Raw genomic sequence first — 144,179 nt, 5'->3', positions numbered from 1 at the left:
AATCTACCAATTTTTACGTGTTTTTTCCGGTTGAAAAGAAAAGGCGGGTGAGGTGGCAGAAAGGAGAGTGATGACAATGAAGTCTGTAAAGAACAGCACTACCCACACAACCTAGAAAATTCCTCCCTTGAGACACAACTCTACCTCCCTCACTCATGTTCGGCAAGAGGAGGGGCAGAGGCTCTGCAGGATCAGCAGAGGGGGCTCTGGACAGCACCTCTTCCTCACTGTGCTGGGCCAACCCCCTGAGGAGCAAGAGGTGTCAATCATCTCTGTCCCGAAGTCTCAGCCTGTGTGAATGTCATTTGGAAGGGCCTGTGTCAGGAGCTAGCATTTCAAAAGCACCCCTCCTCCTGCAGTGTGCTTTGTTGGCATCTTGAATCGCATTACCCCTTGTGAAGGTTCCTCATGGCCCTGGAGCTGTATGTATAAGGGGTGGGGCAGCTTTAAACCCACTCTCTGAAAAGTCTATGAGGTGCGTGCTCCTGCTCCCGCCATGGCCTTCCTCTGGATCACCCAAGCTTAGGTTCCCAGGATGGGAAACAAGTGTCTCTGTTGTTCCAAGGTCAGGCACGTGGGCTTTCTAATAATACATTGCAACCAGCCTGACTGGTTTTGCTGGAGGATCAGCCAGAGGTGGGTGTTCAAAATGTGGCTCCCCCACCCTCTAAGATTTAGCGAACCATTAGGATCAACAGAGGCTCCTCTTATTGACCCTGGTTGCCTTGTTCACCATTTAAATGTTGCAGTTGGAAAACCAGGGACAAGTCACAAGGGTGACAGATGGGGAAGAGGGACCCTGATCGTCTCAATGGACAGTGGGATAAGAAAACTTTCCTCTAGATTAAAAAAGAACCCATTTGGGGGAACCCAGTGTCCTCTCTCAGTGCTAACTAATCTCCTTTCTTTGCCTTTCATAATAGCTCCTCTCAATAGCTCCAAGACATAGCTCATGAGAGGGTCTGCCATCTTCTGAAGACCTAGCAGATTGCTCCCTTGCTGGAGTTTGATCCTTTCAACCTCTCTCTCTCAGAGTATGTATGCTTCTGGGAAAGGATGCCCTAGCACATGGGGAGTTGTGTGATCCATATACTCCTGCCGTTGTGGTTGTCTATGGCACCATCCGTCACTAATGGACCATTTGCCAAGTGCTGCTTGGAGTCCAAGGGTGAAGGTCAGGATCACTTATTACCTCTCCGAGGGCGTTATGTTCTGGTGAACAGTATAGCTGGGTGTCTGTTCTGTGTTGGATGTTGCATTAGGCACTGGGATGAAGATGGCCAAGATACTAACAAGGGTCTGACAATGGAGAAAGAGTCTCAGTGATCTCATTCCTTTGTTATGAGATGATAGGCTCAGGATGCCATGGGAGCCCTTCCTTGCCCGATGCATTGGGGAAGTTTTCCTGAGCCAAATATCTGGGCTGCTTCTTTAAAAATGAATTAGTTTGGGGACCAAGTTTTTAAAGTGAGAAAGATGCTCTATGTAGAAGAAACAGGATAACAAAAACTCGTGAGCTAGCACAGAAAGCTGCTTGATACTTTGTCATAACAACATGAATTCTGAGATGGAGACAGAAAGGTGGCACCAGGTCACACGAGGTCTTATTTATCAGACTGAGCTAGGGACTGGGTGTTGGTGATGATTGATTGGGTCCTCAGAGAGCCTCGAGCAGAGGAACCTGAATTTTCACCTTGGAGAGGCACAAGTCTGGAGGTGATGAGAGCAGTTGGGAGGCAGCTGCTGTCCAAATGAGGTGGAAGAACGGAAAAAGATAGTAGAGACTTGGAGAAGGGAAGTGAATTCGAGAAACATGAGGGAGAGAAGGGTACAGAGCAGCAGGAGGTACAGTGAGAGGTTGGTCCTGGAATGAGTTCCCTGGTCCTGGATGGGCAGAGTGAGTTGAAGGAGGGGGATGTGATAGGGGAGTTCCTTACATTAGGTGCATGTTGAGTCTAAGGTTCTCCTGGGACCATCAGATGATGATAAGAAAAATCCCAAAAAACATGGGGGAAGAAACCAGAAGGGTTTAGGCAAGGAATGGTTGGCTACTTGGGGGTGGGGTGGGGCTCCTAAGGAAAGCCTGTAATAGGACAAAGGGGCCAGTGACAGGGAGTGAATAACACTTATTTTTAAGGATAGGGAGAGAAGGGAAATGGAGAAAGGCTGAATATCCAGAAGAGTAGAGAGATCAGAATGGAGAAATCACAAATATCAGCAAGCAGCTTTCCAGGGCCATCAAAGCCTGGGGACCCGCGAAACCTCTCTCACCTATCTGAAGTTATAGAAGACCAGAGGACTGATGAAAGTATCCAAAGGAGACTACTGCACAGAGAAAGAGTGGGTGTCTGTTTGTCACATGAAGATGGCTAAAATCAATGATGGAGGTGACAAGGAGGCCCCTGGAACTTTGCCCTAGAGTCCTTGTCTCCCATTTGAAGCCAATCAGGCAGAATGCTAAGCAGCACCATGCAAGCCTGCCTGGTGGGAGAATCTTACCTGGCAGAGCTCCACCTTGACCAGAGTAACACTTCTAACCCCACAGAGGTAATAGAAGATGAGTCCAACCTTTAAGACTTGGAGCTTATTAAACGGAAGGCTCCAGGGTCTTGGGGACCCCATGAGTACTTGCGTATCACCTGAGTCCACGTTCTTCCTCAGCTCTGCCTGCTGCAGGGACTCTCACTTCTTTCCACAGCCAGCTCTGGTGCCACGTAAGCTTTGAAGTCCCTTTTGGGTTTTTCCAGGAACCTTAACTGCCCTTGTATGTCCCCAGTCAGACTTGCTTATGAATGCTGTTCCTGGTGCTCATTTGCTTTCCTCACTAAGGATCAGAACTTCATCAAGATCATTTTTGTCAGGAAGAAGGAAATGTTATCATTGTAGATACCGATCTGAGCTCTGGCTTCAGACTGCATGGATCAATACGCTGGTCAATCATCAATGCTTACCCTCTATCAGCTTCCCTGACTGTAACGGGGATGAAGACAGTACCTAACTGCTGGGGTCGTGTGAATGACATGGGATAATTATATGTCTGACACATCCTAATGGAATGCAGATGTTACTGCTACCATATATATTATATGCAAGTTCCTCTATAATGTTCATTCATTACATGGCCATAAAAACCTATCTTCAATGCTATGACCATTGGCTTTTCTGTCCTTGAAACAGATGTTGTAGTTAAGGTTTTGAGGATCTTTAAAGAGCAATGTGTGCATGTGTGTGTGTCTGTGTGTGTGTGTGTGCGCGCGCGCGTATATGTATGCATGCATATGAGCATGCAGAGACTAAAGGACAGTGGGTGTTTCCTCTATTACTTTTTTGTTTGTTTGTTTGTTTTTAATTTGGTTTTTTCGAGACAGGGTTTCCCTGTATAGCCCTGGCTGTCCTGGAGCTCACTCTGTAGACCAGGCTGGCCTCGAACTCAGAAATCCGCCTGCCTCTGCCTCCCAGAGTGCTGGGATTACAGGTGTGCGCCACCACCGCCCGGCTCCTCTATTACTTTTTATCTTAGCTTTTACATTTGATTTTAACCCAAAGGCTGAGAAATGATACCATTGGTCACCAATCATTAGAGGTGGGGCATTTGTTTGTCAACTTGACACAAGCTAGAGTCATCTAGCAAGAAGGAATCTCAGTTGCCTTTACATGGGTGCTAGAGGTTTGAACTCAGGTCCTCTTGTTTTCATAGCAAGCACTCGTATCCACTGAGTCATCTCCCTATTCCCCAAGAGAGTGTATTTAATAACATCCTATTCACAGAGGTTTCTTTGGGAGTCAAATCTGTCACACATTTCATATCCGTCTATGAATCTGAGATGCAGACATTTTCTAAACCTGAGGATTTGGGAGTGAGATTATTCCATGTCTGACTACAGGGATGAAAATCTGGATGTTGTAGCAAGGGGCTTCTTGGCAAGTTTGAGAAGCCCTACTGTGTGCTCAGCTGAACAACTCTGCCTTCTGATGATTTAGTGTTGAGAACAAATGTCGACCTGCCCTGCAGCCAGAGAGGCTAAGTCTCCAAGGGTCAAAGGATATTCCAAAGATGTGACATATTGGTATAATCGGGGGACTCAAGGTGTTTTAGTTCGAGGGAAGTGCAAACAGGGTGCTTTTTATTTTTATTATTACAATAAGCAAACCTTGAGGTGACGATTACAGTCAGATTAAGCAAAGACAAATACAGTAAGGAAATATATCAGGTTTTATATGTCTTATTATCTATCTTTAGTCACGTGAAAAAGAGCCAAGAATATTTTTCCCAGGCCTGTGTTGTTTCTACAGAGTAATGGAGGCACGTCAGGGCTTTTTTAAAAGGTCCTTGTTTTAAGTGCATTTACTTATCATAGTTTATGTAAACCTTTTTTGTTTAAGAAGGCTGCTTGTGGGAAGAACATTTTGTACTCTGTCCATCCATAGTTTACAGTAAATTCACAGCTATCTTACCCAGGCTCCCACAACAAAAGCAACACCCACCAGAGTGCAGTTAGAGCTGTGGGCTAATGATCAAGCACGCAATAATGGTTCTGTAGCCAAACTGCCTCTCACTCGAATTATCTCCCTTTCATAGCTGCAGATACTGAGGCATGGTTATTGTCTCTCCACCAGCCAATGCTGGGAACACACATGTTCCTGGCTCATGCCCTCTACTGAGTCACAAAGATAATTCTCCTTCCAACCAACTTGCTTCATCTCTTACCACTAAAGCAGAACCTGACTCAGTACTGGCAAAAACTCACTTCCTGGGCTGCAGAGATGGCTCAGTGGTTAAGAGCACTGACTGTTCTTCCAGAGGCCCTGAGTTCAATTCTCAGTAACCACATGGTGGCTCACAACCATCTGTAATGGGTTCTGATGCCCTCTTCTGGTGTCTGAAGACAGATACAGTATATTCACATATATAAAATAAATAAATCTTACAAAAAAAAAAAATACACCTCACTTCCCAAGTGACTGCCACTGCAGAGGATTCCCTGGCTGACTCATGGGGATGTTCCTCTGAAGCCAGAGCCTCAGTCTCTGTTGTTTTTGTAATTGTTCTAGATCAGGATTTCTCAGCATGTGTGTTACAACCCTTTTGGAAGTTTAATGACCCTTTCATAGGGTCACTTAAGACCATCAGAAAACACAGATATTTGCATTACAATTCATACCAGTAGCAAAATTACAGTTATGGAGTAGCAATGAAAATAATTTTATAGTTGGGGGATCACCACAACGTGAGGAGCTGTATTAAAGGGCCACAGCCTTAGGAAGGTTGAGAACCGCTGCTCTAGATAGTAAAGACAGCACAGAGCTTGAATTGTGTGTCTGTATACTCCTCAGACAACCAAAATAAGGTGGGTTGCTTCTTAGATGTCGCACTGTTGAAGAATCATAGAGAGGGGTGTTTTTAAGGTCCCATAATGTTAGTGACCTTAGAAAAAAGCTGTGCTGCCCTAAGAAGACTACTTTACCCAAGCATCCAAAGTCTCATCTATGTTTACTCTTGGTGCATGGAAAAAGTGGAAAAATACTGGAGTTAGTCTTTCTGGTCCATTTCTCCCTTTCCCTGCTGTGGGACCTGAGTAAGCTATTCAACCCCAACCTCTACTCCTTAGTAGTAAACTGGATGCTAATACTTTCTTAGCCTTTAGAGTTGAAGTGAATGCTAAATGAATTGATAAATGTCAGTCCTTGTGATCTTGCAGTGTTGACACTAGATGGGACCTGCCTGCTCTTCCTGTAAGTTTCCCTCCCTTACAATGGTTTTAGGGAAAAAACAGTGACTTGGAGGGAGATAGAGTCAGGACCATTCCAAGAACCTTTGTGTCTAGACTATTCTAGGTTTCACTGGATCTAAGTAAGATGTCTTGTTTTTAGTCCTTGCTCTGTGAGACATGGGAGCATTCTCTGCCTCTGGAGACGTTGAACAGGATGGACTTGAAACAGCACACCTTGCTACGGTCACCCCAACATTCCACAGCAGCAGTAGCAGCAGCAGCAGCAGCAGCAGCACCCTGGGATCTGTTGGAAGAGCACATTCTCAGCTCCCCCCCCCCAGGTCTACTGAACTGGAGTGGGCCCAGCGATCCACACTCAATAGACCCTCTGTGTGCCTCACCCACTTGGGCTCACAGAGCCCTGTAAAGTGGTTCTTCCGCTCAAGCCTTTGGTGTGGCAGAGATTTAGTCCAGGTAGACATAAACTAAGACAGTTATCGTGCCACATTTCTTTTAAAGACATATTTAAAAGAGCAGTGGATCAGTGTTGACAGAGATGAAGGGAAACGCACGCGCTTCCACGGGTAGGAAATCTCAAGTCTCCACAGGTAGGAAATCCCAAGTCTTCACAGGTAGTAAACCCTGAGTTTCTGCAGGTAGGAAAGCCCAGTTCTGGTTATCTTCATCTTTGCTTTTTGAAATTCCAAACCTAGGGTACATCAAAATTTACGATGACACCATTTTCAGCACATTTCTGTCAGTCCCAGCATGACACTAACAGGAGAAAAAATTCCTCTCTTTCTTTTTCTATAGATTTAAAATGATAAATGTCATGGAATAAAGGCCAAGAGGAGGACTTGAGAGGCAGCATCAGTCGTATCTGGGCTCATCTACCTATCCTGATGCCTCGCTATGCGCTCTTCCCCTCCCCCCCTGCTCCCAGAATGGTCCTTCCACGCATCCTGTCTCTCTCGTCTCTTCAGTCCTCTTACAAACCCATCCCTTCTCCCCTCCTTGGTCTCAGATAATTGTCTGGCTTCGTCCCTCCCCAGGGACATGGAAACTGGCAGACAGGTACTCCTTCATCTCTTCATTTCCCAGCTGCCACATTCACGCATGCCCTTTCCCCTGGCCTTAGGCTAACGTCTGGGTGCAGATTTACCCAGCACTATCAAAGGTCAGTTCCACACGCTTCCCCGTCTCATCTCCCAGCTCATGCACTCTGGCTGCCACCATCCATCTTCCCTGCTCCTCCATTGCTTCAATCAGCACACGGCCCAGCTGTCAGGGTTTTCCATCATAGAAAGAAAAATTCTCTCAGCCTCATAACAGCCCTGTCTGTCCACCCCATCTTGTTCTTTTCCTCCTCAGCAGTCTATTGCAAGACTGGTCTACAGGGATGAAGCTGATTGGTATCCTGGTGGTTCTGAACACAGTAGAGCTCACCCACCTGTCCATTCCTGGCTAAATTACTTTCTAGCTGTTTGGCCTTGGGTAAGCTACTTATCTTCTTTGTGCCTTGGGCTCTGGATGGGAGCCATCTCTGAGCCAATACCATGGGACACTGTGGCAATTATGCAAGATGCGTTTGATAAAGCACTTAATAAACCCTCATAGCCAGCTACCCGTGCAGCTGTGATTCCCTCCCCCCACTTGAATTTTTCCTTTTCACAGAACCAAGATGTTACACCTGTCAGTGCCTCAAGTCACCTCACATTGCCATGCCCAGTGCTTGCTCTCTTTCTTCTTCTTCTTCTTCTTCTTCTTCTTCTTCTTCTTCTTCTTCTTCTTCTTCTTCTTCTTCTTCTTCTTCTTCTTCTTCCACTTTCACTTCCTTTCTTCTTGCCTTTATGATAGCTCTCAATGCAGATGCCCTGTGACCTCCTAGAAGCACTCCTTCATTTTCCACAACAGCACAGTCTCCATTTTTCTTGTCCCTGCCTTCTTCACCCTGACACGAGCCTCCGGCTCTTAGAGCCAGCCTCTGCTTCTCTACACCCATGGTAGCAGTTAACCCAGGGAACTTGCCTTTGGCACAAGGACCCAGCACATTATTCCTGTGCTGTGTTTGATGATGGATTCTTTCCTTTGCTGAAAGGCTCTAGGCTCCCGGAGCAGGATGTAACAGCACAGGGACCGCCCTTCTTTACAGCGGCTGGCATAAAGTGCTATACAGCATGGGACAGTAAGTCAAGTAAATAGTAGGCACAGCTAGGCATGGGGATTCGTGCCTGTGATCACAGTACTTGAGGGGCCAAGGCAGGGCGTCTACCATGAGTTTGAGGACAGCCTGAAACCTATCTCAAAAAACAAGAAAGAAATTTTAAAAAAGAATTTAAGCAAGCACTATGTGGTATAGGAAGGAAGGTCTTACAGACCCCAGAACAGCCTCAGTCAGCTTCCCTTAAAGTTTGGGACATTTCTAGGCAGGTTCTGACGGAAATCCCTGTGATGTTAGAGTTAGGTGAGGAATCACACCAAGCAAGAGATCTTTGATTTTAACTCTACCTGTCCAAAGGACACATTTCCCATCTGTCCCTTCTTCTTTTCTTTGAAGACAGGACATGTCCTGGTGGCCATCTCTGCGGTTAAGGAGAAGCCAGTGAATGGGAAAGTTGAGCTGGCCTCCTATTGGCTTTAGGCCAGGTGACCCTCATCCAATACCTTTAATGTAAGCTTGTGGGGATTTAGCAAAAGCTCTGCCTCGCGCTGCAGACACCTTCACCTTGGGGCCAGCTTTGTGGGGATCCCTGCCCCACATACTTGTGAAGTCAGCTTCCTCACAAGGACACTGCACAGGACTTAGGGGATGGGCTTGCCAATCACTGCTGGCCTAGAGCTTATGAAGTAGGCTGTGTCTGGGAGTAACACAGAGTGGAGAGAGGGAGAGAGAGGGAGAGAGAGGAAGAGCAGAACTCCAGAGCATCCTTTATGCAGAGAAATTCCCCTACTGAGGTCTGAGGAGATAGGGGTCCACTTCAGTTATCTGGGCCTCTCTGAACAACCCTGCTGTGGTGCTACTCTATTGAGAGTGTCCCACAGGCCAGGCTTTACCTGAAGGCCTGGGCAGAGGAACTCCTGTACACATTAATAAATTCGTCCTCCACCAACATCCTAAAATTGTGGCAGCAGTATCCTGGCTGGAGAGGTGTCTCAGTGGTAAAGAGCACTGACTGTTCTTCCAGAGGTCCTGAATTCAATTCCCAGCACCCACATGGTGGCTCACAACCATCTGGAATGGGATCTGATGCCCTCTTCTGGTATGTCTGAAGACAGCTACAGTGTACATGTATAAATAAAAATAAATGATATTAAGAATAAGAAGACACTTTCCATGGCAACAGCTTTATGAATGGCAGCCAGGCGCCCAAATAAACCCACAAAACTATCCTCAGTACTAGCTATAATAGTGCATTTGTGCTATGAATGCTTTCTGTTTTCATTTGGCTTTATACATATAAAGTATTTTGAAACATTGAGATTCAGTGTTTGGGGTCTTGCTGAGACAGCTAATCATCATATGTAAAGAGTATGGCTTTACAGTAAAGCCTTACAGGCTTTAAGAAAGGCGCTTTTCAGGGCTGAGAAGACAAGTCAGTCATTGAAGCATTCTCTGTGCCAGTACAAGAACCTGAGCTCAGATTCTCAACACCCACATAAAAAGCCAAGCAACGCTGTGCATGTCTGCAATCCTCACACTGAGAAGTGGACGAGGGAGGATCCCTATAGATACTCTTGCCCAATCTGTGATCTCTAGGTTCTGTGAGCCTGACTCTGCCTCAAAACACAAGGAGAGGGACAATAGAGGACACTGACTTGAGCCTTGCATACTAACACAAATGTGTGTGCATGCTCCTACACAAATATGTGCATGCCCGTGAACATGTACATGCATACCTTAAATGCACACACAGTAGCATTGTGTGCTGGGAATGCCTGTAGGTTTTGGAATCTATGTGAGTAGGCGTCTTCTGGGTGAGGAGAAAGATGGACTGCTCAAAGGGTCATACTTTAGGTCTTTAGAAGATCACCTACTCATGACCTTTCTCATCTTTGTGACCTGATATTTGCTAAGAAACAATTTAAGAGAGGAAGGATTTATTCTAGCTCCTGGTTCAAGGGAATAGAGTCCACTCTAGTGAGAGCTGTGCTTATCCGTGGGTATAAGGATAGGTGTTTAGAATATAGTTAGGAATCACATTTAATGATTTAGGAAAATGGAAGGTTCTTCTCTAGAATTGATGACTTCTTCAACTATGGGTGGGTGGTTAGGTTAGTCAACATGGTCAGGAAGGCAAGATGACAGGAACCTCTGTGACTATAGGAACCACAAGGCTTATTCACTTCTCAGTGCACCAGTGAGCAGAGAGAAGAATGTGAATACTCAACTGGCTTTCTCTTTTTTCATTCAGCCTAAGACTCCAGTCTAAGGGATGACGCCATCCACAGTCAAAAGCTGGTCATAGCCCCCCTTCAGTCAATCCTCTCCAGAACACCCTTATAGAAACTTCCAAGGCATTTATTTATGCCTTTGGTGTTTGTAATTAGATCAAATTGGCAAATTAACCACCATAGACCTTCAACTCAGCCAAGATCAGTAAGGAGGCTAGAAGGTCTTAACGTGGTCTTAGAGCCTGGTGGTCTTTGGAATTACTCTCCCATCTGGAAGCACTGGGATCTCAGAGGATAGTCTAGTATGGACTGAGTGAATAATGTGTCCCCTCACTAGTTGTGGTTCTTTGTAGAAGTCTCTATCTGTTGTAAAAGGATGCTTCCCTGATGAGGAGAGAGAGCTACATTTATGTGTGGGTAGAAGAATAAGTATTTAGAATAGTTAGACATTATATTGAATGGTTTAGGGAAATGGAAGTAATAAGTTCTTCTCAAGGATCTATGACCTAGATTTGGTTGGTGGTTGGTTAGATTTACGGTGTCATGCATGAGTAGACCTTAAGTCCATTTAGACAGCTGTTGGCTGCCCCCAAGATAATATGTCACAAATCGCGCCATTGGAGAGATCTTGCTGGTTTGGTCATGGTTAGAGTTCACAGTTTTAGAACTGTCAAGGCCTATTGAATGCTTTTCTCTCTTGGTAGCTTGCATAGCATCTTCTGATGCTATGAGCCAGTCCTCAGGGAGGAGGTGTCCAGGTTAGTTTCAGGTTGATTCCTTCAATCCCTGTCTCCAAAGTGTGTGATAACCTTCAGGTACAGGCTCTCATATTCTTCTCTGGAAGGCATCAAGGGTGATGGAAACTGCCTATACCCTTGGATGCCCCTGACCAAGCATCAAAGGGAGGTTTCCCATGCCTGGGTTTTTGTTAGTATGGATGTTTGAATATTTGCATCCTAAGTGTAATAACTCCTCTGTGTGTATGTGTGTGTGTGTGTTTAAGTAAGCTTATAAAATACTATGTTTCCTCTATGGTTTTAAAAATACCCTTAGTGTTATTTATCTCTCTTTCCTCCCCTTCCCTTTGTATAATTCTCCCTCTTCCTCCCCATTTAAAGTGCTCCCTATCTTTCCCATCCCCCCCTCATAGCACCTGCATTTTACTATCCCATGTAATGTGTGATTCTGTTTCACCATGAAATCCAATTGTAACCATTTCCTTAAATGTTACAATGTCTTGAAGTCATCCATGGATTAATCATTGGAACTATTTTCTTTTCTGTTTCTTCCCTTTTAAAGCCAAACTACAAATAATTTTAAACAATTGTTGATACTGGGAAACCCTTTTAGAGTCTGCTTTTCCTATTGAACATTCATGTTAGTAAAATTAAAATTGAAAGCAGGTGCACAATTAAATAATTTTTTGCTTACTGCTATAGTAGTCGTGATCCTAGATAGTAATCTGATTTTGTAATCCTACCCAGTTAGAAAATGACATGGTAGGCCACTTGTACTAGTTACTTTTGACATCAATATACAACTCTTGATGGAAGCAGTTCATGTCAGCTCATGTTTTCTTCTCAATTTGGTCTGTGGGAGTGGGAATTTAAGGGTGTAGCTTGTTCATGTCTTGAGGGAAAATAAAAGAGAATTTTCAAAAGCCTTCCCCCATTGGTCCACCAGCCAGCCTCACAGCCCTCCCGAACAGTGGGTCACATGTTCAAACACATGACCCCATAGAGGACATTTTTAGCTCAAAACCATAATAACACCACTCTTCCTGGAAACTTGGTCTCAAGACCTGGTGAGATTTCCCACTTCTGTCTTTTTTTGTACTCAACCCATTGTCCAATTGGATGTGAGCATCAATTGAGTCCAAGTCCCACCATGTGCGACTTGGGTACTCAGTAGTGTTTGTATCTAGTACCTAAGACAGTGCTTACCGAAGTGGAACCAAAGTTTTTCCCAGACGAGTTCTGTAGTCAAGCAAATTTGGAGGCACTGAATGACATCATGTTTGGATGCGTGAAACTGCTGAGGGCTAGGAGTGTGAGTTTGAGTTTCTGTTGTTGTTTTGTTTGTTAGTCAGTCATAGCTTCAAGACTCCCTGGACCATTCATGCCTGACTCCCTCCCTCCCCTCGCTGACTCCTTATCTTGTTTGATGCTGCCCTGTCAGCAATACACCAGGGAAGGCCCCTGGAAATAAGAATTAGGAAAAACATCAAAGCCATGTGAATGAAGATGACTGTAAAGAAATACCTAGGTGGCATAATTAGAAATAACCAGGACCTTGCGATGTAGCCCAGCCCATCCTTGAACTTGCAATGCTTCCTTCACCAGCCTCCCAGCTGCTGCCTTTGTAGGTATGTGCCACCACACCTAGCTGCTCAATTGTTTTTAACCAATATAGCCATAATTTCAGATGGTTTAATCTAGCACAAATGCCTCTGCAGCATTCATCATGAATATCAGTGCTAAAGGCTTGAAGATTTCTTTTTTTTTTGTTTTAATTCAATATATTTTTTATTTACATTTCAAATGATTTCCCCTTTTCTGGCTTCCCATTCCCAAAAGTCCCATAAGCCCTCTTCCCTCCTCCTATTCCCCCATCCAACTCTTCTCACTTCCCTGTTCTGGTATTGCCCTATACTGCTGCACTGAGTCTTTCCAGAACCAGGGACCATTCCTCCTTTCCTCTTGGACATCAATTAATATGTGGATTATGTCTTGGGTATTCCACATTTCTAGGCTAATATCCACTTTCAGTGAGTGCATTCCATGATTGATCTTTTGAGACTGGGTTGCCTCACTTAGTATGATATTCTCCAGATCCATCCATTTGTCTAAGAATTTCATGAATTCGTTGTTTCTGATGGCTGAATAGTACTCCATTGTGTAAATATACCACATTTTTTTGTATCCATTCCTCCGTTGAGGGACACCTGGGTTCTTTCCAGCTTCTGGCTATTACAAACAGGGCTGCTATGAAGATAGTGGAGCATGTGTCTTTATTGCATGCTGGGGAATCCTCTGGGTATATGCCCAGGAGTGGTATAGCAGGGTCCTCCAGAAGTGTCATGCCCAGATTTCTGAGGAACCGCCCATCAAAATCCCAACTCAGTTCTTCATAGAGTTAGAAAGAGCAATTCTCAAATTCAATAAAAAACTCAGGATAGCTAAAACTATTCTCAATAGTAAAAGAACTTCTGGGGGAATCAGTATCCCATACCTCAAACATTACTACAGAGCAATAGTGATAAAAACTGCATGGTATTGGTACAATGTCAGGAAGTGGATCAATGGAATAGGATTGAAGACCCAGAAATGAACCCACACCTATGGTCACTTGATTTTTGACAAAGGAGCTGAAAACATCCAGTGGAAAAAAGATAGCCTTTTCAACAAATAGTGATGGTTCAATTGGAGGCCAGCATACAGAAGAATGCAAATTGATCCATTCTTATCTCCTTGTACTAAGCTCAACTCCAAGTGGATCAAGGACCTCTACATAAAACCTGACACACTGAAACTAATAGAAATGAAACTGGGGAAGACCCTTGAGGACATGGGCACAGGGGAAAAGTTCCTGAACAGAACACCAATAGCTTATGCTCTAAGATCAAGAATTGACAAATGGGACCTCATAAAATTACAAAGTTTCTGTAAGGCAAAGGACACTGTCAAAAGGACATAACATCAACCAACAGATTGGGAAAGGATCTTCACCGACCCTAAATCCAACAGAGGGCTAATATCTAATATATACAAAGAACTCAAGAAGGTAGACACCAGAGAACCAAATAACCCTATTAAAAGTGAGGTACAGGGCTTGAAGATTTCTATGGAGTTAAACCATTATGATGAGCCTGGTGTTATCAAAACACAATCTTCACATTTTACATTTCTTAGTATCCATTGGGACGCCTTAGAGTTTCTAGGGCATAGGAAAGAATGACAGCCATTGTTACACATACAGGGCTTGCGAGTGTAGAAGGGAAGCTGAGATACAGCTACCCTACATATGAGTTTTAGTGGTAGATACAGCATCCCAGCATGCAGTGGGAGAGCAGTTCTTCAGGTCCCAGAAAGAGCTTCATTAGCCAAGATGGCCATCATGGGTAGCAAGATAAGGTCCTGAAGGGAAAAGCTTTCAATGCCCCTCAGTTTCCCCTCATTTCTCAAGGACTGGAAAATGAGAGCTTTGAGCCACTCCTTGAAAAGGAGAGTCGGACCCTTCATTCCAGCAAGTCAAGAGGGTGGCTTGCTCTTCTAGGCTTTCAAGGATGAACTCATACCATGTGACCCAGTCTACATGTGAGAAGTCAAGAAGGGACTGTTAAAGTCTAGCTATTTCTGGGCATGGCAATACAAACCTTAAATCTCAGCACTTGAGAGGCAGAAGCAAGAAGATCCCGGTGAATTCCAGGCTATCCTGATTTATATAGTGAGCCCCAGGACAACCAGGACTACGTATAAAGAGTCTGTCTCAAAAATAACAAAACTTTAGTTCTAACATCAGGCCATCTTGGGACTGAGAAGTGTGGAGGTAGGCAAGCTTTGCTTGTAGTAGTGAAGGGGGAGGAGGGAAGGACCAGTTCTTAGAGAGCTGCAGGATCATGGCTCCCATTGCTTACCAGCTCTCTGGAGACAGCTGCAGGGGGATGAGGCTTGATTTCTGGGAAAAAGAAAAGAGCAGCCAGACAGTTTGCAACCTGAAAAAAAGTAGAATGCATTATATATATACATATATATGTGTAAAATACATATAGAAAACATAAGTAAAATAATAGAAAGCATATTATTGAGTAAATCTCAGGACGGCATCAAGAGCCAGACCTGACATTCTGACATCATGGCTTGCTCATGCCCAGGAGACCATAGAGACTGAAGTTTCCTTCCCAGGAATCTCACACATTTATTTTACCCCAAATCATCACTCTTTTCTGACTCGCCCTTCTCCAAGGGAAGTTAGCCCTGTTTTGTTAGCCTTGCGTTTGCATATGCCTAACCTGAGGCTCTCTTTCCTCATTAAACTAGAAAGCAAATCCTTAGGTAGCATCAATGGCTCACCTCAAAGATTTACTAGACAAACATGGGAATTATTTTGACTGCCCTCTCATTATTATAATTGCTAATTACTTCCCCTTTTCAGGAAGTGATTATCACCCCAGTGTATGGGTGTGTTGCTCTGATCTGCCTGATACCACAAGTTGAATGAATCTAGATTCAGGAATCACTAGCTACACCAGCACTGGCTACTGATGCTTGGGTGGACACTAACACTCACACAGGCAGAACTTGAGTTTGGTTTTTTGACAGTCACTGTAGCAAAATGTCCAAGACATGGAATGGAAGTGTTGGGCATAGGATAACATCAGAGTACAGCTACAACAGCTGGCCAATTCTAAATCAGTACTGCTAGAGATGGTCCCTTCCTTCCCACCCCACCCCCTTCATTTTGCTACCCCACTATCCAGAATTCTTTCCCCGAGAGAGCCTTTAGTGTGGATATCTGGTTCTCACACTTCCCAACGGTCATCAGCTTGAACCACGCTCTACAGTGACTAAGCACTTTGACAGCGTTTGTCAGACACCTTTAGGAATGATAGTGGTACTCCGGGGATGTAGCTGAAAGGCGTTTCTTCTATGAGAACACATAATTAATTTAATGATAGTAATTGACTATAGCTTGGTGAGGTTAAATGGTATGAAATAAGGCCCTGGCAATTTTGTGTCCTCACAGCAGAAGGCACTACCCAAAGAGGGTATGCCTATGATTTAAAAAATTCACAAAGAAACAAGTCCTTTTGATTTCTTGTTCGGTGGAAATAAAGCTTTTGACTTAGGCTTCCTTCAAAAGCAAGCAGTGGGGAATCTTGACCCTGCCATGTCCTATTTCAGACCCTCAGGTCTCGTTTGTCCTGTAAATATGCAAGTCAAATCATCTCAAGCACACACATGCAGTGATCTGAGCGCGAGGGGGTGGGGGGAGGCCATGGGAGAGGGAGTCACGGACATTGCTCCTTCTCTTCATACATCTTCCACATGTAAACTGCAGTCCCGTGCTAGTCTGTCTCCAGGTTTCATATTTTCATCTGTCAAAAAGACAGTAGGTGTCCCTCACTTCTCTCCAGAGTGCGGACCACTGACCCGGGCATCCATTCCGACAGCTTCATGGGAGCATGAGAAGGAGAGCTAATGGCTTGTGTGCTATCTAAGAGAGTTGTCAGACTTCAAGTAGCAGGCAGAGGCATGGAGGATGGTGAGTGCAGGGTGTGGGAAGTACAAAAGATGACAATGCTAATGATGCTGGTGGCCACACATAGCACTCCTGCATGACCAGGCATATATACATGTTGTTGTTTGGAAAAAAGAACATAGAAAAGGCACCAAGACCCCTCTACCTTGAACTTTAAAAAGCAGAAGTTTGGACAGCAGAAGTGTCCCGCATGCCCACTGTTTGTCTCCCATAGATTTATTTCCAGAGTCATATCAGAGACACAGCCTGACATTTTGAATCTTGCAGAATCATGTCACCTCTGGAGGTGGCCTTTTGATGGGATTGACTCACTGTCCCAACACTTCACAATCACAGCTTCTAATGTTGAGTTTCTGTGTGCTAGCTAGCCTTTGTCTCAGAGTACCACATGCATTCTTGATTTAAGAAATGTTTGTTGAACAGCTTCTAGGAGTTTTACATATTTTATTTATTTATTCATTCAATTTCTTCCTTTAAATTGAACATATATTATTGTACCTGGCACTACACTTTCCAGGGAGGGAATCATGAATGAACTGTGAAACCTCAGTAATTAGGAACAGACAAGAAAAAGGAGCCAGATAAACAAATACACAGTGACTGTACACCCTGCCAGTTGCCACCACAGGTTGGACTCAGAGTACCCTAGTCTTCTTGGTTGTGATGGTGGAACAGTGTGTTTAGGGAGACTTTTTAGAGGAGGCAGTTTAATTTGAGTGTGGATTAGCCAAGCAAGGAAACATGGGAAGAAGCTCTGACAAAGGGAAAAGACTGTGAGGTGGTGTAAGGATCGGGGGTGTGTGGGGGAGAAGAAGTCAGTGCCTGTGTACCAGGAACATCAGTCAGAGAGGTCACCCCCAGCCAGGTGTGATCAGTCAGAGAGGTCACCCCAGCCAGGTGTGATCAGTCAGAGAGATCACCCCCAGCCAGGTGTGATCAGTCAGAGAGATCACCCCCAGCCAGGTGTGATCAGTCAGAGAGGTCACCCCAGCCAGGTGTGATCAGTCAGAGAGATCACCCCCAGCCAGGTGTGATCAGTCAGAGAGATCACCCCCCAGCCAGGTGTGATCAGTCAGAGAGGTCACCCCAGCCAGGTGTGATCAGTCAGAGAGGTCACCTCAGCCAGGTGTGATCAGTCAGAGAGGTCACCCCCCAGCCAGGTGTGATCAGTCAGAGAGGTCACCCCAGCCAGGTGTGATCAGTCAGAGAGGTCACCCCAGCCAGGTGTGATCAGTCAGAGAGGTCACCCCAGCCGGGTGTGATCTCAACAAGGCGAGACAGGTTCTACCCTTCTCATTTTTTTCACCTGAGTGAGTTAAGACTTAAAGTGACAGAGGACAGCAAAGGAGTACCCTTAGAAGGGTGACATGAAATCCCCATCATTTTTAGAATAATTTGCTAATAAGCAAAGGGAAGCAGTTAGGAGCCTTGGCAGGCCTCGGTTGGGCTCACAGTTTCTTTCCTGCCCATTGTCTCCCAGCAATCAGCAGTTTCATATTAGCCATGATCACCGCTGCTTAATATAGCACTCACAAGGGAAATATGGCAGAACCTAGGTCCATCTGCCCCCGAAACCGTGTTCTCTTCTTATTTAGAAAAAGCAATGTGGCTTTATTGTCAGCAAGATTGTTCAGGATGCTGGGGATGTCCAGTGCTCTGGCTTAGCTGGATGCCTCTCAGGAGGCAATCGCCTCAGTCAAGTTCATGGGTAGGTAACAGGTGACTTCCCAGCAGCCCCTAGGAGTCTGAACCCCAGATGCCTCGTCCTGCTGCCTTTCTGTCACGTGCTTGAGGAGGGAAGCTGCCGGGTGCTGGCAGAGTAGTCAGTATGAGAAAGGATGCTCTGCTTGCTAGTCAACGCTGGCAACACGGGGCAGCTTCCTCCAGGAGAGCTCTCCTAAAACTCAGGACAAGACTTAAACTTTGACCAAAAGCAAAACAAATAAATGAACAAAACTGGCCGTGCTTCCTTGTATTTAGGAGTGAAGAGATCAATAAAGCATTTCACGTTCACAACTGTATCGAACACATTATCACCTGATATCAATTAACTCCACTTAACTCTGCTTCTTTATGGCCACACCTCGCTAAGCAGGCCAAGTGTCCCGCCCCGGAGCTGAACCCCCAGGCTCCACTTGCCTTAATACATCCTTTATCTGATAACAAACATTCATTGTCCAAGGCAGAAATCGTGAGACCTACATTTAACACATGTGGTCTATCCACTAGCTTCATGGTTTTCTACCCTGAAGGAAAATAGACTTGTGAAGAACAGAATTGCAAGACCATGGCTTTCCTGTCTCCCCAAAGGTGTCACGCTGGGAAGATAAGATTCAGTTTATCTGGAATCCCAGGTACCTGGTGCTGTACACCTGGGGCTCAGGACAAGGGTTGGCGTTTAATCACTGCCTGGGGCAGCTGGTAACAGCACACTGAGTTAGGGAGAACACATGTGCTCGCTTAAGTGAGGAAAAACACTATCCATGTAATTTATAGCACACATTGGCTTGGGTATAGGTTCTTGTGTTCCAGTAGTTCCAGGGAAGCTTGAGTTTGAGAGGTAACACCTATATCTAGTCTGAGGCGTCAAACCTCAAGTAACTTAAGCATGTAGGAGATGGAGGCCAACATTTTGAAAAATGAAACACATTTCATGTCTGATGTTCCCACATTTTACAATATTAGAGATTTTCCTGCTTGTTTCTTAGCCTTCTTTCTTCTTCTCCCGACCACGATGCAGCTCTGTTGAAGTGTAACAGATATGTAGAGAGCCTGTATTTACCACATATGTGATCATTTGGACTACACTGTGGAATGACATCATGTAAAGTTAATAAACATGCCTCTCACTCCAGTTAGCATTTTTGCTCTGCCTCCTCTAATTCACCGCTCCACTCTCAGCAAGGTTTTCCTCATTCACCTGGGTATCAGTGGCTCACGAGAGAAAATGTCATGGTAAATACTTCAACTGGGAATGAAACCAAGGACAGTATTTCTTTTCATTTCTTTATTGTCATCCAAAGAATAAAAGCTACTGCAAGGTGGCAAAAGACTTGCAGGGCCTCGGGGCCATCAGTTCCCCTAACACCTGATGCTGACCTTAGCTGGTCTGAGGAGACAATAGAAAACAGATACCCACAGCCATTTCTTTCTGCTGTCTCCCCATGCTCCAAGTGCAGCGGTGAGTGGGAAGGAGAAAGCCACACAGAAATCTGAACCGATTGTGAGGACAAGACAGAAAACAGACTGCAGGGGATGCAAAGAGAGAAAGAGACCAGAAAGTGTTCTCAGAGAGCTGGGCGGGGAATGCTCTGTGGAGGAAAAACCTTACAGAGACAGAGGTTGAGAGAGTGGAATTCTTTTAAAGGAAGGTTTGCTGTTGTCTTAGGGTTTCCATTGCTGTGAAGAGACACCATGACCAAGGCAACTCTTATAAAGGACAGCATTTAAATGGGGCTGGCTCACAGGCTCAGAGGTTCAGTCCATTATCATCATGACGGGAAACAGGGCAGCATCTAGGCAGATGTGGTGCTGGAGGAGCTGAGAGTTCTACATCTTCATCCAAGGAAAGCCAGGAGCAGACTGTTTTCAAGGTGGTTAGGAGGAGGGTTTCAAAGCCCACCTCAAAGGTGACACACTTCCTCTAACAAGGCAACACCTAATAGTGCCCCTCCCTGGGCAAGCAAATTCACACCACCACAGCTGTGTATTGCCTATCTAATGCCTCTTAGTAGTTTCCCAGCTGTTCACTGGCTTCACATAAACGTGTCTGCTGTGTTGATGTTTATTCTTTTTGCTTTGTTTTTGAGATGAGATCTTAAGTAAGCACCTGGACTAATACTCTTTAGGTCTTCCAGATTAGCCTTGAACTTGTAACACTGCCTTAGCTTTCAAAGTCCTGGGGTCACAAGCAGAGGCTGCCACACTCACATGATTGACTCAATGTCAACAACTAGACCACAAGACATCTGGAGTCTATGTGGCTACAATAAGATAAATTCTGTGGATCTTGACTGTAATAGCTATGAGCTTATGAGGGGCAGTGAACTCATGGCTGGGCAAGGGAGCTATATTCCCAGCACAAACTCTGACCTTAAATGTGGGTGTTAACTGTTCAAATCAATCCTATCCAAATTTTTCTTTTCTTCTTCCTTCCTTCCTTCCTTCCTTCCTTCCTTCCTTCCTTCCTTTCTTCTTTTTAAGTTTTTAAAAACTTTTAAATCTTTATTTTATTTTTTTGAGGAGACATTACCTGAAATGGATGGTGCGTGTCATTGATCTTAGCTAATGTCAGCTCGGTTCAGTATTTTCCGATGTCAGCGTGCGTGCGTCAGACCACTAATGAACATTTGTCTTCTTCAGTTCCCTGCCCCTGAGTCCCCTGAACATTCCCCTTCAGTGTGACTCACTGCCTTAGTCCCCTTTCCCAGGTGCCCTATTGGTGAGCTGGCTGCACCCTGCCGGGATGTCCACCCTGCTGGGAAAACCCATAAGCCTTGCTGCCTTAAGGCAGCATTGGCTTTCAAGGCAGAGATCTCTATTCCAGCCACTGCTCCCCACACCCCCACGTCTGTCTCTGATTCTCTGTCTGTCTTTGTCTCTCTGTGTCTGTCTCTTGTCTCTCTGTGTCTGTCTCTGTCTCTCTATGTCTGTCTCTGTCTCTCTGTGTCTGTCTCTGTCTCTGTCTCTCTATGTCTGTCTCTCTGTGTCTCTGTCTCTCTGTGTCTGTCTCTGTGTCTGTCTCTCTGTGTCTGTCTCTGTCTCTAACTTTATCAAGTATGATTTAGGTTCTAATTCACGTTTTCCCCCCAGCTTGCCTCATGAGGAAGTGCATAACAAGCTCTTTAAAGCACCTATCTATATGTTGGGGAGAGAAAGAAGGATGTTCTCATAGCACAGGAAAAAAATAAAGATTCTCCAAAGAAATATGTTCACTAATCTTCTCTTCCTAACATGAGCCCTTTTAATATCCTTTGTCTGAGTGATGCGGCTAAGAATTATGGGAGCTAGTCAAAGATTCCCTTTTAAGCTCTGTGTAATGAGGCAGTGCCTCTTTGGCATGCAGCATCTATTGTATATTGGAACTCCAATTCAAAAATTTAAATTTAACACCTTACTGCACAAAAGTAAAAAGATATAGTTCTTGCTCCTAAAAAGCTCCTCCTGAGATCAGAGGAGACTCAGATGTAAAAACAAATCACTTTCCTGCAGTGTGATAATGTCCAACTGGAGAACTGTACTGGGCACAACTGGGACCCAGGGATGCCACCATTAGCTTCCCTCGGAAATTATCTAGAGGGAGGAAACATGCAAAGGAGAAGGGAGGCTGAAGTTTAACTGTGGAGTGCTTCTGGGAGCAAAGAGTTACTAAATACCTGAAAGAAAAAACAGTCAAATTATAGAAGTAGCTACACTGTCTAACTGGTGAAAATGGCCAGGGAAAAGCTCATTTAAAAGAACAGAATTATCTTAGTTTAATTATATGTGTGTGCCTGTATGTGCACTTGTGGCTGCTGGTAGATGTGGAGTCCAGAACAGCATCAACACACACACACACACACACACACACACACACACACACACACACCTGTGTTGAAATTACAGAAGGCTGTGCGCTGCCCAACATAGAATGATGGTAACCAAACTTGGGTCCTGTGCAAGAGCAGCGCACACTTTAACCGCTGAGCCATCTCTTCGCTCCCAAAGCTCCTTTTTAGAGTTTGAGAAGTTGCCTAGAAATCCTAGCAACCAAATGTGAGAACTGTAAACATCCCTGAGCCTGCCCTGAGGAATTCTAAAACAGGGCCCATCTGGGGTCTGGATAGCTCAGACATGCCCCACTATGCTGCTCTTGACTTGGGGGAATGTATATGAGGACATCTGTGATGAGGAGAGGCCCTGAGCGTGACATCTCTCTCCTCGTCTCCCACAGTTTTCTACCCAATCTCCACTCCCTACACGTGATAGAGAATAGTCCGTTTCATATTCCTAGCCTCCAATCCCAACATAAAATGTAGTCTTATAAAATAGCGAAGGAGACACTGAAAAAACTTGAGAAGAAGCTTGCTTCTGAATAAGAATGATCTGGAAGAGAGGGAAGCAGTGGCCTGAAGGTGGGGTGTCAGCTGACGTTGCTGTGGTGCCCCCAGGTCCTGGAGCTGTTGCACTGTCTGTCCACCCTACACACTGAGGGCTCGGGCTGGGCAGCTCTGCACTTCACATTCAGCAAGCTGATTCTCACGTCGGCTGCTTCGGCCTCTTGTCCCTTCAAGCCAACAACGTAACCCAGAAATCCAACCAGGAAAGCGTCCAGACTACGCCTTCTCTTGATGGCTTATGCCTCAAAGCCCTACTCTTTTCAATATTTTGGGGGAAATTGGTGCCTTGAACTGGAAACTGCTGTCCAGAGCAGTGGATTCCACACAAGGAACACCACCTTTAGCCCTGGCGAGAATGTTCCTAACCCAACTAGATTTCGATTTTGGAGAAGTGTGAGAAAATGTCTGTGATATTTGCATGTGACTGTGACTGACTTGTATGAGCTACTTGGAGGGTGGCCTAGATAGAAAAAGGATCAGCAGCCCCAGCCATCCCGGCCTCTTTCCTTCTGAAGCCCTGCTCTGTCTGCTACAGACACTGAGCGTTCCTGACTGTCTCAGGCCCAGTGTCTGCCAGGACTGATGTATTTTATTAAAAGATGAGAGTATCCTTTTGTCCTTGTTTCAAATAAGATATGCCTAAAGCGTGGACAAGACTAGGACGCATCGTAAATGGAAAACTATGGATCCAGTTCACTGCTATTCCATCTCTGGGTGCGAGAGAGGCAAAGCTGACAGGTCTCTAGACCAAGGGAAGTCGTAGAAGCCATGTTTTCTGGCCTAGCCAGTTCTCAGGCCCCAGTGGGATCTGCTTCTAAGTATCTCTGGATAACTCTTCCCTCCCCTAGCCCTCCCAACTCTACATCTTAAGCCTTGAAGTGTGTGCTCTTCACATCTACAGCCCTGGTTCTTGTCTCTTGTCAGAAGTACAATGTCTTGGTCAGAGTGACTATGGCTGAGATGAAACACCATGACCCATGTAACCTGTGGTGGAAAGGATTTATTCGGCTTACACTTCCACATCACCAAAGTCGGGACAGGAACTCAAACAGGGCAGGAACCTGAAATTAGGAGCTGATGTAAAGGCCATGGAGGGGTGCTGCTTGCTGGCTTGCTCCCCGTGGCTTGCTCCGCCTGCTTTCCTATAGAACCCTGCCCAGGGATGGCACCTGCCCAGGGATGGTACCTGCCCAGGAGTGGCACCATCTACAACAGGCTGGGCCCTTCCCCATCAACCACTAATTAAGAAAATGTCATACAGCTGGATCTTATGGGGCCATTTTCTCAATTGAGGTTCCCCCCTTTCAGATGTCTCAAGTTGACACAAAACTAAGTAATACATCATAAGTAGTAACTAACATTTTTACTGTGTCTGTGACATGCATAATGCTGCAATATATCAGGGAAAAGATGCCAAGCCAAGAGAGTTTCTTGCTGGACCTCAAATCCCCTTTGCTCTCTTAAACTCAGAAGCAATGCCTAAGCCTTTAAAAGATGACAATGGTAAAAATAAACCATTATTTTAAAAAGATGATAATGGTGACCACCAGTGCCAATTACTAGGCAATCCAAAGTCTAAAAGAAGATCAAATTATGGGTGGGTGGGTGAGGTTGGTGGGTGGATGGAGGGGTGAGTGGGGAGGGAGCACCCTCTCAGAGGAAAGGGGAAGGGGAGATTGAGTGAAGAACATTTGGAGGGGGAACCAGGAACCAGCAACATTTGGAATGTAAATAAATAAAACAATTAAAAAAGATCAAATGAAGAACAAATTATATATTATATAATTTATAATTTATATTTATACAAAATTATAATTATAATATATAACTTCATATAATAGATGAATATATTACACATGTATATATTATACGTCAATATGTACATATTATATAGACTTGTATAATATATTCATCTATTATCTATGTAGTTAGTTTCCAGAAAACTTCTGGTTTTCATGATCTCAATTTTCTAAATAACTTCATTAAATTTTCCCTTTTGACTTCAGCCCCTTGTTATGCGTTGCTTGGGGACATTGCCCTGATTTTTAGTTGGCTTCTGATCTTGGAGATGCTGCCTTCAGTGCATTCCTCCAAGTGTCGCTAGCCTGGGTCCCCAGATAGCAGGCTGTATCTGCAGCTTGTTCCTCGCACACACTGAGGCTGTTTCTACCAGGCCATGGAGGTTTAAATGGCACTTCTAACCTCTTAGGGGCTGCCTTGCTGCTGGGTACTACATTCTTCTATCTCGTAATAGTGTCCAGAATACTCACTGCACGCCACAGGCATGCTGCATACCACACGCACCCCTTTCTCTCAGCACTTTAAGGGCATCCACCATCTTCCTGGATTCCATTGTTACTTTGGAAAGTAAGCTCTAGGTCCAGGACACATCTGTCTCTAGTTGACCTGTCAGTTCTCTCACTGCGCGTAATCTTTTGGGTCTTCCTCTTTTCCAGTTTTCACTGTGGAAGCCTCTTGCTATGGTTTCCTTTTCCCAGCTGGAGAGGAGTTATTGAACGTCTCATCCCACAAGGCTGGTGACCTCCCATGAGCACGGGAAGAGATCAGCCTTGCCTTACCTCTCCTTCTGCCTTCTGCCCTGCACCAGACACAGGACTTCCCATTTTGTTCTTTATGTATCTTAGCATCGCTTCCTAATTGCTCTCCCGGGTTCTCTGTATCCTATTGTGTGAGATGTCTTTAGCTCTGAGCCCTGCTTAGCTAATTCTCTTTCCTAGACGTGCCTATCCTGCTTCTTAGCCTGACCACTGAGTTTAAGTTTTGATTACTTGTTTTGTTTGTTTGCTTTGGGTTTTTCTGGCTTTATTTTGGTTCTGGTTTTTTGTTTTTGTGACAAGGTTTCTCTGTGGCGCCCTGACTGTTCTGGAACTAGCTCCTGTAGACCCAGATGGCCTTGAACTCAGAGATCTGCCTGCCTCTGCCTCCTGAGAGCCGGGATTAAATAACCACAAAGGTTGTTGCGTGTTTAGTTGTTGTTGTTGTTGTTGTTTGCTTTAGGTTTTTTGGGAGGGGGGTTGGCTTGTTTTTTCAGGTATCTGTTGAGATTCCCCCCCCCCACCGTGTTTGTTTATTTACTTATTTTAACATGCTACATAGGCTTATTTTATATTTTCCATCTAATGATTTCTGGACCCAAACTCTTGATTTAAAACCCAATCTTTCTTTCTATCCATTCCTATGCATAGTAGTGTTTTTCTTATCTATTTTCTGACTTACGTTATTATGAACTTCTACTTGTGAGAATTTTATCAGCTGAAATCCTTTGAAGGACTAGGCTAAAAAGTACATTTCTTCAGAGAACATTTGCTTTTGATACTGTTTTGCACTGGCGTGTTGGCGCCCAGGCCCTCTAGAGCTAACTGCTGGCTTAGGATTGTTGGCGACTGGAGGCTGCATAGAATACACGTCTCAGATGAGGTGATTGCATCTGGTCAAGGGTTCTCACTTGGCTGAGTCTCCAGACAAGTTCCGGACTTCTTTGATCCTCATGTTTGCCTCTGATGTTTCTAGCATGCGGGGACACAGGGACAGCTGCAGCAGTCAGCACCCTCTCGTTGGTCTGAATTCATGATTTTGCTTCATTCTTAGCCCCTTCCTTTTCTCTTTCCAGCAAAATCAAGCACTCACATTTATGCATGTGTAGTTTAGTTCAGTTTCATTTATTTATTTTCTGTGCATTGGTGTTTTTGCCTGCATGCCTGTGAGGGTATCACGGTCTCTTGGAAGTGGAGTTGTAGACAGTTGTGAGCTGCCATGTTCTGGAACTGGACCCAGGTCCTCTGGAAGGATAGACAGTGCTGTTAACTGCTGAGCCATCTCTCCAGACCCTAGTTTATTTTTTTCAGTTCAACATTTTGAGTATGTTTTAGTGAGATGGTTGATATTTTTGTAAAAGGATATTTAATTTCCCTTCCTGTTGTAAACTTACCTTACATATCCTCCAATGTTCTTTTTCTCTTAGAGGGAGAACTTTAGCGCCTCATTTCTGGAAGAAAGTGTTCAAGAAGAGTGAGTTTTAACAAGTCATCACCCGACACTATTACCAGCTCCTTCTCCGGCACCATTCTTGATCAGAGCCCGGCATTTCTCTTATCCCAGTGTTCCAGAACATTTTGTTATGAATCATAGCATGGGCAAGATTTCACTTCACAGTCTTAAAAACTACTGTGTTCCTTTACAGAGAAAGACGAGTGATAATTTCTACCATAAATGACTCTAAAAGTTCAGAATGGTTTCGTTTCCCATAGTAGCACAGTATGAATATTTATTAATCCAATGTGCTTAGGAAACCATGTGTTAGACACTCTGAAGGAAACTGTCTGCAAGGCAGAACCTTTATTTAACAAGCATTATAAAATCATACTTAAATTATTAAATGCTGTGCTCCACGAACCTGAATATCAGCATGAACATGGGCAGAGCAGCAAGAAACGCTGTGTATATTGAAGGATCCAAGATAATTCATAAGGCTTGGAGCATAGAAATAGAGTGCCCAAACCCCAGCAAACTCTCCAGTTTATATATGTGTGAACCTTTTAAACATTCAGGACTGGTATACGTTAGCTGCTTTCTATGGGCTAATCAATATTTTTATATTTAAATCAAATCCATTTTCAAGCTAAAATCAAGATATTTGAATGTGCAGACATTTTAAACAGATAAAAAAAAATTTAATTTCATGATAGCCCTATAATCCTATGCCTGGGTCTATGCCAGGATGTTGGCTGCAGCAGATCAAGGTGGCCCCAAAATTAAGAAGTGGAATTTGGGGTTATATGTGGGAGGATCATAGGTAGACATAGGGCCTGCTGGCGGAAAGTGTCAGGCTTGGAGTTCCTACCAGGAGGGATTTGTAGGAGAAAGCTAAATCCTAAAAGTTAGCCTGGACAAAACAAAGTGGCAAAATGAGAAAACCTAACATCATGAGTTGAGCTCTGGGTTAACCTGGGCCCGGGGAAGAGGGAGAGACATGATCCCATGCCAGAGGCTCAGGGAAATTACAGATGGCCAGACTCGCCCAAAGGGTTCAACTTAAGGTCAGCTGCTGATCCTTGGGTCTCAGAACAGTTCTTGGTGTGATCAAGCAAGGATCATGCCCAGAGTACAGAGGGGGCAATCCAAGGACACAGGGTACTCCCAGGGGCTGTCTGCCTGTGGTAACTGTGGCTCCAGTAGGCCAGGCCTTCATGGGATGGGTCTAGTAGCCTGAGTTTACACCTCGATTCTCACAAGCTTTATAAGGCCATATCTGCAGGACTGCCCAACTCTCAAATATGGGAATGTGGGTCCCAGCAAGTAGGGGTGAGCACTGAGAAGACTTCATTTTGGAAGACTGAATAATATATTCCCTATTCGGGCTGAAGAGATGGCTCAGTGGTTAGGAGCATTAGCTACTATTCCTGAGGACTTAGGTTAGATTCCCAGCATCCACATGGCAGCTCACAACTATCTGTAACTCCAGTTCCAGAGGACCTGGTACCCTCACATCACTGCACATAAAAGTAAATAAATCTTAAATGTTGACTTCCCATTGGATTCCAGCATGTAAGTGTCTGTTCTGATGGAAGACATTCTGGTGTGACTGACATAATGAAGGACATTTGCATGAGCAAAACCTGACACTATTGTGCCCTGCTTCACAGCACAGAGGAAGCAGACCACTGAGACGGAGGGTGAGAGTTTAGGGGGATGTGTGACCTGGCTCAGGGGAGACAGACTAGTTTCCTTCCCAGCTTTATTAACGAGCAAACCATGAGCTGACTCCTGGGCGAGGTTTTCTGAGAGGCCACCTGCCCAAATGTTTCTATGTCTTTTGGAGAGACAGGCCTGGCTTCCCAGGAGGCAAGAAGAGGAATGAGAAATCAAAAGAGCCACTGTGGCTTTAGGGTGTTGCAAAGGTAACCTCAATTATAGATCACTGGCCATATGTCTGCCTGAGATCTAGACCACAGGGACTTACGCCTCGATGGGAACTGTGCTCTCTTTAGAAGAGGAGTCCTCTCCTTCCCCTCTCTCCTGTCTCCACCCCTGGGCAAGTAAGGGTGCCCTAGAGCCTGCCCTGTCTGTCTGCTCTCCCACAGGTCTAGGTTTCTGAGGCCCACCCCTCCCCCAACCAGAATTCATGAGTTCAGCTCTGGGCTGGCGCCTGAGGCTGAGAAAGACTTTGGCTGGCTTTTAAAAATCCACGGGGAGGTTGATGGCTATTCTAAGCAGAGAAAGAGCAAAGGAGACAAAGAACAAACCAGTTTGGTGAGATGTCAGGTTCCAGGAGAGAAAGGTAAGGAAAATAGCTTGGGGCACTTTAAGATGGACTTAAACCCTAGCCTCAGTTTGACCTTAGAGATAATAGAAGGGATAAAAAATAAACATTAATTTTACAGTCTATCTATAACAGCTAATATTTAAACATTAGTAAGCTTAAGTTGTTTATTTGGCTCTTCTCCCAACAACCCTGTGGAGGAAGTGTTGGATGTAGCGAGGTCATAGGATGCCGGTGTGGCTCAACTCTAAGGAGCCTCAGTTAGGAAGAAAGCGAGCTCTCTTGAAGAGTTGACAGAGGAGAGGCAGAGCAGTACCCTCTCCCCGTTTCTTCAGTTCCAGCCATGATAACCCAGCCAAGCCATGCTCCTGCCTACATTCATGGCTGAGCCAAAAGAATAAATAAGATGAAGAGGGCAAGGTGACCTGTGGAGGGACTGTGAGCAAACGGAAGACCTTCCAAGATGACTGCTCAGTCGGGAGAAGGGTCACTGGTTGGAGGTGTGGTGTGAGCACCTCTCTCCTAACCCTGTTTGGAGAACTACAGTTAGGAGGCTGTTTGGTTCTGACAGCATACATCGCTTATGGGCTAGGTGGCCTTCTGACAGTACAGGTCCTTCTTCAAGGGAGGGTCATAAAATATTTGAACTGTTTGTTTTTAAGCACAAGGGAGTCAGTTATTCTGTTGAAGGAATCTTCTGGAATTCCATCCCCCACTCACCCCCCACACACACACCCGATGCATTGAGAACAGGAAATACAGGAAGAGCTTGTGTTGCTTTTTGTCTGTCTCTGGTTGTGTGGTAGAAACTACCAGGACAATGACATGTGTGCTTCATGGCAATCAAGGGACAGTCGCAAATAGAACTGGTCTACTAATGAAAAGGACAGGTTCACTGCCAACTTAAATATTGTCTAGGGACAGGTATCTGCCTATTACTATTCTGGAATTTTCCATCTGCTACTCCCTTTTCAGCATTCCTTCCACAGTCCCAGACAAAGCACACCTGCCAAGCAAGATGAGTGTTGTTCTTAATCGGTATATAACTGTGCGTCCTTCCGATGGTTATAACTGTGCAGGGCGTGGCTGGCAAGTGTTTACACAACACCAGACTTACATACAGTAGCTAAGGCTAAAGCGGATGGTGTCTTCGACCAATGTCTAATCTTGCTCTGATTTCCCAAGGAAGAGTCTGCAGGGACTAGACCCCCGTTTGCTCCCTGCCTCACCCAGTTGTGGGGGCTGAGTGAGGTGTCATCAGTTGTCACTGTTATCACAGGAACAGGAGTGTGAGGTATGCACAGAATACAGAACTGTGGCAAAGACAAGGTCAGAACAAGTTCCAGGGACTATCAAATCACAGAATCACAGAACGATATAAATGGACATTCAAATTTTTCTGCCTTTTATCTGATGTTACAAAACCATCTTTGAAAGTGCATCTGGTAAGGAGGAGCTGCCATCTCAGGCCAACGCCAGGGAGCTGTGTATGGGTCTTTCTTTTTTTAAAAAATCGATATATTCTTTATTTACATTTCAAATGATTTCCCCTTTTCTGGCTCCCCACTCCCCGAAAGTTCCATAAGCCCTCTTCCCTCCCCCTGTTCCCCCATCCACCCCTTCCCACTTCCCTGTTTTGGTATTGCCCTATACTGTTACACTGAGTCTTTCCAGAACCAGGGGCCACGCCTCCGTTCTTCTTGTACCTCATTTGATGTGTGGATTATGTCTTGGGTATTCCAAGTTTCTAGGCTAATATCCACTTATCAGTGAGTGCCTGTGTATGGGTCTTAATCTGTCCCCCAGAACTGTCACCCTGGGGCTTTGTTTCTTCCAGGGTCACAGAGAACAAGCCCACATAACATCTTTCAAAGACTAAAATGATCATAACTTGTATTTTACTCTCCTTTAAATTAATTCAGTTCTCTTCCTTCTTCAAAAAAACATGTCTTCTAACGAGACCGTGGATATGAAAGATGTCTGGCTGCCAGGAGGATAAAGGTTAAAGACTAAAGGAGAGAAGCCAGGGAAGCTGGCTACAAATACCGCGCGACGCCCAGGATTGTAGCACCCCGCCCCACAGCAACAAAAACCTACGGAGCCCAAGTAATCCATAGTGCCAAGGCTGGGAAAGGCCATTCTAACTGCATCTAACTGCATCTAACTGCATTCTAACTGCATGTGCCAGTCAGAGTTCTTCAGTATGTGCAGAGTGTCAGCAAGCATTGCTACATTTATTTTAAAGTAGCCTAAGACTCTGGCAGTTTTTAGTTGCAGCTAGTCAGAGCGCTGTTCATCCTGTGGCTGACCCACAGCCGACACCCATAGGGCCTGCCTACTCACATTTAATCGTGGCTGGCACTCTTCCCCACCAGCCCTGAGGCTACCTTGAAATCTTTTCCAGCATGATATTCCGGGCCAGCACTACCCATCATTCGGATAGTCGTTGGTATGTAAAATGAAATCTGTTTCCTGGCCATGTCTCCCTCCCTAGGTGTGTGATATTGGGAGCCCAGTCATGATGTAATCCGGGGCCTGTGCGTCACAACACCCCACCATACGGTACAGTGACTCTTGGGGAAAGCAAGAGGAAACAGAAAACCCATAAGTGAGCAGCAGTCAAGTCTCAGGCATGCTATTTCCTAAAATTGCCTTGCTAAACACAAAACCTAGCCAGCCACCACCATTAAAGCAACGTGGACATGGAATGTCTTTCAATTTTCCACAGACTCCCAAGTCCCCTGTCACAGAGCCTCCTCTTCCAAGTTCATGACCTTTCACTGCTGTTCTCAGTCCTAGTTTCCGTTTCCTGAATCAAAGCTTGATCTTGTCTTCACCATTAGGAAGCCTTACGATGAGGAACAGTAGAGATCAGCAAACTCTGTACACCCCGGAGTCCTCGTTGCTGGGGAGGAAACTTAGGTAGACCCCCCATCGGGGCCCAGATGCTTCCAACTGGTATGCATCAATACATAGAATACAGCTGGGTTTTTCCCCCTTGGAGCTCAATGCTTTGTTCTGCACGGTGTTCTAAAAACATTGTCTTTTGGAATTCTGGAGGATTGGTTTTAGAAGAGTGGCTCCCTGTACAGATACAGAAAACTGGATCTGTCAGGTTCCTCACAGAAATGGCACAGGGTTTGTCTATTGCATATCCATCCTTTCAGATATTTGAGACAAATTTCTAGCCTATGTGTGCTGTGTAGTACTGGCTGCCTTGTAAGTAGATGCTACATTCTGATTCTCAGCAGAGACACATTCCTGAGTGTGCTGGTGCTCAAGTAGTTCAGTGCAGAGCTTCCGGAGTCACAGTTATGGGAAGACAGTTGCTCTTCCTTCCTCATGCTGATGAGAAAATCAAAGCAATGTCCTCAACTTGATTTACTCAGTCTCCTTCACGTATTGTTCTAAAGTGGAGTTGTTCAGATTGAATACATTTGCCAACCTAGCCTAGCTTTCAGAGTTCTAAACACTTTCAGTCATGCAAGCAGAGTTAAGCTGATGACCCGTGAGGAATGTAGTGTCTGTAGGCTTGGGGAGGGAACAGGAGCCACGCATACTGGAATAAAGCAAAGAACATGTCAAGGCCTCTACACAAGATGCAGCAGCTTCCAAAAGCCCTTCTTCCCGCAAAAGATGCTAATGAAGGTATGCAGGGTGGCAACAAGGGAGCCTTCCAAGCTGTGGCCACCTTCCATATATGCCTTTTTTTTTTTTTCAAATAGCCAAAGGCACAGTCTTGTAAGCCCGAAACCTAACCTAACAGAGTCATAGCTGTGATTGTGCAATCTGCTACTTAACTGGAGACTCAGTGCCCCCACATGAAAAGAAAGGGTGGTGGGGGTGTTGCTTGCCATATAAGGTTATTATTAGGATTGAACAACAACGTGTGCATAGAATATTGAGCACAGACCACAACAAAGAGCTAAGGCCTTTTGACAGCAAAGGCAGGGTGAGGACAAAGAGAATCCCTTCTTCACCGCTGGTGGCATCATAGACTAATGCAGCATGGAGGCTCTTCCAAAGAACTGGAAACAGAACTGCATATGGCCCAGCTGTACCACCGCTGGGGATACACCCCAGCGACTTTCAGATCTCCTGCAGAGATGCACGCACGTCCCCGTGTGTTAAAACTGTTCACAATAGCTAAGACCTGGAACTACCTTAGATGTCTATCAACAAGAGTTTAAGCGAAATATGGTTTATATACACAATGAATTTTGCTTGGACATGAAAGAAAGTGACGGGAATGATTATGTTAAGCATGGCATCCCAGAATCAGAGAGACAATTACAACATGTTTTTCTAGATGTTAAGTTTTATGTGTCTGTGTATATATGTATGGGTATGGATGGAGGTATAGGTTATGAAACTAAGAAAGAGGTCCATTGTGGGAAGGGAAGTATAAAGGTTTGGGGGGGAGAGGATAATAGAATGTACATGACAGGAAAGCAGAAAGGCATGCAGGAAGGGAAAGCACTAGCCAAAGCGGGGCAAGGGGCTAGGGAAGGGCTGCAACAACTTGAAAGAGAACAGGCTTGTTTTAGCTCACGGTTCATGTCTGCACTTCACACAGGGAAGGAAAAGTGGCTGAGACTGAGTCAGCTCCGCATCTCACTTTCGGCATCAGGAAGCAGAGGGTGATGCCTGCAAACTGCTACCCAGCGCACTTCCTCCTTTTCAGTCAGTCTAGGACTCCAGCCCAGGGGAGGGAGCCACCCACGGTGGGCAGACCTTCCCACTCACTCCAGCGATCCTAATCATGATAATCCTCCATGAGCATACCCAGAGGCCATCTCGCAGGCAATTCTAGATCTCAAGTTGGCCGTGGGATGAACTAGACTAGTATGGCCATGACATAATGAAGCCTATTTATTTGTGTGCTAATTTAGAAACTAATTTTGAGAGAGCTCTGATGTAATGAAATTTTTATCCTTCAGAGATAGGGGTCTCTCTCCTAGTTTATATCTTAATATTTGCAGCACTATGGTCTGTCTGCTGTAAAATGTGTTTCTAGAACATGAGTAAGCTCTTTTGTAATTAGAAGGCAGGGGCTTGGTGACAGTATTATGTGGAAGCAGTATTGCTTCACGCAGATTTATTCCCAATGCAAGAAAAGCTGAAATAGAAAAATAGCAACCTCAGTGGGAAAGGCTCTGCATGGCTTTGCATTTCATTTTCTCTTTAATTTTGAATGAATGTCTGCAATTGAAATGGCCTCCCTGGAGATGCGCACCCCCGCTGGACCCAGCCTCACATGCTGATAGCTCACTTCTGTAGTCTCTGCTCCTCAGGGCTTCCGAAAGCCAGGGCACCTGCTCTAGTGCTCTGTGCATATTTAATACTACTGGAAGCACCGTCTGGGCCTAATGGGCTGCCTATTTGGGCTTCCAGCTCACTGACTCCGATTTAGGTTACTGTTTCTGATGATGGACCAATTACAAAGTTGCCTGGGTTTTGAGTGGTGTGTCCTTTGCCCTACTTTCCCTCCATAAGCCTCATTACCCTTATTGCAGAATGTGAGATTTTTCAGGAATTCGTGCAAGATATTTGAACAAATGCCCAATTTCTTTTAAGTCCCACGGAAAGCAGCAGGGGTCTTGGGTCAGGGCAGATGCTGTAAAGCCCATCCCCTGGAAGGCATTAGTTCTTCACTTCGGAAAGCATCCCAGCCAGGCACTGAAGTGAGGAGCCAAAGTCCTAACCCCGCCCGTGTGCTCAAAGTGGCACCTTTTCTGTGTGTTTCCACCTCGGACTGACTCTGTGTAGTAACGTGGGTTATTTAAGTATATTTCTGAGTGAATTTTTTTTTCTGCAGTTTCTGGAAATGTGCTTATAATTTTTTTTTCTGTGTTTCCCCTGGCTTAAATAGTTTCTACCTCCATGGAATTCCTATGGAAATTTGATTCTTCTTTTTTTTAACCAAAGCCTTCATCACATACCTCATCTTATTAAATTATGTGTGTGCATGTGTGCCTATGCGCATGAGTGTGTGTGTGTGTGTGTGTGTGTGTGTGTGTGTGTTAGAATTCAGTATCAGGCAAAATACATAAGAAGGAGGTTTTAAAAAAATTACCCAGCACATGAAAAGACAGAGGGAGAATATATTGGAATACACTGCAAAGAGGCAGCAGGCAAGCTCCCAGGAAGAGGGGATTGCCAGGCAGAAGGGGCGTGAAGGTCCTTGGTCTTAATCTTATGTGACATTCCTGCTGGCTAGCTAGCCAAGCTGGCTTCTCACTATTTTGTTAAATGGCAAGTTTTATAGCGTGCATTGTTACATGAGACTGGCCCCCCAAGGCTCATTGGGAGTTAGGCTCCAGATCTATATAAGATACCAGAAATCATTTAGAGCAGGCTGGAATAATAACCTGGCCTACTTGTTAAAGCGAGACTTTAGTTTTTGTTGTTGTGGTTGTTTTTTCCTTTTGACTTCTGTCTTCACATTTACTTTAACCATGAGCATTCCTTGCAGACAGGGATTCTGTTTGCCTCAGTTCTGTCTTTTATCCGTTTTTCCTAATGCTACAACTTTCACATAGTGAATATATGTAATAGATATTTAATAAATCGAGTTAGGTGGTGGCAGCACACACCTTTAATCCCAGCAATCAGAAAGCAGAGACAGGAAAATCTCTGTGAATTCAAGTCTATCCCAGTTTACAGAGCAAGTTCTAAGGATAGCCAGTGCTGTCTCAAGAAACCACAAGGAAAAAAAATTAATAAATTAGCAAGTCTCCCCTAAATATGGATTCTCATTTAGACCCCCTTTTCAAGAAGCTATAACAAAAATGTACTGTTAATTCTAGCACACAAGTTAGAAGACAGTTTTGTAGGGTTTTTTTTTTTTTAAATATTTTGTTTTATTTTATGTGTATGAGTGTTTTGCCTGCATGTATGGCTGTGCACTATGTGCATGCAGTACCCTCAGAAACCTGAAGAGGGCATCGGATCCTTGGGAACTGGAATTCCAGTTCCAAGTAGGCTGGATCCTTGGGTGGTTGCCAGCAGTCATGTGGGTGCTGGAAACAGAATAAGGGTCTTCTGGGTGCTCTTAACCACTGAGCCATCTGTCCAGCCTCTAGAACATTTACATTAACATTTTTCCAGTGCTGTTTCTGGAAACTATTCTGGAAAAGTAAAAACCAGAAAATAAGGTAAGAACATCTCACACAAAACTTTTTTGCCCACCCCCACAGTGTTAAAGTACAGCAGCTTCAGGCCCACTTGCTTCTAACTCCACACGCTAAGAACACTCTGCCCCAGAGAGAGTCCCAAGACAGTTTGGTGAGGCCACTAATAAACTCCTACTGGACTAGAGAAACAGTGGGGACTGAAGGCTAGAGAAGCATGGGCTTGGATATGCCCCCAAGGTTAGCATGAGCTTGGATATGCACCACAGGTCTACACCAATAGAGGACCAGATGTCCCCTTCACTCGAGGCAAGGGAGATAAGGGAAGAGGCTCTCCCTGGCAGATAGAAACCCATTTCCCAGATTTCCCAGAAATGCTGCATATAAGCCTCTATCTCTCTGCCAGCAATCCTCCTATGTTTGGCCTGAGCTGAGCCCAGACTGCCATTTGGGGACATCAGTGGGAGCTGGGGGTTCCCTTTGGCCCCAACACCTTTCTCCACCAGTAGCACACTTGTGAGACTTGACGCCAGTCTTCTGCTCTCGACACTGGTTTAATTACCCAGAGGGAGTATGGTGCATGTGTGCAGCTCTTTTAAAAAAGCTTATGTGCATCATCAATATATGTATTGTAGGATACACGGAATTACCTGGAGAATGGCTGAGAGATTAAAGGATCATAAGATAATAGGCTTCATTCATTACAAAATGGGTGACTGTCCTAGGGTTTCTAACACTGCGATGAAATGCCAGGACCAAGAAGAAAGTTGGGAAGGGAAGGGTTTATTCTGCGTATGTTTCCACATGGCTGTTCATCACTGAAGGAAGTCAGGACAGGAACACAAGCAGGACAGGAACCTGGAGGCAGGAGCTGATGTAGACGCCGTGGAGGGCGCTGCTGACTGACTTGTGTCCCAAGGCTTGTTCAGCCTGCTTTCTTATAGAACCCATAATGGGCTAGGCTCTCCCCTACTGATCACTAACTGAGACAAGGCCTTACTGCTGAATCTCATTGGAGGCATGTCCTCAGCTGAGGCTTTTTTCTTTCTGATGACTCTATCTTGTATAAAGTTGACACACAAAACAAGCCAGTACAGTGGACTAAGGAGAGATGTTTTGTTTTGTTTTGCTTTTTAATTAAAAGCAACAGATTTAGTTTGGCTGTGCTGACAGTTTCTGCTTCTCTTTCCAACACTCTGGAGGCTGACCAATTTCCCAAGAGATTACAAGTTTAGAAAAAGAAAACAAAATCAAAACTGCAGGTGACTCCTTAGACAGAGCACTTGCTGACAGACAGACGGCAAGGTCCCGTGGTGATGTTCAGGGGCACATGTAGGCCTGGGGCAATGGCGATGGGCCTGATTCCTTCAACTGAAATACACAACCTCCATCGCCACTCCCACCCCTCAGTGAGTATTCCAGTTTCATTCTGTTGCTGTGATAAAGCACACTGATCAACAACAACTTAGGGGAGAAAAGGGTTTGTTTCACCTTCCTGCTTATAGTCCATCACTGAGGAATGACAAGGTTGAAACTCAAGCAAGAACTCGAAGTAGAAACCATGGGAAAATGCTACTTGCTATGTGGCTCAGGTTCATGTTTAGCTAGCTTATTTATATAGCCTAGGGAATGGTACTGCCCACAGAGGACTAGCCCCGCTCCCAAATCAGTTAATCAATGCAATCCCTCACAAACATGTCTACAGGCCAGTCTGATCTGAATTCCTCAGTTGGGATGCCCTTCTCGGATGACTGTGTGATGAGCTATGTGTGAAGCTAACAGTGAAAGCTAGCCAGGACAGTGAGTGTGCAGGACTCAACTCACTGGCTGCTGTCCGGCTGCTTCTATACTTTTCAGAATGGATAAAATAAAATCTTAACCATGAAGTGATAGGACTGGAGAGCTAGCTCAGGAGGTAAGTGTGTGCACTGCTCTTTCAGAAGGCCCAAGTTTGGTGCCCAGAACCCACAGCGGCCTCTAGCTCCAGTTCCAGCTTTATAGCTAAAGCTATAGCTTTAGATCCAGGAGGATCTAAAACGCTCCTCTCCCCAACTCAAGCACTGGTTGTACTTACAAATACATACACATATTTTTGTGTGCACACACATAAATTAATACTAATAAATAATAAGATGATAACAAAATTTAAAAGAATGGATGTATAGCAAATAGCTACATGTAAAAATTATTTATAGCAAGAAGTAATGTGTAGCTAGTTCTTTGGGTATTATGAACTATCAACTGTTTGATTCCAAACAATGGTTTTGTTAGTTTGTTAGGGAAGATGTAGGGAAGTATATAAAAATGGGTGGTTTATATAGGCGTAAGTGTGCTACCTCACAGTCCAGACTGCTAGTTAGTGACCTCTGAGAGGGAGGAGAGAGAATGGATTCCTTCCGTCTGCCCTGGTCCCTGGAGACAGCCTGGTTTCCTCAATTCATACATCTCTGCCTTCATTTTCGCCTGGCATTCTCCCTGTGTGTATATGTTTTTCCACTTTTTAAAAAAAATTTTCAACCTATTTTACTTTTTGAAACTGTCTCATTATGTTGGCTACCCTGGTTTTGAGTCCCTGAACAAAAAGGGGCCGTTCTCGCTTCAGTCTCTGGACTAGTTGGGATAATAGGTATACACAATGCTGCCAGCTTAATTTCTCCTTTTTGTAAGGACACGCACCCCAGCTTTATCTCATTTGAATTCATTACATCTGCAATGGCCCCATTTGTAAGAGAGTCACATTCTGTGGTACTAGCCTAAGGACTTGGGGATGGATAAATATATGCAAAGTATGACATGTTTCTAGTAAGTAAAGCGAATGGGAAATTGCTCATACCCCATTTTATAAAGGAATGAGTCTCAGAAGGTTATCAGACAGTCAAAGGAAGTGAAGAGTCTTCATAAATGCAAGTGGCTGCAGTTGGGGTGAGCCACAAGGTCCTTCTTGCTTTTAGTTTGATGAGCTATTCTCAGGCCTGGCGAGAAAGGGACGGAGAGGGGAAGTGGTCGCCGAGGTCTGGCGGTTAGCAGATGCCCTGTTAAGAGTCCCTCTTGCTGCCCCATGGCTGAACCTCAGCAGAACTTGCACTCCGAGGCAACTGTTGACTCAAGTTTTTCCTTGCAAGTCAGCTCTCTGTGAGGGGCCCATCCTGAGGCAAGGGAGGCGGGTACTACGAGCTCACTCAGGACAGAACGGAGCATGCTGTGTGCATCCTCTCAGTCTATAACATTCTTTGCTTCCCTGCTCTCTCTTGTCTTGCCTGTTGAGTGTGAGGTGTAGGTGTGAGGAGTGTGAGTCACCAGCAGCTGCATGCCCACTCCTGATGCTGCCCATGGCGGGACAGGCAGCAGAGGGCAACGGGCAGCAGAGGGCGAGCTCCTCAGAAATGGCTTTGCCAATGCACCCTTGACCTGCGCCTTCTGTTAGGCCTGGGTCAAACCCGATGCCCTCCTGAAGCATGGGTTACCCACACCAGCTGTTCTCAACCTTCCCAATGCTGGGGCCCTTTAATACAGTTCCTTGTGTTGTGGGAACCCCCAACTACAAAATTATTTATGTTGCTACTTCATAACGGTAACTTTGAGACTGTTATGAATTATAATGGTAAATATCTGTGTTTTCTAATGGTCTAGTGGACCTTTGTGAAAGGGTCAGCGGAAGCCGGGCGGTGGTGGCGCACGCCTTTAATCCCAGCACTTGGGAGGCAGAGGCAGGCGGATTTCTGAGTTCCAGGCCAGCCTGGTCTACAGAGTGAGTTCCAAGACAGCCAGGGCTACACAGAGAAACCCTGTCTTGAAAAAACAAAAACAAAACAAAAAAACAAAAATAAAAAACCAAAAGGGTCAGTGAACCCTACCCCAAAAAGGGTCTCAATTCCACATGTTGACAACCACTGCTTAAGTATAAAAGAAGGACACCCCCCCCCCATACCCCATCTCCAGCCTCCACTCTGAGGAGCACTAGACAAAGGAACTGAGTGCCGGTCTGAGAGACAGAGTCTAACCGTGGCTCTGCCACTGCTGGGTGACGTTAGGGAAGTACATAATCCCCATGTCACTCAAAAAGTAGAGGGGACACACATGAAGGTATTGGATGGGGCGGTGACATAAGCTCTAAGTGGCGTGTGGGACAACATGTCTATCACACAATCCAAGCAGACAGTGAGTGTAAGCAATACCCTCTTATCTAGCATTTTCTTTCTCGTGTCGTTTGTTAATCTGTTAATTAACAGCTGTCAGGATTCATGTCAAAAATCGAACAGTGTTTGTGTCTGGATGATGGAATTGTGGATACTGTTATTGTTCTATTTTTAGTTGATTAAGATTCTAAACTTTGTTTAGTAAATACACACATACTCATACACACACATACATACACACACGTTTTTTAAGTTGTAGTGTAGGGCGTAGAACCTAAGGCCTTGAGCATATTAAACATATGTTTTTTTTAACTGACAAACATTTTTTCATAAATATATTTTGATCATATTTTCTCCTCCTCCAATTCCTCCTAGATCTTTCCTACCCACCCAACTTTGTTCTTTTTCTCCCTCCCTTAGAAATCAAAAAAAAAAAAAAAAAAAAAAACACAAAATCCCACAAAACCAAAAATCAGAATACCAAGAGACTAATAACAAAAACTGCCAAAACAAAGCAAAATGAAACAAAAGTCCACAGAAATACTGAGTTCGACTTCTGCTGGGCATGGGAGCTGTCCTTCTGTGTGGTTTGTATGCCCAGTGAGACTCCATTGGAGAAAACTGATCTTTCCTTTCCAGTCAGGTATCAATTGCAGATAGCTTCTCGGACGTGTGGGCTGGCGTGGGGCGTGTGGGCTGGGGGGGTGTGGGCTGGGGGGGCGTGTGGGCTGGGGGTGGGTGGGCTGGGGGGGGCGTGTAGGCTGGGGGGTGGGTCGGCTGGGGGGCGTGTGGGCTGGCGTGGGGCGTGTGGGCTGGGGGGGGTGTGGGCTGGGGGGGGCGTGTGGGCTGGGGGGGTGTGGGCTGGGGGGTGGGTCGGCTGGGGGGGCGTGTGGGCTGGCGTGGGACGTGTGGGCTGGGGGGGCGTGTGGGCTGGGGTGTGTGTGGGCTCTGTGTGTGTGTGTGTGTGTTGCTGGTCGTGTCCACTTTCTCCACTCAGTGCTGGGCCTCCATCTGGCTTGAATCTGTTTAGGTCTCGTGTGTTTGTTGTAATGTCTGTCCCTTTTGTCTCTACTGTTTATTCATTTGCAGCCTCTCTGTGCCCTTTGGTTGACTTGGCTAAGGGTTTCCAATCTTCTTTGCTTCTCAGAGAACTAGTGCTTAGTTTCTTCGATTCTCTGTTTTGTTTTTGCTGTGTGCTTTCGCGTGTCCTATAGGTTTGGGAAGGCTGTGTTTTGATTCAGTCCTAAAAAGCTTTTAACTTCCTTCCTTTCTGCATGGACCCATTTTATATTCATTTGTGAGTTGTTCAGTTGTCATGAGTTTGTATATTTTCTACTGTTTCTATTCTTGATATCCAACTTTAATCCATGGTGGTCAGATAGGATGCAGGAGTCATTTTAACTTTCTTATATCTCTTGAGACTCGCTTTGTATCCTAGCGTGTGGTCACTTTTGGAGAACGTCCCATGAGCTGATGACAAAGAAGTAAACCCACTAGTGTTTGTGTGACGTTTCCTGCAGATGTCTAGGTTCATTTAATGACGTAGTGGCATACTTGAAGGCTGTAGAACAACAGGAATAAATAACACCCCAAAAGGCTATAGGGAAAGAAATAATCAAACCAAACAAAAACAACACAAAGAATCAAAGAAACTAAGAGTTAGTTCTTTGAGAAAATCGAGAAGATTGAGAAACCCTTAGACAACTCAACCAAAGGACACGGAAAGAAGATCCAAGTGAGTAAAAAATTAAAGACGAAAGGGTCAGTCCAACAAACGCAGCGGATGTGGTACAACACACAAGAGTGGGTGCTGATGTCACGCACTCTGGCTGTGTGAGGGCACTGTGAGAGGTCAGTGTGTGAGGTCAGTGTGTGAGGGCACTGTGTGAGGTCAGTGTGAGAGGTCACTGTGTGAGGTCAATGAGAGAGGTCACTGTGAGAGGTCAGTGTGAGAGGTCACTGTGTGAGGTCAATGAGAGAGGTCACTGTGAGAGGTCAGTGTGAGAGGTCACTGTGTGAGGTCAGTGTGAGAGGTCAGTGTGAGAGGTCAGTGTGTGAGCTCACTGAGTGAGGTCAGGTTGGCTGCAATGGGGTTTCCTCAATAACTTCCCTGCTTAAGCGTTTCTTTAATTCCTTTTCACAGATTGGAAGCTTATGTGGGAGGGGTCTCCCCCTGAGGTCACCACTCCCTTTATTCCATTTAATATCTAGCTTTTCATCTCCTTGAGCTCTGGGCTTACCTCCATTACACTTCCTAGTAAGTTTTTTCCTCAAACTGTACATTTTTGTATTTTTCTTTGCTCAATTTAATCATTTTAATTGTAGATCGGGATAAATGTAGCCACTAATAACTATATGACATAGTTAATACTAGGTTGTTTTGAAATTTCCTCTGCAAACAATATTAATCCAAAAACTCTTCAATTTATCCTCAGGCAATTTTTTTTGATAAGAGCATAAAGCAGCCATATTCTTCTCTAAAATACCATAAGAATAGTCTCTTACCATTCTTTCCCTCTGAAATGTCTTTAGCCGGGCCTCCACCATTCAAGTCACCTTCAGACCCAACTGTCTTCCACACGCCTACTACTGTGACCCAGTAAGACCCCACATTCAACTGCTTTCCTAATCCAATATCCCGAACACCATATTATGCCAACAAGCAGTACAGTCAGGCCTGCCACAACAGTCCGACTTCTTTCTTAATCAGTGTTCTGTTGCTGTGAAGAGACACCACGACCAAGACAACTATGAAAAGAGGAAACATTTAACTGGGAACTTGTTCACAGTTTCAGAGGTTTAGTCCATTACCATGGCAGGAGCATGGTGACAAGCAGACACACGTAGTCCTGGAGAAGGACCTGAGAGTTCTACATCTGAATCCGCAATCAACAGAGAGAGACACTGGGCCTGGCTTGGACTTTTGAAACCTCAAAGTCCAACCCCAGTGACACACTTTCTCCATTAAGGTCGAATCTTCTATTCCTTCTCAAATATTGCTACTCCCTGATGACTAAGTATTCAAATACATGAGCTTATGGGAGCCATTGTCATTCAAACCACTACAGTGCCCTTCTATTTGGTACCTAATTACTTAGAATTGCAATATAGTCTTGATTTGTTTCTTTAGTGAATATGTAGTATCCCTTCCAATCTTTTCTGATTATTTTTGGTTTGATACCTATTTTGTCAGATATTAAATACCTTCTTCTGCTTGTTTCTTGGGTCCATTTGCTTTGAATGGCTTTTCACATCATTTTACCCTGAAGTGATATCTACCCTTGATGATAAACTGTATTTCTTGGATACAGCAGAAAAGTGAATCCTGTTTTCTAATATTGTGAGCTATCAATTTACTAATATTGAGAGGTATCAATGAGGTGGGTTTATTGATTTCTATTATTTTGTTATTGTGGTGTGCCCCCTCCCCAGCCTTTGATGCACTGTTCTGAGATTATTTATTCCTTCTATTTTCTTGGATGTAGTAAACCTCTTCTGACATAAGTTTTCATTCTAATGTTAATGCCTTCTGTAGAGCTGACTTATAGTTAGATACTGCTTAAATGTGGTTTCATCATAAAATGTTTTTCTTCCTCCATATATTGTAATTGATAGTTTTACTGGGTATAGTAGTCTGGGCTCTCATCTATGGTCTCTCAAAATTTGTAGAACATCTCTCCAGGCTTTTCTGGCTTCCGGTGAAAAGTCCAGTGTTATTCTAATGGGTCTGCCTTTAGATGTTATTTGTTTTGTTTGTCACTTGCAGCTTTTAAAATCCTTTCTTTGTCTTATACATTCCATGTTTTGATTGTTTCACAGGGGATTTCCTTTCTGGTCTCGTCATTTGGTCTGTGTGTGCATCGACCTTAATAGGCATCTCTTTCTTTAAATTGGGAAAATGTTCTTTTATAATTTTCTTAAAAATACTTTTTGTGACTTTAATTTGGGCTTCTCCTTCCTCTATTTCTACTGTTCATCAGTTTGGGCTTTTTATTATGTACCAGGTTTCCTGGATGATTTGTGCCTAGACTTTTTAGATTTAACATTTTATTTGATTAAGGTGTCCATTCTTTTACCTTGTCTTCAAGACCTGAAATTCTCTCTTCCATGTCTTGTAATCTGTCAGATAAGATTATTTCTGTCGCTTTTGCTTGACTTCTTAGGTTTTTCATTTTCATTTCCAGTTTTATTTTAGTTTGTTTTATTTTTTTGGTGATTCTATTTCTATTTTCATGTCTTGAAGTCTTAAAATGTTTTCAATATTTCATTTAATTGTTTGTGTTTTCTCAGTCTTCACTAGGGAATCGGTTCATATCTCTTTAATATCTTCAAACATATTCATAATTGCTATTCCAAAGTCCTTGTCTTATATTTCAGCTAAACAGCATTTGTCATGGATTATTGAAATAACTTTACTAGCTTTTAGAGGAGGCATATTGTCTTGGCTATTCATGTTTGTTTTTGCATGGGGAACCAGGCATCTGTAGTTATGTTTGGGGTACTTCTTGGCAGAGATATTTGGCCTTTTTTGAGTGGCTAGTTCTCTTCTTGGTTTGTTGCGGTGGCCCAGTGATGTCTGTAAAAATGATATTTTACAGACAGAGGCAGAAAAGAAATGTCTCCCGAGAAGAACAGAACTCTCTAGAAGCTGTAGAAGCTGATAATCTCACTTGGCACTTTACTGTGCTCTCTTACTTTCTGGCTATTTAAGATGAGCCCTAAGTTTTCAAGTAGCAGTTGGCCCTGACTTCTTCTTTTTCTTGTTTCACCGAGATTCTTAAGGCCTGGCTGATAATCTGGTCTTTGAAGTCGACTCACTGACCGTCAAACCCCGTTTTAGAATTTTAGTGTCTTGTCTCATAGTTGTTTACATAATTACTATCTTTTAACTATATGTAGGTTTTTATGGCTGTGTGTATGTATATGAGGATGGCTCGGGCACTCTGGTACTGAAAACATTGATTTACTCAGAAAGTTTTGTTTCACAAGATAGAAGGCTAAATGTTAGATAAAGATTTCTCACAAGAACTTGTTAAGACCCAGGTGGTATAAGAAACTTCAAACTCTTTGAAGGTTTGTTGTAAACTATGAGTGACTCTGTATTCTAATCAAGAAGTTTGATGACATCTGTAAATTGATCCTCTGTATCGGTTTCTTGAGAAACTTTGTTCCTGATGTTACATTTCCTTGTACCAAATGGCTATGATAATTGTGCCTGCCCCACTGGCTACATCTTTTGAAATGGTAATACCAACTCTTCCTGTATAAAAATCCTTGCCTTATAGCTCCAAAATACATTCAGTTCAAACCGCCTCTGTGTGTGCGTGGTTTGTTCTGTCTGTCATCTCAGCCGGACCTGTGCCTTCCTGGACCAGAGGACCCTAGATATCCCTAAGCAGACCCACGGTCTGTAACATTGGTTTGCTCTTGCCCTGCCTAGAAAAGTATGGTGGCTGAGGGGTCTCAGATAGAGATTGCTTCTGTCAGGTGGCAGATAACACAAAGAAATGGAGATGAGCTAAGGGGAAATGTGGAGATGAGCAGAAGGAAATGGCTAGGGAGACAGGGTCCCAGGAAGAAATCCTGTTCATCTCTGCCAATAGGCAGAGTCCCTAGGAAGTGGCTTTTTGGGGGAGAGGTCCTGCAGGCAGGATAAGAGCAAGTCTAGAGTAGTTGGAATGGGGGACAAGAGGGATGGTGAGTCCCTACTGTTGTGGTTTCTCTGGTAGAAAGTGTTTCTGCAGATCCTCAGTTGACACAAACGAATGGAGATGTCCTAGAAGGGAAGGATGAAAGGGTCAGTGGAAAAGAGCTAAGGGGACCCTGGGTCTGTACCAAGAGGTGGAACCCTCAAAGAATGGAGGTAGGGTGGAAGGTGGGGCTCCTGTATGCAGTCTGTGGAAGGATGGAGAGTAGGTAAGTCAGATAGATGTACAGTTCTAAGCACACTTTATTGCTATGCCATACATCTCCAGCACACTTGTTTAAAATAAGGGGCAGAAGACAGTCACTGAGGACCTACAGGTGTGGCAAACCAGCTATGAGTGGCTACAAAGTTAGAAAGGCATGCCGAGGAGGAGGTGAAAGTCTCCAGAAAGAATCAAGAAAGGAAAACAATAATACAAGGAGGTGGGCAGAGCTGCTAAGGGTAAAGCTGAGTTGGACGCAAGTTTTCCTCACATGCCATTGGGTAATATGGAAAGATTACCATCAGTCTGACTCCAACAGTGGTCTTCTCAGATCTGGAAACAGGGAAGTGAGATGACACTATCAGATGAAAGAGAAGTGTCTTCACCTCCAGTGGGATGGGATGGTGTCACTGAGACCTCTTTCTAAGATACCTATTTCTAGGAAGAGCTCATGTGGGAGAAAAGCTTGAGAATGCCTTAGAATGTATATATTATATGGGGCAATTGTGAGGCACTGTGTCAGACACAACAGAGAAGTGACTTACTGTTTCTCCATCTCTGCCTACAGCATTGTTAACATCATCATCATCCTGGCTGGGGCCATCGCACTCATCATTGGCTTTGGTATTTCAGGTACGTGCCATCGAACCACAGTCCACCCTGTGTCCATCTCCATTAAACCTCTTCTCACTCATTGGGACGTGAGAAGGACAGGATTCCCCCCCGCCAGAACACTTCAAAGCAGACACTTGCTCTCCATACTGGGTCCTCTTTGCTTACACATTTAACTCTGTAGGTGTTAGCCCCTTCTAAGCCAGAGCCTCGGGTAAAGGAGAACTGGCCATGATTGCCATACCATGTAGGAAACACATGCCACAATAGCCACTCTTCAAAGGCAGGCAGCTCACGTCAGCTGCAGGAAGCCCTCCCATCCCTCTTCTGATAGGCCACGTCTCTAGAAAATTGATTATGGAGGCTGTTAAGTATGATGCAGTTGGGCCAGCAGCTGTCTTCTCTAAGGCTGGTTGGTTGGTGTTTCCCATAAACCACCTGACTAATTAATGTCCTTATTTTAATTTTGTCTGTGATCGAGCTGTCACTTCATGATTTTGGTCTTTATATGTTGAGCTGTCTCTTTCCTACATCACTATTCTCCAATATCTGGTTAGGGACCACAAGGCCTGGACTAAACAAGACTTGCTATATGTGTGTTTGTTAAGACAAAGCATCAGTATTCTTTCCCACTGTCCTTATCATCAAAAATATATCCTACTTACTTTAAAATTGAGTTTCTCTGTTTTTTTTTAAGATTTTATTTTTACTTTTAATTATGTGGCTATATGTCTGAGAATAGGTTTGTGCACATGAGTACAGTGCCCATGGAGGCCAGAAGGGGGCGTAGGACCCCAGAGAACTGGGTCACGGTGGTTGTGAACTGCCCTGTGTAGTTGGGGAGCTCAACTCAGGACCTGTGAAAGAGCACTGGACACTCTTAACAAGGGAGCCACGTCTCCAGCCACTTGTTTTTCTTTCTGACTTGTAGTTCTGGCTGGAAAGTGGTTATGGTTATTACCAGATCTCTCCTGATCTAAGGCTTACTTGCATTTTCACTCCCTTAATAAATTTCTATGAATAAGTGGTCTTCACTTTAACATAGCCAAACTCATCAATCTTTTCCTTCATATACAGAACTTGATCTAATCAATTTAAATTTTTTTTTACCTGTCTTGAGGTCATGACAATCTCCTAAATTTCTAGACGCTTCATTGTTTTACCTCGGGCCAGTACACTTACAAACCATCTGGAGTGGCTATTACCACATACCGGTCAAGATTCAATATTTCCATGTGGCTATCCAGTAGACCCAATGCCATTAATTGAAAGCATTCTTCCCTCTAATGCATCCATCATTATAAAACAGCCATCCATGTGTATGCTAATCCATTTCTCAACTAGCTGGTCTGTTTCATTCTAATACAGATGGTCCTTGATTTATAACAGTGCTACATTCCAGTATCCCAATTGTATGTTGGAAACATTGCAAGTTCAGCACACTTAATACACCCAACCTGTCAAACAGCATACTTGGCACACAACACACTGCAGAGTGTGCCCATTGGCTCTGTGAACATGTAGCCCAATGGGAGCTACTGGTGCCAACTTCGCCACGAGTATCCCACCATGCACCACCAGCACAGAAGCACAGGAAAGGTCAAAATTGGGAGTATATGTTTTACTGAATGCTTATTGTTTTTTTTTTCACACCATTGTGTAGTCTAATAATCACCAACTGAACCATTGTAGTGGGTGAAGTCTAATTGTGAAGTCTAATAATCACCAAACGAACCATCGTAGTGGGTGGCCACCTGTCTTCCCTTTTAATTACCTCCATTTGATTTGTGTTATTTCATCTGTTTTCCTGCCTCTAAATCTTAGGTCTACTCCTCTTCTCCCGCCATGAGGATTCCTATGCAGTTAACCATCCCTAACCATAGGGATGAAAGGCTCATGAGCCCACCCCTTCCCAAGGAGCAACTGGCAGTTGACAGTTGCTGGAGGAGAGGAGACTCTTTCCTCCATGGCAAGCCACTGCTGAGTCACCTCTGCTCCTGTAGATAATCTTTCAACCACGCTCCTATGAGAAACCTTAATTAAACCTATTGGGTCACAGGAAAAAAAAAGACAAAGTATAAAGGAGTCTTAGAAGAAAGGAAGTCTGAGGGAGTGATAGAGGGACAAAAAGGGAATAATGAGGTGAGTGTGATCAAAATTATTACACACATGCGTGAAAATAATGAAACTCATTTTTATATATGGCTAATTAATATATACTAATGAATATAAGGGAAAAAACAAAATCAAGGGCTGAGGATGGATCTCTTATCCAATGTACAAAATTCTGGGGTCTACCCAGACACTGCAAAGGCAAGCAAGCAAATAAATAGATAAGCATTCTAATGTGAGTCCCATACAGCACAAACTTCACTTAAGGTGAATTGTTTGAAGAGAGGTTGAGGGACTCATCAGCCCCTAGTTAAAGGGTGTTCAGGAGGAGAGGAGATGTGGCAGGAAGGTCCCTGAGCATGGTAAACACCTCCAGCTCTGCAATACCAGTCTCTCACTGGCCTCTCCAAAGGTTCCACACCATGGGAGAAAGGATCAGAGATAGATGGCTCTCTAATAAATTAGACAAGGTCATGCCCTTTGGGAGGTAACTTAACTTTCCAGAATCAGTTTTCTCTTTGTTAAAATATTCAAGGTCAATGTGTGAAACCTAGAGACAACTCATTAACTTCTCCACACGTTCATGTAACAGATGGCTGCCATAATCTGACACCACAAATGCTATTAATACACATTTTCTATTATCAACACACTCACTTAGCACACTCATTGGAACTACACAATTTTCTGACCACCCCAAGGTAGACCTTTTTTGAAGCTAGGGTGGTCAAGACAGACAGCCACAAGATATCACCTAATAATGCTCCAACTTTGGACACTGGATATGTCTCTATGCATTTATCAGAAACATTATTCCAATTGTTTAGAAAATATTTGATATTTCCAAACATTATAGTCATTTGTAAAAATAGCCCTCTGAATTTCTTATATTTATGATCATTGGTTGTCTTATTTTAAAATTTTTACATTTATGTACTGTGATGTTGGGGATCGTCTTAAACATGCCAGGCAAGTACTCTCTTGCTGAATTATACCCCCAGCCCTATTTCTTTTATTCTTAAAGTGGTGATATCTTTATAATGGGTTGACTCTTGACATATTTCAATCTGACCTTAGCTATCAGCAAAATATGCCAGAAGGAGCTAAGCTAAGTACCATACGAGACTGGTTTTATTCTGGCTCCCCTGCATGCTAGACACAGGGCCCTACGCAAGTCACTATCCTCTGAGCTTCTTTATGCTCATTCATAAAACGGGTCTGATGTTCATTCTTACCTCTGTGACTTAACATGAGCCACTAAGAACAAAGCATTCAGTGAGACATTCCCTTCTTACCTCCCAAGGCCTTGACCTGCTGTCCCAAATAGTTGGAGTTAATGTTCTCCATGTTCATGACTAAGGTTTAACACGACAAGTGTGGGACGTTGTCAGGCCCTTACTTGCATTGTTACATGTAGTCCTGTTAAAGACCCCATAAGGGTACACCCTCATTTTATATGTAAAAGCATGAATTAAGGTCTTGCCCAGTGTCACATACCCAGAAAGTGACAGAACTAGGACCCAGATATAGTCACCATGTTCCCACACTCTGCCATGTCCCTACATCTTCCCTTTCCTTCTCCTGACCTAGTATCTTTCCTAGTTTCTTCGCATAAGCAACTGCTGCACACCCATTTCCCTCTTTGGCTAGCATGGTACCTACCCATAGGTATCATCCCAGCCTGGAGCAGGATGTGTGTTTTTATCACTAAGTCATGAACTATGATGCATTCTGCACAGCTGCTCTCCAGCCGATGCTACAGGACCCTCTGTTAAAGGCTTCTAGTATGTTTTACACCATTGAAATGTATGAAACCTGTACTGCATTGTGTCAAAGGACAGTTCATTTCCTAAGTTTTATCCAGTGCCACCCCAATCACAATTTCTGTGAAATGCTTACCTCATGTTTTCAATACCCACCCCCAAATATCGCTGCCCCTACAGGGGAGAAGCAATTGAACATTTCTCACCTGTGTGACTATGTTGAGACTACAACTTGCTTACCTGTGATGTCTCCCCTCCCTTTCCTCATGTGACCAGAGCTATGGATGGTAGGAATCGCTCCATTGTCATAGTGTTAGCTGTCAACTTGACTCAAGCCCAGAGTCACCAACAAAGAGGGAAATTCAACTGAAGAAGTGTCCAGGTCAGAGGCCATGTCTGTGAGATATTTCCTTAGTTGTTATTTGATGTAGGAGGCCTCAGTTCACTGTGAGTGGGGGCAGGGAGGCCTGGGCTGTATATAAGGTAGCTGAGGAGCTAGAGATAAGGCTCCACAGTTGAGAACACTGGCTGCTCTTGCTGAGAACCCAACTTGCGTTGCTAAAACTCACATAGTCCATCACACCCACCCATAGCTCCAGCTCTAGGAGATCTGATTGATGCCTTCTGGCCCCCTGGAGCATCAGATATGCATATAGCACACACAGGCAAACACTCTCATACAATAAAAATAAATGCATATATGTTTTAACCAGAAAAGTAAAAGAAACAGCTGAGCAAACAGAACAAGTGATCCAGAAAGCAGTGGTTCTCAACCTGTGGGTCCTAACTGGATCAAATGACCCCTTCATGGGAGTCACCTAAGACCATAGGGAAGCACAGATAATTTATATTATGATTCATAACAGTAGCAAAATTATAGTTATGAAACAATGAAAAGAGTAATTTTATGGCTGGGGGTCACCACCACATGAAGAACTGTATTAAAGAATCGTAGCATTAAGAAGTTTGAGAGCCACTGATCTATGGTCTCTGCCTCCAGGTTCCTGCCTTGAGCTCCTGCTCTGGCCTCCCTCAACAGTGGAATGTAACCCCTCCCTTCTCCAAGTCATTTCTCGACACTGTTTTATTACAGCAACAGAAACCAATAGGGTACCCTCTTTAGCTAATTATGTATTTTCATCCAATTCCCCTGTCTTCCAATTTCTGAGGAGTTTGGGGGCAACCTTGGAGGCCAATGAGACTATTTAAATCTGTGTCAGTCACAGAATTCTCTATCAGCAGACAGTGGCTTCTAACCCACTCAAGGGGACTCTCATGCATTTTACACCAGTCACCTAGGAGCCTCTGGTGGTCAGAATGATTGGAGAGTTGCATCACGCCAGGCTACATAAAGTTCTTTGCGCCAGGATATGTTTGCATATTTGAGGACAGACTCTGCTTTTGAACATTAAGTTCCGTTCAATCGCTTAACTCTTTATTTATTCACATAACAAGCATTTGCTGACTCTGGCTGGAGGCCAAGCAAGCCTACCTCTTCGTGACTGCTGAGGTTCTCACTGGTTTTATTCTTCTCTTTGTTTCCTGTGGATGAGGATTCGGCAGGTGAATTCATACCACATCATGAATGCGACCTCAAGTGACCTGAAGCCGCAGCCGGTCCCCAGGCATGCCGAAGCTGCCTATTAATTACCAAGTTCTCTAGGAGATTCCCTACCTGTGGGCTCAAAGCCTGCCTGTTAAAATGAATCTATAACACAGTTACCAAACTGCGATATGACATTATCATTTCATTTCCTCCATAATTGTGTTAATAATGTGAGTTTTTTTCTGAAAAGTAAGGTTCCAGATTAACTTGGATGATACTTTATAAAGTACAATCACCTTCTCCCTAGATCTGAGTCCCAGTTGTTCTGCAGTTTCATTGAGAAACCATACATATATATTTTATTGTCTTCTTTTTAAGGCTATCTTCCCTCCCAAATTTAAATGCAGTGACCTTGGCATGTGCCCTTTACTCTGGCAATAGATAGATTACATAAGCAGTGCTTTGATTTGTGCTTAGTCCATTTATTCCTGAACTCATAAAACATTATTTCTCTGTAGAACAGAGCAGTAAACACTATCAGACCTGTAGTTACTACTCACACAAGTTTCCTCCTTGGACGAAGCTTGCACATGAGTGCAAAGTCCAGACGTGAGTCAAAGAGGAGGAAGGCGGTTGCCACGGTAAAGGAATAAGAAGAGTTATGGGGGCAGGTGTATCTGCCTACACCTATTCTACCTCGGCAGGCTGCAAAGGGTCTCCCAGAAGGACTGCCACCCCAGCAGGCTCAAGTAAGAACAGACTGTAGGCAAGCAGGGACAGTGAGCCGGAACTCCTGACAGGAGAAAGATGCGCAGGGTGGTGAAGGTGCGGAGTGTGACCACGCGACCCAGGGGCATTCTAATAAACAAAGATAGTTGAAAGTAAGCCTGAGTCTTCAAAGCAGAGTTCAAGAAAAAGCCTGGCAGGCGACGGGAGCTGTGTTCTTATCACACAGTCTTCTTTTACCATCTTTCCTAGTTAGTTTTCCAAATCTCTCTCACAAAAGGCCACACGCGGCAGCTGCTCCCCAAATCCCTTTTCTTCCACACTGCCAAGCCTCCAAAGCATCTTCCATCCCAGCCTATGCACGCCCATTTCTTCGGCTCCCTTTTCTAGCTATACTCGCTCTTCTATCCGTAGCCCTCTGATCTTTTATTTTTTATGCAAATCTGTCTAGCTTGGTGTCTTTGGGTCTATTTCCCGTGTACTACACTCATCTCCTTTACAAAGGTCTTAGAGTCAATTAGACAATTCCGAGCCTTAATGAGCTACAAGTGCCAAGGACACCCTTCTGTCTAAAATGTTTGCTTCTGTATTTGAAAAGGAACATGTACTAATTGTTCATGAATCTTTAAGTTGAAGAAAGAAAAATCAACAAACTATTGGACACAGACAATGACGGAGGACCGTGAGAGAGGAAGCTGCCAGGCAGAAACAAGAGGCATTCACTGCGTGCCAGGCAGTGCCTGGCACTGAGGGCCAGGCAGGGAAATCTGCAACTCGTTCCAGAGCCCGTAGTAACCATGGGAAATTAGTGCCTAGGTGACAGATGTATTTGGCTTGTACTTTTAAGAAAGCTGCCTACAAGAGCAATGCGTTTAAAATGTGTTGATGGAGGAAGATATGCACAATAGGAAAACCAATAAGGAAGTTAACACTGTTGAGAGGTGTCTAAGACCCATCATGGTGACATCTGTGGGTGTCAGAAAGGCCTATGTGAACCATCTTAAAGGCTTAAATCAGGGGTCTATTGAAGAATATACAGAAGTTGGGACAGTGTCTCCTGCCACTATCCTCAGCAGCCAGCACGACTCTTAGATGAGACTCTCCATGGTCTCTTCCCCACCTTTCCTTGTAACTGTTCCATAATCCTCTTGGGCTCCACGGCCATTTCCTTAGCTTCGCATCTGTGTCATGGGAGCCACTGAAGATGTTTAATTAATTGAATTACCTTAAGGTGCCATCAGTCAGAACAACTGGTACCAGGAGCCCCGGGCTGGGTGTGCTCTAGGCTGAACAACCAAAGAAGAGGCAGTAGGATGGAGATATCACCATAGTCAATGTTCCTCCTACTGGTAGGATCAAAGGGGTGAGCAGGGTAGCTTCTATCTTGGACCAAAACATCACTAAGTACCACTCTTTATTATGATGTAGATAACATTATAACTTCAGCACTTCCCTTCTCCATGCCTGAGTTTCTTTCATCAATCCAAGAAAGATAAAGTCCCAGCATGTTACCATTGAACTTCCTTTGGAATTACCAGCTATATTAGTTAACATGCACTTTGGCTTTGTGTCACTTCTGATTAGCTAAGTATAATACCTTACCTGTGTAACTGCCGTTCAGCAAATCAAGTTTACAAACATTTGATTTGTTCCTCACAATAACCTCTCAAGGCAGACAAGACAGTAGCATTCCCCTCATTCTCCTGAGAGCCAGAAGGGTCAAATGTCTTATTTAAGGTTAAATGGCTGTTAAGGAACAAAGCCAGAATGTGAATAGTCACATTCTAGAGTTCTTCGACTCTGATGTGCTTTCCTCTTGCTGCCTCTGAGGGTTTGGGTACATTGTTCTTACAAAAGCTATTGTGCACAGATTTGCTGTGGATACCAACATTTCTTCCTGCGCTTTCTAGTCTTTCTAGTCATGTCTTTTTGTGTCCTTTTCTACTGCTAACTGATCTGGACATCTCTGTCCGGCGTGTATTAATGAAGAACATGGCTGTCCTAGTACCACAGCCTCACAGCCATGGGTCCTTCCCGAATCACAGGCAAGCATTTCATCACGGTCATGACCTTCACCTCAGCTGGAAATATTGGAGAGGACGGGACCCTGAGCTGCACCTTTGAACCTGACATCAAACTCAACAGCATCGTCATCCAGTGGCTGAAAGAGGGCGTCAAAGGTTTGGTTCATGAGTTCAAAGAAGGCAAAGATGACCTCTCACAGCAGCATGAGATGTTTAGGGGCCGGACAGCGGTGTTTGCGGATCAAGTGGTAGTCGGCAATGCTTCCCTGAGACTGAAAAACGTGCAGCTCACCGATGCTGGCACCTACACGTGTTACATCCGCACCTCGAAAGGCAAGGGGAATGCAAACCTTGAGTATAAGACTGGAGGTGAGTCGCTTCTGAAGGGAAGGGGCACCCTCGAGGATGTCTGAGAACATCCAAGGGCACGAGTTAATGCCGAAAATGTCATGGTGTGCTCATAAATGCCCAATATCAGACCCAAACTCTCTCAGTTCTGTTAGTGGCCACCTTATCCAGGTGTATTCGCAAAGACACATTCTCTCTCTTCTTCTTTTCTCTCTCCCTACCTCCTCCAGGGTGTGGAGGGTCTCTCTGTGTAGCCCTCGCTGGCCTGCAACTCACTATGTAGACCAGGTTAGCTGTCAAACTCACAGAGACATGCCTACCTCTGCCACCCAACCACTGGGATGAAAGATGTGGAGCACTACTCCTAGCTAATGGGCCTGGCCTTTTTAAAGTAGGCCCTGCCATTGCTAATAGGAAAAGCCCACAGTCTGTCCCAGAATATTTCTGTACTAATTAGGCCTGAGCTCACATCCAGAATGAGTCCCTTCAGAGACTCTTGACAACGAGAGCCATTTTAGGAGAAATCCAATAAGAACCAACCAAACTAATACTGTCATACAAACTCAGGAATATGGCGCCAGTGAAACCTACAATACACCTCTGTGCCAACACTATCTAATAGATGTTTTCTGCATGTATATATGAAGGAATCAGATAGATGCATCAAAGCACATGAAAATAGTTAACAATCAGAAGTGCTCGCCCCTTCTCCATTCACAATGCTTCCAGTATAGCGCTTACAGCACTCAAGGTCTGCACAGGGGTACCAATTACTAAAGCTTAACAAAGAACACCTAAGGGAAGTAGAAACAGTTGAGGGGTTCATAGGAAAAGAAAGAGCACACCCCAATGCATGTGAGAGAAGGGGTAAGAAGCCCTCATGGTGGAGGTGAAAGGGGCCTTGAAGGAAGCAGAAACTAGTCTGTACTCCCCTAGTCTTTGTAGGGTTTCCTTGAATGCCTCCTGGGTATATGTAAGTCTACAAAGCATAGCCCTAGAGTCAGAACACTCTCTGAGCCTCATCTCCTTTATCTTAAGATGGGGATTAGTGGGGCAACGTGAGATGGTCAGATCAATGAAGCAAAGTTCAGTGAAAAATTTCAAACAGTGGAAGAAGAGAACACAGTACGAAATCATGACTTGGGGCTTGAAGCACACACTCACACGTGTACAGGGAGGGAGATGAAACAGATTCTATTCAGACAGAAATCCCAAACAATTACTTCTCTCTCCCCTTCTCCAGGAGGCGGAGGTGACACTTAGCACTTCCATTCTGCCCTGTCAGGGTATGTTGGAGGAGTGAAATCACCGTTCAAAGACACCTAACAAACGTTCCCCCTCGTCATCAGCAATTGCGTGTGGAGAGCACGTACCTCCTAGCATGCATGTTGATGAGAGAACTTTTCCCTCCCACTTTCTTCCTCTCCAACTGTAACCATGAGAAGAACAGCATGTAGGTGCCAGTAGAGAGCGCCCTACACGGTACCTGACCAGGTACCAGGTACAACTGTGAGAGCCATGAAGAGCCTGGAAAGGCTGAGACACTGTCGCAGTCCGAAAGGCCCTGAGGCAACACAATTACTGAAAACATAAAGATTACAATCTGGAACAGCAACAGGAAAAACAATGGTAATGGGGAAAACACAAATGAAGCCTGCAGTTTAACTAACAGAAATGCTGCTTTCTCCGTTTTGAGATACAATGACCATTTAACATGCTACATTAGAGGAAACAGACCAGAACGTCAACAGGAATTCTCCCTTGCAGAATCCTGTCTTTGGGACTTTTATGTAAATCTAAAGTTGTTCACAAAATGAAATCTATTTCTATGTTAACGTTTTAAAAAATCAGTAAAATAGGAGATCCTGGAAAGATGGCTCAGTGGTTAAGAGCACTGGCTCTTCTTCCAGAGGACAGGGGTTCGGTTCCCAGCATGCGCAGGAAGCTAACAACCATCTGTAATTCCAGCTCCAGGGGATTCCGGCCTCTACAGGCAGGACATGCATGTGGTGCACATATCCACATGCAGGCAAACACTCAGATACACCAAATACAAAGAAACACACCTTTTTAAAGAAATTAGTCAAAATAAAATAATTCCAAAATTTTAAAGTTTTAGCATAGATATCATCACAGATAACCATAGGATTATTGGGAGCACCAAATGAATTAATAATACCTGGGTTATACTTCTAGCTCAAGACTTGTCTCCCACATCATCTCCTAAAACCCTATTCCCTCCCAGCTCCAAGCACATGCATCTCCTCTCCTTTGCTCTAACAGGCTTGCTGGGTGTGAGGTAAAGAGCAAGGGTGTGGTGGCATGTGTCTGTATCCTCAGCGTGGGGCACTGAAGGCAGCGGGATCAGGCGCTCCTGTCATCCTCAGCTCTGTGGGGAGCTCAAGGCCAGCATGGGCGACATGAGACTGTGTTAGAAACAGATAAACAGCAATGAGGTAAAATTTTCTTTCAATCCCCTCTCCACACCAGTCTAACCCTGAGCGAAGAAGCAGCTAACTGGCTTAGTTAGTTGTGGGTTGCCTGGGGGCCTGGCGAGGAGGCTCAGCAGGTGAGGGTGCTTGCTTGATGTTCAGACCTGTCAGCCTGAGTTCGATCCCTGGAACCCATGTGTCTTGGCTAATTTTTAGTTGCTCCAGAGAGACAGACACCATGACCAAGGCAACTATAGAAAAAAGGGTTTATTTGGGCTTTACAGTTTCGGAGGATGAGTCCATACTGTCACAGCAGGGAACAAGGCAGCAGGCAGGTAGGCATGGAGCTGGAGCAGTAGCTGAGAGCTTACATCTGATTTACAGGCAAGAGGCCAGGAGGCCGGGGGGCAGGGGGAGGAGAGGGAGAGGAAGAGGGAGAGGGAGATAGAGGAGTATGGGGAGAGAAGGGGGAAGGGGAGAGAGAGGGAGAGGGAGAGACAGAGAGAGAGAGAGAGAGAGAGAGAGAGAGAGAGAGAGAGAGAGAGAGAGAGAGAGAGGACAAGCTTGGAATGTAATGGACATTTGAAACCTCAAACCCCACCCCCAGTGACACATCTCCACCAACAAAGCCACGCCTTCTAGTCCTTGCCGAACAGTTCCACCAAGCATTCAAACACATGAGCTTATGGAAGTCATTCAAACGACCACATCATGCAAGGGCAGAAGGGGAGAACCAGCTCTCCAAAACTACCCTCCAAGCTTCACGGGTATGCTGTGGCACATGTACCTTCACAATCATCATCATCATCATCATCACAACAATATTTTAAAATATTAATTGTGGACTTCCTTTCTGCCATAACAATAAGCCCAGAGCCCTAACACTTTTTGCAAGTGTTTTGCCTGGATAGAGGAGAAAGGATGTCTTAATTTCTAAGTGTTACTTTAATAAGTATCATTACTTAGAATACAACAAATACTTATTATTCTACTTGTAGATATTGGAACTAAAATCTCTACTCAAACAAACTCCAAATCCCCATGTGCCAAGGCCTGTAAAAAGGCCTTCTGTTGTGAAAGATGAATGTTGTTTGTTTTTTCTTCTTACCTTTCCCTCTTTCCCTCAAAACATAAGATTCAGAAGCCTTCCAAGGCCCTACTGTCCTAAGGAAAGAGACATCTTCTTCCTCCTTCTCCTCCTCCTCCTCTTCCTCCTCTGAGCTTTTTTTGAATGGAGAAGATATTCATAATGCTAATATACATGAGACTCAGGCCCCTGCAGTTTGTGGTCGGCCAAGGTTTATAATGCATAGTGATGCTCTGAGCAAATTATTTATGCCTACAACACAATGAGCCTCACACAGACATTACTGTGGGCATGTGCTGAGTCACTCCAGTGACAGAAGTGATTGTTTCATGTTTTTAAGACCTAGCCCTTTAGCGGGGTAGTAGTGGCAGATGCCTTTGATTCCAGTTCTCAGGAGTCAGAGGCAGACAGATCTCTGTGAGTTCAAGGCTAGCCTGGTCTATAGAGCAGGTTCCAGGACAACCACAGCTACCCAGAGAAACCCCGTCTCAAAAAAAATAAAAATAAAAATAAAAAACACAAACCAAACAAACAAAAAAGACCTAGCACTTAATGGCTTCTTTTTTTTTTTTTTTTTTTTTTGTCTAATCTGTCTCCCCCTGACACTTGTCCCTTTTGACCTTTGACCCTGCAGCCTTTAGTATGCCAGAGATAAATGTGGACTATAATGCCAGTTCAGAGAGTTTACGCTGTGAGGCTCCTCGGTGGTTCCCCCAGCCCACTGTGGCCTGGGCATCTCAAGTTGACCAAGGAGCCAACTTCTCAGAAGTCTCCAACACGAGCTTTGAGTTGAACTCTGAGAATGTGACCATGAAGGTTGTATCTGTGCTCTACAATGTCACAGTCAACAACACATACTCCTGTATGATCGAAAACGACATTGCCAAAGCCACTGGAGACATCAAAGTGACAGGTGGGTTCCTGAGGCTTCCCAATCTACTGGAGATAAACCCAGGGTCTGGGGGACACTAGTCAAGCTCTCTGTTCCTAAACACACCTGCGTGCCTCTCCATGCTTTCCACATGTATCATTAGAAAGAAAACAATATGTCAATCAAAACCGAATTTATCTAATACATATCAGGGTACAAAAATCTTTACTCTTCCAGAGCCTCTAGAGTAGTGGTTCTCAACCTATGGGTCAAACAATTCTTTCACGGGGGTTACAGATCACATATCCTGTATATTGTATTTTATATTATCGGTCAAAACAGGAAAAATTATAATTACAAAATAGCAACAAAATAATTTTGTGGTTGGGAGTCACCACAACACAAGGAATTGTATTAAAGGGTTGCAGCATTAAGAATGCTGATGAACCACTGTGCTAGGGATTTTGATCATAATTCTAGTTGGCACTGATTTTTATAATCGGAGCTTAACACTGCACAATATTCATAGCATATTGACTAAAAATGGTAACTGAACCCGGCATTGTGATGCACATCTTTAATCCCAGCCCTCAGAAGGCAGGTAGATCTCTGTAAATTTAAGGCTAGCCTGATCTACAAAGTGAGCTCCAGGCTAACCAGAGCTACCCAGTGAAACCCTATCTCAACTTCCTCCCTCCAAAGAAGCATTGACTAACTTAATCTCACATGTTTCCCCTTAGTTTTTTGGAGAGCTTTAGGATTTAGAGGCTCTTTCTTCCTAACTCAGGGTGAATAGTTTACTGTAGTGTAGAGATGTGATGACTATTTAACAACTATGACATATTTAACTGATACACTACATCCTAAATTCTTCCATAATCACTAGATCCCAACTTGCCCTTGAGAAGGTTTTGAATCTGAAGATCAAAGATCTACCCTCTGACAGCCTTACTCAGCATCATGGGACTGGATGCTGACCTCACCAACATTGACTAAGACTGATCAGTGTTAAGGAAAATCTCAAAGGCTTAGATTGAAGTGGCCTCTTAGCAGCCTGTCTTAGGCCCTGTCACCTGCCTGCAACGCTTTAGTGCGTGGCAAACCTAGGAGGAAGCCGTTCCAGGAAGAGCCAGACTCAGCTGGGACTTCCGGGGCGGGCCTTCTTATGCTTCATTGAACCCTCTCTTCTGAGCATGAAGTTTGCCAAGAGAGAGTTCCTGTCACTATCAAGTCTAGAGCCACGCAAATGTGTGTGTGTGTGTGTATGCGTGTGCATGTGCGTATGCATGTGTGTGCGTGCGTGTGTATATGTGTGTGTGTGTATACTCATAACACCTTATGTTTTTATTAAAATTATATTTATGAAAGTTAATCTATGGAATGGCAGAAAATACTTGCAAATTACATATCTAATAAGGTATTAATACTCAAGATATATAAAGAAATCTTATAACTTAACAAAAAAATTAAATAGCTGAATTTTAAAGATTTTGGTTTTTGGAGCTAGATAGTCAGACCCAGGGCCTTGTACCCGCTAGACAAGCAGTCTACCACAGGATCATTTCTCTAGCCAAAATAGCTGAGTTCTTGTTGTCTTTCTCCATTTTCCATATATGTACTTTTTCATTTTGGTATGTATATAGCAGATATGTGCATGTTTTTCATGTGTTTGTACACATGTATGCACACATATGGACGGCAGGAATCATTCTCCATTGTTCTTCCCTTTGTTCACTGCAGCAGGCCTCTCAATCAAACCCAGAGCTGGTCTCTCCAGGCAGCCTGCTCTGGGGATTGGTCTTCAGTTTCTACTCCTTGAGGCTGGCGTGATAGGTGATCACTGATCATGCCCGCACCACATTGATGTCGGGCTCTGGGGACCTGGAGCCCACTCCTCAGGCTTGCACGGCCATCAGCTGTGACCACGGATCCATTTCTCCAACACTGAATTTGAAAATGAGCAAATGAGAAAGGGCATTTTTCTAATTATGTTACTCAAACGATCAAAAGGTACACCAAAATGTGCTTCACAGCGTGAATTGTGTGTGTAAAGCTAAGTGAAAACTGCAAGAGGCTGTCACCTCAGACTCCAGGCCCACTGAGATGCTTAGCAACCAGAACACACACACTGCACAGAAATTAACAAGAGTTGGTGAGGAAGTAGAGAAACTGGACCACTCATGCACTGTTGGTAGGACAGACACTGATGCAATCAACAGAAAAAGGCATGCTCTAAAAACAGACTAGCCACATGATCCAACAATTATACTTTTGGGTATATCTAGAAAAAAAAAAGTCTTAGATAAATGTTTGAATGCTTATAGCAATAGAAATACTATTTATTACTATTTATTATCAGGAAAATAGAAGCCTGAAGTGTCCATTGATGATATAGATGACAAATGGACCCATGGATTAAATGTAGTAAATGCACACTATAGAGAGAATATCTTATGTCTGTGTGGATGTGGCACCTACAACATAGGCAGGAAATAGGAGGTGGGACATCTAGGAGGAGAGAGAATTCTGGCATAGAATGAGACAGGTGATCCACCCAGAAAGATGTGAGGAGACAGACACATGGTACCTGATCACAGTTAGATAGCCATGTGGCAAAATATAGAGTAAAATAAATGGGTTCTTTGAAGTTATGATTCTAGTCAGAGAAGAGCCTAACTATGTGGCCAGATATTTGTAAATATATTTTGAGTCAGTGTCTTATTTTTGGGAGATTGGGACTGGGAGGTAGAGCCAGGACCTCTTACAGCACACAGCAGAGTATTAATTATCCTGGATACTTGCTCAACAAGTATATGTTGTGTGCCAAGTGTGTTTTAAAAAGCCCATGAGATACTTAGATAAATGGTACAAATATCATTAAAAAATTAATCCCAGTATTAATATGGGACCTCTAAGAAAGAGTTAATTGTGACTAAAATGGACCAGTAGGGACAAAGAATTCAGGTTAGATTATAAAGATGGAGAAAATGAGAGCGTAAGAAACCTTAAAATCAGAATCCTGTGGCAGTGGTCTCTGGGAGGAACTATGAGCATATGAAAAAGGAAAGAAAAAAACAAAAGTTGCTTTAATAAAAACAAGCAAACATACAAACCTATGGATCTTGATATAGCAAATGTGAATGTCAAGAAAAATAACAGTCAAAATGGGTTTGATGTCACTATCCAGAATATCTAGAAACCCGGTACCTGTACCAATAAAACAGGGACACAGAAGCAACATGAGCAGGGAGAAGATGATGCTTTAGAGATGTTGCTCTTCAAAGGCCCATGGAGGCCGGGCAGAGATGCTCCTGCTTGACACGTTACCCATCACGCGGAGGCCTGGAACGCTGCGGCCCTGTTCTGTGTACTTTGTTCTATGAGACAGGTCCCTGGGTGTATAACCTTTCAGTGTTCGTTTTCCTATGGGCTTGGGTAGGTCTACTATATTTGCTGTTTGCAGCTAACACTTATTGTGGCAGCATGCCAGGCACTGTCCTGCGTCACTCACGAGCTCTCAGAAGAACCCTGTGAGGCAGGCCATTCTTATTTTAGCTTTTTTGTTTGTTTTTGTTTGTTTGTAGAGGGAAAAAAAAAGGAGCAAATGTGTTTGGAGTTACTTACTGAAGTCACACGCCTAATGTGTGACAGAGCTGAAATAGTGACACAAAATTGGATTGTCCAGGGAGAAAAGAGTAGAAGGTGAAACTGATAATTCTGTATCATTTTATAGAAGTCTGATGAAATCTGATAGCACAAACCTATAACCACTGCATAGGGAACTGCTACATCCAAAATCAAGGAACTATCTTGGGTCGGTTGCTTGGCTTTGTTTTTATATAGTAACTGTAGGAATGGCGTTGTTGGTGTAGCTTTCCTATTGGCTGCGTCCTCACTGAGATGGCCACAGAGTGGACTTCGCTCCATAGACCGTGAAACCTCTGAGTCTGAAAGGATGGAGAGAGCGGTGGACAGATCTGCCCTTGTTAGGGACAAATGGCTCCAGTTTTCAGACGCTCTGTCCTCATCACTGAAGCGGACATCCAGTCTCTCGGTGACTCTGAACTTTTTCTCTGTCTTTTTACAGATTCAGAGGTCAAAAGGCGTAGTCAGCTGCAGCTGCTGAACTCCGGGCCTTCCCAGTGTGTTTCTTCTGTCTTTGCAGCTGGCTGGGCACTCCTCTCCCTCTCCTGTTGCCTGATGCTGAGATGAGGGGCCTCAGCCACACAAGAGCGTGCAAAGTTACTGGTACAACAGGTGAGGGAAAGCATGGAGAACATGCTAGATGGGTCACGGCCGGCCAGCAGCGTTCTCAGCAGCCTAGCCATTTCTCCTGCCCTAGTCTAATTGTTATGAAACGGAGTTAAATAGTCTTCAACACCAGCCACAGGGAGGAATATGCACTGATGTTAGGCCAGGGACTTTGTCCTAGAGGTGTGAAAGGCAATAGTGTCCAGCACTAACCAAGACCAGAGACCTGATAGGCAGATACGAAAACCAACTCCACACAATCCAGCCATTTATGGAATTCCAAACACCTATTCATTTGCTGAATCATTAGTGGATTCAAAATTGCTTTTTCAAAGAGTAAGATATGTTTAGCCCTCAAAACCCTGGGCTTCACTGCTGTTCACAATGGGAGCCATGTAATCCCTGGGTAATTGACCTTTTCCCCACCCCCACCCTAGTCTGTCCACCTTGGGCCCTGGTGACTCACCAGCTAGCCCTCCTGCTGAGACGTGTGCTCTGGCTCCAGTTACTGATTGGACATTTCCATCTAAATATTCTACTGCAAGTCAAGTTCGCACCGAGCTGAGCTGTGGCGCTCTGGTCAGCTCCCACGTGAGCTCTGAGGCTCCCTGAGGCTTGCAGGTCCAGTGTTTTTCTGACTGCCCTCTGTCCCTCATGTCAGCTGTTGCTGTGGACCCTACAGTGTTCTCTCAGATTGATCCACTTATATAATCTTATATCCAAGCTAATTCTATTTTAAAGTTTTGTATTTTATTGTTTTATGTATGTGGGTGCTTTGCCATGTGTATGTCTATGTCCCACATGTGTGCTTGGTTCTGTATAGACCAGAGGAATGTATCAGAGTCCCTGGAACAGGAGCTACAGACAGTTGTGAGCCGCCATGTGAGTGTTGGGAATCGAACTTGCATTCTCTGGAAGAGCAACCAGAGCTCTGAATCACTAAGTGATCTCTTTAACCTAAAGTCTAGTTCTAAAATCTTGTGTTCTGTCTCTCTGTCTTTCTCTGTCTCTGTCTCTGTCTCTCTGTGTGTGTGTCTTTCTCTGTCTCTCTGTCTCTCTCTGTCTCTGTCTCTGTCTCTCTCTGTCTCTGTCTGTCTCTCTCTGTCTCTGTCTGTCTCTGTCTGTCTGTCTGTCTGTCTCTCTTTTACAGGTCATAGAAAACTAGGTACCAGGATGAAAATACTCACACTATTTCACTCTGGTGTCTAGGCACAAGAGCCTCAGAGCTACTGTCTTCAGCTGAGTAATCACAGTCCTCTATCTTCTTTCAAGTACAACACTCTAATAGGCATGCGCGTGCGAGCACACACACACACACACACACACACACCTTTTCTGACATTGCCTCCCTCCCTGCCCTATTCTGGGAAATTTATTCTATAACAGTTCCTACCTATGTGTTCCTTTATCCTTTGCAGGGAAATGCTTTTCAGCCTAAGACCCCTTTCCTGAGGGCCCCTGAACCCCGAATTTGCCTGGCACATGTGTGGGCACATCCAACACACTCTGAGGCTCATGTTCCTTGCCCAGATAGTGAAGGTCTGGAGGTGGGCAAGACCTGTGCATGTTTCTTCCCTTCTCTTGTTTTCTGAGCTCTTAAGACAGGGCAGTGTAAGAAGTGGATTTTCTGTAAGAACCTATTCCTTAGGGATGTCACAGGTAGAGAGAGGAGCTCTTCCTTCCTCCCTTGATGCCTGATTACACTAGAAATGAGGTCTTTTTCTTAAATAAGCAGCAATTAGCTAATATGGCCTGTAGAGCATAGATTATTTATCCTTTTTTTTCTTATTTATCCTTTTTTTTTCTTATTCCCTTGGAACAATAACCTTCAGCTTTGTAAAAAGTCATGACATATATGTAAAAGGTGGCAGTCACGCATAGCACATGCAGAGTTGGATACAAACTCAGCTGCCACTCTGTTGTCTGTAGAAAGTAACTTTCTCTCTAGGAGAATTACTTGAAACCAAATAGATGTTTCTTTGAGGTTTTTGGTTTGCTTTGGTTCGGTTCGGTTTTTGTTCTTGTTCTTGTTGTTGTTCTTCACTAAGATTTCTAAAGTAAAGGGACAGATCATTATTTCAGATACACACGATTATTGGTCACGACACATTAGGCCCCACACCCTCTAGCTAGGAGTAGAGGCAGATGTGTCTTCCAACCTCATTCCAGAAACCTGCCCATGTCTGTTGCTCTGAGGACCCACTTCTCTCCTGAGACTAGAACTGCAGGGTCTTCTTTCAGTGTAAAACTTAAGCCATCATCCCAGAGCAGACAACAGACCACGGACCACGGGCCACAGGCCACCGTAAAATAGCAGAACACAGAAAAGGGAGCCCATTTCGAAACAGGAGGTACATTCACACAAAGGCGAGGGAACGAAGGCTCTGGGTTCTCAGTTGACATCAGGCAAGTGCCTACCATGATGTCTCATTGTGTTCTTTCAGAATCCCAGGGATCTACAGAAATATTTTCCATAAGACATGACCTAGTTTTATGTTTCTAGAAGAAAATGAATTCATGTCTAGAAGTCTGGAGTGAACAGACAGGAACAAGATGCGAAAGGAAAACAAAAGCAACCACAGACACCTCCGGTCGCAACAAGATGGACCTAGAAAATAATTCAATGGAACTAGAGTGTACCGAGCGTGCTGTTAGAATGTGTGTAGGGTGGGTGTTTCCCGTGTCTCAGGGGCTTCCCCTCACCCACCAGCTCCTGAGTGAGGATGGGCTGTTACGTTGTCACTCTGAAAGTTCCTGGATGGTTCCGATTGGATTGCCGTATACTCATTCTGTATTCAGCACATTAAACCACAGTACATGCCGTGAAAAGCTGCTAATCAGCCGCCACTTCACGACTCAGAGGTGGCAGCGTCTGAGTGACAGGCCCTGTGATTCACTTCTCATTAGGATGCTTTTAAAAGTGCTTTGGCATCTCCTCCCACCTGACAAATGCCAAACACATAGGGAGGGTGATCATAATTTTAGAGCAAACAAAATAGTTGAGTGATGCTGATTTTCCAAATAATCCGAATAACTTTTCCCTTGAGCAAACAAACGCTCTGTTATTTCTCAGATGAGGCTGATTTGTGAGTAGGCTCAGGCTAAGGCGCTCTCCTCCTGCTGCTATGTGGCCTTATGTCATCACAAGGCTTGACGTTTCTACTTTCTATTCTGCATGGAGAGCTTAAATCTCAGCTCATCCCCTCTCCCCCCATAGCACTGAGAGTAAACCAGGAAGTCCCTCTTCTCATTCCCCATGTGACAGTTCGCAAATGTAGAGGCTGATTGTCACAGCCTAAAGAAAAGGGACAACAAGGTCACTGATGTCTAGAGGAAAGGGCTCAGAGATTATATCCAACATGTCCCACTGATGAAGAATTTACCCAACTCCAATTGCCAACCACATCCAGGTCAGGAAATCCTGAACTGGAATAAGAAAGACCCAGAAGGTGAGTTCACACAAGCCCGTTTGCTTCCCATAAGTGGGTTCCTACTTTCGTCTCATCCTTCAGTGAACCCACGTGGGAAATTCTCCACGGGATTATCTTCATCTCATTGTACTTCTGAATTCCTCTCCCTTCATTCTGTGCCACACAGCAAGTTTGATTTAAACACTGCCTGATTTCCATTTCAAGTTCTCTGCCTCTAGATTTTTAGATCTTAAGACCATGGACAAAACATTAGTTACGGCAACAAAAGTGGATTTTCCATGAAATATGCAGAGACTTCTGGGCTTCGATGGTTCTGTTTGTTTTCAGGGTGCTAGAGATCACACTCTGATGCTCCTATCTGTTAGGTAAATGCTCTACCACTGAGTTACTCCAGCCCACACAGAGACTTCTAGAAGAAAATAGAGCGATGCTCTTTGAAATGGAGCCCTGAGAGATGAAGCTTGGGTGGCAAAAACCACTTCTCGCCAGCTCTCTCCCCACACTCATGTCAAGCACTGACTCCCTGCACTTCGGATCACCATATCTGTACTCCATTTTGTTACAGAGGACTTGAGACCAATCAAGAGAATTATTAAATACACATTCCGTATGCTGCTGTCTGCCTGGTCTGTCATCAAAGGTGAAAATGGAGAGACTAATGAAAAAAATAGAGGAAGTGTTCTAAAGAGGAACACCTCCCACAGAAAATGGGCCTTCCCCGAGGCTTAGCTGCATAAGTGGGAGTCTGTATGGGCTGAGTGTCCGAGTCTAGACACTCAAGAAAATCCTTCCAGGCTTATACTAGATCGCCTGTTTCTAGGGGGAAAACTGTTATGACCCTTGGTTTGTGATCGATAAGTCAGGGGAACATTTACAATGGCATGCACTACTGTCACAAGAGACAACTCTTTTGTGTGTATGTGGAGATGGGTCTTCTACATAGCCTTTGCTGTTCTGAAACTCTGTAAACCAGGCTAGCCTCGAACTCACAGAGATTCACCTACCCCTGCTTCCCAAGTGCTGACATTAAAGGCATCACCACTCCCAGCAAGAAAAGTCTACAGAGGAATTACCAAATTTTAGATCTGGAAGAACCTCAAAATTATCTTTTTTCCTTTTTTTTTTTTTTTAGAAAGATCTATTTATTATATGTAAGTACACTGTAGTTGTTTTCAGACACACCAGAAGAGGGCATCAGATCTCATTAAGGATGGTTGGGAGCCAACATGTGGTTGCTGGGATTTGAACTCAGGACCTTCGAAAGAGCAGTCAGTGCTCTTAATGACTGAGCCATCTCTCCAGACCCCAAAATTATCTTTAATAGTCTTTATCATTCATATAAAGATCCAGGGGCCTAAGGTGAAGTTCGGGTCACCAGTCAGTCTTGGATTATGTACTTTCTACTGACAACTGGTGGGAAAATAATGTCTACAGAGGGAGAATTCCCAAGGAACCTTAGACCTGCTTCCTTCTTGCATTCCCAGTGGGGTCCCAATATATCTTATGCAGGCTGTAGGCTTTTTGTCACATGACATAACAGCAAGGATGAGATGGACAAGGAAGGATGTATCTTGTTCAGTCTTAGGGGTCTTGGGACATGGTTGGTTGGGACATGGTTGGTTGGTGCCTTTGCTTTGGTCCTAATGTGATGTGAGTTTATCGCAGGGAGCACATAGCAAGGCCAAGCCACTCATATCATAATGATTGAAGCAGAAGGAGACATGAGCAGTGACTCCTCAAGGTCATACTTCCTCTCCCTTGGAGCTACCTCCAAAGCCTCCTCTACTGCCTCCAAAGGCTGAAGACCAAGCTTTTATTTAACACATGGATCTTTGGTTGTATTTCAGAACCAGAACCCAAAGGTGACTCAAGCTGTGAACATATAAATACTCCTGTCTCGTCCGTGTGCATACACAGCACATGCAATAGACAGCAGATATGTATGCCACAAACCAGAATATGGTATGGACCACAAACATAACTATTCAAACCTAAATGCCCTAGAGCTAAAATATATTTATATTGAATATAGAATATATATTCCATATATTCTATAAATATATTGAATAAACCATTCGAACTTCAAAGTGAAACATTAAGGGTTATGGGTTGGAAATCAAATGGCTTCAAATACTGGAGTATGGAAGCTGTGGTCCCAGATCATGGCACTCATGGTGGTCAGACCGTGCAGAGGCTAACGACATCATTATCCATCTGTTGTGAGTTCGCATCGATGGGACATTAGGAGCTGGACCTCGTTGGAGAAAGTGGATCCCTGGGAGCTCGCCTTAGCTGTAGTTCTTTCTGGCCTGCCCTTTCTACATTCTGCTGTGGGGTCAACTGTAATGTCAGGCCAATATTCAGCTCAAAGCAATAAGGCCCAGGGCTGGAAAGATGGCTCAGCAGTTATAAGCACTGACAGCTCTTCCAGAGAACCTGGATTTAATTCCCAGCATCCACATGGCAGCTTGCAACCACTGGTTTCTCAGGCCCTGGGGGTCTGATGGTGTCTTCTAGTCTCCATGTGTGCCAAGTACACAGGCAGTATGCAGACAAACATGCAGGCAAAAAATGCCCATAATAAATCATGAATTTTTGAAAAAAAAATCACTGATCTTGGGTCAGCTAAGCTCAGTGTTAAAAGGACTTTGTAGCAAGTCTAAGAGTCTGAGATCAGTCTCTGGTACCGATACGGTAAAAGAACAAGTTGCAAGTTGTCTTTTGACTTCTGTACACATACCTAGAAACATGCACAGATAACCTACACACATATAAACAAATTAATTGGTCTGGAGAGATGACTCAGTGGTTAAGAGCACTGACTGCTCTTCCAAAGGCCCTGAGTTCAAATCTCAGCAACCACATGGTGGCTCACAACCATCCATGATGAGATCTGATGCTTTCTTCTGGTGTGTCTGAAGATAGCTACAGTGTACTTGCATATAATAATAAATAAATCTTTTAAAAAGACAAATTATTAATTAAATTTTAAAACAACTGGATTAAATGACCATAAACTGAATTCTTGAAAACTATGAGCCAAAATAAATCCTTTTCCTTCTCCTCCTCATCTTTCTTTTCTTTCTCCTTCTTCTCCTTCTTCTCTTTCTTCTCTTCCTTCTCTTCCTCCTCCTCCTCTTTCTCCTTTTTTCCTCCTCTTCCATCTTCTTCCTCCTTCTTCTCCTTCCCCTGCTCTTCCTCCTCCTTCTTTTTATGTCAAGTATTTTGTCACAGTGTCAAAAGGCTGACCAGCAATGTGAACCACCAACCACTCTCAGGTTGCAAGAAGACTTATTTTAAGTGAATAAGGACTTAAATCTGTGCACAAGTAGGGGTGAAAATTGTGTGTAGGTAGGAATTGCATAATCTGGCCCTCGCTTGGGTTTTACTGATGATACCTGTAATTCTTACACTTTCCCTCCCCCACACACATCGGAGCACTAGCTGTGCTAATTTAAGCCCTCTTACTTTGTGCCTGGACTGCTTTTGCTGAATCATCCCCAGAAGTTTCAATCTGGAAGTCATCAGTGAAAATAAATAGGCTATTTTTTCCTTCCATCTTTAAATTTCATCTACCCTCAAGAACCAGCAAAAACTCTTCCCTCGTGATTCGGAGCAGTGCTGCACACTGTCATCTTACCCTTCTTTAGTCAGTCTGTAATTTAGCATAAACGTAGCATCTATTTCTTCCATCCTTATGCACTTAAAGTCACTCGACTGGGATGATTAAATCAGCATAGGGACCCAGACAGCCTTTGAAGAGGTTGGAACATAAACAAGGGACAGGAAAGCACTCTCTGGGATGGCTTGGGTCCCAGCCTGGAAAAGGAGGTCGTCTTATTACTCCAAGAGTCCTGCCTGCTAGAAGACATGCTCCACATGATTCAAGTGCCTGGTTGTTTCTTAAAAACAAAACAAAACCCAAAACTCTGCTTTTAACATTGATCTTTTCAGTGGGGGTATGCATGAAGGTCAGAAGGCAAACTCATGGGAATAGGTTTTCTCCTTCCACTGTGTGGGCTCCAGAGGTCAAACTCAGTCATCAGGCTTGGAGGCATACACTTTTACCCTCTGAGCCATTTCATCGGCCTCTGAATTTGTCTGACTGTTTTACAATCATAATTTTGGGGGTCTGGAGAGATGGCCCTGAGGTTCAGAGTCATTTGTGCTCTTGCAGAGGACCAGAGGTTGACTCCAGCTTCTGGTAACTCCAGCTCCTAGGATCTAAGACTCTGAGCCTTTGCAGGCATGAACACAATGAACATGCATATGCGCGCACACACACACACATACATACACATATACAGACACATACACACATACACATACATACATACACACAGATACACAGATACACACAAACACACACAACTTAATAAAATAAAAATATAGTACTCTAGTTTTAAGTCTTGATTTTGGCTTTCAGCTAGTCTTTTCCATTCAAATCTGATTGCCTAGTCTAAACATTACTCTTAGTATTTGCAGTTACAATGTCTGTTACTCAGAACTCCACACATGACCATGTCAAAGAAACTTTGGTCCCCTACAATTTCCCCCAAACATGAAAAAAGTGCTACTCAGTGAATGTAGTCTGAAGCTATTCACAGCACGCCAAGACCATGGCCTTTCTGTCTGGTCTTCATTAGTGCAATCATCGAACTTCCTTTGTAACCAGCCGCATATCAGTGTAGGGAGAAAACTACTGTGCTGTTGACAGAGAAATTTCTAGAACTTTATGGTATTTAATATGACCAATGAGCTAGTTCAGATGGCCATATGTGACTCCAGTGGGGGTACCCAAGGACCCTTGGGTAGGTGAGTATCAGGCTTGGAGCATAGAAACAGTAGTTTCTAGTGAGAGGTAGCACATGTTCTCAGGAATCTACTTACATCCTGCTAAATGAGGCTCTCTGAGAAGCAGCAGTTGTGTCCACCTTCTCCCACATTCCCTTTAAGTTTTCTCAACCCACTGTCCTCGAAGTCCTGCCTACTCTGTATTTCCAGTGTTTGCTCCATCATCCCCTTACCCAGGACCCCAAAGCATACTCCCTGATCCCCAGCTACACACGGGAAGTCAGTTGAACGCTGTTTTCAGTAGCTTAGCGCACTCTACTCTCTGATATTGATTTCTCCTCATAGAAATCGAGCAATCAAAGTGAGGGATGGAAATCACAAAGCTTCCAACTCGTCGGAGATGCTGGGGGCATCACGATTCTCAGCAAGGAGGCGTGGCATGCTTCCAACTGTGCTTCTGTGCACCGTGGAGTTCAGAGTTACTGAGCAACATGGGACACACTCCAAGATGCTATGTCTCCTGCATAAACATGGAGTTGTTATGGAAACCAGACACAAATAACCATCTTTACAGAAAGAAAGGAAAGCAACTCCCTGCTCTATATCGACGTCATAATTCATATTTCTTCCATTTCATCTTTATCATTTGGTCCTAGTACCACAACCACCACCACCACCATCACTACCACCATTTTACTGAGGATAAGCAGTTCTGAGCTTAAATAACACCACAACCCATAGTCAATAGGATCACCCTACTTGAAACCCCTACCTGGCATCACAAGCTATCTCCGTACACTATTAAAAGCGTGTACGGAGGGCTGGGTAAGGCTTAAAAGGATACATAAATACTGGCTTCTACTCTCTTACTTGATGTTAAGTGTGGGGAGTCATGGGAAGTACTCAGTTTTGTTCTCAAGATCTATAGCTCTCTGTGAAAGGCTTGTCAAAGGACTCCACATCTTACCACAGGGATTCTATCACATCAGGTTACCGCTGCCCTACTCACAGCACAACAAAATCGAGCCAGCCTAGATGTTCACCAGCCAATGGATGGACATGGTGAATATTATTCCCCATGTACGCAAACTAACATGTAGGCACAGGGGAATATTATTCAGCAGTGAAGAAAAATGAAGTGAGCTGGAAAACTGATAAGTCTAAAAAACATATTAAGGGATGTGACCCAGACTCAGAAGACAAACAACCTATGTTCTTACTCACATGTGGGGCCCCACCTTTAATGTTTGCATATATGTAGATAAGGGGTGTGAGGGTGAGCGTATCTGTGAGACTGGATTAGAGACCATGAGAAGCAGTGTAGAGAACAAAAGCTCACGGGTAACACTAAAGAAGAAAAGAGGCCATGGGGGAAGAGGGAGACGCAAGGGTATGGGGGTGTGGGATGTGGAGAAGAAAAAAAAATCAGAGGTTGGGCTATTATTTTTATTTATTTAAAAGTATGTCTATGTGCGTATGACTAAGTACTTGCAAGAGTCGGTGGAGGACAGAAAAGACTGTCAGATTCCTGGAGTTACAGGCAGTTGTAAGCCTCATGTGGTGGGTACTAAAAACCAAATCCTGGTCTTCTGCAAGGGCAGCCTGTGCTCTTGACTACAGAGCCACATCTCCAGGGCCGCACACAGGTTCTATTTGGAAAACACCATAATGAAAGCTAAAACCATATATCTTAAATTGTGTTCATTTATTTGTTTGTTGAGACATGTTTTTGCAGTGTAGCCTTGGCTGTACCAGATCTCACTCTGTAGACCAGGCTGGCCTCGAACTCATAGAGATAAGCCTGCCTCTGTCTCCCTAGTTCTGGGATTAAAGACTGGTGATACCATCACCTGACCATTAATTTTTTTTATTGAGAAAAAGTAAAGAGGGCTCCTCCCCCACCACACCCCCAGGAAGGAGGCTGCACTGCTTCCTGAATCTGCCCAGTGAGCTCTTGGGTCACAAAAGAGTTCTCAGTGAACATGCAAGACTCTCCAGACTCTCTCTAGGGTCCACCACGTTCCCCTCACTGTAATGGGTAAGGATGCACGCAGCTAGGCATGTTCTGCATAAAGTTTCCACAGCCTCATTAAGCTGTTTTGCTGAATCTGCCAAGTAAACTATGACAAACCAGGTGGCTTAAAGAGCAGAAATGTACTTTCCCCCAGTTTAGGAGGCTAGTTCAAGACGGGGGTATCAGGAAGGGCTCTTTCTCTTGGTGTCATCAGATAGCCCTTTCTCTATCTAGGTGTACCACTGATGCCGCTCTCTACCCACCACCCCACCCCTTTTAAGACTATATCTCACAGTGTGCCCAGGCTGTCTTTGAACGCAAGACTCTTCTACATCTGCTTCCCCAGTGTGCTACCTTATTAATTATAGGCATGTGCTACCCTATCTGGCTCTCACCCTTCTTATAAGAATGTCAGACACCCTGGATTAGGACCTACACACACGACACCATTTAACCATCCTAATGCTGCGACCCTTTAAGACAGTTCCTCATGTTGTGTTGGCCCCAGCCATAAAATTATTTTTATGCAATTTTGCATCATTACTTCATTACTGTCCTTCATAACAGTTACTACATAACTGTAATTTTGTCATAATGTACATATCAGATATGCAGGGTATCTGATATGCAACCCCCAAAAGAGGTCACAACCCACAGGTTGAGAACTACTGAAGCTGTTTAAAGGCTCTACATCAACATAATCACATACTGAGGTATATTTGGAGCTGAGAATTCAACACATAAATTCGGGGATGGGGGTGGGGTGGGGAGTCTGTAGCATGCATGTGTGTGCTGTGCATGTGTGCGTGTGTGTACTAGTAAAATCAGTGATTATAAGTTATACATACTGAACTAGACAAATGAGCATTAGGAATTATCCCAGAAAACATATGAACAGCCTTGTTATGTTTCTTCTGTTTGACCAAGAATGGATGGTTAGTGTGTGAACAGTGGCGGAACAGAAGCTGGTCCACCCCTGACCATTTCGGAGGACACCGAGAAATAGCACAGTGACTCAGCACACAGACACTGCAGGGTGAGCTCGGTCAGCTAGTGGCCTCCCCAAACCACCAGTTACTATTTTCAGTGTCACAAAAGACCACCATGAAAAGATGAAAATGCAATCTCTGTGCCCTCAACCTCAAAGAAAAAGAGCTGTGTCGGAGGGCCAGCTGGACTCCATGTAAGCAAACCAGACTATGGTGCTAGGGCTGTCTTTCCATCACAGTGTCCCTTCCTTGGGTTCTCAGAAAGGGAACCAGATGTTGCTGCTGCTGCTGTGCCTTTTGTGGTTGTTGGTTAGTTCGCCTTTTTGCCTTTTTCACTAAGTCCTGGAAAATGAAGAACATACAAAGGACAAAGTCATACAAATGGGCCACAAATACACTTACCTCTAGCTTGACATAATGAAATCTTAAAAGATCATGTGAGTCCTTTGCACCCCAGAACTTGTGATGGTGCACACTTTTAATCCCAGCACTCGGGAGGCAGAGGCAGGTAGATCTCTGTGTTCAAGGACAGCCTGGTCTACAGAGCGAGTTCTCAGGACAGCCAGAGCTACACAGAGAAACCCTGCCTCAAAAAACCAAACCAAACCGAAACTAAACAAACAGCCAGATGCAGTAGTGTGTACCTGTGATCTCTGCAGAGCCAGGGTGAGACAGACAACATAGAAGAATCTGCCTGAAGCTCACCTAGAAGATAATCCTTGGTGTGTCAAACAAGACCAACAAGAAAGATCCTGTCTCACCAAAGCAGAAGGTGAGGATTTACTCTTGAAAAGTGGTCTCTGACCTCTACACACTGGCTGTGGCACCCACACTCACACACAGATACACACATATGAACACACAATTCATAAATGGCATTTTTAAATAAAGGAGAAGTTACTAGGAGAAAAAATTACCAATAGGTTTGAGGGCAACCCTGTGGCACTGTGTTCGTGCATGGGCAGAGGACACCTGCATGACACATTGCATGGTCACACTGGCAGCAATGAAGCTCTAAAGAGATACAGACCTCATTGCTGAAACTGCAAAACCCCAAGAAAGTAGGATTTTCTTCAGGAGTCTCGTGCCGGGAGAAGGAGAAGGCTGAAGCCAGAGGGTGAACTTGTCTCCCAGGAGAAGATTTCACACCACTATGGCAACTTGTCAAACAAACCGGAGCAGGGACAGCAGTGGACGGACTTGGCTCCGATCGTTCCTAATGTTTGCTTTCTGCCCACTATCGAAACCTAAAACTTACATCAGAACCCCAAAGATGGACTTGGAAGGGTCACTGGGCCTCTTTATTACACCCAATATGAACACAATAAAATCTTTCAGTTTTCAATGTTATTTTACTTCTTATTAACAAATGTTTTCTGGTTTGTGGCTGGACATGTTTGTGTGTCTGTTCACGTATGCATACAGCTAAGCATGTGTGTGATTTGGAATCCAAGACCATGTACTGGGAATGTAAGTAGCTTGTTTTAAGAAGAGAGAAGAAGCATTCACTTGGCATAGCCATACTGAATGGGAACAGCAAACGTCACAAAAGCAAGGCTGAGCCCAGCGACGCAGCCGCCGTCACGTGCTCTCCTATTGTCGGTCTTGATCTCCGCGTCTTGATCTCCGTGTGTTGCATGCTTAGGGAACTTTCAATATTTGTACAAGCTGGGGAAATTGGATGGATGGAAAAATTCTTATGAATCATGTATACCTTCTTCCAGGAGTGCTGCTTCTAAGAAATGTTCTGAACATACAACTCCTCCAGCTTTTAGGGAGGTATCCTTATCGGCCCTACTTGAAAGTCTCCTTATGCCCTGGAGGTTGTAACTTAAATAAAGATGCCGGAGATCTCCTCATGTGGCTCTGACTCCAAGATGTTCCAAGATGTCTTGGACCATCTGCCCCTGTACTTACTCAGGGACAAGATAATCAGAACAAAGTAAAATTAAAAAGGTAAACAAGATTTGGTAGACTGGAGGAGTTGGCAGCAGATCTGATTAAAAGCCTCTTCCTACTGTCTGCTCATAATTATGTGGCATATAAGATTAGGAGCCACATATGGCGTGCCCTTGGAGGAAAAGATACAGCAACAATGTTAGACTGGTTGGACTTATCTCTGTCCCACACAGGGGCGGAGGTATCCGGACCTCCATTTCTTAGAAAATTTAGCTTGTACAGGGCCATTGTGGTGTCATATGGCCAAGGATCAAAGGGATACCAATGTTAGACATATAAATAAATTCTACAAAGATATAAACATTGTATTATGGCAGTAATTGAATAAGAATTGCAGCAGCTTTGGCATGAAGATTTTTCTTGGGCCTAATGACAATTAGCAATCTGACTATTAAAAACTGATGATACACTGCTTGGGACATGGCAATCTTCCCTGGCTGGCTTGGAGGTTTTTGTTCTGCCTAGTGCCCTCGAAACTGTAAGAGCTACCAGTCTGAGAATGGGCTGTCATGCTTGGGCAAAATATGCCTCTAGATTCGGGTTATGGCTTGATGAGGGAAAATGATTGTAAAAGATAACTGTTCTGTTACGGTTTATCAATGATGGCTAAACTTATGACCAAGAGGAAGTTAAAACCTGTGTCCAGGGACAAAAGTGATAGAATCTATGTTTTGGAACAACATGAATCTATGCCTGCCTCCTGAATTCTGTATAAATAAGGAAGCATCTGGACTGCCAGTCAGTCAGGCGGCAAGAGTCCCTGAGCCCTGTGCCTGACTCATTCCTACCTCACAGACCCCTTATCTTTTCTGACGGACCTGGCCATCACCCGGGCTGGCTGCCAGCATTCACTAGATTTAACTCAAAATATAGGAATGAAGAAACAGAGACCGAGAATAGCAAGTCTTTCTCAGCATGCTCAGTCCTTAGCTTGATCAAGTAATTCTGGCATGTCCTCTGTATATATAATCTATATTATATATATGTATATATAGTATAACATAAAGTATACTAGATAAGTCTGACTTAACCTCATCTCACTCATTTCATCTGAGGAATGATCAGTGGATGAAACCAAAGCCCGAGTTCTACCTATGTCATCTTATACAGGGTGTCATTTTATACAGGGTGCCATTTTATATGGGGTGTGGAATCTGGGAAGGAGCTGTAGACAAAACACTTGTGGGTCCCGGATAGGATGATGTGTCTACAACTCTAGAGAACACAAAAGAGTGACTCGCAATGCATTCTGGTTTGTCTTTACATTGTTTTGGCAACAGGCTGCTGTGATTTGGAATGTCAATGCCCCTGAAGGCCCACACAGGCCTGGTCACCAGCTGTGTGCGCCGCTGTGCTGGAAGGTGATGGGACCTCTGTGGGCTGAGGCAGAGCAGACGGAAGCTGGGTGGCTGGAGGCTCTATGGAGACTGGCTCTTTAACTGCTCCCTGGTCTGCATCCTGCTTCCCAGTGGTCACCAGGTAAAAAGACACAGGCCAGCACCACCACCAGGCCAGGGACCATAGAATGGAGAATCAAAAGAATCATTCCTTCTTGATTATCTTGGATCTATTGTTACAAGAGTGGAAACCTAATGTGTGAAACTAATAATACCTACCTTACAGTGCCTATGATATATATATATATATATATATATATATATATATATATATATATATATATATACCATAGATGATAGATAGATAGATAGATAGATAGATAGATAGATAGATAGATAGATAGACAGATATAGAGATAGACATATCTTCACAGTTTTATGTCTTCATTGGTTTCATGTGTCTCCTTCACTGACCTCCCAAGTCCCTAACGCTCTGTCCATGCACCTCACGCCATGTCCTGGTTCCCACCCATCCCCATGACTGCTGCCTCCCTTGTGGCCCCTACAGAGCGCTGCAGTAGAGAGGCCTAAACAGAGCTTTGCTGGAGCTGAAACGCCCAGGTTTTCATGGTGCTGTCAGGGATATTTCACAGAGACTTTTACAAGGATAATAATGGCGATCTGGGAGCTGTTTTTAATATTTTATAAAAGTCTAATCTGAAATACTGTTATCAGCAGTAAAGCTTTACAAAGCAAATAAAACATTGTTTTTTTTCCTTTTGTCCTTTGGAATGGAATTATATAAAACAACTGTGCATTTCATGAGAAAAAAATTAAAATTAATATTGTTATGAAGCACTGTGGTAAGCTGCTAAGCCAAAGATTGATTGATTGATTGATTGATTGATTGATTTTTGTTTTTCGAGACAGGGTTTCTCTATGTAGTCCTGGCTGTCCTGGAACTCTGTGACCAGGCTGGCCTCGAACTCAGAAATCCACCTGCCTCTGCCTCCCAAGTGCTGGGATTAAAGGCATATGCCACCACTGCCCAGCAACCAAAGATTTAAAAAAAAAAAAAAAACAAAACTATAACTTTTGCCTTTAAAACACTCCTGGTGCAGCAAAGATGGAGAAACTTAATAAGTGTGATGATGTGTGAAGATTATTACAGGTATTCAAATATATTTGGGAGCTTAATCTAGACATGAGTAGGGTTGGGTGGCCATGGAAGACTTCCTGGAGGAAAGGGGACTAAAAGGCTTCTGGGAAATATCCAAAGGCTTTGGGAAGGCTACAGAAAGAGGACAGCTGAGAGATTCCATATAAATAGGTTAGTAAGTTCAATGCACTGGATATGAGAGAAGGTGTGTCCCATGAGGCCCCAGAAGAGACCAGCGCAGAGGTGGGTAGAGGGATGTGTGTGACGTCATGCCACCTCGGCTCTATTTTAGAAGCTATGTCAAGGTGGCTATGGTGGTGGTGCACAGCCCTCACTTGGGAGGCTGAGGCAAGAGGATGGTGAATCTGAAGCCAGCCTGTGCTACACAGTGCAACCCTGTTTCAAGGTAAACAAATAAAACATCTGGGAAAGTGACAAAATAGAAACCCATGCACCCTTCACCAAGCTACTACAGTAGAGACAGAGAGAAAAGAGAGAAAGAGACAGAGAGAGCATGAATGGCTTGGGAAAGTGGTAACAATGTTTGCTAAGACGGGTAACAAACAACTGTAGCTACTGGATCTTCCCCACAGTGTCTCCACCAGGGACCCAGAGCAGAACTACAGTACAGAGAAGGGAGCGGTAGGGTGCCACGCGGCTGTAAATATTTCAATGTATTTTCTCTATTTTATACTTCCTACTCTCCTAGGAAAGCATTGGGTATTAACCGGTCTAAATTACAGAGTGCAGCTGTTCAGTGCACACCGTAGGCATGTCGGCCTAGAGCACAGGAAGCAGAGCTTGTCAGCATGTCATGATCGAATCTCTGAGGAACACTTTCCTCACCACAGGAAATTTTATCCAAGATATATTGTATCTGCATCTGCGCTGCGTACAGAATGTGCAGAAATGTACGTGCTTTATACATTGAGAGAAGAAGACCTTTTTTTTTTCTGCCATCTGCAAAGGAGCAGCTTCTGCTCCTCTGGGGACAGTGTGGCTCCCGCTGAGATCATAGGAGAGAAACAGACTGGAGCCAAAAGGAAGAACCGGAATATGAGGGCATGAACTCCTAACCCGGGTCATTCTTAGAAACAATATTAATATAAATTACAGGAAATAAATTCTGACAGACAGGTAAACATCTTCCAAGGTAGTTTCATCTCTTCCAATCCTGTTCTGCTGAAATCGAGCCACATGGGCACATTTCTATGTGTCCACAGAGACCCAGCACAAAGGAAAGGATGCGATCAGTCAGAGACCACCTACTCCCAAGGAAGCAGCTGGTGTCGTTTGGGAGGTGGGAGCTGGCGAAAGGAGAAACACACCAGTCAGTTGGGAGGCACAGAGAAAAAAAAAAAACCCAAGCACCCCAGATAAGCTCTTAGAGATAACAGAGGCCAGGTGGGCGTTAAAATCAAGGCTGTTCTGAAGCTAACTCTACTGATTATATGGTTTTGCCAAGGCCTATGGCACAGCTGCCCCCAAAGGAATTTATTGTAATTTATTTTGATTCTGTTTTAGTAGCCAGGTTAAGAATGTAACAGAACAAATAAATACAATTTAAATATTGATTTTATTTAGAATCTTATTAAGATATTACTACTTTAGGGTAAATAAATAGCAATGCACCCAGACGATGAACATTCTCTGGAATAAGAAAAAAGAGAGAGTCAGGTGTGGTGGCAGACATCTTTACTGCCAACACTTGAGAGTCAGAGGCAGGTAGATCTCTTCCAGGCTAGCCTGGTCTGCAGAGTGAGTTCAAGGTCAGCCTGGTCTACAAAGTAAAATCTTGTCTCAAAAAAAATATTAAAAAAGACAGACAGATGGAAAGAAACAAAGAAACAAAGAAAGAAAGAGAAAGAGGGGAAAAAGGGAAGGAAAGAGGACAGGGGTTGGGGAGGAGGTAGCTATGAAGCCATGACATTATCAAGCTGTGAAGCGACAGGAAGGACCCTTGGACTGGAGGGCCAGCAGAGATGATGCGTGTTAACTGCTGACTTTTTTGAGTCCATCGCATAACGCTCTGGGAAGAAGGCAAGAGTGGAGGTAGGTGAAGGTACCAGTGGTTGCCAGGAGACTGGAAAGAGGACGAACGAACAGAAGAGACGGCGCACAGGGGACTTTGGAGACCGACTCTGTGATGGTTGAATCCTGCTATGCATTTGTCAAAACCTATAGAGCATATGACACCAGTGTGAACCCTGACGCAAACCATGACGTTCAAGGGACTACACAGTGATTTCAGCTCACACACTGATGCATCACTGAGGTGCAGGATGCTGATGGGGGTGGGGGAAGGGATGTTCTTATGTGGGGAGAAACATTATCTGCTCAGTTTTGCTGCGAAGCTAAAAACTATTCTTTTAAAGTCTTTATTTTTGCTACAACCAGGAGATGGTTCGGTGGGTAAACTGCTAGCCGTGTCAACGCGAGGCCCAGAGTTCAGATCCCCAGAGCCCACATAAATGTCAGGCGTATGTGGCTGCCTTCTTAGCTGGCTCAATTAGCTGAATGGGTTAGCTCTGGGTTCAAGTGAGAGACCATGGAGAGTGAGTGAGAACATGGTGTACCCCAACACTTGTCCAAACACGGGGTTACGCAGACAAGTTTATACTTTAAAATCATGAAAATATATGTAACTACATGTCATCTTAATGAACAATCAATGACATTATACTTCCACGTGCTTTATTCAGCATACCTGATTGGACTAACCATATTTCAAGTGATTAACAGCTTCATGAGACAGCTGATTCCCCCCTGTTCCCACACAGCAAAGCAGGGGACTGGGAATGACTGTATGGGAACGCTCTGCAAGGACCCCCGCAATATTCCTCCTAGCTCCCCAACTCTGGAGGGCAGCATCGCTCCAAGCCATGCACAAAATAAGGGCAAAATACTGTTTGCTCGACAAAAGCAGCTTGCAAGCCGTCTCTAGGCCAGTGGCCCTCAACCTTCCTAATGCTGGGACCCTTTAATACAGTTCCTCAGGTTATGGCGATCCCAGGCGTAAAATTACTTTTGTTGCTGCTTCATAACTATAAACTTGCAACTGTTGTGAATCATAATGTAAATATCTATGTTTTCCGATGGTCTTAGGCGGCCCATGTGAAAGGGCCATTCACTCTCCCCCCAGGGGCCTCTGCCCACAGGGCGAGAACCGCTAAGCTTTCCACCAAGACTGCTGTCTCTCAGCCCCTCTTATACAAATACTTGGCAATCTCATCCTGTATCCCCACCTCAGTTCAGAGCTATCACAGTCCACAGAAACCATTTTCTCAACAGAACAGCACGAAACATTGAAGGACAGAAGGGCTTTGCTGCATCAGAGATTCTGGAAAACAGCGTTCATTGCTCATTAAATAAGAGAAGAAAATAGAAGATGTTACCTCTGTACAAAAGATAGAAAATTCTTCCAGGTCCTACGTACTGCGCAAATAAATGTGCATTTTATTAAAATGAGTGCTGATTTAAATGCTTCTTAGGAAATAGGTACTTAAGAAAAAATAGCTGCTGTCAATCTAGAATATATAACTAGGCTCTGCCTCAGTAGGTGAGGGGGATTTATATTTTCTTGCAGCTGGGAACATTATTTATATTTCTTACCCACATCTCTGGAACTAATGTATAAACGTCTCTATATACTATGATGTATTATAATCTACTCATGCCGTAAATGCTGTTACTAAGCTGCGGGTGAGTTATGCTCAGAAAGGTTGGCTGTCGCCTGAATTAGAAGAGACACCGCATTCGATCACAGCCTGTCCTTTTATGGTAATTCTCTGGTTCTACCACTCAGAGAAACCAGGGGGAAGGTGTGTGTGTGTGTGTGTGTGTGTGTGTGTCTTTTAACAGCTCTGCCAAAGGAAGGGGAAGGAAAAAAAGTCAGAAGGGGGTTAAATGTAAAAGCAAAAGCCATGTAGTCCCACAAATCCTGCAGAGAAAGCAGGCAGTGTGGACTGAGCATGTGGCACACTGGGTGGGGGCTGGGGGCATGTGCTTGTGTGTGTGTGTGTGTGTGGCATGCACTTGTGTGTGGAGCATGGACTTGTGCATGTGTGTGTGTGGCATGGACTTGTGGGGGCATGGACTTGTGTGGGGACATTTTGTGTGTGTGTGTGTGTGTGTGTGTGTGTGTATGTGTGGCATGCACTTGTGTGTGTTTGGCATGGACTTGTAGGGGCATGGACTTATGTGTGTGTGGGGGGGTGGCATGGACTTGTGTGTGTGTATATGGGCATTCACTGTGTGTGTATGGGCATTCAGTTGTGCATGGGGGCATGCACTTGTGTGTGGGGGCATGCATTTGTGGGGGGGCATGCACTTGTAGGGGGACATGCAGTTGTGTGTATGGGTATGCACTTGTGGGGAGCATACACATAAATTGTACTAACAGACACAAAATCATTATTAGATGCCTAACCCTTACCTGAGCCCTTTTTCAAATGAAGGACATTGAAAAAATTATCAAAATATTAGATATATGGTGTGTTTAAGTAAAGAAGTCTTCATGGAAAATTTAAGATGCTTTCCATTTAACCTTTACGAATAGTTGTCTTAATATAATATTAATATAACTAAATAAAATGATGTATCTTGGGCGTGCTTTAAGGTTTTTTTAGCAAAGAAGAAAACTAGAACTTGTGTGTGTGTGTGTGTGTGTGTGTGTGTGTGTGTGTGTGTGTTGCTTGCACTTATATGTGTGTGTATGTATACTAAGCAAGACTGGCAGACTTCCTGTTACTAGTGAGTCTGTGCTGGGCTCGTCAAGCACAAGTTCATTATGTCCTTCCCTGCGAAAGTTTAGAAATCATGCTTTAGAACATATGGATTTTTTTTTCAAGATAGGCTTTCTCTTTGTAGCCCTGGCTGTGCACCACCACATCCTGGCTAATATATGAAGATTTTAACACATAATATATGAATATTTTTAATAAAAAAGTTAATGAGTTTGTCAGACTTCAGACTTGTCATACATTATGAGTTACTCATATATATTCTTCTAAATTGTTGGCTTGTTTAGCAAACACGTTCTTTTAATAAAACATATATTCTACATATGCATACCTACATGTACATATACACTTTCACACATGCAAACAGGCATATATACATGCACACATACATACACATACACACAGGCACACGTGCACGCACACACACACACACACACACACACTCACTCACCCCTTGGTGAAGAATTGTTTCCGAGGTGCTCTGTAAATACCAGTCCCTTGTCTAGAGTGTATAGTGTTTGCATATCACATGCTTGTATTCTCCTGCGTAGTTTTAGTTCTTTCTAAATTACTTATATCACATATACAATGTAACTGCTAAGTGGTTGCTGTACTGTATTGTTTGGAGAGTAAGAAACAGCTGTATATGTTTAGCACAGATTAACATATTTTTTAATTTTATTTTTATTTATATTGATGTTTTGCCTACAAATATGTGTGTGTGTGCTCATTTTGTGTGTGCCTGGTGCCCTTGGAAGCGAGAAAGTGCCAGATCCCCTGGAACTGTTTTTACAGATGGTTGAGAGCTGGCATGTGGGTAGGTACTCTGGGAGGGCATCATGGGCTCTTCACCACTGGACCGTCTCTCCAGCCCAAGTGATTGCAGAGCACAGGGTTCCATTAGGACATCTCCATGCACGCATACGTTGATCATATTCACCTCATTTCTTTTTCTCATCTTTAGCACTTTCACTGTTTTTCCTATCTTCTACATATGAGGGTAAGCATACAATATTTGTTTTTGTTTGACTTCTTTATTTTTGAGATATATTCCCAGAAGTAGTATGGTTGGATTATATGAAACTTTTGCATTAAAAATTTCAAGGAGCCTCCATCCTGATTTCCACAGTGGCTGAACTAATTTAATTTACATTTCCACTAGCAGTGAGCAAGAGTTATTTTTGTTTGCTTTCTTTTCTTTTCTTTCATTTTTTTTTTTTAGTTTGGTTTGTTGTCGGTTTTGTTTGTTCAAAACAGGGTTTCTCTGTGTAGCCCTTGCTGTCCAGGAACTCAGTCTGTAGACCAGGCTGGCCTCGAACTCACAGAGCTCTGCCTGCCTCTCTGGAGTTCTGGCATTAATAGTGTGCACCACCACTGCCCGACTTGTCTTTTTAATGATTAGCCATTCTGACTGAGGTGAGATAGACCCTCAATGCACTTGGTCTGCATTCCTGATAGCTAAGGGTGTTGAATACCGTTCAGGTGTTTGCATGTGACATGTGCACATGTGCATGATCACGTGTCTATCTTCACTTAAAAGTGTGTTCATTTCCATCGATGGGACTAATTGGCCCATTGTCCCCCTTTTTAGTTCTTTGTATATGATAGCCATTACTCCCATTAGATAAATAATAGGCAAAGATTTTCCTCTTACTCTGTGGGCTGTCTCTTTACTCCATTGTTCTGCTGTAGAGAAGCCTTTTAAACTGATACATCTTTACCAGGTCTTGCCCTTATTTCCCAAACTACTGGGGCGCCATGCAGAAAGTCATTGCTTTATGCCTAGATCTGGAAGAAGGTTCAAAGTTTCAGGCCTTGCATCAGTTTGAGTTGGTTTCTGCACAGGGTGAGAGATAGGATCTAGTTTTGATCTGTAACTCCCTTACGGTTGCAGAACACTGTCTTTTTCCCAATGAATATTCTGGTACCTTTATCAAGAGCCAGATGGGTGCTGCCCTGTGGGCTTATATCTACGTTGTACAGGTCTGCTGCGGTGCCATGCCACTTTTGTTACTTCTCTGTGGTAGACTTGTGCAGCCTCCAGAATTGCACTTTTTAATCAGGATTGCCTTAGCTGTTTGGATCTCTTGTACTTCAACATAAGTCTTAGGACTAATGTTCTATTCATGTGAAGAATGTCATTGGGGTTTTTATGAGCGTTACATTAACTGCACTGCTTTTAGTAAGGCCGCCATCTTAAAAATATTGATTCTGCCAACCCATGAGCAAGAAGCCAACACTCTGGCAAGGAGCAAGCCATGAAGCTAACCAGGGCAGAAGTGGACCACACCAAAGGTCCAATTTAAACCAGCATTTCAAAAACTAACCTTGGAAGTTGTTGCATTTATTAAAGTCAAGCGCTAAAGAAATCCTGAAAGGGAAAACAGTGTGTTAAGTTAAAAAGCAGTGCTTACTAGGATCTCAGAGCACGCTTTGCCACCTGTCCTTTAGCAGGAGCACTCCACAGCCAGGGCTCCCCATTTTAATGACAAGCATTAACAAACACGCAGTATGAAATCTGACTTCCAAATGTGTTTGTTGGTTTCTTTGAATCACTCACTCATTTTAGTCAACTGTATATTTTCTACATTCCAGAGAAAGGTGAGTAGGGAGCTTGTGTGTGACCACCACATAAAGGAGAGGCCACACAAGGACATGGGCAAGTGTACAACAGAGTCCACAGTGGAGACTGATGCTGTCTGACCGCGTCAACCACAGGCCAGTCAGCAGCAGTCAGGTCCAAAGGGTGAAACGTCAAAGTAAGACAGTGACGGCTTTTCCTAAAGAGCAGGTGGATGCGTTATGGTGGGGCCGGCGCCCTGTGCAGTCTGAGTCCAGCCTTCTCTGTGGAGGGGTTGAAAACTGACCTCATTCTAACCGTCTCACCGTCACCTTCTCAAGGTTGAAAGCTGCCCATTTATCACCAAGAGTCAGTATCGGGGAACTACTTAATACCTGTTGACTCTCATAATTACATCACCTCACAATCTATTCCTGCCTCCATTTCTTCCCTCTTTCCTTCCTTTCTTTAATGACCTTGAACCTGGTATTCCTGCCCCCATCTCCCTAGGACTGGGATTACTGGTGAGTGCCACACCTGGCTCAGCAGTGAATTTTTAAATAAGACAAAACATCTAGAACTTGCTGCGTCCCGGAGCCTATTCAATCCTTTTCTTCTCTATCTCAGCTCAATTTTAATTTTTTTTTTTTTATTTATTATAAAGATCTAAGGGAGCACTAGCCAAGCTTATTGGTGCTTCTAGCGTGATACAAGCTACTTCCACTAGATGGCACTAAAGAGTCGCATGTTAGGAACCAGGCAGCATTAACCCAGGAAACAAAAATGAGCTGTCTGAATAGCAATGCATTTCCCTGATGATTTGTCCTGATATTATGAATTTTTAGACATGAACCACAAGTCTCGACTACTTATTCATTATAGAATATGGTGTGTTTCAATCACTGTGGTCCGTGTTAGCAACACAACAGTGAGTCCGTGTGGTAAACATTTGATTAACAGAGCATGTCCAGAGGATCCGAGTTCAGTTCCCAGCACCTACTGGGTGGCTTACAAGCACTTGTAACTCCAGTTCCACAGCATCTGACGCCTCTGTCCTTGAAGGGCATCTGTTCTCATGTACACACACCCACACCATTTTAAATTAATATATATATATAGATAGATAGATAGAGAGAGAGAGAGAGAGAGAGAGAGAGAGACAGACAGACAGAGAGACAGACAGAGAGAGAGACAGAGAGAGAGACAGAGACAGAGAGACAGAGAGAGAGACAGAGTGAAGGGACATTTTATATATGATATAAATGGACCGTTTATATATATATATATTATATATGTGTATTGTATTTGTTTGGGTTCTCTAGAGTCACAGAACGTATGGATAGTCTTTATATAGTTAGGGAATTTGTCAATGACTTATAGTCTATAGTCCAACTCCCCAAAAATGATCAGCAGCAGCTGTGGATGGAAGTCCAAGGATCTAGCAGTTTCTCAGTCCCACGAAGCAAGCAGGCAAGGAAGAGTGAGAGAGAGTCTTCCTTCTTCCAAGGTCCTTATATCTCTCCAGCAGAGGGTGTAGCCCAGATTAAAGGCTGTAGGTGTCCAACAGAGGGTGTGGCCCAGGTTATTGGCGTGTGGGTCTCCAGCAGAGGGCGTGACCCGGATTAAAGGTGTGTGCATCCATGCCTTTAATCCCAAATGATCTTGAACTTGGAGATCTCTGTGTTTTAGCCACTATGCTTCAAGGTCTCCATGCCAAGATCCAGGTCAGAAACTTATATCTCTGAGCCTCCAAATTAGGATCATAGGTGAGCCTTCCAATTCTAGACTGTATTTCATTCCAGATATAGTCAAGTTGACAACCAGGAATAGCCACTACAATCCACCCCTTGTCAACTTGACACAAATAATATCTCATGTCCACATGAAACAATAACAAGATTGTGAATACGCCTAACATGATATAACTATTCCTCATCCAATCGCAAACACATTTGTAAATTTACAATGGGGAAATGTCCCTTGGGAACATTCTTTTAGTGTTTCAATATCAATTGATGTTAAAGGGATTGGAAGAAAGACAAATGTATCTTCAACAAAATAAGATAGAAGCATTCATATTACTTATAATCCTCGTTTCTGCAACTGGTTACGTGGCCTTAGCTGGTATTTATAACTACCTTCCTCTGCTACCCATTCTGTATTTCCTTCACCTTCGGCAAGCACCTCAGCAGGTCTTGGCTCTTTTCCTGGAGGATTGACCCATACCTTCATTCCTGATGGGTCTGTGTCCTTTGTCATCCTGATTGGATTAGGCTGTTGTAGTTTCCCATTGACTTTAATCACAGGACATGGTAGTACTAAGAGACTCCCTAGGGAATCTCCTGCACTCTAGACATAATCCTGCTTACCTCCATTGTGGAGAGGCAATCCAATTTCCCCATGGTAATCTGGATCTATCACTCCTCCTAACACTGTTATTCCTTTCTTAACCTGTTGGTTTAAGGGCATTAGAAGCCCAAAATGGCCAGGGGGAAATCTGAGCTTCCAGTTCAATGGAATGTTTCTTGTGGCTCCTGGTAGGAGCACTCCCCCCTCTGGAACCAAAAGTTCTAGGCCAGCAGAACCTAAATTTGTGGAGACAGGAAGCAAAAATTTTCCTAGAGGGTCACTAGGAGTGAAAGTGAGTGGAACTATTCCCTTTTCCACCCCTTGATTCCTGGACCTATGGATCCTGGCTATGGGAGAAACTGTACCATATACTGAATGCTGATTCAAAGCATATACTGCCTTCTGAAGAACTCTGCCCCAGCCCTCCATGCTGTTGCCACCTAATTGGCACTGTAACTGTGTCTTCAAAAGGCCATTCCATCTTTCTATCAGACCAGCTGCTTCAGGATGATGGGGAACATGGTAAGACCAGTAAATTCCATAATCGTGGGCCCACTGTCGCAATTCTCTGGCTGTGAAATGAGTTCCTTGGTCAGAAGCAATACTGTGTGGAATACCATGATGATAGATAAGGCATTCTGTGAGTCCACGGATGGTGGTTTTGGCAGAAGCATTACGTGCAGGAAAGGCAAATCCATAACCAGAATAAGTATCTACTCCAGTAAGAACAAAACGCTGTCCTTTCCACGGGGGAAGTGGTCCAATATAGTCAACCTGCCACCAGGTTGCTGGCTGGTCACCTCGAGGAATGGTGCCATATCTGGGCTCAGGGTTGGTTTCTGCTGTTGGCAGATCTGGCATTCAGCAGCAGCTGTAGCCAGGTCAGCCTTGGTGAGTGGAAGTCCATGTTGCTGAGCCCAAGCATAACCTCCGCCTCAGCCACCATGGCCACTTTGTTCATGTGCCCACTGGGCAATAACTGGGATGGCTGGGGAAAGAGGCTGACTGTCCACAGAACAGGTCATCTTATCCACTTGATTATTGAACTCCTCCTCAGCTGAAGTCACCTTTTGGTGAGCATTTACATGGGACACAAATATCTTCACATCCTTTGCCCATGTGGAGAGATCTATCCACATACTTCTTCCCCAGATGTCTTTCTCACCAATTTTACAATTGTGATCTTTCCTGTCCCTGACCATCCAGCCAATCCATTGGCTACAGCCCATGAGTCAGTGAACAATCATACATCTGGCCATTTCTTCTTCCAAACAAACTGTAATACCATGTGTACTGCCCGAAGTTCTGCCCACTGTGAAGATTTTCCTTCACCTGTATCTTTCAGGCTTGTCCCAGAAAGGGGTTGTAATGCTGCAGCTGTCCACTTCTGGGTGGTGCCTGCATAACGTGCAGAGCCATCAATAAACCAGGTCCTAGTCTTCTCTTCTTCAGTCAGCCTGTCATGGGGAACACCCCATGAGGCTATAGGCGCATGCTTGGCAGCAGATGGCATTGTAACAGGAGTAGAAACCATAGGCATCTGAGCAACTTCTTCATGTAACTTGCTTGTGCCTTGAGGACCTGCTCTGGCCCAATCACGTATATACCACTTCCATTTGATAATAGACTGCTGTTGTGCACACCCTACTTTATGACTTGGAGGGTCTGATAACACCCAGCTCATGATGGGCAGTTCAGGTCGCATAGTAACTTGGTGTCCTATTGTCAAAGGTTCAGTTTCCACTAAGGCCCAATAGCAGGCCAAGAGCTGTTTTTCAAAGGGAGAGTAGTTGTCTGCAGATGACCAATTCTAGACTGTAGTTCATTCCAGACATAGTCAAGTTGACAACCAGGAATAGCCACTACATGTGTATATGTGTGTGTGTGTGTGTGTGTGTGTGTGTGTGTGTGTGTGTGTGTATTTAGAGAGAAGGGGCATTGTAATGGCAGAAGGCAGCATCAGGAGAGATGCAGTTGGTAGTTGGCTGTGCACACCTTTAATCCCAGCAGTGAGGCAGGCAGATTCCTGTGAGGCCAAGGTCAGCCTGCACATCCAATTTCAGGCCAGCCATGGCTACATAATAAAAGAAAAAGAAAGAAAATCGAGATGCTTAGAGTTCTAGTTTGGCTTTCTGTTGCCATGATAAAATACTAATTAAAACCAGCAGAGGGGGCTGGAGAGATGGCTCAGTGGTTAAAAGCAATGGCTGCTCTTCTAGAGGACGCAGGTTCAATTCCCAGCGCCCACATGGCAGCTCACAACTGTCTACAACTTGAGTTGTAGAGGATCTGGTGCCCTTGTGGTGTCAAGCACTCGGGAAGGAAGCATTCAAGCATTCGCTTTGGCTCGCAGTCTGAGGCAGTCCATCAGAGTGAGGTAGGGATAGCAGCCCAGGGCTCACATCCGGGCAAATGAAGAAGCCGAGAGCGCAGTGGAAGCCAGCCAGAAAATCTCAAAGCGCCCCGCCCAGCCACAGTGGGCCATTTCCTCCAGCAAGTCTCTACCAACAAAAAGTTGCCAGTCCTCCCCCCACAACACTAGCAACTAGGACTGAGTGGTCAGACACAGGAGCTACAGAAGACACTCCATTCAAGCCGCACTAGTCTTCTCCAGACCCTTAGCTACAAAGAAGGGGGAAAGGGTGCGGAGGAGCACAGAAGCACGGAAGGTGACACTGAGGCATTAGCGTGAGCCCACGGAAAGACCCACGGCAAGGAGGGGATGAAGGCGGAAGTGGGGGCGGGGCTGGACGGTTAGGCTAGAGGTTTCAGGAGCAATCATGGCAGGAAGGGATAGTGACTGACAGGGACAGATGTCTTGGTGAAAGGTAAGACCGCCAGAACCTTTCTATCTGCTGGACGGATCAAGCAGCAGCAGAGCCAGCCTTCCTGGTCTCCCTGACCTCAGCCTTCCTGATCTTCCCTTCCTGGCTTTCCTGCCCTCGGTACTGCTCCTGCCATGGGCATTAGGAGTGGGCTGAAATCCTTAGATACTGCACGGACCTGGCCATTTCCAGAAGTTCTGTTCTTCTGCCCCTGTGGCTTTTGTACTTCCCCATGACTATCTGCTGTCTGGAGTCCCCAGTAGGAGAAGCAATGTGTAATCATGGAGCAAGAAATGACATATGTATGTGTCGGTTCTGACAAAGGAACACTGTTAATAAATCTTAACCATGTGGTCTCAGCCCATATCACTTTTCTCAAGATTCTTGGTTGAACATGGTCCTGTAAGTTTTCTCTTTATTTGAGAGAACCAATTTCTGTCTCACTATTAACAGGTCTTTATCAAATGCCTGCTATGAAGGCCCTGGGTTGATTACTAATGGCTTATTTTATCTTAGTTGAGAGAAAGAAAACATATACAAATGTATGCCATATCTACACACAACATACACAATCCATACATATTTACATATATAAATATGTATGCAAACATAATAAAACAATACTACCAGGTAGAAAAATACTGTGACATAAATGCTATAAGCAAAAGACTTGGTTTCCTTTCGATTTTTTTGAAGGGTGCTGGGTATCAAATTATATTACTGAGCTAAATCTCCAAACTCACAAAGAAGCCATTAAAATACAAGCTGGATCTTAGAAATAACAGGAAGATTCTGGGGAGGTACTAGAAAGGTCATCTGACACAGAAAGAAGGAGACGTTTTAAAAATAAAGGCAGGACAACGGTGGTACGGAAAAATTGACAAAGAGCAAGAAAGACGCTTGCCAAACCTCAGGGATTACCTAAAAGTCCGGGTTTATGTGTCTATAAGGGAAGCGTTTTGGAATGAAGGCTTAATGTGGTTTTACAATTAACCTGGAAGATCAAATCAGCTATTTTATAAAAGGAAGTCCATCACAATCCAGAGGCTATTGCGTTCCTGAGGAGGGAGTGATCAGGCCTTGTGCCACCTTAAAATCTCTATGTGGTAAGGTGTTGGCAGGGCGGATGGAAAGAAACTGACGCCTGCCCGGATGTGTAAAAGGAGAGAGGAGGCCAGGAGGACGATAAGATCTCAGGCTGGGAGAGTAAGCTTCCCCTCGGGAGAGCGAAACGGAGACTGAGAGCACGGAGTGTATGAGGAGAGGAGCCCCGAGTCACTGAAGATGGGGTCACTAACACTGGAGCAGAGTTATAGACATTTATGACAAAAGCTCTGGGGAGAGCTCAGTTGGAGCTGGAATTATAGATCTGGGACTCAACCCTTTAAGAGGAGATATAGTGGGGGCTAAGAAAGGACACATGAAGCAGCCCCGGTGCGGCAATGGCAAACACCAACATGGTTGAGGACTGAGAAAAGTCCAGCAATGTTGTCGCTCATTGTCTACAACAAACGAGAAGGAAAAATTATTGGTGATGAGACTAACATGAGGTTACCCTTTAAGAAAGGCGGTGGTAAGAACCTCCAACGTTAATTAAGTTGAAGGGAACTGGATCAAGGGAGGGTTTCCTTCAGGACTTCAACACAGACCTCAGTAGGAAGAATGTAAAGGACTCATTGAAAAGTGTCAATAAAATAAGGAGAAGCAGAAGAGGTTGGGATGAAAACAGCGCTCAGGGCATGAGAAAAGAGAGAAGATGCAAGAGACTTTTAAGTAGAAAGGGGAGCCATTCTTCCGGAGTCCCATCTTCTCTCTCCATGGAAGGCAGACAGGGATTTGATGTGTAAGAAGCCGAGAAAGGGAACAGCAAAGGGGGCTGGAGCAGAATCTCAGACATGACATCGTAAGACTGTTGTTCCGTCTCAGATGCTAGCTCGGGTTGACCACTAGACCCCTTCCAGGCTGTTCTATCACAAGCTATTGGAAGATTAAGTGAGATAATGCCTATAAATTATACAGCCCTCCACCAAGAGGAGAAGTTAGAATACACCCCGTGGGAAATACAATAGGCGTGGATAAGAGATAAGACATGCACAGCTAAACCCAAGGAAGGCGAGGTCAGAGCGACAATATATATAGCAAAGCCAAGGCCACACGGGCTTAGTAATTTGCTTCAGCAAACTGAGTGAAGCAAGCGGGTTCAGTCAGGGCAGTGCAGGAGACAAGAGGCTGGAGAAATCTGGGTAAGGACCATTTTCATTTTTAAGACCTTTTCAGGCATCTTACATTGGGAAGTCACATGAAGGTTTATGTAAAAATGGCATTTGAGTCATTAGCAGATATTTTACTTATGCTAAAGTTAGAATAGATCTAGAGAGCCTCACAATAAAGACCAAATCACACCATTTTGGGGTAGTGTGTGTGTGTGTGTGTGTGTGTGTGTGTGTTAACACACACATGCCAGAGACAGAACCCAGAGCCTCACAGATACTAAGCAAATACTATATCAGTAAGCTACATCTCTACTTCAACATATTTTATAAATAGCCAGATTTTTTTTTTTAAATTTCATCTTTCCATAATTTGGGGCCCTTTCTACAGAGGGCCCATATTCATAAAAGCAGTGGTGCATGGGTTGAATCAAGTCCGGAAGGTTGTAAAGGAAAACAGTGAGACAGACAGAGGCATAAGCATCCGAGGAATGGGAACAGGTGTCAACTAAGGAGCCACGCTGTTACAATTTTTGGATCAAAGGTCAGTGCCTCAGACTCCATGTGTAGGAAGCAATCTCCAAATGAGTGAATCTGAGACACTTGGCAAATTCTTCAAGGAGACAAAGAAAAAATGCCCAGGGTACCAGGTGAGCCCAACTTATTAACTAGTCAGACCTACGAGGGACTTGTCCCAGTGACATCCTCCACTGCCCCATTGTGACCAGTCAGGAGCGCCCCTTGACTGTAAAATCAAATGCCAAGCTTGCTCTGTTGGCCTCCCGAAACCCCGACAACTTCTGTTACTATAGAATTCTGGGCGAGAAGTGTCTCACTTAGGTCATGTGCCTTCCCGTCTTGGTCTTGAGTGATTAAAAGCAGCTTGCACCCCGAAACTCAGTGGAGCTCCGTGGAGCAGCAGTTCTAAACTTTTCAGTTACGTTTCTGGTACCAGAGCCAGAAACCATTCTACCCTTCCTCTGGAAAATGCCAGAAGCTAGCCAGCTGAGAGGATTCTGGTACCTAGCACTCTAAACTAAGATTCCAGAGCAAAAAAAAATACCCAGGAGATCCAGAAAGGAAACTACCCGGGTGACCACTGATTCGCTAAGGCCGCTGCAGCTGAGAGCCCGCCTACAACTTCCAGCATGCCTCGGGCTACCTCGGCCGACTGACAGTACCACGCACCAATAGGAGAAGTCTATATGAACTTGGAAGTGGAGCCCGCCTCCAGCACTCTGTGCAGCCCTTTCAATGATCCAAAGGTCTTTCAGGTGGAAGGAGCTCACATTCGTGACGCCAACCACCAAGCCGCTCACTCCCAGACTCCTCCTCCAGATCCTGCTTGAGACACTCCCTTGGTCCCTTTCCTTTCGCCCCGTGAGTGGTCAGCGAGGATGTGGAACTTGCTGAGCTTATTGGATGACAGTGATGTCACTCTGGAGGACGACGTGACTCCGATCGGCGAGGCCCGCCCCTTTCGGACGGTGATTGGATTCTTCGGAGCCTACCTGGGCTGGGATTGGTGTGAGGCGGGGCGACTCTAGGGCCTTCTAGGCAACCCAAAGAGGCGGCAGCACTTGGCTCCGCACTCTGGGAGAGCCCGAGGACCTACTACCTCATCGCCCGGAGGGGAGGGCGCACTTGTGGCGTGGTGGGGGCGGGACCAGTGGGGCAGGGGGTGGGGGGTGACTTCGGAGGACAAGAAATGCTGGGATCTGGGTGGTGGTGGCAGAACTAGCTGGGGACTAGATCTAGAAGCTCTTGCGAGGAGGACGGCTTGGGTGATCCAGGAGGGTGTGGACGTGTCTGGTGTGGGATGCAGTGGAAAGGAAGGGCCAAACCACAAATCCCGAGTAGATCTGTGGATGGTTCCTCAGAGGCGTTCTCTTTCCGGTTGTCCTTTTATTTGGCAACACAAGAGTCCTCATGGTCTGTGTTCAAGTTCTTGGAAATCTGTCTTTGGGTGAATTTAACCTGCATTATAGGACTGCCCAGGGCCTTTTCTGATACTGGGTACATACGTGCGAAACATGTCAGAAAACAGGAAGCCGCTTCTGGGTTTCGTGCACAAACTCCAAGATGCGAGTGCATCTGGGAGCTCAGGCAAGACTCACTGTCCTTCATGTCTGAGACTTTTCAAAGTCCCCAGGCTCTTGCCTTGCTTGCACACGGTGTGCACCTCGTGTCTGGAAAAGCTGGATCCGTTCTCAGTAGTGGACATCCGAGGGGGTGACTCAGACACAAGCTCTGAGGGCTCGATATTCCAGGAACCCAAGCTATGCAGCCTGCAGCCACAGATCGGCATCCTCTGTCCGGTATGTGATGCTCAAGTGGACCTGCCCTTGGGTGGAGTGAAGGCTTTAACGATAGACCACCTGGCCGTGAATGATGTGATGCTGGAGAGTCTGCGTGGGGAAGGCCAGGGCCTGGTGTGTGACCTGTGCAGCGACAGAGAAGTAGAGAAGAGGTGTCAGACCTGCAAAGCCAATCTCTGCCACTTCTGCTGCCAGGCTCATAGGTAAAGAGGGAAAACCCCCATTTATTATGGCTTAAGAGTGGAGTGCAAAGATAGCAAGACACAAATCCCTTTGGTGAGCAGGTCAAAAGGAAACATTACACTATGCAAACAAATCGCAAGCTCTAGAATGGAAGTCTTCGAGTCCGACCTGATACCTGTAGTAATAAATGTACCGGAGGTTTTGGTTTACAGAGCACACTGGGTTTCCTTCTAGCACCAATTGTTGGTCCATTGAAAATGCATGGTGTGCTGGAGAGAAGTTTACTGTGCTAGCATGGACCCTGCACTTGATCTCATCTGATCATTGTAGCTCTTATGAAAGATGGGTGCGACTTCACCCCTATTTAGTAAACGAGATGGACGCTTAGCGGTATTTTGTGTTTCGCCAAAGCCCCACAGCTGGTAAGCATGGAGCTGGACTGAATCCTCACTTCAGACCTCGTTCTTCCTTCTCTGCTCTCTTTACTTATGCACATGTTGGCTCGGTGTAGGTGTCAGTCGGCTGGGCCTTAACTCAGACCTCTGACCTGGAGAGCAGGCTGGTGATTGGGGTGGTTTGCCTTTTATCACAGTCAAGGAATAGCTTGTTAGATGAATTAGTCTTTGTCTTTCCTTTCTCTTCCATCCCACTCTAGTGCATAAGAATACTAAACTAAACAAGGTTTTGGATTAACCTAGAGCAGGTTCTTTTATTTTTGTTGAGTTCTGACATCCCTTAGTTTTCTGGCCTTACCAACAGAACAGTTGTCTTTGCTCCCTATTTTTAGCTTGTGTGATTATCCCTAGGACTGTCTTGTTACCAGCTCAACAGCTGACCTGGTTTCTCTGCATCCACACTTGGACTGGAATAGCCATACACACTTCAGGTTGATGGGCTGTTGCCAGGGAAGTCCAGGAGTAGTCACTGCATTTCCCTAGAGATTTCCCTGAGCCCCTGGACATCTATAGGAACAAGGGATGCAAGAGAACTTTGATTTTAGTACCTATTGATTTCGCTTTCTACTAATGCTGATGACTCTTGGGGAGGGGGAATTCTGGCCTTGCAGTGTAGTCACTGGCCGAAGGAACTGCCTTACCAAAAATGTTAATTACACATGAGATGAGAGTTTGCCAGAGCTGGCTGGCCACTTTCATTGCTATCTAGATCTGTCTGGCATGGGCTATCACTTGCTGTTGGCCTTCCACCCTGCTTTAGGAAGTGGAATGTGACTCTTGCCTAAACTTACCAGATTAACTGGAGTGAAAGTCTCTCAGAATATAGTCTCAGCACTGCATCCTTGACGATGTATCCCATGCCAAATTCAAGTATTTACGTATTGTGTCCTAAATAACAGCACTCAGATAGATATGTGCTTCACCCCGTGGAGAAATAATGAAGCCAAGAGGACCCTGTAGTTTTATATACATTCTGAGGAATGTGACTCAGATCGATTTAACCCCTAGAACCTCTTTGACAAACTGTCTCCCTCTGGAGTTAGTTATTCCCTCACTTCCTGCTCCCAACTGCTTCTTTCCAGGAGACAGAAGAAGACAACGTATCATACCATGGTGGACCTGAAAGACCTGAAAGGCTACAGTCGGGTGGGAAAGCCCATCCTATGTCCTTCACACCCTTCGGAGGAGCTGAGGCTGTTCTGTGAACTCTGCGACCGGCCGGTGTGTCGGGACTGCGTGGTCGGGGAGCACCGAGAGCACCCCTACGACTTTACCAGCAACGTCATCCACAAGCATGGCGATTCTGTGCGGGAGCTGCTTCGGGACACGCAGCCCCACGTGGAGGCCCTGGAAGACGCGCTGGCTCAGATCAAAAACGTGAACAAGGCCCTCCAAGAGCAAGTGGAGGCAGTGGCGGCTGACGTCCAGACGTTCTCTGAGGGCTACATCAAAGCCATCAAGGAACATCGGGACAGGCTGCTCCAGCAGCTGGATGACATCCGGGTCCAGAAGGAAAACGCCCTACAGCTGCAGAAAGCGCAGCTGGAACAGCTGCTGGCAGACATGCGGACCGGAGTGGACTTCACTGAGCACCTGCTGACCAGCGGCTCAGACTTGGAGATCCTCATCACCAAGGGCGTGGTTGTGGAAAGGCTCAGGAAGCTGAATAAGGTTGAATACAGCGCCCGCCCAGGAGTGAACCACAAGATCTGCTTCTCCCCTCAGGAGAAGGCAGGCCAGTGCCAAGGCTATCAAGTGTATGGGGCCATTAACACGCAGGAAGTTGATCCAGCGCAGTGTGTCCTTCAGGGAGAAGGTAGGGAAGCATTTCTCAGTGGTACTGGGACAACAGTGCCAGGGAGCTGGCATTTAAAGCATTGTCTTGCTGTGTTGGGGTATACTGCCATGCGCAGAAGGCTTGCCTAGTTCCCACAAAGCCCGGATCTGATCATTGGCACCACATAAGACTGAGCATGGCCGCATATGCTTTTAATCCGAGTACTCAGCAGGTGGGTCAGAAGTTTGAGGATGCATAGCTAGTCTGACGGCAGGCTGGGCTATATGAGACCATGGTCAAAAAGAAAATAAACGAGGCTTGTTCAGCAAGGCACACTGGTTTTAACGGCAGTGGCTCCCTGCCTTGCCCTTCTCTTTCTCATGGTCTGGGCAGGCTGCAGTTATTAGTACTGGGGGTAGGTTTGAACTTCTTGTACTTCAGAAAAGCAGAAGCTCCCAAGAACCGTCAGGATCGGGCTTTGCTTGGGAGAGATGGGTCCTGGCCGTGCCACAGGAGGTAACAGCACTGACAAGGGGCAAGGCAGAATCTGCCTGCTCAGAGGCACACACCACAGCTCCTGGTGCTTGGCTGCTGTGTGGTGGGTGACAGAGCAGTGAGGAAGACACGGTCACGCCTTCCTTTCTTCCCTACCATTTCGGTTCACACAAACTCTATGTCATCGGTAGTTCAAGGGATTTGGTAGGTTGGCGAGTTTTGTTTGGGTTTGTTTCTGTTTCTTTTTGTTTTTGAGACGGGGTCTCACTATGTAGCTCTGGCTGATCTGGAACTATGTGGAACAGACTGGCCTCAAACTTAGAGAAATCCATTTGCCTCTGAATGCTGGGTTTAAAGGTGTGTATCACCAGGCCCATCTAGACATGGTTTCTTTATACCAGTGTTCTGTTCCTATGGGAAGCATATTACTCAGATGTATTTCACAGATCAATCCTGATTGGGGAGATTTGTGTTTGAGCTCCCTTCACTTTAGGGAGGAATTCCTAACTCTTTGGGAGTCACAGATCATTCTAAGACTGTTCTTTCCCAGAAGTACCCACTAAGTTGGGTGTAGAGTTTCAGGAGTTTCCTAACACTTGCCCTCCCCATTCCCCATGTGCCTCTATACAACCCCTGGTAGTTCACAACCTAGGCCTGAGACACCCAGCTTTGTCCTTATTCTGGCCTACAGGCTGTGGCACCCTGGCATTAGCGTCTTGAGTCGCTGAGGCTCTCACAACAGGGATGTTGCAAGCTGGGCTTCAGTATCTTCCTATTCTACCTTGTATTCTCATACAAGCCTAAACGCTGTCTTTGATTACCTAGATGAATCCTGAGTTTCGTGCAGTTGCCTTGGAGCTGAGTTGAGATCTCTGTGATCCCAGAGCAGCTGCTGCTGAACCTGGGAGGGGCTGGGGGAGGGGAGGGGGAGGGAGGAGGGGGGTACTTATACAGCATGGGAAGGGGAACAGAAAGTTCTGGAGCAGGGTAGTCCTTATAACCAGGAAGCACAAGCTTTCTTTGGTCTGACTGGGGGAGATGGCCTCTCCCGGGAGTGAGTACTTACTGCGTATTTGTCTTTTGCAGATCTCCATAGAGCTCGAGAGAAGCAGACAGCCTCTTTTACCTTGTTCTGTAAGGATGCCTCAGGAGAGAGCATGGGCAGGGGAGGAGATAATGTCCATGTGGAAATCATCCCTAAAGATAAGAAGGACAGGTGTGTGTTCAACGTAACGTGTAGTAGGCAGCGAGGAAACTAGGGCCTTTGAGTTACGGGAGATATAACTGGACTCTTCCATCTTGTGGTTCCGTAGTGCCAGGAGAAAATGATCCTGCACCATTAGCGTGTGCTTCCTTGTGTAGGTTTTATGGCTCGCCTCAGTCCTCTCAGTAGAGTCTCCCTGTCCCCACATTGTCCTTATTCCTAACTCTGAGTAGAGTCTCCCTGTCCCCACAGTGTCCTTATTCCTAACTCTCAGTAGAGTCTCCCTGTCCCCACATTGTCCTTATTCCAAACTCTGAGTAGAGTCTCCCTGTCCCCACAGTGTCCTTATTCCTAACTCTCAGTAGAGTCTCCCTGTCCCCACATTGTCCTTATTCCTAACTCTCAGTAGAGTCTCCCTGTCCCCACATTGTCCTTATTCCAAACTCTCAGTAGAGTCTCCCTGTCCCCACATTGTCCTTATTCCAAACTCTCAGTAGAGTCTCCCTGTCCCCACATTGTCCTTATTCCTAACTCTCAGTAGACTCTCCCTGTCCCCACATTGTCCTTATTCCAAACTCTCAGTAGAGTCTCCCTGTCCCCACATTGTCCTTATTCCTAACTCTCAGTAGACTCTCCCTGTCCCCACATTGTCCTTATTCCTAATTCTCAGTAGAGTCTCCCTGTCCCCACATTGTCCTTATTCCTAACTCTGGAATGGATGGTTTTGTTTGTTGTTGTTTTTAATGAGTAACAGAATCATACCCTTTCTTAAACCCAGCCTGTTTTCCTAATACATTGTTCCAGGATCATGTTTTATATATATATATATATATATATATATATATATATATATATATATATATATATATATATATATATATTATTTATATATATAGATTTATAATTATATATATCTCCCTCTGCAATTGGAATAAGAAGGGACCACAGGGCAGGGAGTCTCGCAGAGACCAGCAGAAAAGAGCACAGGATCATTTTCCCGGTTCTCAGGATGTTGGACTAAAGTAGTTACTGACCTTTAACCTTTGGTCTAAGGGGCATGCATGATTCACATTCGATGTAATGAGTGTAATGCTGCAGTGCCCCAGCCTCAAGTGGGGCAGTGGAGCAGGCTTGTGACAGCGACTGGCCCTCTGAACCCTTTCTGTATTCAGTCCAATCAGAACAGTGGTCCAGGACAACAAGGATGGATCATACCATGTTTCCTACACCCCCAAGGAGCCTGGGGTCTACACTGTGTGGGTGTGCATCAGAGAGCAGCACGTGCAGGTAAGGAAGGCCCCGCCCTTGCTGTCGGCTGGACGCTGTCAGCTGAAATCAGCTGTGCTTTCCTCCCTGTTGTGGACACAGCCCAGACTCTGCAACTTGTGTTCTTACGAGAGTATGCTCATGGCCCTGAGAACGCTGTCTAGTTCACCCACTGGCATTTATATTACATTTTATCCTCCTGGTTAGTTTGTTGGGATTCTTAGTCTGGGGAAGCTGTCTTGACCAAAGGGGAGTCCGTTAACAGACCGGCTCACGCATTTAATGGTTTTCAACCTTTCCCCACTGTGGGCCACAGTTGTCAGGGCTACATGCCTCCTGTCGCGTGACCGGTCATTTATCTGCCTCACCATCAGCCCATAGGATATGCAGTTTTAATCCCAGTGTGTCAGGGATAGGTTGGATGTCCTTGTAGACTTCACTTACATTTTCTTCAAAGCCTACTCAGACAGATCTCACAGTAGCTCTGTAGCCAATCCACCTTGGAATCTGAACCTGTTACTTTATCTTTGGGTGGTTTTCTTTCATTTTGTTGTATGAAGTAGGGGACAGAGTGTTGTTATAATCCAAAGTGCCTACAATCCACTGTGTAGCCAGGCTGGTCTTGAACCCTTGATCCTCTTACCCTGATCTCCTAAGTGCAGGGATTTCAGGATGTGTCAGCCATGCTTCTATCCGGGTTACACATCCAGGAAACTGTGTATTTGCCGGCCCTTTGACACTGTGATAAAACACCTGGGCTATGAACGTGAAAGAAAGGTTTGTATTGGCTTATCATTTTAAGGCTCAGTTTCTGGGTCTTCCCTTCAAAAGAGGGAGCCTTTAACACTGGGAAGTCCTCCACTTTGGCTTTTCTCAGAAGATGTGGTTCTTATATAAGGACAGGAAAATTACAATACTTAATAAACATGTGTATATAACATAGGAGAGAAATTAAAATACAGAAGTTATCCTTGAGGAAAAAGTAGTTACTAACTTGAGACTCATGAGCCACACAGATGAAGGCCTTCTGTCTTCCATGTATCTTTACAGTCTATCACCGAGAGAGAGGCTGGGTGAGTGGATTTGTGTCCAGGAGTAGAGGGAAAGGTGCTATCTGTGTGTGAAGAGACGTGTGTGGCTGAGAAGCTATAGAAAGCGCCACACGTGTCTTGTGGTTGTGGAAGCCTGGTGGCTACCCCTGAGCTCCTCAGGAATTGCGACTGAGGCGTCTAGAGACTGCAGTCAGGCACACAGAAGGCTGAGTCACTGTGGGTGCCACTCCCACGTCATGCAAAGCTGGCAGGAAGTGGAGTCATGAAGAGAGCCAGTTCACTGAAGATGGGGCTGACCTGGGCACTGTCTTCCGTGTCCAGCAGCTCGGTAGCTACACACAGTCAGTAACCTGGTGAAATGTGGTGACTCTGGCACTTCGCAGGAGGGCTGCACCGGGATTTGTCCCCATCCAGCAGATAGACTCCTGTCCAGAGGCCTGGTCCGCCCTGTGACTTAGAGCCTGCTTGTACACTGATGGCTCAGCACACCCCGTTGATGTCCGAGGTGCTAGTCTTTGCTCTTGGCCTGAACCCTGCAGGGCTCGCCGTTCAATGTGACCGTGAGGAGGAAGCATCGGCCACATCCAGGTGTGTTTCACTGCTGTACCTTCTGTTCCAGCGGAGGCCAGAAAACCGCACGCTGTGCCTGTGGAGGTACCATGCCAGGTAAGATGGCCAGCGTCCTCAAGCCTGCTCGCCCAAGCAGCAGCAAGCAAGGGTCCTTCCCTTCCCTTCCTCACAGCTCCTAGGTCAGGGTGTTTGGGCTGAGGCTTTTCTTACAGAATTCAAGCCTCTTGAAGGAGTTTGTGACTCCATAGGAAGACCAATAATATCAATCAACCAGACTCCCCAGAGCTCCCAGGGACTAAACCATCAACCAAAGTGTACACAGAGGGACCCATGGTTCCAGCTGCATATGTAGCAGAGGATGGCCTTATTGGGTATCAATGGGAGGAGAGGCCCTTGGTCCTACGAAGGCTCAATGTCCCAGTGTAGGAGAATGCCAGGATGGGGAGGTGGGAGTGGGTGGGTGGGTAGGTGAATACCCTCATAGAAGCAGGGGGAGGAAGAATGGGATAACATTTGAAATGTAAATAAAGAAAATGTCAAAAAATAATATTAAAGAATTCTAGGCTCTCATGTAAAGGCAGGACCCAGATTGTCTACACAGCAAGTCTCTTGTTCTGAACTGAAATGATAGGCTTCAAGGTTCTAAGTTCTTTCTTGATACAGTTTACCAGTCCATGGGCCTTTTGACCAGAATCTGAGATTCTTAGATTCAGTCTGTACCTGTTCTAGCAGTTTGAGCACTGTGAAATATAGATCCATCCAAAAATCATGAGGAAATTCAAATGGGGAGGTTCAGGAGAGTAGATGATTGAGTAACGTCTGACTCTTTAGACCTCTGGGCAAGAGATCCTTTGTTGTTGGTATAAGTGTTGTATCATAGGTTGGGGGGGGGGCGATCCAATTGTGTGAGCACTGGCTGCTGTTCCAGAAGACCCAAGTTCAATTCCCACCACCCAGGGGGCTCACAACTGTTTATTACTCCAGTTAAAGTGATTTGATGCCTTCTTTCTGATCCAGCACCCACATGGTATATAGACATAAAGGAAGGCAAAACACATTTTTTTTTTATCATGTCTTTAATGGTGGCCCACAAAATAAGCTTTTGTAACCCTCCATGTGACCAATCCAGGATCTGTCCTTTTCCATTATTCTACCCTTTCATTTTCATGACACTCACTGCACATAGTTAAGATGCAAACCAGTATTTAGCAGTTGAAGTGCAAACTAGTTCATCTCCAGGTTGCATTTTGGACAGCTCCGAGAGCCTGGCCTGGCCCAGCCTGGCTACCGGATGGTTCTCATGACAGTGGGCGGAACTCGGCAGTCCTTTGGGGAGATCTGAGAGCTTCAGGCTGAATGTTGCCAGGCTTAGCTTTGTAGAGCTGGATTCCACTTTCTGTTGTCTCCCCTTTGTATTATGCAGGTGGGTACCTTGGCTGTGGCCATGGACACAAAGGCCACCCGGGCCGTCCACACTGGTCTTGCTGTGGGAAGTTCACTGAGAAGTCCGAGTGCTCGTACACGAGTGGGCAGAGCGCCCCGAGGAGTCTGCTTAGGACTGTGGCACTCTGATGCTTCCTGGGGACAAGTCGGGCCAGGTAAACCTGAAGCTAGCAAGACTTCAGATATGCAGAGAACCCAGAGCTGGAGTAGTTCCAAAGAGACTGACAGAATTAAAGATAGAGTGCTTTCTCTAACGTGAGACTTCAGGTGCTTTGTGTGCGTGAGCGTCTCACCTGTACCTCGGCGGAGTGCAGGCCTCCCCTGCATCGCTCTTCAGGGCAGGCTAATGATCTCCTCCACAGGAGGCGCTCTCCTGTTTTATACAGCTGTCGAGGTGTCTGTGGCATGGAACATGAGCTCACGGGACAGGGAGGACTGTATGCCTTCCTCTCCATTATACTACACCCTCTCGAGTTTATCCCTGAGCTGGAGCTTGAGGACTTCTCCTGGAGGATGAAAACCTGTTGTCCCATTCATTTTTCTGTTACTGTACTTTCAGTGATGGTTACAGTGTTTTGCTGTTTAGGTGAGCGTCTGGGTGATGCTCGTGTGTAGGGCACACAGTAGACAGCTAATAGGAGGAACGGTGGCGAGAGCTCAGCCAACTGCTGCAGGTCTTAACCCCAGAGGATGGGATGGCGAGTCCTCCATCCACACAGCTCTGACATCATCGAGGGTTTTTGCACTGACTGCAGAGCACCCCCTAGTGGCTGCAGGATTCCCTCAGCCCAGCCAAGGTCCTCCCTGTAGAGATTGTGTGTTCTGGGATTCCTGGTTTCTTTTATAGCAGTAAATTCGGAATATATTAAACCAAATTACTGACATTTGCATTCTAAGATCTCATAGGGAGTGGTGACTCATTGGAGTGGTGACTTGGGTAAAGCAAAGGACGCGAAGCACTCAGATGACGGCTGTCGGGTCACCACAGGTTACATTTTCTTCTTTTAGCCTCAGACATTAAGATACTTTCTCCTTTTCTGCAAACCTTCCCCTTGAGCCCCTTTCGGTAAGCAAAATCTGATGTTCCCAGAAGACAGCCCTGCCCATCACACCTCCTGCTGGTTATTTGCTCCTCACTCAGCCTGTCCCCCACCCCCACCCCCACCCCCACCAGAGAGTCTGAACCAGGTGCTTCCTGAGCTTGCCCTTGCTGCCTTGAGATCACTGGTCTCAGCCAGGGTGGGTTTGCCCCACCCCACCTCCCTGAGGCATGCTTTGTAGAACCTTGGGGATGTGGGGTCTAGCAGTATTGCGTAGGTCGGTTTATTAAACTGCAGGATAGCTTTCTGCAGCAAATGGAGCATGTTCTGCCTCCCTGCAATGCCTCTTCATGTCTGATTAGGCGTCAATCCCGCGTTCTGTTCAGCGAGTCCCTCCCAGGCTCCTTTGAGTGGCCTTGCACTGTGCTGTTCTCCGTATGCTCCACAGAGTGAGAGCAGTCCTTCCATTTTTCGCCCCTGTTCCCTCCCAAGACCTCCTTCTGACTTAAATACTACACATGGTGACTCCCAAGTCCCCTCCAGGCCCACTCTCTAGACGACTATGAGGTCCAGTGGCTTACATCACATCTCCCCTGTGTGTACAGTAAGCACCGCAGTCAAATTCAAATGACTTCCAGTGTCCAGTTCTCACGTGCTCCTGTCTGCCACCACCGAACAGCTTCTCCTGGAGTCCTCTCCACACTTTAAAAGAAAAGCGTAAGTCTGTCCTTAGGTGGGGCAGCCCTGGAAACTCTTTGAGTGTCACACACCATATCCAAACCACTGGTAACTCCTGTCAGCCTTATTTTCACAACACATCCTGCTGTCTGCATCCACTGCTACTATCCTGGTCTGAAAAGCCAAGACTTAGCACCAGAAAGCTTTGTCTGTCTTCTAACCAGCCTGCTTCCTCAGGTCATTCTGCTCAGCCCCCCCAGTGACCTCCCATCTTACTCAGAACAGTCAGCTCACATGCTTCACAGCACCACATAGGAGCAGCCGGTGCGGCCAATCCATGTCCTCCTCTTCCTCCCCAGCTCCGCCCTCTGCCGCTGGCCCTCATGCTCGGCAGCCTCATCCCGGAGCCTTTAGAGTAGCAGACCTTCCATCTGACAGTCCTCCTCAAAGACGCAGACCCCGGTTTCAAGTTTCTGCTCTAGTGTCAACTACCGTCCTATTAGTGAGGTCTCTAGCCATCCTGAATAAAATGGAAGTCTCCCTCCCAGGAGAAGGCACCCCTGCCTGGCTTTATCACCAGTTGCCACACACTGTCTTAAGTCTGCTGGACTGGACTTAGAGTTCTGTGAGGGCAGGGAGCTGACCTTTAGTAACTGTATTATCCCCAAGCAGGTCAGGTTTTGGCTCATAGTAGAGACAAATAGTATGTTGAATGAATAGAAATTAAAGTTGGTAGAATTTTGTTTGGCTTTACTTAGTATGTTTTCATGACTTCCATTTTCCCAAACCCAAGTATTTCTCATTTAAACAAATACCACTTGGGAAAATGTCTTCTACCGAATTTGTTGGATAAATTGTAAGCACCCAAGGGATCAGCCTTGAATTTTCCAATTACCTCAGACATCTAGGGAGTCTTCTGCCATGAAGGCTCTGGGATTACATCATCTTTCCCTGGTGTCTCTGAGTCAGTGCAGCAGAACTCGTGAGTCTCCCTTAGAGAGGTTGCAACAACTGGACGGCTTTCTGTAGATGAAGCTCCATCTCTAGAGGAAACTTTTGATTTCAGCGGGACATTCAGGCTCTAGTGGGGCATCCTGGTTCTAGCTAATACTAGATCGTAAGCACATCCCTTGGCTGGTAACAACTCTGTTAATACTTAAAGTCCCTGTGGGTGGTGGTGGGGTGCCTGGGCTCTTCCTTCGTTTGTACAATAATGGGGTCTTAGCCCAATTTAGCCCAGATGCTCTGGCAGCTGGAAAAACTCTATAGAAAAGTCAGAGTGATCTGAAAACCCCTAAACTCTACAGCAAGGAGAAAAGAAATGGGGGTTTTAGGGAGGATACAAATGTGTTCTGTGTGCACACTGAAGGTCCAGGTTTATGATGTAAGCGATGCGGTTGGTATTACAGCTGAGAAAAAAAGCTACAAATTAGAGCCTCTGGGGTATAAACACTTGGCTGTCTGACCAGCCCACCCATCTCCTCCCGCTCTGCAATCACTGCTCACCATTACTCCAGAGGATGCGCGCCTGTGCCAGGTGTGGCTGGATGAAGATAAAGCGGTTAGGAGCAGAGCAGAGGAAGAGGCAGGGTTGTGTCAGTTCCTACATACTGAGAAGGCATTCCCTCATCACTTCCCCCAAGCTCCCACTGGTCAGTTTCTGTGATGAACCTTCAACTCCACAGGCCCTCTGCCACAGCCGTCGCCAGCCAGTGACAGAGTGACAGGACAGCTCTTGCCAGCCAGTGACGGAGTGACAGGACAGCTAGTCTTGTGCTTGACTCTGCTTCCCCTTAGAACTGGAGGACCCAGCAGAGCCTTGCACACAGTAGGTGCTTGATGTACACTTCAGTTAATACGCAGGTACCGAGCAACAAAAATTCTCCTCATCCTTTCCTTTCTCAGACTTAGCTATGGAAGCTGGGTAGACAGCACTGAAGAGGTGAGCACAGTCCATGGCTGGTGCCTGTTCCCTCCCCAGAGGCTGCTTCCGCTTCATCTCCATCCTGTAGTACGGAGTACCTAATTAGCCCTAATTTCATGTTTCCTGATGAAAACATTCTAATATAGATTATATCCAAGAATTCCTAGTTTCTATTATTTCTTTTTATGCTTGCACATACACTTTTTCTTCCTATATTTTTCAAGGGCTGTGTGCTGGTTAGATGGTCTTCAAGGGCTGTGTGCTGGTTAGATGGTCAACTTAACAGGAACTGGGCTCATCTGGGAAAATGCCTCATTCAGATTGGCCTGTGGGGCATTTTCTTGATTAATGATTTATACGGGCAGTGCCACCTGGGCTGGTGTCCTGGGTTGTATAAGAAAGCAGGCTCAGCAGCCATGGAGATCAAGACAAGAAGCAAGCAGCACTTCTCCATGGCGTCTGATTCAGTTCTTATCCTGACCTCCCCCAGTGACAGAGTATGACCTGGGAGCTTTAAACCGAAATAAACCCTTTCTCTCCAAGTTGGTTTTGTCCATGTTTTATCTGAAAACCAGAAACCTCACTAAGACAAGCTATATGATAGCAGTATAGCATCCCACTCCATAAACTCAACTCTTAAGAACTAAATAACCAAGACTTCAGAGAACAGGCCACATGGTACTGGTGGTCCCACAATTGTCCTCTTGGTGTGAGACAATCTGGCTTCACCTGGGAGTCCTGCAGAGAGCTGTGCCACTAAGCAAGAGATGCCTTTGAGGAAATAACACTGTGTACACGGGGCCACAATAAAGCGTAAGAGGAAGATCAGGGTGGAACGTGCCTGTAATCCCAGCACTCAGGAAACAGACGCAGCCTGGGCTGCAGGGTGTGTAGCGAGACCCTGAATTAAAACACCAACAAGAAACCCCTAAGCCACGTGATTAACAAAGGAAGGGGTCACGTCCCATGAAGGCATCGCTCTACCCACTACTGTTCCCAATGGCATGTCAAGGAGTCCTGGATGGAGTTGAAAGGGCCTAGAACGCCACCTGGCCGTGGGGTGTTGGACACTCTTATCTGATCCACATTCAAGAGAAAAGTCAAGTCACCCCCATGGAGGAAGCCCCTTGTAAACCTGGTGTTTGACAACGGTTCAGCCTGGCTCTGCCTCCAGCACAGTCCCACAGCACTGTCACTAGTACCTACATGGCATTTTAGGATTTAGAACGGTTTATTACCTCAGATTCTTCATGGCCAACTCACATGAAGTAGGCAGGGACTGTGAAAAGAAACCTGCAGTGGAGGTTGCTGTGAGGGCTTAGTGGCATCGGCAGGACTCAGCACAGCACCTCAACCGGGTCACTACATTGTGAGGTGCCACCCACTGACCTGGGGCACAAACTCATCATTTACAAAGAAATTGATTAGTGAGCCATGCACGGTGGCAAATGCCTTCAATCCTAGCACTCAGATGGTTGAGGCAGTAGGATCACTACAAGTTCAAGATCAGCCTGGGCTAAAGAGAGCCTATCTTGAAATACATGACACAATAACAACGTGACTCCTATAAACTAAAATGAACATAAAGACTGGGGTATAGCTCAGTGTGATAGTGCCTGTCTAGTATGCATGAAGCCTGGACCAAAATATGTAGATACATCATACATACATACATAACGGGGCTGGGGAAGTATCCCAGGAGGAGTGCTTGGCAGCATGCCAACCTCCTTGATTCGACCCCCTAGAACCATAGAACAATGAATAAACCCAAACCTGAGGTGGATACCAGAAGGCCACACATACACAGCATTGATTCATGTACTTTGACTTGGGACTGAGATTTTAGAACACACTTGGTAAAGTCCATCCCATGAGGTAGTTCTACATGCTTTATGCCAACAGCCATCACTAGCACCTCACTTTGCGAGGACCACTTCCCCCCTCAGAACCAATGAGGCTTTGCTAGCTCACCATCAGAACAGGAAAATGGAAGGGAAGTCTTTAAGATAGCAGGAGGGGTCTACGTACAGGCCCTGAATGTAGGTTAGACTCTTCTCCAAATAAAGACTGAAATTTGAAAGTTAGGACTCTGTCAAACAGTGCATGGAGTGGACATTCACAGCATTCGTCTCACAGACGGCCATCACTGACCTCCCAGGTAAAATAAGTTAAACCATATATATTAGTTAAGTTCTCAGCACAGTATGTACTATATATTAATTCATACACCATACAGATGAAAGGCTGTGAGGCCCAAGGACCTGTGACTAACCTATGGCAGCCAGTTAATGGCCGAGCCAGACTTGGGCATGCGCTAAGAGCCATTCCTTCTCAACCGTCTCTATTGTTCCTTTGATCTCATAACTTGAAAAGGGTGACTTACTGCATTCATTTCATTTTATCAGAAATCTTACTGTAGCTGTTAAGTTCTGAAAACAAAATCTACCTTACAACTAAGGAGACCAATACATGAATTTTAGGTGGACTAGAATTAGAACTTGGAGCCCTAGAGTTGAGACTTCTGACCTGCACATATCATCTTCACCTTTGTCAGCCTTGGGGTCCCACTTCTGCAAGGAGCCTTTCCTGAACCGAGTGGTGAACATAGGCCTCGTGCCTTTGGCCAACTCAAAGGGGGAAGAGTTCTTTTCAGGAAGGTGTTTTGGTTTCCTTGCAGAAGTTAGCAGTGTCATGGAAACTACTGTAATTGGTTTCCTAATGAGTAAGTCTCACATTGTACACCAGGCAGCACACTGACAAACCAAATCCACATGACTTAAAGGGTGATCTCCACCATAGTTTAGATGCGGTGGGGGAAGGAGATACACCCAAGACCAACTCTGACAAAGTGATTGATGGTCCAGACTAGGTTTAGAATCCCTGTTCTTTCTGCCTCCTGTCCATCTTTCTGGAGACAGTGGGGGACCACTGAAACAATGACTCCCACATAAGATCAAGTCAGCCAAGCCCAGGCTTGGATGGGAGAGGGCCTTATAGATTCCAAGTGCATATCGGAAGAGCTCCTGGCAACCAATGGCTGCTGGGGGAGGGTCATTTTCTTGAGGGATGTGACCTCTGATAGGCTGCCAGTGTTCTAGTGCATGGCCCTGTGTATGTCTGATGTGAAATTCTCAAACATTTTTTAAAAGAAAGACGAGAATCCCTGACTTGGTGGTATGTACCCTGCCTACCCACAACATCTTCTCTTCAGTCTGTAGCTCCAGCACCTTCAGAAACAGCAAGAAAAGAAACCAGGAAGAAAAGCCCAGGGAAGCTATCCTGCTTCCATACAGCACTTCTCTCCATGCTCCACCAGCTGGAACTCAGTAATGTGGACCCTACCCGTAGCAGGTGCTCTCTGGTGCTCAGAGGAAAAGAGATGGTGTTTGGTGAACACACAGCATCACCTCTGTGCACTGTGAAGGCTTTATTAAATCTATACCAATGATAACAAAATGTGGTACAATGGCAGGAACTGAACGACACCACAGCATTAAATGTCAATGAAAACTAAAGTAGATATAAACATTATACTGCAAATACTGTATGACAGAAATACTGTGATAGTTAATGACACAGCGATAAAACTCAGTGACACAGTCACACTGATGCTGATACACTCCTAAATGAAACCATGATGCACAGGCCAAATGACAGATGCTAGATGAAACCATGATTAATACTCAACATCCGTTTGTATGTGAAATATCTTGACCCTAAACTTCCCTGGATTCAGCCAGCCACACAGGCATGGTTATAGGATCTACCCTCTTCTCAGCTCACAAAGAGGCTTACAAGGAGCAGCCTGCCAGCAGGGACACAGGACAGAGCCTACGTAGACAAGGTAAGAAGACCAGGTCTGCCAGCAACCCCAAACATGGCCACACAGGGCTTTGTGGCTGTTTGACAGACAGGGTCTTACCATGTAATTAAGGCTGCCAAAGAACTCACTGAAACCCAGGCTAACCTTAGACCTTTACACCAAACCATTTATACAGTTCTTCCAGACTTATCTTCCCAGACCATCTAACACCAAAGCTTTCATTGGTTTTACTTTCTTTTCTAAGACATGGTCTCATTCTGTAGCCCAGGCTGGCCTGAAATTTATTCTGTAGCATAACCTGGCCTCTACCTCAAAATCTCCACTTAGCCTCTCAGGTGTTGGGAAGTATGGACTACATGGCTGGCTTCCAAAGCATTTTGTGGTTTGTTTTGAAAGTCTATTAACAGGCCAAAGTGGAACTCTCCATCTTCTGGCTGGATTACAGGTATGCACCAACATGCCAGGCTTAATTTTGAAATAACCAACTGGTTTCTATGGTGTACATTACACAGCTGAGTGGTAAACATGATTGACTAGCTGGTTAACATAGTAACCCAACCTCAATTCCTGGCATAGGAACAAGCCTCACTTTGAGTAAGATGAAATCTAAGACTCCGGGATCATGGAAAGAGCATCTCCCCAGACCCTGGTACACACCAGCAGAGGAAGTTAGATGCCAAAGAGGACCTTGAGGTCAGCCAGTGTGAGCTTGGTGACAGGGCCTCCAGATCCTGAAAGGACCTGTTTTGCCAAATCTTTCTTTTTTTCTTGGAGCTGTAAGATCTTCTCTTCCACTGTCCCCTCACAGACAAACCTAAGAGCAAACGATAACAAACATCAGAGCCTGAGAGGTTCACCAAAGCGAGCCTTCGACCTGACCTTCCCGCCACTTCAGTTAAAGAAGACTGAAGTGGGATAGTGGGATAGCAGAGTAGAGAATCCACACAACTTCCACGGAATACGTCCGTTTAAAGTGATGCATTCATAGTTTCTGAAGTGAGGGTAATTGCAGAAGGTATTTCTATTTAAAACAAATTCAGAGACCCAGCCTTTACCCACACTCTTATCTTGACAAGGTCAGAAGGCCTTCTGACAGTGTCTGTATTTTAAGTGGAGTGTCTAACTTTTTAGCTAATCCATAGCAGAGCCAGGCTTTTCAAACTGAAGAAGTCACCCTGCTATCACTCAAGTATTGACCAAGTCAGTCTATCTATCTATCTATCTATCTATCTATCTATCTATCTATCTATCTATCTATCTATCTATCTATACTATGTCCTATGAGAAGTAACTGAACAAGAGTGTGTCCAGAGTCCAAAAGGCAGTCTGTGTAGGGCAGTCAAGGAAGGCTCCATCAAAGTTAACTCTCAATGTGAGGCCTGTAGGATGACCAGAGCTCGCTAGAGAGGATGGAGTAGGCACACATCCCAGGGAATGAGCACATGTACGGACTGTGGCTGAACTTCGGAATGCGGTGTGTTTAATTAAAGACCCTGCTGTCCAGTCAAGTCTACTGGTGGCAAAAGTCCAGGAGCTGTGAGCCAGCTCCTTAGTGTTTGTACCGACATGCCAAGACACCGAGACTGAGAGCAAATCTACAGGAAGTGAGCTGTTGAGGAAGGTGTGACATGTTCCAGCAGACTGATGGGTTAGGAAGCACCTTCTGCTGGCAGTGCAGAGGACAAGAATCAGCGGTGCGGGAAAGGGGGCTGGCGGTAGGGATAGAAGGAAAGCAGTTACAAGTGTAGAAAAACAGCTAAAGGCTGTGGCATGGGAAGAGGGCAAGGAAGGAGTCTAGTTCCTGCCTGTGTGCTAGATAAGCGGGTGCTACTCCCCCAGATGACACACATGCACACACTGAGGCAGGGGACACAAAGATTTCAGACTGGCTTTTTTATCCTGGAGGGTGTAATTACACTTGGCACATTCAGGTGCTTAGTAAGTGTTTGTTTTGGTATCTGAGCACACAAACTGATAAGGATGGATGAGCACTTGCACATTTAGGCTTAGATGTTTAGCCTGGATCTGGATAACCAGGCTGAAGTTTAGGAGACAGTGGAATTAAAAATAGAGATTTGGGATTTATAAGCAGAAAAGAGAGCTAAAGATGGGAAAACCAAATTATCGCCAAACTTGATTACTTCCAACACACACACACAAAACTAGGATTCAGGAACTTTGTGGCAACTTTTCTTTATGACTGCTGAGATTTTGCCATACTAAAAGTTAAAAACCACAAGGGGAAATGGCGGGCAGGCATGGAGGACGTTTCTACATGGTGAGCTGTGTCTTATCACCACACACACTTGCTCTCTGGCCATGGCCAGCAAGGTTACATCAGACAAGTTTCATTCCTTCCTGACTAGAGTTCCTCAGGCATGCCTGCAAACACCGTTAGTGCTGTCATCACCACGCCCTTTATAGTGGATAACGATACTCCCTCCCCAGGAAAGGCTTGCACAGGGAGATGCTGAGAAGGGGCCTGGTGCCTTGGTTTACCTGTGTATGACAACATCCTTCTCCTGTCCCACTCGGTAAATCCGGTCACAAGCTTGGTCTTCAAGTGAGGGATTCCTGTTTGAGGAGAGATGTAACTCAGAAACACCAACATCCTACACAGGGCTAACAAACCATGGCCTACCGCCAGATCCAACGACAGTCCATTTTTGTATGCCTCTTTAGCTGAAAGTAGTCATTACATTCTCAAAGGGGCTTAAGAAAACAACACAAAACAAAGGATATGCAACAGAACCTAATGCCCTGCAAAGCCTGAGATGTTCACTGAAGTGTCAGCTCCATCTCGGAGGCACTGACTGTAGAGATTACCTAACTACAACCAGTGGCTATATATTACCTATATCACCAGGCTTGGAACATACTTGGAAACCTAAGAACTGATTAAGAGTCTCAAATATTTCTTTCAACTTTAGTATTCAATGAAGTCAATTAAAGAGGTATAATTTGTTCTCTTTCTTATAAAGTCTCATTATCAACTCTAAGTTAACCTCATCTTACCTTTAGAATCGGGGTAATATTTTTCCATCTCAAGACTGGTGTAATTCCTCGCATGTTTGTCTCACTTCTGTATATTTAAGAATCCTAACTAAACCCACACACATTCTCCACAAAGTTAGCAAGCTGGCCTTTGCACCATTTGAGGCTGCATGGAGAATTAGAGACATCATTCTGAACACTGTGCCTGGTACAAATTATCTTGGTGCAGGCCTGACATCCCAGCTATCTACAACACTGCAGCAGGAGGATGAAAACACCAGACTTGCCTGCACAACTAGTGAAACCCTATTTCGAAGTAAAAGGTAAGAAGGAAAGGTGGGCAAGGTGTGCAAGGCCCTGGGCTTAGCCCCAGAACTGCAGAGCAAGTAAAGCCAAGCCAGCCAGCCACAGCAGCCCCGGGCAGCATAGGCAGGGCACCAGAGCCGCCCGGAGACTCCACCTGTCCAGACCGAGGCACTGACTGGCAGCACACGCATCGTAACACCAAAGGCTGGGTATAGCAAGCACTACTAGAAAGCCCCTCTTCCTCCTTCTGGAGGAAGGCTTCGGATCGAAGGCTGGACTTCCCTGATTCCTCCAGAGACATGGAACTGAGCAATGTAGCTTAGTCATGAGAAAAAAAACAGAACAAAACTATATTCCTTGCTTTTCTGTTTGCTCATTTTGTTTTGCTTTTTGAGGCAGGATTTCTCTGTGTAGCCCTGGCTGTCTTGGAACTCACTCTGTAGACCAGGCTGGCCTCAAACTCTAGAAATCCACCTATTTCTGCTTCCCAAGTAATGGAATTAAAGATAATCACCACCACCATCTGGCTGCTCCTAGTTTTTAAAGAGAAACAATGTTAAATACTTTTTTAAGTTAATGAACAATGAAATCATGAAGAAGTCATGAAATGGTCTCTCAGCAGTCCTGGACCATCAGCCAGCCTTACACACCACTTAGAACTTAGATGGGGCCACACAGAATGTCTCTATGACTAAAAGGAGCTGTGAGACTGCTGCCCTCTGACCACTGCACTCCCTGATGCTGGGACAGGAACATCCTGAAGTTACCAGTGCATGTCCAGAAGGAAAAGGTGGTTTCCTCCAGTCAGGTTGAGTCCAACACCGCCAGCCAAGAGAGAGATCAGCATGACCTTCAAAAGGAAACACGCTATTAAATTTCCACACACCAGGTCTGACAGTGCAGCTGCCACAGTCTGGGTCTTCAGAGCCCCAAAAGCCAAGCAGCAAAGACTTGGCCCTGTCATGGCCTAGATCAAAGGCGGTGAAACCGTTATGGGATCAGTACCCTGATGTCAGTCACTGGGAACTTCCACTTCCTTTGGCCCTTGACCCTGTCTTCTTTACTTCTCTGCCGAGACGCGCAGGTGTTTCCCTCCACACACTCCTGCCCTGATACCGGCCCACAACAGAAGCCCCAAAGCAGGACTACTGAGACCTCCAAAAACACAAGCCCAAAGCAGCCCTTTCTCTTTGGGGGGGGAGAGGGGAAGGGAGTGGGGTATTTGTAGAAACAGAGAGAGCTAGCCAGCATCTTTCCAGCTCTAGTTCAAAGTGGTCAAAACACACAAGAAACACATTCCTTTCAAATTTGCCCACAGTGTAATGTTTTGAATCATTAACTTGCCATTTTTCATATCTCACCTTTGAAAATATTCCATCTCACATGAAGGTCACCAGCCAAAGTATGTGAACACTGTAATTCAGATCCTTGGGTGGTCAACTTGGCATTAAATTATAACTGATCATGAGACCATGCCCACAGCGACATTATCCTTCCTTCCACTTAGCTAGTACTTCCTAAGTCCTTCCTAACTACTCATCTCCTATCAACGCAAGCCACGTACCCTGAAAGGCCTCCTGCTCTGCAAGCTTCCCCACCCCAGCCTGCTGTGCCGACTCCAGTTTGTTCCCACAGTTACTCTCTTTAGATCATTTGTGCATGTTGGCACGGATCTGCAATAAGTGTGGAACAAATCACAGACCTCTGGAGGGATCGAGGCTGAATACTTTGTAAGTTAAGCTGCCTACTCTGCTGCTGTCTAGCTAAGAACAGTCTGTCCCTCAGCTGCGCAGGCCTGCTGTGCCCAGGTCGTACCTGAGGTCCCTGGGAATGGTTAAATGCCTCCACCAAGTCCATTCTCTGTTTGGGGTTGACAGAGCCATCGATGGTGGCGTACGTCAGTCGGTTCTTCTTCAGGTGCAGTGCTACAACCTGCAGCATGCTGGTCCACTGAGAGACGATGACACTAGAGAGGAGAGAAAACAAACCGGAAAGGACTAAGCAGCCTCCCCTGCAGGCTGTAACCCACTGCCCTCAAGATCAGTTACTAAATCCACACAAGAAGAATGCCTAGTACCTGAAGGGCAATGCCATGCTGTGCTTCGGATAGTGCCCCCCAAGGGGCTATGAGTACGGGTGTGCTGGGGTGGCAGTGTGGGGGAGTGGTGAATGGTTATGAGGTAGAGCCTGGGGGAGGCAGTCCTCCAAGGAGACTGAAGAACTCGCCTCTCCTTCCCTGCTTCCCACCCTGACATGTGACTACTTGTTTGGACACGTACCGCTGCGAATGCCATCTACCCTCAGCCTAAGCCAGTGGGAGCATCCAGTCATACCCGGAGCATCTGAGCCACGGGCTAAAAGACTTTTTAAGAACCTCCTGTGAGGCCTTTCCCAGTAGCGGTGTGAAGCTAATCATCCAGGCACATGACTTACGGTCATGGTGGACCTTTATAATCCATCTGTTTCTAAGCCTCACTCTCATTTGGTGCTACTCAGAAAAAAAAAAAAGGACTGACTAGGGTAAGTAATGATGTCTGCTGTCTTTTCTTTAGGCTCCTAGTATCTATCCAAAAACCTGTGGTCCTGCAGAAAGGGACAGTAGCTACTCGTCCTGTGACCATCAGAACAGCTGCTAGGCTGTTCATCCAACGCACGTCTTAACCAGAGTTTCAACAATTTTATAAGGAACTATTTCATGTCAACAAACGCCTCCGTGTAACACGGTCATGTATTACACTGTACATGTGATGCACAGCGAAGGACAGCACAGGCCTGACTCTAAGCCCCGCCCACTCGGCCCCGCCCCCTCTCACTCATCCGTTCTGTTTCAGATACCACTTTATCCAGACCCTCGGGGCTGGGGAAAGCCAGGGACCTCATTCAGTGCATATCACAGTATATTATTTAGAAGTTACCATACATGAGTGTGTTCTGCAGGGCGTGGCCTAAGCTAAGACTTAGATCCTCAGCCTCCCTTGCAGAAGCAGTGAGCTGTCACTCACCTCTTTTGGGACCCCGGGCCTTTTCCGATTGCCTCCAGTTCGGCCAGCAGAGAAGACACCTGGGAAAGGCCACATAACACTGCAGTTTGAGCCATCTGCTGTCTCTCTTCTGGGTCAGCCTCTATGCTGCTGGCCTGGCTTGCCTACGTACCCTCCTGCGGCTGGAAAGCTGCTTCTTAAATGTAAGCAGGCTGCCCCCCTCCTCTCCATGACATCCTACTGAAGAGAAAGCCTACGCGTCTAAAAATGACTTTTTTTTAAAAATTTTGCTTTAGACGTTTCTTCTAACCTTTAATTAAAATATAACTGCCTCACACCCCATTGCCCTGCCTCCCTTCAGCCTCCCCCACGCACCCTCCACTCCCTCCCTCCTACACTGATGGCCTCTATTTATTACTGTTATACGTACATAAATATATAAGCATAACTTACTCAGTCCCTTTAGAATGATCTGTGTATATGATTCTAGGGCTAACCACTCTGAAAGGGATGAACAATTAGGGGCCTCATTCCTAGGAGAGACTATTCCGTCTCTAAGCAGCAGTCTTTGGCTGCCTGGAGTTCTGTGCTCAGGCTAGGACCCCAGGAGACTCTCTCTTCCACCTCAGCATGTCTCTTTGCCATCATTGTTCCGGTCTCATTTAGCCATACTGCTGGGGTATGACGGGTGTTACTTTTGAAAGCCTCCCCAACTTAGTGTGGGCTACATTCCAGTGTCATGGTTCTGAGTGCACTACACAATCACTGCTTAGTCACCGTCCTTTGCTTTCAGGACGTCAGATCCTCTGAGGACGTCAGACCCTCTGAGGAGATGAACACATGCATGTCTGGTTCCCTCCTGCCCTTCAAGGGGCAAGGTTCTAGCCTGACATTCGCAGAAGAAAGCGGAAGAGCTTTGCTGGCTTTAAGCTGTTCCCTGCGTACACGAAGCCTAAGATGGTTTGATTCTACTCACAGCCTTGTGTTAAGAAGCCATGTGAACATTACCTGAGTATTAGGCAAGGTCACAGCAGCTAACTCTAATAATGCTAGAGTACATAATCTGCTTGCATCCAGGGCTCTGATTTCCAGTTATTATGGTAAACAGCCAGGCTCAAGTTCTAAAATGTTAACCAGGAGCCAGCAAGGTGCCTCAGCAGGCAACTGTGTTTGCTGAGTGCCTGACAATTGGAATTCAAACCCTGTGAAGAGAAGGAAGGCGTTGGGGTTCTCCTGACAAGTGAGGCTTTAAGACTAAAGGAGGATCTAAAATCTGATCTTCTAACTCTCCTCTCTCACAAGCTCTTCCTCCCACGTGCACAATGTCCAACATGAGGAGAAAGGTAATGTCATCTGTCGTCAAGCACAGAAGTGACCAAAGTACCTTGGTGCTCCTTCGAGTGTCATCAAAAAGCTCCACCTTGAAGCACGTGCCATTAAGGCTAACGGTGGGTGACGGCTCTGAGACATCGACTTTGGACAAGGTCAGAGCACTGAGCTGTTCTTCCAAGGACAGGACAAGGTCTTCGCTCTCCAGTTCTGTGGGGTCCAGAGCCTTGGAAGAAAGAGAGGAGATGGGCACAGGACAGTGGAGGTGGCAGGCCTTCTTACCAGCTGATTTCCAACAGTTGAGAGAGACTTCGCTCTGGCACTACAGAAAAGGCCCTGTGGAAGCACAGCTTGGAATTCCTCATCAGATAAACTACATGATGCAAGTTAAAAACCTGCCGACGGATTACGTGATTATTCTGTTTTAGAGTTCACTCAGCTGACAGTCAGTACAGAGCTAAGCTTCTGAAATGAGTAGACAATAAATTAGAATTCCAGATACACCTTCGCCTAGTGAAAAAGCAACCTTCCATTTTTTACTTGAGTTTTCATATGCCCCAATACTGAACACTGGTAACTCCATAAGATTTAAGACATTCTGAGACACCAAAGCACTCATAAATGGTTTCCTTAACAAAATGTCACTTCCTGGTCTAAAACAAATGATAAAAAAAGTGTGTCTTGTCATGGAAATCATGAGCATTAATAAACATTAACATGAAGAAGTACACTTCTCCTCCATCCCACAAGAGTCCTGCAGACCAGCCTTTCCCCTGATGTAGGGACCTCTGTCCCGGCTACGGCAGGTCCTGGCTAGGGTAGACTGTAGAGGTGACAGGGCCTCTCTCACCGACTTCAGCAGAGAAAGATGGCAGCAGCACTGGCGAAGCCGGAGAAGCTGTGACAGGACGTGGACGGTGCTGGGTCTCTGGGAGTCTACCACAGAGCAGGGCTGGGGCACATTGGACCCGAACTCCTGAGCCACTGCCAGGAGAGAAGACACGCCCCAGGAAACAGGACAAGATTTAAAAAAGGACATCTGGGGAAGAACTGGGAACTGAGTCAAGCTATTTAACTTTTTTCGACCTGACACTCAATAATTTAGCTATTACATACTTAAGCAAACAAATAAACAAAACCTTTGGGGTGGTTTGTGTGCCTTGGTTCTACCCTGCGGGGCCCAGGGTTGAACCCAGGCCATCAGGCTTGGCGCCAACCACCTTTCCAGATGTGCCTTCTTGACAGTCCTAAAACGAACTTTTATAAAGTCAAATGAAAGACTGTTTCGTGTTTTTTGCAAGCATGCCTATGTTTTAAATAGTGTAGACGTAGAAAACAAAAAGAAGTCCTTATGTTTTCAGATCAGTGTGTATTTCTCTGGCTTAACAAGCTTTGATAAAATGTGGTCTCTCTGATACCCAGGGCCCATAATCTGTTTGTTATTTTAATGGCTAGAAATCCTACTTCCCTTCCATAGCTATTCATAGTTGAGGAACAACCCCTGGCTTACCTCTACTGAATGGATTATCAGGGCTTCTTCCAGGGTGGCTGCCTCTACCTTCTTGTCTCCTTAGATAGGACTGGAGAGCTGACCTGTCAGAATACATGCACTACAGCCACTAATGCCAGGCTGTTTAACTTAAAGCAGGCTCTGGGCAGGATACAGACTGTACTGGCTAAATGATGCCCAGCTTCAGCAAACATGGGCCATAAGCAAAATAATAACAATTACTATTATTATTTACAAGACAAAAACCATATAAAGCATTTAGACAAAATCCACAGTCTTCTTGGAAACAGAAAGCACCAAATGAAAAGGAATAAGTCAAGAAAGACAAGCGTTCTAGAGAGAGTGCAAAGAGCAAACAGTAAGATTCCAAAGCTGGTTTTTATTTAAACTCCAGTGAGATGCTGGGTGGTAGATCAAAGGTCAAAGGTCAAAGAAAGTCATTATCTAATGTATTATCCAATCCCAAAAGGAGCAGACAGATTCTATACCCTTTGATTGCTATGTAAGGAAGACAATTAAAAGTAGGGTCAAGGGCTGGAGAGATGGCTCAGTGGCTAAGAGCACCGACTGCTCTTCCAGAGGTCCCGAGTTCAATTCCCAGCAACCACATGGTGGCTCCCAACCATCTGTAAAGAGATCTGATGCCCTCCCTCTTCTGGTGTCTGAAAAGAGCAATAGGTGTATTCATAAACATAAAATAAATCTTTAAAAAAAATAGTGGGGTCAAAATTCTGCCTTCAGTGTATAGGAGAGACAGAGATTAGACAAGAGGAAGGAAAAAAGAAATAAAAAAGAACTATAAAATTTGAGAGTTTTCTGGAAAAATAATGATGTAACACATCAGTATCCTATGTGAAACTTAAGGAAATATAAGCCTAGATTCTTCCCCAAGCCAAGAAAGAAAAAACAAAAAACGAGAGAAGGTGCTTCTTCCTGGTACTCACCTTGACCTTGCAAGAAAGACATCATAAACGGCCTGCTCGTCCTCAGAAAGCCTCAGCCGGTGCAGCTGGCATCTGCGTGCAGGCAGTGGCACCTGGGGGATGAGGAGGAGGCTGGGTGAAGTTCTGTAAACCACTGAGCTGCAGAGCACACCTCAGCACTCTGGCCCTCAGCACCAGTCTCTGCACAGTGGTCCCTCTTCCCTGGAAAGGACTGAGCTAGCACTACACCAGAGTGCTCTCAGGAGTCTCCTCAGAAGGAAATGGAGGCTCCTGATGCTAAGTGGTCTACCTGAGGTCCAGACCACACTCCCTCCCGGGCCTCCCTGGGGATAGGCAGAAATCTGGTTACCAGAGGTTTACCAGTAGAATCCAGTTGGTCTTTTGTTCTCCTCAGCAAAAGGCTCTTGGCTAAAATGCTCAACCGTTCTCCTCCTTTCATGGAACCATTGTCAACCTGACTCTTCCAAAGACTGAACTCATCAAATGGGGAGCAGCGGAGAAACCTTTTGGAGGACCAGAGAATACACAGAGCAGGAAAGGAGATGGGAGCGATGGAATTAGGGCTCAAAGAAAGACACCAGATGAGAACAAGTCCCAGCTGCTGCCCTCTCCCCCCACCCCACCTGAAAAGGAATGCCAGAGTAGGGTCACTGGACAGGCCAAAGCCCGAGTCAATAAGGACAATCACACTGTAGAGTTGTGCACTTTACAGGGACAAGGTAAACAGTCACAGCAGGATGGGGAATGAACAGCTAGAATTGATTACTAGAGCATCAACATTAACAAAGAAATTCCAAAGACTTTTATGGGCTTGTTTTAAGGACAGCATTCCTTCTGACCTAGCCCTGCCATCCTGCCCCGCCCATGTATTTTAAAGCAGCCAGGGACTGAAGAACAGTGACCTTACTTTCCTTTGATTCAAGCTGCTCTATGTTTGTATAAACTCAAAACAAGGGGATCAGCCTAACAGTCACTGACATGTTATCATGCATATTCTTTGCCTTTAAAGTTAGCCACCTCCCACACTAGATAATCTGGACACACCAGAGCTTCCTCCCAAGGCATGAAATAATGATGAAGGGTTACAGACAGGGACAGGGTCACAGTAATGTGATCCCAAAGAGGTCACTCACTTTATCAGGGAATACATATCCAACAGGTTGTTCTGAATGGGGGTTCCAGTGACAGCCCACCGGGCCTGGGCGTGCAGCTTACACACAGCAATGGAGGTCTGTACTCGAGGGTTCTTCACGTTATGAGCTTCATCCAAAATGATTCGAGCCCAGACTACCTGAAGCAAAGGTGCTGAGATGCCCTGGAAAGAACAAAGTAACATCCAATACCAGCGTGGGAACATGATGTGTCCTCAAGAAGAGGGGACATAACCTGAGGGCCCACCCCGACCCTCTAACTTTATTCTCTCCACCCACAATCATCAGCAGCATTAATAACATTTAGCCAGAAATATATTAGGTATAAGGTTGAAAATTCGCTCAGTCAATAAAGTATTTACTAAATTTATTAAAACTTCCTACATGCCAATTTTTAGGTGTAAGACGCTAAGTCAAAAACAGAAAGGCCAGCTCAGACCCTCAAGGAGCTCCAACTCTATCAAAAGAGAAAAATGTCATCAGAGCATGAGGTCTATGCAGAAGTCCCTGGACAGGACAGTGCAGGCTTTCCCCCAATGCAGCAGAGCACCAGCTCAATAAACACGGCTACAACCCTGTGAGCACAAGGTGCCAGGAGGCTCGCACCCAGAAGCTGAGCAGAAAGCAGTTCAGAAAGGCTCCTGGAACACTGGGAGACCGCACCCGAGCAAGGGGAGGCAGCAGCTAAGCACACCGTTCAGAGAAGCCGAGGCACCACATTATGGAATCTGGGTTTTTATCTCAGCCATGGAAAAGCTCTGAGCTTGGACTGAGCTGGAACAGTACTCTATAAATCACCCAGAACACAAGAGTCCCCTCAAAATTAGCCAAGAAAGCCTGTGAAACAGCTACCAGGATCCCAGGATCTGCCTACAAATGAAGGTTATTGTTTAGCCTCTGACCCATCTGAAGCCCTACTGTTTGCAAAGCTCTCTTCTGGGAGAAGAAAGGCACCCAATAACAGGTTAACACAATCAAAACAGAAAGGACAATGCATGAGCGCCCGCTCCACACAGGCTAAGATGGAAATGGCAAGTGACGCTCTTCGGTGTTCATGTGTGATTGTTATTGCCACAATTACAGTGTATGTTTCTTTACTTGTAAAAAACAGCTGAACTCTGTGCCAAGAACTCATTTAGCCCTGGGTGCTTGTCCAGAATGGAGAGGAGCGGAGGGAAGAAGGACTCTCTTGCACAGGCGGACCACCTGGACCGCTCTTCTCCCTGCAGGAAGATACCTCTGCCATCAGTCTGTGTGCTCTTCCTCCGCCTCCCTGCTATCAGGCCCTAAGTCTCACCTCCACACTGAGCTTTGCTCCGGGGACCTCTCCCTCTTGCTTCGTTGTAGGAATCTCCTTGGCCAGAAGACTATAAGTAGTAATCACGATGTCATACGTAGAGAGTCTGCATGGATACAAAAAACAAACAGTAAACAATTTCTTCTGGTGCCAGCCAGAGCAGAGGCAACTCCTTTATAAAAAGGCCTAGGGAGCTGGGGAGAAAGAATAGCACAGGGGTAGGGTGTTTGCCAGTATGCTCAAGGCTCTTAGTTTAATTCCCAGTATTGCAAAAACAAAACAAAACTTAGGGACAGGAAAAAAAAAGATAGCAGAATTGACATCAACTAATTATGTTCTTGGTACACACACGAGCTCTCTCTCCGTGTATGTTTATGTGTGAAATATGAGCTGTATTTTTCTACCAGACTTCCCTATCTCTTATCAATGTGATTGTTTTTCCTGTACAGACTGTTCATTACAACAATAATCCAGTGAGTCAGAAAGGAAAATGTCTTGCTGTAGTCACATTAAGTTTGCTATGACCTGATCAGAACAGAAAGTAGGGCAGGGCTGGAAACTGCTATTTAATGACTTGAATGGATGATGCTCGGGTCTCCAAGAAAAAAATCTTCAAAGCACTGTCAACCACACACCAATGGAACATTCTGCTTCCACCTTACAGTAGAATTGTTAAAACCCATTAACTTAGTTTTGGGCAGAAAAATGTAGTAAGCTCTTAGTTCATCTTTTCTACATTATTTACACACAAAGGTTCTTATTCAACGCATGGATTTTGTAAAAAAAAGATTTATTTATTCATGTATTTTATATTGAGGCTGTCAGATCCCCTGGAACTGGAGTTACAGGTGTGAGCTGCCATGTGGATGCTGGGACTTGAACCTGGGTCCTTTGGAAGTTCCTTTAAGATAACAGGCAGGTCTAGCTGTAGCTCAGTGTTAGGGTGCTTACCCAGAATGCTCAAGGTATTTGAGTCCTAGCAATAGAAAAAACAAAAAAACCCCCCAAAACACCCCCCAAAATAAAAAACCATTGCCATCCGGGGTTATCTTTTCTCCCTCCCAAGCATCCCCTTTCAAGAATATTTAGTTAAGTCTAACAATTCTGCATCTCAAACGCTTACGTTTAACCTTATTGAAAATGTATGAAATGTATGTATGAAAATGCAGCCATAAGCATGCTCACATCCACACAGCCTGCAGCTGGCAACTGACAGAGTGCTACCAAGATGGCGGGGAAGACTAAGTGCTTCCTTTCACACTCAGAAATGAGAGATGAGGTCTAGACTCAGGCCTTCAATGCCCAAGAGACCAACATTTCCTCGTTCTCCAGGGTTCCCAGGGAATATGGCTGCGACCTCGCAGACAACTCAGGTATTACGAGCTCCTCCTACTGCAGCTTTGGCTAGGGAGAGTGACCAGCAGTGGAAGGTGAAGCCACCAAACCCTGAGATGTGTGTGAGTGCAAGCTGCTTGATCATTAGACTGAAAATTGTCCTCAGTCTCCGCACGACTAGCCCCGACGAAGCGGGCAAGCAGCAAGGCGAGGGGCTCCCCAGTGGGCTGCAGGCCCCTCTGGGCACTTCCGACTTACACCTTTGCGTGCCGACTCCGGTTTGGCCCATGGTAGAGATAGATTCTGAGTTTGTTGCTGTTCACACGTCTCTCTACCTCGTTCTTCCAGTGATGGATCAGGGAAGCGGGGCAGACGATTAGCGTGCCATTGGAGGTAAAAACAGAGGAGTCTAGAGGAAGAAATCAATACCGGTTACAGTCACTGCGCAGCCTTGAACACGACGACTTCTCTTGATGACTTTACCCCTTCAATCAGTATTTTTAACTATTTTAACTATTAGTTTAACTCTATACAAAGCAAACAGAATAGGAAATGGAAGAGACAGTCTTTTAAGTCAACAACTATTTATTTTAGAGTGAGTCTAAGGTCAGGGAGGTAGGTGGGCAGTGTGTGACCCAGTCTAAAAAGCTATGCTCTTTCACAGGGGCTAGAGGGGAAGTAGGGCCCATCCCAAGGACTCCCAAGGTGACTCACTACAGGGAATTATTGTTTTGTGGTTTTCTATATAAAAACATACCAATGTATTTCTACATTAAACTATAAATACAAATTACTATGCATTAAATGAGTAAAAGAAAAATCCTCTTCCAAGAGAAGCAAATGTGATGTTTTTAAAAAAGATTTTTGTATTCTGTTTACAATGTTCTACCTGCACATATGACTGCACACCAGAAGAGGGCATCAGATCCCATTACAGATGATTGTGAGCCATCATGTAGTTGTTGGGAACTGAACCGAGGACCTCTGGATGAGCAGACCGTGCTCTTAACCTTTGAGCCATCTCTCCAGCCCTGTAAATGTGATTGTAACCATCTGTTGGCACATAGTATTTAGTACCATTGTTTCTCACAGGGTGTGTGTGTGTGTGTGTGTGTGTGTGTGTGTGACTCCATGCAGGGTGAGGGGCCCACAGGCCCCGAGAGAGCTGCATGCTTCTAACCACATAAGCACAGCAGGACTTGTGCTCATGTTCACCATACTGACGTGGTATTTACTGATAACATATATCAACATAAAATGTGCATAAAGCTGTATTTTTAAAACAAGTTAAAAAACAAATAGAATCTGTGCCTTTAAAAAGGTACCTTAATTTGGATATACCTGGGAGCTTATCCCCAGCATCAACAGAAAACACTAATTACTATGCTTGCACTTACTGTTCTAGGACCTCACCTACCTCTAGAAAACTTTTTTGAATCCCAGATCACGCTAAATTTAAATAAAGAGGGAGAAGTCCTTTATAACTGCACATTCGGCACCAGAAATAACGCAGGAGGAACGGCGGCTAATGAGGACAGACCCCACGAAGGTGTCGGGCACACTTCAGGAGCACACGGAGGGAGGGCGCTACTTGCCCATCCCAGTGCCATATGGTACCACTGTACTCAGTGTGCATCTTTGCACCCAGCCGTGTGGTGGCCAAGTCCCCTTTCTAGTACTTTGTGTCATAGGTGACGAAGATGAAGTAAGTCTTCCAGGGAGACAGTGTACAGTGTACTACCATATGAGGAACTCTGGCATCTGGCTGTGCGATGACTCCCACACTGGCACACACAACATGCACCGGGAGCACTGGGACCCAACCATCACTGGCAGGGTCACGCCATGCTGTGAAACCATGTTCAGTGCCCACGAGCACCCTCAGATCATGAAGGTAAAAGAGACTGTAGCCATCTGGGTGTCAAGCAGTTTCCTGGCTACAAGATCATGTTCCCATCGCCCCATGGAGTGCTTCCATGACAGCACAAGCCTTGTATCACCACCAAGAGGCCCAACAACAACTTCTAAACCCAGAGACACACTGAATAAAAAAACTCCAGAGCCAAAAAGAAAAAAAAAAAAACCCACCACAAACAAACAACAACAACAACAAACCACAGAGGAAAGTAGTCAGTCCTGCTTTTATAACAGATTAATTATATGTGAGCAAAGCTATCCTTTGTTAGCTTGAAACCACCCTCTGCTGGCTCAGATAAGGTCGGGAATGGCAGACGGCCTTATATCTACCATTCTTGGAAAGCCACGTCACAGGCACGCTTCTGTCCTTTTCCTGGCTTTTCTGCTGATTCTTCTTGGTTAGGATGAGTGCAATCATTGTCAGAGTTTTTCCTAAGCCCATATCATCCGCTAGAAATAAGAAACAAAGGATCAACATGACATCAAAAGAAGACTCCTCTGGCAGAAAGTGGCCCACTCCCTATCCTGTTTGCTCCCTATCCCATCAGAAGTCTCTGTGTAAAAAGATGATCTCCGGCTATTTGTGTGGAGATCGAGGTCAGACACCATACAATAGCTAGATCTTACTCTAATCTCAGTTTCCCTGTTACAGTGGAGTTATCTAACAGTGGATTGATTATCAGTTTCAAGAAGGTGCCTGGTTTTTCTGTTATTCCCCAAAGCAAAAATGTCTAACTAACATATCCTATCACCTACTCCAGTCTGCCACAGATCCAGCAGTTTGTCATATACTTCCTTTATCCAAAGGCCATAATTGAACACTTCATTATATATATATGTGAATGTGAATGTGTGTGTGTGTGTGTGTGTGTGTGTTTGCACATGTACAAAAGCATCACATGTGTGGAGTCAGACTCTCCTACTTTTTACATGAATTCCAAAGATCAAACTTGGGTCACCAGGATTTTACAAGTGTTTGCTTACTGAGCCGACTACTGGCTGTGACAGACACTTCCTGCGTTACTCGCAGTGCCCGTGCCAGCCACTGATTATCTAACTTACTCCCCATACCATATGTGACACTTGGGTTAGCACACCACTTCTCAGGCCATTCAGCATGATCACTGTGACCAGCAGCGGAGTGGCTCACTCTGCCTCTGCCGCAGTGTGTGAGTCAACATGGGCAGCTATGCACCAATGTCTGTGCGCCCTGCTCCCAGCATTAGGCCTGGCTACCCATGAACAAACACAAAAAGAGAGCTCTAACATTCCAAAACTGCCCACACCATTTGTATAAATGACATGGCTCTGTGCCAACACAGCCTTTCCTCTGGAGGACAGAACCTCGCTGTCTACCAGTATGAAATTGCCTGTTACATACTCCTAGAAAACTCCCTGGGCACTAAGTTCCCAAAATGCTTCTCTGGCTGGAAACATCCTCAACTTACTGCTAGGGTGGTAAGTGTGACCCATGCGACTTCATTAGAAGAGTCCAGAAGACTGCTCCCAGGATTTTGTCCTATGAGCCTTCTGCTGATTTTGATCTGTGTATGCCATGGCTGTGGGATGGACTAAATATTGTGATTTCTATTACAAATCTCTGACCTCTGAGCAGACGGAAGCCTTAGCTTCCTTGAACACTCAGAGCAGAGTCACGATCAGTTTGCAGCTGTGGCTGTGGCCTGTGCTCCGGGAAGGCTAGTCCCCAGGCTCATTTCCCACAGCCGAGGGACTGTGGGGCCAGCAAACTCTTTCCTTAGTCAGAGTCGGCTACTAATGCTGCTTGCCAACACCCCCTTCGGTACACTGTGTGTTTTTAACCAAGCTCTTAACATTTCTGCACTTGGGTTTCCTGTCTGAAAGATGGGCATACCTTCCTTACAGCATCATGACAACATGAAATCAGACACCACAGCATAGTTAACAGAGTGGCTAAGCACCCCATAACTGTCAGCCCTTATTGTGCTACTAAACTTACCCAGGATCCCTCCTTGTGGCTTCTGACTTTCCCGCCACAGCAACCAGGCTAATGCCTGCTTCTGGTGTGGCATCAAGGGGACCTGATAAAATAAGTCAACTGTCAGAATGAATTCTTAACGCGAGGCTCTGCGGGACCCAGCTTCAGCCTACTCTGTTCAGGTGAGCCCTTCATGTTCCAGCTGTGGCCATGAGCGGCTGGTCTCACCCGACCACTGTGGTGAAGACTTTGCCATGGCTAACACTCAGCAGCTCCATGCGGATGCTCCTGTCCATGTCGCCACTAAAAGGCCACTTCTGTCTTCACATTCTACTGCCTGCATCCAAGCTTCAGATGGTCACTTGACTTTTACTAGCCATCCCGTTCCTTTTCATTATCCTTATATCTGACTCACCTTTCTCTCAACAGCCCAGTCTGGACTGATAGTCACAAGCTGTAATGGCTCTAGAACTACTGACTTCCTCCCAGTTCTTTTGTGTTCCAGTTTACGTTGTGCTCTGGGAGAGAACGAACCTTCACGACATTCACAAACCTTCAGAGTTATCACTACAGCACAGGACATCTTGAACCATTCAAACCTAAATTCATTTGCGAATGCCAGGCTCCACTGCCAGGGACTGTCCCTACTCTCAGTAGCACTGCCTGCTCCTCGCAGTGAGGGAGTGATGGCACCCACCCGCCACTCGTTAGTACCAGCCTAACTCCTCACTACTGCTTCTCACAGTCCTGTGTTGTTTTCATCCTCTCTGCCCTCTAAACATCTGCATTTTTTTAAGGTATAAAACGACTTACTGGCCATTATTTTGAGTCCCCTATATACTTTATATATATGGCCTATGACACACTACAAGGTGCTATAGTTTTTTTGGTTTGTTTGGGTTTTTGTTTGTTTATTTGTCTGTTTGATTTTGAGACAGGGTTTCTCTGTGTAGCTCTGGCTGTCCTAAAACTCCCTCTGTAGATAAGGCTGGCCTCAAACTCATAGAGAGTCACCTGCTTCTGGCTCTCCAGTGCTAGGATTAAAGGCATGTGCGATCACTGCCTGGCAACATGGTGCTTTATCTTAGTCTTACGATCACATTTACTTTACATAGTTCCACCCCCAGTAGCTCGTTTCAAATAACAATTGACTTGCATCCTGTAGCATCTATTTACTGAACACACGGATCCTTTGCTGTTATAGAACTGTATAGCCTATGACTTAAAAAAGCAAGGTTTGTTACTAGTTTTACTGTTCGACAAAAAAGAAGGAACCATGCAGAAGCCACTAAGGCATGCCCTGCAGGAGGCTCCCAGTGCTCTCTCGTGGGGTCTGGAGACTGAGCTGAAACCTTCCTGGCTCACCTTCAAGCCAGCGGGGTCTTCTGCCACTGCTGTGTCCCCAGGACAAGACTCCAGTGACCGATGCAGCTCATTGATGGCGTCGCTCGTGATTTTCCACACATTATAAAGACGATGTTGGTTCGTATGGCCTGAGGACAGACAAGGGATCCCCAAAGATGTCACAAGTGCTGTGTCCTGAGGGCTGCGGATGCAATGCAGTTGCTATAGTGCTTGACTCACATAACTGGGTTTGATCCCAACACCATACAAATTAGAATACAAGAGGCCCTGCCTCTCGAACAAAAACAGCAAGACGAGTACTATATTCCGGATAGAGCCTCAAAAGTATAATTAGCCAGATGATGAATCTGTACTGAGTAAAAATTACCACCTCAAGGCTCTACTGGTCTCACAAGCTTTTCTACTCACACTCTGTTTCCTTAACCACACAAACAATCATGATTTAGAATCAAACTTCCTATACTATTTTCCTAGAGCTGAAGATGGAGCGTGAGGCCTTGAACACGGTGGGCAAGCACCGGCGAGCTCCCTCCCCAGCCAGGCCCTCGGCGGTGTTAACCATTTATCTTTCAGTTCTGGGAGCAGTGAACACAAAGCTCATCCTGGGCAGAAGTTCTGGAAGCAAAGGCCCCTGAATCCAAAGAAGAGCCAGTGAGAGTAAAAGCCACACGAGTCATCTGTGAGCACAGAAAGCTGATCCCTGAGACGCAGGTCACAGTGGACTGCGTCCCACTCAACTGCTGGCCTCTCGTCACACACAGGCAAGACACCCCAGCTGTTCCCCACTCTACGGGAAAGCATTTCTAGGACAAGGTCTCTAGGCAATGGGAAACTTGAAGTTCTGAAATCCTTAAAACTGTCTTAATAGAATTCTTTCCAAGGCTTGTCCCATGTTCTTTTACATCAATAACCTGCTATAATTTAATGTTTCCCTAGGTGACTTCATCCCTATTAAGCAATGGAATAATGTAACATAAGCTTTGGTCCCAAAATCTTCTTGAGACAAGATGACTATCTATGTGACCAAGTGTTTTCTCAATGACCTTTGAGAGTGGCCTAAATTCAAAGACCACCCACCCATCTATTAGACACTCCCTGTCAAGGCTGCCTTTCAGGTTTTTACACCGCTGTCAGTAGGAGAAAACTGCCACTGCTTTCCTATTTTCTGCCAGCCCACGTGAACTCCAGTCTCCTGACTGCAAACCAAGTCATTAGACAGCACGCCTAAGGTTCTATTTGGGAGCTGGGCATGGTGGTGCACTCCTTTATTCCTAATGCTTGGGAGGAACCTGCTCTACATAGCAAGTTCTAGGCCAGCCTTCTGAAACAGGTGAGACCCTGTTTCAAAAAACAAAAACCAAAAAAATCTTAAAAAACAAAACAAAACAAGCCTCTCCTAGGGACTTGCAAACCTGCAAAGTTGCCTGGAAGTTAGCAGCAGAAACATAGCTGACTAGGGAATTTCTGCTTTCTATGTGTCTGAAGGCATTGTTCACCATTCTTCTCTGCCTCCATGCATGCCTGATACCCCCAGCCACCCCCAATCTTCATGCAGGGAAATAAAAATGTTATCTGATAGTCTACCTGCCTCATAATAATAGGCTAGCTTTCATACACAATACTGTCTGTGTATCCTGTGTACTGACCTCTGGGTTGGTGGATGGGCACATGGTGACATAAGGCAATAACCAGCCTCTAGCCAGAGTCTTAAAACAACTCTTCAAAGCTCTACAGAGAATCAGGTATCTAACGCACGTGCAACTTTCAATCCAAGAATGAACGGCTTCCTCTTTGAGTGGGTGTAAAGATATCTGCTGGGTAGCAGGTAACTTACCAGCTTGTCACAGCAGGGCTGAGCCCTTGAGCCTTACCTCCGGAGCACTGGCTGGCTCCTTCAGGAGTTTCCTGGCGGCCTGCCTTTAGTCCTAGAGAGGTTGCAGGCTGGATGAGGGGCCTGGGAAGCGGCTGGGGAGGTACCAAGTGTGGAGGGGCAGCAGCAGTTTTGGGGATGTTACTCTGCCCTGGCTCCTGAGCGTTGCAGTTCTCCCTAGTTCCTGTTCAACACACAAGGAAGAGCGGACTAAAGTGAGAGGAACGAGTAAAGACACTGCAAGCAAATGCAGCCGGGGAGGCCTCCCAGAGAGGACCGAGCTCCAGCTGTGCTCAGACCACAGCATGCTGCCACCCTGTTACAAACAGCAGCAGATATCATTAGGAGAAGGCCTGGATCCAACAATAAGGCAGGAAAATAAGCACAACCTTTCTCAGAATGCGTCTAACACACAAACAACCCCATCTTACCTTGTTCTGGGGAGAGAGCCAGAACATTGAGTGCATCCTCCAAAGCCTGGATTTGCTTAAGCAACTTCTCCCCCTTGTCAGGGAGAGCCTGGATGTTCACTGCAGCCAGGGTGCCCTAGAAAACAGATCCATCAAATAGAACTGGCCTCTCAAGCTATTAAAGGACAACTTCAGTTTTAAATTTGACTTAGGATGACAAAACTCTAAAGTGATCTTCTAATTATGAATTATAAACCAGGATTAAAAAGCAAAATAAAACCCCAGCTAGCACACCAAGCCTATGTCTAATCATAGGAAAGGCAGGTATTAAGCAGCCACCTAGAAAGCCCTCTAAGGAATCTACTCAACTCTGTGAGCAGCCCCCAGATGCCCACAGGAACGCCCTGATCCTGGAGTAGTGCTTCTCATCCTTCCTAATGCTTTAATACAGTTCTTCATAATGTGGTGACCCCAACCATAAAATTATTTCATTGCTACTTCATAACTGTAATGTTCCTACTGTTATGAATCATAATATAAATATCTGTTTTCTGACAGTCTTAGGTGACCCCTGGGAAAGGATCATTTGACTCCCAACATGGTTCCAACTCACAGGGCTGAAAACCACTGCCTTACAGATAAAGCACAAGTCAGGACTGGCCTGCTTTTTCTGTTTGTTTTCATTGTATGTATGTGTGTGCATATAAACTGTGTTTAAGTATACAGAGGTAAGTGCAGGTGCCCAAGGAGGCACAGAGAGGGAGTTGGATGCCGGGAGCTGAGGTTACGGGTGATTTGTAGCCCTGATACAGGTGTTGGAACTAAACTGGGGTCTTCTGCAAAAGCAGTAGACACTGCAGACTCACCTTCTTTTGCTTTAGCTGCATTGTAAGGTTTGCACGCTGGGCTGCTGGGTCAGATGATTCTCCCTTCTTGGAAACACCTGAAGCATCAGGTGTCTGTTTCTGCACACTCTGGTCCGAATGCTGAAGGCTCCCCTTCTTCTGTGAGTCCATAGTCAAGTCAAAGAGAAGTGGGGACCCTGGCCTACTGGAGACACCATCATCTTCACTGTCATCGCTACTGGAGGTGGCATGGTGTACCACTCCTGAGCAGAGCCCAGGTGCTACTGGAGCTTTGGGAGCAGGTCTCCAAGTGTTGGAAGGTCCCTGGAGAGGGCCCTGAGATAGTCCCTTCTGGGAGGCCTGCACACTGTGGGCATCTGTTCCTGTTTTACCTTGAGCCGCCCCGTTCTTGAGCTGCTCCCTGCTGAGGTGTCCCTCTTTCTGAACCTTGCTTTCTGGGTTCTGACCAGGAATACTTGGCACCAAAAGCTGCGTTTCCTTTTCTCTCAGAGGTTCTGGCTTGTTCGGGACCTCTCGACTCTCACCCCCTGACATCTGAGGACTCTTGGGTGTTCCTTGAAGCACCTCTCCATGGCCTTGTTTGGAAGCCGTTCCTTCGGTTTTCTTAGTTTGGGGCTGGAACTTTGTTTTCTCCTCTTGTTCTTCCCTGTCACCTCCAGAATGTCTAGTTGTCACCAGGTCAGATGAGGGGTCCTTCTCCATCCTGCAGTGAGATTTGGGCTTCTGTTCTTTCTTTAGACCCAAGAGCTGCTCTCTGTTTTCACTCGGCTTCTTATCAGCTGTCTTTTTCTCACCTTCTTCGACAAACTGTTTCCGTTCAAGTGCTTTCTGATTCTCTCTCAGCACCCTAAATGGGTTTCTTGGCTGGCTGGGAGAATGAGGCAGTACCTCAGAGGCCGGCTGAGGTTTACTGGTTACAGAGAGTTCCTTAGGATTAGGGTCCTACAGAAAATGAAAATAAACACTGTAACATACCTTTGTATCTAAAATGGCCTCTTGGAGGAAAGGGAAACCAGTAAGTGCAGTCCATGCCTAGTATTGCTTCTGCATCGAAAAAGGAAAGACGCCATATTCCCAAGGAATCCACAGCTACAATGTATATTTCTCTATTCTTTATAAGTGTTACCAGTTCCCCAGGTCTGGTCCCCATGTACTGCACAAGAATAGGGCCTCTCCTCCTATTCTAGGACCCTAGGGGTTAGATTTAGCTTATATCAAAATCAAGTCAATACTGATCTATAAAAAGATGGGGATGTAAGTCTTTCTTCCCTAAGTAGGAGAAGAAAGCTGCTTTTATCACATTGGAAAGCATTTGTGTGAAACAGAAGGTAAGTGATCAAACTTTAACCATGGCAATGGCTCTTTGAGCAGCCACAAAACCCTCCAGGGCTCTCGGAGGCAGTGTGACAGACAGCAGCAGTTCATACAGCCTGGGGTGCTTTCTGTGTATGGAAGACAAACAGTGACTCCTACCTGCCACGGGACGTTTCCACACCAGTGCTTCTGCTCTGCCTTAGTTCTAGCACATCGGAAGAACAACCTAATGGAGTATAAACAGAGGTCATTAAGGTACAAGTGTTCTTTAAGAGTTTCATTTTTAAGGGCTTTTATTGATTTTGTGTATGCGTGAGCATTCTGCCTGCGTGTATATATGTAGTGCCTATAGAGGCCAGAAGATGGCACTAAATTCCCTGGAACTGGATTCAGGCCTGTCATTTTGTTGTGAGCTGCCTGAGAATGGGAACAGAATCCAAGTCTTCTCCAAGAGCACCGAGTGCTCTTAACCACTGAGCATCAGTTCAAACCCATAATTAGGGGGAGGGGATTCTCACCACCACGGCCCAAGCTGGCCACACCTGGTTTTTATGTGGGTACTGAAGATCTGAATTCAGGTCTTCATGCTCACAGCTAGCAGTTTACCTGAGCCATCACTCCGTCCCCACAGAGGACATTTTTAAGGGCTAGAAAGTCAAGAACCAAAATGATATAATACCCCAAAATATGCACTGGTTTATTCTTTTTTATTCTGTATGAAGAACAAATGAATCAGCATGGCTGCTAAACAGAGAAAGGGATAACCGGATATTGTGTGCGCCAGAAGAGAGGCCACAGTACTAAGAAAGGAAGCTGCTAAACAAAAGAGAGATACTAGCAAACTTCAAAATGTTTCACGCAGCTAACTTCCCGGCCTAGGGCTTCTCTGGAGCACCGCCATTGCTGTCCCAGATGAGTGGTGGCGAGAGGAGCACACTGGGTGGCCTGCAGGCCATAGCTTGCAGTCCCAGCTCGCGTCAAGCCCTTTCTCAGCCTAGCTGCACTCAGCTTCACCATCTGACTCACGCTTTCGCTCAGAGAAAGCAGATGTGTTCAGTGTATGGAGCTGGGTTTGAGCCCCGGCAACCATGGGAACTCAGATTCCCCCCTCCTAACCTCTCAAATAGCAGTCTTATATCTACCTGTAAAACAGCTACTGAGACTAACCACAGCAGATGGGTATGGAAGATGCGGGACAGTGGGCGCCATGGGGCTCAGGTCAGGCTCAGGTACGTGGGAGCTATTATCTCAAAGCACTCTTCCTCTCAGTCTTCACTTTTGAACCTCCATGGTTCTTTTAATGCAAATTAGAAATGGCAAATTAGAAAGCCATTGGTTGCTGTCTACCACTTAAGAGAGGAAGGTGTTTCCATATCAAGGGACAAGTGATAGAACTGTGTCAGAACAAGACTGAACCTAAGAAAAATTTTCCAGCCCGACTCTACTAATAGACAACAATCTCTCTCTCAATCAATCTCTCTTTCTCTCCCCCATCTAGCTATTTTAATTATATTATAGGCTAGGGAGATGTCTTAGTGAATAAAGTGGTTCCTTGCAAATGTGGAAACCAAAGAACCCACATAAAATCCAGGCGGTCTGGCAGCCTGCCTGTAACCCAGCTCTCAGGAGGCAGAGACAAAGTGTCCCCAAGACAAGCCGTCTATTGAGGCTTGCAAACAGGTGAGTTCCAAGGTCGGTGAGGATCTCAGTAAAGAGAAGGGTGACCACCCAAGGAGGGTGACTCAACACCAACCTCTGGCTCACACACATGTGCATGGCACTCACACACACCCAAATGTACACAAACACACATATACACATCCCCCCTCATACATACAGAACGACAAACATCCCATTTACAACAACAATAAAAACATAACTGGAGAAATACATTTTGGAAAAGGAGTACAAGAGTTTTTGAGAGAAAAGTTTAAAGTCGTACTGTAGACCATGCTCACGGCCTGGAAAAGTCAATATTGATGTCTGCTCACTCAAAACTGATCTGTGTAAATTATGCAACCTCAACAGAATTTTCTGTAGAATTTAAGAGGTTGAATCTATATTTGATATGCAAACACAAAGATCCCACAATTCCAGTACAATCTTGAAGAAGCTGGAGGACATACTATTTCACATAATCAACCACACATGAATATGTAAATGAACCAATGGACAAAAATTAATAGTGACACAAACTTAGGGTCAGTTGTTTTTTTTTAAACAAGGATGCCAAGCATTTCGATATACTTGGGTTGAAGACAGAGACTTAGAACACATAAATTCTGAAACACAGACTATTACATAAAACTATCATGTATGTATGACCACTGCCTTCTTGGCCAAACCACCAAGCCAATTCTCTGAAGTGGTCATGTTATGTCATGTCTTGGTACCCCAATGCAATGTGTACATTTAAAACAATATCTAATGACTGGCAACTTTCTACTTACCTTTTGACATTCATGACAAATAACTTCTCCCATCTATATGGACTTCTCTGCTCTTCCCAAGGGAAACTGAACTTTACTGAGGCTTAGCATGTTAGACCTTTTCTCTCTTTCTATTACCAGAATTGAAAGTTGACAAGTTAGCAGGCTGATGTTATTAGCAATTGGACAGATAGAGGGGACAGAAGAGCTGATAAGCCAGAAATTAATTAGTGGCTACTCTGGGTAACTCATTATTTATGATACTGGTTGTCAACCTTCTTAACACTATGGCCCTTCAATACCGTTCCTTATGTTGTGATAAACTCGATCATAAAATTATTCTCGTTGCTACTTCATAACTGTAATTTTGCTACTGTTACGAATCATAGTGTAAGTATCTAATGTGTGACCCCTGTGAAGGGGTCAAGACCCACAGGGTTAGAATCGCTAACAAGGTAGATGGGTGATGTTCAGTATGTATAAAAAAGGTTTCCAGTAATGACTTTTAAAGAACAAAATTCTTTATTTTTAAAGAGTTTTAAAGAAACCATATCTAGCTCAACCTTTCAGGATGGGAGGGAGGTATGTTTCTTCTGAACACTCACCTCCAGTCTTTCTTGCCCTGTGGTTGAAACAAACCCTGAAGCTCAACCACAAACTCCTCATGCAATAAACAGTGAGAAACAGGAATACTAGAAGAGAAAAACACAATAAAATAATTTTAGAAGACAAAGAATAGAGGCAGGCAGTCTGAAGTCAAATCCAAGCTTGAATTCTTACTTTACTTATTTGGAGAGAGTCTCACTGAGTGACAGAACTCACCACCTAGACCAGTGTGGCCTCTGCCTTGCAGCAATCCCTCCTCTGCCTCGAGTCCTAGGATCACAGGTGTGCGCCACCACGCCCAGTCCAACCACAGATGTTAGACCAAGGTGTCCTGGGTCAGTAAATTCCACTCAGGGTTATCTGTGTGGCTTCCTGAGGAAAGGACCCATAGTTTTTCTCTCTCCCACTTTCTAAAGCAAAGCATGACAATAATTCTTCTCTTCATTACAGTCATGATATCCACACTGCAACAGTTCCAGGGAAGGCTTAGCGTCTCAGGCTGGCTTATAGGGCAGGCCTGCTGTGACGTCTCCTCAGGTCCTCCCTCTATTCTGTATCCGGTGATACCGGATCAGCGCTCACCTGCTGTTACTCACGTGTCTACCTCTAACAATAACTTACTCATGTGCTTCTTGCCAATTTAAGCTTTTTAAACATAAAAGCTTAAATGTTTCCCCCTTACTTAAAGAAGAAAACTATGCACAGCACTGAGAGGGAACAGGTTTGAGTGAAGGTCTAAAGCACTCTCCTGTGGCTTGTAAAACTGTCTGCAGCCTGCGGTCTGCTCGCCAGACACGCTGCAAGCCTCGGGTGAACATGTCGTACTAGTTTATGTTGCAGTGTAGCCTTGAAAGTGGCTCGCTGTTTTAGAATGCTCACTCTCTTTTTCAAGATTAATTAATTTATTTCTATTTTACATTTAGGGATATTTTGTCTGCACGAGTATTACACCAAGTACACACTAGGCCTTCAGAGGCCAGAAGAGGGTGCCTGGTCCCCTGGAAATGAAGTTACAGGCATTTGACAGCCTTAAGTGGTGCTGGAAATTAAAGCTAGGGCCTCTGGAAGAGCAGCCAGTGCTCTTAAAAGGCTGACCCATCTCTCCAGTCCCCAGGAATATTTCTCTTAATGTTGAATCAAATCTAAAACCAACATTAATGCACAATCCTATAAACATGAGCACACATGTGTCTTACAACATTTGAGCAGGGTACCAAATCTCAATATATTTAGAAATGTTATCTATGTAATATTTCTGGAAATAGTAAATCCTGATGCAAAGTGGAGATACACATCATACAAGTTATACCAGTACTAATATCCATTATAGAACTATGATACTGAAAAAAATAACTGTGCTCCACAAAGTTCAGCTGAATAGAGAGCAGGAAGAAATGTTAAATGACACCACAGTTTAATTTCATGTAGAGAATGTCAACACCCTACGGTATGTTAAGAGTGTCACACTTGAGAGCAGTATTGACTTTCCTCACTTTAGACAAGATGTTTGACATTTCTAGGTTTCAGCCTTCACATCTGCAGAACCTGAGATCCATATCGACCTCCGGTGTTTCTTCCAGCACTAACTCCCTATAGCAACGGTTCTCAACCTTCCTAATACTGCAACCCTTTAAAACAGTTCCTTATGTTAAGGGGACACCAACCACAAAATCATTTCTGTTGCTACTTTATAACTTTAATTTGCTACTGTTTTGAATCGTAATGTATATATCTGATTTGCAGGATATTTGAAATGCGACCCCTGTGAAAGGGTCCTTAGACCCTGGAGGTCGTGACCCACAGGTTGAGAAACACTGCCCCTAAAGACCCTGGATCTCTCTGGATTGTTAACGTCTTGCCACCAGATGAAAGAGAAAAGCTTGTGTCTAATTACTATGCTTTAACCTCAAATGTAAAATTTAAATGACGACCTAAAATTGGTACAAAACTAGCAAATTAATTTCCATAGCCACCGTTTGTTTATACTTTTTAGAAAGAGCAGAAAGGATGCTGGGGCAAAGGGGAATGGCTAAGTAAGGCCAGACAGTTGCTTAGAAACTCGAAGCGGACTCGCCCGAGTGTGGGTGAATCCGCGTCCCAAGGCTGCTGAAGTGACCGGGCGGGGTCACTCCGTGGAACGGGGCCGGGCTGGAGACTCACTCGGTGGCCTGCACGAAGCCGCACTTGTTCGTCCGGCACACGTAGAAGCTCTTTCCTTTATTTGGGCCATCGCGGACGCCGGTCTTTAAGAAGCAGACGGCCCCTGAGGAAACAAGAAGGTGAGCAACGGCCACTCCGAGCCAGCCCCACAGTCCCCAGGAGGGAAATCCCGAGACTGGGGCCTTACCGTGCTCCGGACACTTAACCAGTTCCATAACTCAGCCAGGAAGCCCTGGGACGCCGGGTTTCCGTCTTTGACCCCGCCCCGTTCCGCCCACTACAACGCTTCACCAATCAAACGGAGAGCCTCTCACATTCAACCAATTACAGGCTTCCTCGGGCTTGGCGCGCGCTGAAATCAAACTTGGTGGTGAGGAGGCGTGGCCGAAGTCCAGTGAGGACGCCGGGAAGTTCCCTGGCTTAGGAGAAAGCAAGAGTTGTGGACTATCCTGAGCCCGGGCGGTTCCTGAGAAACCACTGGAGCCCAAAGGGATCCCCAGCCGCTTTCCTGCTGGGGAAGCAGCCACTGTGGGCGGAAACACTTCAGTCTGAGGCGGCCGAGAGGCGGGAGCATCCCTTAAAACTGTGGGAATCTATTGCACAGTCTGTAATAAGCACAAAGACTCCCTTAGCACCCGGGACAACTTTTAAATGAGTGCAGGGCGTCCTCGGGGTCACCAAAGATTGAACATCTGCACAGACCTCAGTTCTAGACTCCGCGCTCTCCGAGTCTCACGGCTGCCTTCTTCCAGTGAGGACCGCCTGGTGTGGACGCCCTGAGTTTGATAGAAAAACCTGAGGGCAATACCAGACCTTGCGTGCATGCTAATTTTACACGGTATATTTTGCATTGTCAACCCTTTTGAACTTATTTTGCATTTGTACTTTTAAAAAACTGAGAGCAACGTTAAAAGAATACTGCATTTGAAATTGAAACCAAGGGGCTAGAGATATGGCTCAGCATTTAAGAGCGCTGGCTGCCTGTTTTTGCAGACAGGAGTTTGGTTCCTAGCACCTACTTCCGGCCTCTCACAACCACCTGTAATCCGGCTCCAGGTCTCCATTGACTCCCACATTAACTTGTACACACAGACACATACACAGAATTAAAACTAAAATGAATTTTTAGAAATTATAATTGATTCTTTTAGTGAGCAGAAGGGGAGGAATGACTATCAGAGCTATTGCAACCGCAATACCCATGGTTTCATATTTTAGCAGCTGAAGAGCGTGTGTCTCAGAGTAGCATACACAACTACTATGAGGACAGAAAGGCTGCAATGTCTAAGAAGTCAGGAGACTGTACATGTTTTAGGAGTCCAGAGGTCCCCTCCAGACAGACCCGCGACATTGCTCATGATTTAAGCAGTTTTTACTAATAGCTTTTTGGTGCCCCAAGAGGAGCAGGTGTTTGAGAAATATAAAGTTCACTTAATGCATACATTTAAAGCAACTGTTCTAACCACAAGGGGCTTCCTGAATGGAGGAAACTGAACTAACCTATACCTAATGCTTAAATAAATATAAAATAGTATTTAAATGTCAAGATGAATGGAGTCAGTGGCAAACCCTGGAGAGATTGAGAAAGACATGAATTTCCAAGTTCATACAGTTTATTCCCAGTTCTCTAGTGGAATTTTACATAGGCAAATAGGTGGGGTAGGTTCTTTATTCCCAGACAATTCCAAGACCTGTATGTGCATGTGAAATAGACACCACGTGAGGAGATGGAGACCACAAACACTAAGGTTTGGGGTAGAGGACCCTGGTGATTCTTATATTGAGAATTTTGGCTTCATTAAAAACACAAATATAAGAATGGTTCTGGTTTTAATCCCAGGTGGGGCTGCTACAGATTGTCCACAGCAGCTGACTATGATTTGCCTCGTGCTCTAACAGAGGTGTGGTTTTGCCAGCTGTGGATAGTTTCTGAGACTGTGTGACATTTGGGGTTCTGTGGGCTCTTCAGAGGCTCTATAAATACTAGGGCACAACAGAAGGGGCTGTTTGGCTAGTTGGTGTTTGGATGCTGTTGGCTTTGATATGATCAGCAGTTGTATGCAAAGAGATGAAAAGAAAATATTAGATATCCTGGTGGAGAAGTTCAAACTTGCCTCAAGGAGCTCCACACCCCTAATCAGCAGCAAGTTTTCTAACAATAATGTCACCGCTTTCCCCCTCTGCCCTCTTTTCTCTTCTACTTAGTATTAGAGGGTTGAAAGGAGAGGGGTGGGACGGGTGGAAGAGAAAAGAACTCACAAAGTGACCAAAAGTCCAGGTTTATTGATAGATAGATAGATAGATAGATAGATAGATAGATAGATAGATAGACAGATGGATGAATGGCTAGATAGATAGACAGACAGACAGACAGACAGAGAGACAAACAGATATAATTTTTGCCTCCTTTTTTTCCATGTATGCCTACAGGCCCAAAGAGGGCACCAGATCTCATTATAGACGGTTATAAAGCACCAAGTGGTTGCTGGGAATTGAACTCATACAGCAAGTGTTCTTAATCTCTGAGCCATTTCTCCAGCCCCAGGTTACAGATTCTTTCATGCACAACATGATTTTGAGACTAGACAAAGTCCGGGTCTCAAATGTGGCATTACAGACAAATCTTTTCCTCTGAAGCTGCTCAGTCAGCTTGCACACATCCAGTAAACAAAACTGGACACAGAAAACTTACAGGAAGGGAAACCGTTTCTTCCAGAAACTTAGGAAAATTTAGGATGTGCTAAATAAAAATGTTTAGACCCTCAGATCATATTAATAGGGGTGTGATTAGACCAGTGAGACAGCCAAGCATGCACAGGTTTTGTGCATATATATTTCATATATGTTCTTAACATGAAAACATCTGGAGATACCTCTGAGAATGAGCTATATAAGTTTCTATCTTGAATGAAGCTGAGAATGTAAGTTTTGGGTTTCTTGATAGCCTTGCCATACTCAAAACAAGTGTTTAGAGTAAATCCTAAATCTAGATGTTTTAAATGTACGAGTTAACAATACAAATTATTTAAGTATGGGCTGGCTCAAACACAAAGTTTATGTTGGAATCATTCTGTAGCTGGACTGTGATAGTGACTGCACTTGAACTAAAAAAGACTGTTTGTTTGTTTGTTTGTTTGTTTGATTAGAGC

General features: G+C 45.1%; 3 protein-coding genes across 3 annotated transcripts; 2 read left to right on the top strand and 1 right to left on the bottom strand.

Annotated features, from left to right (window-relative positions):
• The first annotated feature begins 45,916 nt into the window (after positions 1-45,916).
• On the top strand, positions 45,917-63,653 carry Vtcn1 (V-set domain containing T cell activation inhibitor 1). The gene is made up of 5 exons (XM_052180921.1): positions 45,917-45,927; positions 46,489-46,553; positions 54,725-55,072; positions 59,205-59,483; positions 63,529-63,653. Exons 1-5 carry the CDS (start codon positions 45,917-45,919, stop codon positions 63,651-63,653), a joined length of 828 nt encoding a protein of 275 aa, XP_052036881.1.
• Positions 63,654-95,752: 32,099 nt separating this feature from the next.
• On the top strand, positions 95,753-105,078 carry Trim45 (tripartite motif containing 45). Its single transcript, XM_052179638.1, has 6 exons — positions 95,753-96,582; positions 98,100-98,833; positions 100,376-100,505; positions 101,666-101,780; positions 103,351-103,477; positions 104,805-105,078. The coding sequence occupies exons 1-6, from the start codon at positions 96,095-96,097 to the stop codon at positions 104,951-104,953; spliced, it is 1,743 nt and encodes a 580-aa protein (XP_052035598.1). The 5' UTR covers positions 95,753-96,094; the 3' UTR covers positions 104,954-105,078.
• A 6,800-nt stretch (positions 105,079-111,878) lies between these two features.
• Ttf2 (transcription termination factor 2) lies at positions 111,879-141,361 on the bottom strand. Its single transcript, XM_052179637.1, has 23 exons — positions 141,218-141,361; positions 141,031-141,133; positions 138,870-138,956; positions 135,995-136,061; positions 134,522-135,463; positions 133,677-133,791; positions 133,247-133,429; positions 131,376-131,503; positions 130,032-130,113; positions 128,384-128,503; positions 126,395-126,545; positions 124,802-124,907; positions 123,487-123,668; positions 122,703-122,856; positions 122,354-122,445; positions 121,410-121,492; positions 120,750-120,883; positions 119,955-120,125; positions 118,592-118,650; positions 117,405-117,555; positions 116,357-116,439; positions 114,789-114,863; positions 111,879-113,103 (listed from the first exon to the last, which is right to left on the bottom strand). Exons 1-23 carry the CDS (start codon positions 141,243-141,245, stop codon positions 112,959-112,961), a joined length of 3,441 nt encoding a protein of 1,146 aa, XP_052035597.1. The 5' UTR covers positions 141,246-141,361; the 3' UTR covers positions 111,879-112,958.
• Between the last annotated feature and the right edge of the window lie 2,818 nt (positions 141,362-144,179).

Source organism: Apodemus sylvaticus, chromosome 4, assembly GCF_947179515.1.
Source record: "Apodemus sylvaticus chromosome 4, mApoSyl1.1, whole genome shotgun sequence".
NCBI lineage: Eukaryota > Metazoa > Chordata > Mammalia > Rodentia > Muridae > Apodemus > Apodemus sylvaticus.
The sequence above is the reverse complement of the archived record's forward strand: the minus strand, read 5'-3'. Positions and strand labels throughout refer to the sequence as shown.

Coding starts and splice junctions, on each gene's coding strand:
- Ttf2 (XM_052179637.1), bottom strand. CDS start 141,245: ATGGAACTGGTTAAGTGTCCGGAGCACG. Junction 135,464..135,994: donor GTGGAAACGTCCCGTGGCAG/GTAGGAGTCACT, acceptor CATTTTCTGTAG/GACCCTAATCCTAAGGAACT. Junction 120,126..120,749: donor ATCTTTCTCTGCTGAAGTCG/GTGAGAGAGGCC, acceptor CTTTCTTCCAAG/GCTCTGGACCCCACAGAACT.
- Trim45 (XM_052179638.1), top strand. CDS start 96,095: ATGTCAGAAAACAGGAAGCCGCTTCTGGGTTTCGTGCACAAACTCCAA. Junction 96,583..98,099: donor TTCTGCTGCCAGGCTCATAG/GTAAAGAGGGAA, acceptor GCTTCTTTCCAG/GAGACAGAAGAAGACAACGT. Junction 98,834..100,375: donor GTGTGTCCTTCAGGGAGAAG/GTAGGGAAGCAT, acceptor TGTCTTTTGCAG/ATCTCCATAGAGCTCGAGAG.
- Vtcn1 (XM_052180921.1), top strand. Junction 46,554..54,724: donor CATTGGCTTTGGTATTTCAG/GTACGTGCCATC, acceptor CCCGAATCACAG/GCAAGCATTTCATCACGGTC. Junction 59,484..63,528: donor TGGAGACATCAAAGTGACAG/GTGGGTTCCTGA, acceptor GTCTTTTTACAG/ATTCAGAGGTCAAAAGGCGT.